The 144179-nt window shown below is 40.2% G+C and overlaps 7 protein-coding genes across 12 annotated transcripts; 3 read left to right on the forward strand and 4 right to left on the reverse strand.

Moving 5' to 3' along the window:
* Window positions 1-13506: 13506 nt before the first annotated feature.
* SCYL2 (SCY1 like pseudokinase 2) lies at window positions 13507-57578 on the reverse strand. Of its 4 annotated transcripts, none has more exons than XM_058673179.1 (18): window positions 57442-57578; window positions 45262-45466; window positions 43059-43216; window positions 39401-39545; window positions 37901-38050; window positions 35153-35374; window positions 34643-34759; window positions 33944-34069; window positions 32884-33060; window positions 30470-30592; window positions 27775-27888; window positions 25203-25335; window positions 23722-23840; window positions 19508-19608; window positions 18241-18298; window positions 18015-18110; window positions 16170-16289; window positions 13507-15091 (listed from the first exon to the last, which is right to left on the reverse strand). In XM_058673179.1, exons 2-18 carry the CDS (start codon window positions 45436-45438, stop codon window positions 14444-14446), a joined length of 2784 nt encoding a protein of 927 aa, XP_058529162.1. In that variant the 5' UTR covers window positions 45439-45466; window positions 57442-57578; the 3' UTR covers window positions 13507-14443. The 4 variants fall into 4 exon arrangements, with proteins under 4 accessions (XP_058529162.1, XP_058529164.1, XP_058529161.1 ...); XM_058673181.1 differs by having other exon boundaries at window positions 18015-18107; window positions 57343-57537; XM_058673178.1 differs by having other exon boundaries at window positions 57343-57537.
* Window positions 57579-57584: 6 nt separating this feature from the next.
* Window positions 57585-77382, forward strand: DEPDC4 (DEP domain containing 4). Of its 2 annotated transcripts, XM_058673182.1 has the most exons (9): window positions 57585-57826; window positions 58501-58888; window positions 59706-59851; window positions 64127-64313; window positions 67179-67405; window positions 68494-68636; window positions 68722-68847; window positions 74846-74924; window positions 76750-77382. In XM_058673182.1, the coding sequence occupies exons 1-9, from the start codon at window positions 57592-57594 to the stop codon at window positions 76923-76925; spliced, it is 1707 nt and encodes a 568-aa protein (XP_058529165.1). In that variant the 5' UTR covers window positions 57585-57591; the 3' UTR covers window positions 76926-77382. The 2 variants fall into 2 exon arrangements, with proteins under 2 accessions (XP_058529165.1, XP_058529166.1); XM_058673183.1 differs by lacking the exon at window positions 57585-57826 and having other exon boundaries at window positions 58846-58888; window positions 59709-59851.
* A 3231-nt stretch (window positions 77383-80613) lies between these two features.
* Window positions 80614-95377, reverse strand: ACTR6 (actin related protein 6). 2 transcript variants are annotated; one of them, XM_036492327.2, is made up of 11 exons: window positions 95246-95377; window positions 93731-93848; window positions 93136-93204; window positions 91618-91741; window positions 90479-90614; window positions 90335-90391; window positions 86158-86256; window positions 85984-86062; window positions 84936-85107; window positions 82463-82601; window positions 80614-81182 (listed from the first exon to the last, which is right to left on the reverse strand). In XM_036492327.2, exons 3-11 carry the CDS (start codon window positions 93142-93144, stop codon window positions 81053-81055), a joined length of 945 nt encoding a protein of 314 aa, XP_036348220.1. In that variant the 5' UTR covers window positions 93145-93204; window positions 93731-93848; window positions 95246-95377; the 3' UTR covers window positions 80614-81052. The 2 variants fall into 2 exon arrangements, with proteins under 2 accessions (XP_036348220.1, XP_004589682.1); XM_004589625.3 differs by having other exon boundaries at window positions 95241-95372.
* Window positions 95378-105213: 9836 nt separating this feature from the next.
* LOC101531980 (olfactory receptor 6C74) lies at window positions 105214-106155 on the forward strand. The gene has a single exon (XM_004589626.3). It carries the CDS (start codon window positions 105217-105219, stop codon window positions 106153-106155), a length of 939 nt encoding a protein of 312 aa, XP_004589683.1. The 5' UTR covers window positions 105214-105216.
* Window positions 106156-119450: 13295 nt separating this feature from the next.
* On the forward strand, window positions 119451-120389 carry LOC101532220 (olfactory receptor 6C74-like). Its single transcript, XM_004589627.2, has one exon. The coding sequence runs from the start codon at window positions 119451-119453 to the stop codon at window positions 120387-120389; it is 939 nt and encodes a 312-aa protein (XP_004589684.2).
* Window positions 120390-123659: 3270 nt separating this feature from the next.
* Window positions 123660-124619, reverse strand: LOC101531360 (olfactory receptor 6C6-like). Its single transcript, XM_004589791.4, has one exon. The coding sequence runs from the start codon at window positions 124617-124619 to the stop codon at window positions 123660-123662; it is 960 nt and encodes a 319-aa protein (XP_004589848.4).
* Window positions 124620-130224: 5605 nt separating this feature from the next.
* Window positions 130225-131163, reverse strand: LOC101532463 (olfactory receptor 6C74-like). The gene has a single exon (XM_004589628.2). It carries the CDS (start codon window positions 131161-131163, stop codon window positions 130225-130227), a length of 939 nt encoding a protein of 312 aa, XP_004589685.2.
* Between the last annotated feature and the right edge of the window lie 13016 nt (window positions 131164-144179).

The following is a 144179-nucleotide window of genomic DNA, read 5'->3' on the forward strand; positions in this document are numbered from 1 at the left end:
TGTGTATATATATATGTGTGTGTATATATATATGAGCATGTATATATATGTGTGTGTGTATATATATAGATGAGCATGTGTATATATATATATATTTACTCAGGTTCACACAGCTAGAAAAACAAGATGGGGTCTATACTAAAGCAGCCTGACATCAGAGCCTGTACTCAAAACTTTTACACTGGAACTGTTGGTAATAGAAATAAGAAAATACAAGGCCAGGCCTCGCATAACTGAGGTTCCTTTCACCCATTTATTCATTTGTTCCTTTTCTTGAGAACCTACTAAGTGGCCTCTCTTGGACACTCGTGAGATAGGTTGAACTGTAGTATTTTTCTTCAAGAAACAAATAAATCAGAAACTGGATGAGTCTGTCGTAGTGCAAGCAGTGGTATGACAGAAGGCTGAGGGAACACGAACAGCCTCAGGAGGCGCTTCAGGGAAGTCCATCGTTCCTGAGTTATTATGTCCAAGACATTTTTTTAGGTGCTCAGGCTGTGGCACAGCGGATGAAGCTGTCTTGCGCAACACTGACACACCATATGGGCATCGGACCACTTCAGTTCCTGGCTGCTCCGTTTCCAGTCCGGTTCTCTGCTAGGGCTCTTAGAAAAGCAGTGGCTGATGCTCTAAGTACCTGGACGCCTGCCACCCACATGGGAGACCTGGACGGAATTCCTGGCTCCTGGCTTCAGCTTGACGCAGCCCTAGTTGTTGCAGCCACCTGCAGAGCAAATCAGCAGATGGACGATGTATCTCTGTCTCTTCCTCTCTTCTCTGGAACTCTCTCTGCCTTTCAAATAAATAAATAAATAAAGCTTTAAACAAAATAAAGGCATTCTGGATCACCCACAGAAAGATGATAGGCTCCCAAAGTACTGTCAACCATAGAGTTAGAGCTCAAGAAACAGGTTGTAGAACTTAAATATGGTTCTCCCATTCCTAACTTACTGTAAAAAAAAAAAATAGGAGTGGGAGAGGGCTGCCATGAGGAGATAACGATGGCATTAACTTTCAGGGTGAGGAAGAGTGAGGCAAGCAGAAGAAAGGCACGGAGGAGCACAGACACGAGTGACAGAGGGTGGCCTCTGGGGGAGCCAGTGTCAGAGGGTTGGATGGGTGTGCCCATGTGGTACAAAGCAAGACTGGAATGAGGTTCCTGACACCCCCCATCAAAATAAACTTAGTTTTTAAAGTAATTCCATTGTGCACCAAGTTTTTGAAGTGAATTCATGTAATTCAGTTACCGTGGAAGAGCTTTGGAATATATACTCCTGATCCCAAAGTAACAAATACAACAAAAAAGAAAGGGAAGTATCCATGATGCAGAATTTCGTGACACCTGTGAATCAGAATTCTGGGGATACATGGAGTGCATGCATATCAGAAGAAAATCCAGCCACGTACTATACATTTGATGATTTCCCATCATCCTACGCTAAAGCCTTCTCAAGGAGGCATTGTGGCATAATCATTTAAGCCACCACTTATAATACCCACATCTCACACTGGAGTACCTGATTCCAGCCCTGGTTCGTCCATTGCTCCAGTTCAGCTGTTTCTGTGCCCTGAGAGGCAGCGTGTAATGGCCCAAATACTTGGGTTTCTATCGCTCAGCTAAGAAACTCAGGCTGGGTTTCTGTTTCTGAACTTTAGCCTTGTTCAGCTCTGACGGTTACAGGAATTCTAGAAGTAAAGCAGAATATGGAAGTTTCTCTCCCTTTGCCCCTAACTGCTCTCAAATAAATAAATCTGTAAAACAAAAATTTTTTAATTAGAAAGAGATATTAGCTTAGGCATTTTTAGGAACTCTCATCCAGACGACAGCAATCCTTCATTTCTAGGACATTGTCAGTGTCTCTTATGGTGTCAGGTCTCCAAAATCCTGTATACCTAAGGTTTCCCATTCCTAGACTGGGTGCAGTAGCCTAACGGCTGAAGTCCTCACCTCGCATACGCCAGGATCCCATATGAGCGCTGGTTCATATTCCAGTGGCCCTGCTTCCCTAGATCCTGCAACTGACTGCAAGTGGCGGGTGGCAACACATGATATCTGGGGTGCCCTCTGAAAGGTATTACAGGTGGGTTCCTCTCCAAGAAAGTTGGGTGCCTTATGAAGCGATGCTCAAGGGTTTGTCGGGCACAGTAGCCATGCCCAAATGAGGCCAGCAGAGGGCGCACAGGGCTTGGAGAATCCAATCCTGGTCCCAGAGTTGAGTGGAGGAAGTGGAATAGAGACCCAGGCAGGTTCCCAGCACAGAAGACCCCAGTGGTAGGCCAGTGAGGGTGGACTCAGACCCCCAGTATTCAAGTCCCAGCCCTACTATCTGCCAGCTTCAGCCACAGTCTCTCTCTTCCCTTGGAAAACAGCGTGAGGAAACCTTACCTGGGGTGGGGGTGGTTGGGGCTGTGCTCTGTTCCTTGTGTGCAGCTTACCTGGAAAAGCAGCTGAGGACGGCCCAAATCCTTGGGACCCTACACCCATGTGGGAGACCTGGAAGAGGCTCTGGGCTCCTGGCTTTGGATCAGTTCAGTTCCAGCCATTGCAGCCACTTGGGGAGCGAATCGGTGGACAGATCTCTGTATCTCCTTCTCTCTGTGTATCTGATTTTCCAATAAGAATAAATAAATCTCAAAAAAAAAAAAAAAGATTTCCCATTTCTCAAATTTTCGTTGAATGGACTACAGGTAGGGAGCCGCACTATGCTTAGCTAGCCAGATGCCGAATTCTCCTCATCTTTGCATTTTGAAAAGGATCGACTACTGGTCCGCATTGAAGTAGCTATGTGTCTTCTATGGGGTGTAGGTGGAGAGAGCATCCAGCAACAGGGGGTGCAGAGGGGTCTGTGTTTCTAACGGCCATCCAGTCTCCGTCCCTCTAGACTCGGACGCCTTTCTGGGATGACTTTCATGAAATATCCACATCCATTTGGCAAATGACCCTCTTTGGGATCAGCCAAGAGAGTTTCTGCTTCTCTCAGAGTTTCTGCTATTGTGATTATTTAACACCCAAACCTGTGACACTAAGTCAGTCTCCAGCCAAGCCTGACAGTCCAGCCCAGGGACAGGAGGAATTTTCACGTGCTCATGGGCTCATTATAAGCGGAGTCCTACCCATCTGGCAAGAGCGGAAAAGCAAACCAACTTATCCCAGAGAAACTATCTAAGGATAAGGATTTCTTATTAAATCAACCAAAGTGTTGGAGAATTTTCACCAGGGTCTGGACTAAAGATAAACCTATTTACATTTTTGTATAAGAGAAATCATAAAGAAGCAAAGTAATGAAGAAAACTAATGGTCTTGGGCTTCCTTCCCCCAAATTCTGTGGCAGCTTCTCCAACCAATCCCATTTCCTGTGCTAGCTCCACAGTTCTTCTACTCAACCCCATAACACGCTGAGATCAACATAAAAATCTCTTTTAACCAGGACCTCTCTCGATCCTGCCCTAAGATTTGTGGGTTGTTGGTAACTATCATTAGTACTCATCAAAGTGAATAAAGCTAGATTTTCTTGTCATTGAAATTTTCTTCAACAGACTAGTTAAGCATGAATCCAAGGGACTTTCAAACACCTCATTTGATTCCCACAACAACCCTATGAAACAAAGAAAAAAAGAAATCAGGACTCAGATTTCTGCCAAGGTAACCTGGCCAGCAGACTTCAGACATCCGACTAGGTCCTAAACCTCATTTTAGAAGCTTGTACCACTGTGGTACTCCACATATATTCTGATCCTAAAATCCTACTGTTGCGGGGTAGGGAAGGACGCTAAAGCCTGCCTGTGCCATGCCTCAGAAAAACTGACGAATCCTTGAGTTTTCAAACATTTAATTGAGGACGTGGGCATTTGGAAAGGCTGTCGAGACACTGCATGGAGTGCTCCGTCCCCTCGCAGAGAGCTTCCCGATTCTACCTTCCTGCCAAGGTGCTCTCTGGGAAATAGCAGATGATGGCCCAAGAGCTTACATTGCTCTTATCTGCAAGGGAGATCTGGGCATTTTAGGGGTGAACCAGCCATTGGAAGATTCTTCTCCCACTCCTTCTACCTTCCAAATAAACAAATACCTAAAAAAGAAAACAACCTGAAATATAGAAAAGTTAGGAGGTGTTAACCCAGAATGGATGCAATCATTGCTGTGAGGTATTTCACACTTGCAGGAAAAACAAGCATTTGCTCAGAACAGGACTTTCTTATGTTTATGAAAGACATCTTTTTTTCCTCACTGCCCCTTTGAGTCTTGTAACTACAGCTAGAACTCTGCTTTACTGTTGAAGCCGCAGGCATGGAGAAGACCAGTGGCATTTGGAGGTATCAAGCAGAGACATAAAAAGAAACCATGCTCTTGTGCCCATTTGTCGGTTGTCACCGGTTGCCCTGGATAAGTTAGGTATTATCTGACCTTGGAGGATACAACTGCCAACAGCCTCAGCATAAGAAACTCAATTATTAATATTTTAGTCTGTTGTCTGCATAGATGATGGAAAAATCTTTTTTTCCCTCTAATTTGTCTTCTAATTTCATTTTTCCATGTACTTTATAGTGTATGTTCCCATTTAGGTTCAGGTTTTGATTGAAGCCTCCCCTTGTGTGAAAATGGGGGAAATATGACTCTTTTTATCCAGTTTTTACTGCGTAGGCACACCTTAGCTTCTTCACTTATTTTTATTTGAAAGGCAGATTTTATAGAAAGAGATAAAGAGAAGTAGAGAGATCTTCCATCCATTGGTTATACTGGCCAGAGTTGAGCTGATCTGAAGCTAGGTGCCAGGAGCTCTTTCCTGGTCTCCCACATGAGCAAGGGGCCAGAGTTCTTGGGCCATCTGCTGCTTTCCCAGGCCATTAGCAGAAAGCCAGGTAGAAAATGGAACATCCAGGATGAAAACCAGCATCTGTACTGAATGCCGGTGCCAACGGCCAAGGAGCAGCCTGCTACGCCATCATGCCAACCCTAGCACTTCAGTTGTGCTTTGCATATCATGTATGATGAAAGACTCCATCATGCTTGCATCCCAAACTAAAATATCCTAGCAAGTATGGTCATTTAGTAACCATAGTTGTACCATGGGAGTACAATCTTTGGAGGACTTTGGGGGAGTTTATTTTACCACCTTTGCTTATCTTGAAGTTGCTGAAGGAACCCTGGGTATCCAGATAATTTTGACAGACAGAACAGTGATAAGGATTACTAGTATTTAATGATGAAAATCAAGACAGAACAAACCCACGTACCTTCCACAGGTATTTCTCATGAGATCCCTTGTTTATGACTCAATAACACAAGGCAGGTATGTTTATTAATATTTTGCCAATCTACTTGTGTTCAAAAATGTGCATCAGCAAAAAGGTTCATGCAATGGATGATTACTTGGAAGACAGCGACATCTGCTGGTAGTCTAACTGAATGCATGCCAGATAGTCTTCCCCCTAGTCATCAGCGACTGTCTTAAAAGAGATTTCTTTATTCCATTGATATATTACTGAGCTCCTCAGTGTGGATTCCTAAACTTTGGAAATATTAAATAACATTATAAATTATTATGGCCTTTCCTTGCTGTCATCTCTGGCACTACTAGAAAACCTTTTAAGCAACTAACATTTCTTCTGCTCTTCTTGGTCATCAAGTTACTTGGTCAGATTTTCCTTAATTTGGAAGCTTTCATAAATATTCAAGAGGCTGTTGAGAATGACCTGATCCGCCCTCCCAGTCTGTGCAGCATAATTCAGGAACACAGGATACCTATGTGATTGTTTGTTAACATTATTCACACACACACACACACACACACACACACACACAAGTCTCCACAAAAGACCAAGCTTGGGTCTAATTTCCTCCATGACACCTTCTCCACTGTCCTAGATCGGGTATCCTTCCTCCCCAGGGCTCAGTCCCAGCTGCAGCACAGTGTTCTGTAGGTAACTGCTTCCCTGGCTGCCTTTGAACCACAGGACAAACCTCTTGAGGGCAAGACTTCTACCCCCTTCCCATCTGTGTCCCAACAATCTCACAGTAACAAGCCTATAGCACCTTTTAAACATATTTCTGAAGAATAAACACATGCAGATTGTGCTAAGTGAGATATTCACTTCTCATCTGAGCAGAGTTTATGTAAGAGATCTATATCAATGGTTAGCAAAGTGGGAGTATGTCTTCAGCACTCACCACTGTGTTGTTACTTATTACTAACAAGGTGTGATCCTCGCTTTACAGCTGGGAAAACTTGCTAATTGGAGAGTAAAGATTTTTTTTTTAAAAAAGATTTATTTAAAGTTAGAGATAAAGAGAGAGAGAGAACTGCAAGTTTGGCTCATTCTTTTAACAGTCTACACCTGGCTTTAAACTCTAGGCAACTTTAGTGCCCGGCATGGTAGCCCAGTGGCTAAAGTCCTTGCTTTGAACTCGCCGGGATCCCATATGGGTGCTGGTTCTAATCCTGGCAGCCCCGCTTCCCATCCAGTTCCCTGCTTGTGGCCTGGGAAAGCAGCCAAGGATGGCCCAAAGTCTTGGACTCTGCACTCACATGGGAGACCTGGAAGAGGCTCCTGGCTCCTGGCTTTGAATCGGCGCAGCTCCAGTCATTGCAGCCACTTGGGGAGTGAATCAGCGGACAGAAGATTTTCCTCTGTCTCTCCTCCTCTCTGTGTATCTGACTTCCCAATAAAAATAAATAAATCTTAAAAAAAAAATAAGAAAAAGTCTATGAGACTATACAAGGTAAAGGCAAACCAGTTTTTAAAGAAGTTATTGAATGTTAGAATGACCCTGTGTCATCCCTGGTGTGGAGGCAGGTTTCACAGCACAGTCCAAAGCTAAGTGTGGTCAAGGAAGCTTCCTCTGTGGCTCCAGCAAGGCAACGTGGGCATGAAGGTCTCAATGATGGGCTCAATTAAGACTTTCCAGAGAAATAAACAACTTGCTCAATTTTTGAATGAAATAGCCTCTTCCATAAATCATTTTCAAACAGGAAATTCTAACTTGGGGCGACAGAGTTAAATGCTGGTCTGACAAGACCTGGGAGTGCCGGGATTACCGAGGGAGAATGCACGGACTCACTGAGGTTGCGGACAGAAATGACGCCCTCACAGGAAGTCTGAGCGATTTGCCAAGGATGCCTGTTGCTGAAAGCCTCTTCCATCTCTGCACCAAAGTGATCTGAAAAGCACACGTTGTCAGACATACGATTTTTTTCGTAGAAACATTTCTTGGATCTGTTCCAACATAGGAACAAATGTGTAAGACTCCCCACTCTGTAAGCATCGCACATGGATGCCATAATGTGAACCTCATTTTAAACATCCAGCTTTTTCATCTGGTTTCAAGATTCATGAGTTTTTTTCTTGTATGCTCCTGGAGATGCCCCCATTTGGCTGTGGCTTCACTGTTGCTGGCGATGGGACATGAACTTGGAAATAGCCTACCCCTGAAGTAGACAGTAGGTTTCCTGCCTCAGTTACCATCATGTGCAAGTCCAACACTGGCTTTACCACCACATAAAGGAACATCCGCAACAGGGTGGGAGCACGGACAAAACCGGACCAGCATCAAACAGGTACAAAGTACCTAATCTGTATTTCCCATTACAAGCACATTCCAAAAGAATTTTTAGAAAGTATTTTTTTTTAAATCCCATATCTGAGTACTTGAAAACATTTAGGAAAAAGTGGAATGAATACAGTATACTTTTGATGCTTAATAAATATCTATAATTATTAACAATAAAAAAAATGGAATGAAAACATATTTTTATGCATTTTTTAAGATTTATTTATTTTTATTAGGAAGTCAGATATACAGAGAGGAGGAGAGACAGAGAGGAAGATCTTCCATCTGCTGATTCACTCCCCAAGTGAGTGCAACAGCCGGTGCTGCGCCAATCTGAAGCCAGGATCCGGAGCCTCCTCCAGGTCTCCCACACAGGTGTAGGGTCCCAAGGCTTTGGGCCGTCCTCGACTGCTTTCCCAGGCCACAAGCAGGGAGTTTGATGGGAAGTGGAGCTGCCAGGATTAGAACCGGCACCCATATGGGATTCCAGCGCATTTAAGGCAAGGACTTTAGCTGCTAGTCCACCACGCCGGGTCCCTTTATGCAAATTTTAAATGTTTATTTATTTGAAGGGCAAGCAGAAAGCTAAAGATCTTTGACCTATTGCTTTACTTCCTTTATAAAAAAATTTTTTTAAAGAGCATCAGATAGACAAGAAGGTCTTTTATCTGTTGGTTCAGCTCCCAAAACCGCTGCAACAGCCCCATCTGAACCAGGCTGAAGCCAGGAGCTGGAAAACCCACCTGAGTCTCTCACATGAGTGGTAGGGGCCCCGGGCACCTGTGCCAGCATCTGCTGCCTGCCCAGGCATATTAGGGGGGTGGGGGGCTGGATGGGAAACAGCTAGGACTTAAACTGATACTCCAAGTTGGGATGCTGGCATCCTAAGAAGTAGATTAACAACAGAAGTAGATTAACAACAGACCCTGGTTAGGGCAGCTAAATGCCTGCCAACAGCCACTGCTGGACTGGGCCACACTGAAATTAGTATCTCGGAACTCAATCTGGTTTATTTTTTTTTTAAAGATTTATTTATTTTTATTACAAAGCCAGATATACAGAGAGGAGAAGAGACAGAGAGGAAGATCTTCCGTTCGATGATTCACTTCCCAAGTGAGCACAACGGCCGGTGCTGTGCCAATCCGGAGCCAGGAGCCAGAGGCAAGGAGCAAGGAGCTCTTCCAGGTCTCCCACGTGGGTACAGGGTCCCAAAGCATTGGGCCGTCCTTGACTGCTTTCCCAGGCCACAAGCAGTGAGCTGGATGGGAAGCGGAGCCGCCGGTATTAGAACTGGCGCCCATATGGGATCCCGGTGTGTTCAAGACGAGGACTTTAGCTGCTAGGCCACACTGCCGGGCTCCTCAGTCTGGGTTTTCTGCTTAAGTGGTAGGGACTCAAGTACTTGAGCCATCAATCTGTTGCCTTCCAGAGCAGGCATTCACAGGAAGATGGAATTAGTAGAGCTGGGGCTCAACTAGGGCACTCTAACAATGGGACCTCCCAAGTGCCATCTTAATACATGAGTCAAACATCTGCCTCGTGTGTAAGTCTTTCACGATACAGTTTCCACGAACTTTTCCCCTCCTCAGCTAGGCATATACAGTTCATACACTTTTATTGGCAGCAAAGCACAATCCAACATCATGCCTGGAGTTTGAATAGGAAAATTTAATATTGCAGAAGTTCACCACTAGAAGCTGAGTAAGTATTGAGCAGAGTGAAAGAGAACTAACTCAAACAAGCATAAAAATGGACAAAAAGAACTATTGCTGCTGAGAAAAAGCTGGGGAAACCAAAGACAAAGCGGAGACTGGGAGAGTGACATTTGTGGGTGGGCCTCGACCAGAGTGGGAGCCAGCTGGGCAAGGGGCAGAGCTGCATCAAGGTCACCTACAGCTAGTGCTGTCCTGCTCGGGCTGCTGAGTTCATGGAGCAGGTAAAAATGGAGACCCAGAACCCAGAACCCAAGTGTCTTTTGTTACTGTTGCTTTGCAGCGCCGCTCTAGGGACCGCTGTTGAATACGCTTAACATTTTGCCAAACAATGAAGAAATGTTCCTAGAGGACAGCCCCAGCGGCACATAGCAAAAACATTATCACCACAGTTCACTTGCTTGGCTGCTCAGTTTCCATATGCACTCACACTATCTAACACAACAGTGACTAGTCACAGGTGGCTTTTGAGTTTTGCAAATCTGAGTAGTCCAAATTAAAAAAGGCCAACTGTGGGACAGGCAGTGGTTAAGGGGACCTTGTGTGATAGCTTGATTGGCTTGCAAGTGTCATGATATCATATGGGCATCAGTTTGTGTCCCAGATGCTCCAATCGAGCTCTCTGCTTGTGGCCTGGGAAAGCAATGGAAGATGGCCCAGAGCCTTGGGACCCTGCATTCACTAGTGGGGATCCAGAAGTTCCTGGTTCCTGGCTCTGGATTGGTTCAACTCTGGCCATAGTGGCCATTTAGGGAGTGAACCAGCAGATGAAGATCTTTTTCCCTCTATGTAAAACTGCCTAATTAAAAAAAAAAAAAAAAGACTGCCCAGATCCCATAGCGGAGTGCCTGGTTTCAGTCCTCGCTGTCCTTTTGCTACAGTTTCCTGTTAGTTTACCTTGGGAAGGCAATGGATGGTGGCTCAGCTAGTTGGGTCCCTGCCAAACCATGTGGGAGACCTGGACTGGGTTCTAGATTCTTCGCTTAGGTCTGGTCTGGTCCTGGCATTTGGGTCATTTAGAGGATCAGTCAATGTATGGAAGATCTCTGTGTCACTCTGCCTTTTAGAGATGAAAACAATTCAAACCAAAAAGAACGACCATATAGATAAGAACTGTAGTGCAGTGACGTCAGAGTGCTAGTTCAATTCCTGACTGTTCTGCTAATGCACCTGGGAAGGCAGGTGAGGATGACTCAGCTACAAGGCCCAGATGGAGTTCTGGGCTCTCGCTTCCGCTCAGGCCAAATCTGCCTGTTGGGACTTCCTGGGGAACGAACCAACGGATGGACGATCTCTATCACTTTGTCTTCAAATAACATAAATCTTTTTAAAAATTTAAAATATAATGGATCTCAAAGACTAAGTACCAAAAATAAAATCAATTCCATACAAAAATGGCATGTTGGGTATATTAAGTTAAAATATATTACATTAATCTTACCTGATTTTAATTACTGGAAAATACTACATTTGTGCTTATGCTAGATGGTTAAGTCCTCCCTGGCTGACTGAAACCATCTGGCTGCTTTGCGTGGGCAAGTTTATTAATATGCAACAAACTTCACTTTGGTGAAATGGTTCTTCAACTGAGCATCTTCCGCAAGTTTATTATCCTTTTTTCTGAAAGATGTATTTGTTTTGAAAGTCAGAGTTACAGTGTGGGGGGGGGGGAGGGAGAGACAGAGAGAGAGAGAATCTTCTATCTGCTGGTTCACTCCCCAAATGGCCACAGCAGGCAGGTCAGCCCAGGCCAAAGTCAGGAGCCAGGAGTTTGTTCTGGGTCTCCCAGGTGGGTGCAGAGGCCCAAGGACTTGGCCTGTCCGCCAAAGAGCCAAAACAGGAATGGTACATTGGGAGACAGCCCTCTATCCATGGGGGATGCTAGTGTTGTACATTACAGTTTAATGCACAATGCTGACCCAAGGTGATTAGCCTTAATTCTGCTAGATATCCAGGGACGGCTAAGCACCAACTCATGTCTCCTCCCTACCCTCCTCAGCGACAATCCAATGGTAGCCCAGAGGCTGACTTAGACAATGTAGGTTTCTTTTCTGTCACTTCCCCTACTTCTCCCTCTTCAACACCTTTTTTTTTCTTAATATAAACATTTATGGTTCCTAGTCAGCATGGAACACATACTGATGGCATAAATCAGTTTCACAAAGAAGAATTTATACAGTAAGAATTCATACAGTAAGGCGTGCAGTAGAGCATGGAGCACTGAGCTGCTAGTTAGGATAAAATCCAGCTTCTATTTCCAACTCCGACTTCTTGGGGTTCTGTAAGTCTGAGGTCCCTGTTTCTCCAACTGGTCAGAGAGAGGTAGGGCAATTACTTCGATTTTAACTATCATGAAATCCTCAAAATGTCCATATCAACTTAAAAAAAAAGTTACTGGAATAGAAAATGGAGTCCACTACACTTATTAAATGCATTTTCTAAAACTTCTGCTTCAAGTATATAGTTTCTGTAGTGGTTTCAATGCAAAGTTGTTTCTTACCGCATGATAGTGTGAAAGCCACTGACGTGGATAACTTCTTAAAATCCTAGGCAGTTTAGATTGTAATAGATTCATCTTTTCTAAAATTATTCCAAGACCAGTGAATCATAAATATACAATCAAAACTTAATATGGACATTTTTAAATCAAAGCTAAAATTTATTTGCTTCAATACCCTGCTTCCTATTAGGCATTCTCACATTTATCTTTGCCTTCAAAATGTAAAAGCAAACATCAGAGGTATGTTACAGTTGTTTCAAAAAAAAAAAAAAAAAACTACTTCCTTCACTTATTTGATCATAAGCATTCCAAAATAAAAATCAAAACTGCACTTATAACATTTCCACCTCCTTATGTACATTCTCTACAGACATCACACACCTTGGCATTAAGAGAAGAGTCAGAAGCAAGTCAAACGATAGGGAGTGCTGGCTGTAATTCTGTCTGCAGGTCCTCTTTAACCTACCAGTTTTCCACTCAAAGCACAAGGGATTTAAACTCTTCCAATGTCTGAAATAATATTAAGGTACTTTAGTATTAGGAAATTTTGTTCACATTAGGCACACTGAAGCCTAAAAATTTCACAATATTTTTTCAGCTGTAATTTCACAACACAAAAAGACAATGGCAACAGTTCCATTGCTTTTCAAGGTAGAAAAGTATAGGAATGGTTGTGTAAAAACATAGCACCACTACCTCCATAAATGAGTTCCTTTTAACATGTGACAATTGTGTAATACACCTTATTTTTTTCAAATAATCTATTTTCATGCTTGTAAGTTCAAGTTATACAAATTGGTATATTAAGTTTTTCTTCTAATTAATTAAGTATTGACATTAAGTTGTTGGACAAAATAAGGAACATTTTCTCAACAGTGAATAGTGCATTGTGGAAAAGAGAAGTTATTCAACATTAAATAACTTTACTCCATATGTAAGTTTCCCCCAAAGTAATATTACTATTATTATGTTTAAAACACAATCTTGTCAAGTTGTGAATGTACTTGATAAAAACATTTGTTCACTTCTTGGTTAAGCTTCTTCAGCAACCCTATCGGTCCCTCTGAGGGTAAGAAACAAGGCATACATGAATCAGCTCACAGATACCAGATGTGAAAGCACCCTCTTAACTGAATGCTAACAAGAACTGTATCACCACGTTATACTTTATGATCGAGGTCTGAATTTTAAATACATTGAGCATATGTATGTTTGATGTGTGTATGTACATATTTTCAGTGAATATTAATATTCAATGAATAAGCGCTTAGGACCAGCACATTGACTGAACTTCATATGGTTTATTTAAATGATTGCTGGTTCCAGATAATCAAAAACCACAAATTATATGGCAGCCTCTGTAAGACACATATAGTTCTTTAAAAGATAGTACTAAAGTTATCACATAACGGTGGAATATAGCTTTTAAAAATACAAATGACATTCGTAGCATAAGGCTCAGTGGTTGAGTAATTAGCAAATTAAAGAAAACCATCAGAGATTTTGAAAAGCAAAGCATGTTTCCTCTTAAGATTTTATTCTTTCCTTTCTAAAAATGACTCATTAAAAGACATTAAAATGTGAACAAAAGTTCCTGAAATTCCTAGAAAAAGTATTAAACTTCCATAACACTGATTTCAGAATATCATAGCAAGCTGAAAATTAATCTATTGGTGGCCAAAACATATAACTGCTCATTTTTAGAGAAATTTATTACATTTCAAACAATAAAGCAGAATTCTCAAAAGTTTACTCATTAAATATAATTTAATTCTTACAAATCTCCTTTTGAAAATGTAATTTTTATATGGTGCAGCCTCAGAAGTTTGAATTCAAAATGAAATATGAAGGCAAAAGTCAGGGAAATTACATCAGATGCTTTGTCAAATCCCTGTACAAATAAGTACACGCTCCTGTGGTACAGTAGGAAAAAAGTGATTCTAAATACATTCAAGTAAATGCAGAAAAATACATTACTATTTGAGGCAGATCATGCTAAAATATAGTTTACAATGATCAGTTTGCATTATGAGATGGTTAATGATGCATTTTAAACCAATGAAATCAGAGCAAGTTTAATTTGCAGCATTTACTCTGTCTTTTGCACTTTACATTAGTTCATCTGATGAAAGCAAATAAAATTGGAAAAAGCCAATGACCTGATCTTTCCCTTTATGCTTATATCTTCCCAGCTGGTCATACTAAATGCAAATAAATAAATACAGCATCAAGATTTTTTACATATTCAAGTGAAGGCCAATGACTTGTAATGGCAGACTGTTTGCCAAGCGGAGCCCAACAGATACACTTGCAGTTACAGTCAACTCAATTTTAAAATAACACCGAGATTTACAAGTCAAAATAAACATGTGATTTGAAAGTTCTGTTACTGAAGATAACTTAGTTGATCTGTTTTTTTTTTTTCCCTCCTTGAGATTGCTAAGAGTTGAATCTTTAAAAACCTGAAGAGGAATTGGTAAGAGGAAAAAAAATCCTCAATGCTTTAAAAAATTCAACTAGTTAGGAGTCCACACAGTTACTATGTCGGCTGGCATGGAAAACCGTGTTTTCTGTCACAGAACCATTCACTTCCCCACGTAGTTCCTTCAAGCCATCTATACAATGTCAATCAGCTCCTCCATGACTAAAACTGAAGTAATCCTTCAAAAACAGGAGCAAGACACCTCACCCAAAAAGATCTTTTAAATCATTGCTGCCTGAACTGCTGTTAGTCATTGTAGTTGGTGGCTGAGCAAAGTTCTGCGGGTTAAAGAAAGGATTGCCCTGCATACCAAAGGCAGGTTGTCCTACCATGTTCATCTGTGTCCCCATTACTGAACTACCCATACCTGGAGAAACTTGAGGAGGAGCAAACTGATTAAGCCACTGATTTGGTTTCTGTTGTGATAGCTGGTTCATACTAACTTTGGGTTTCTGAGGGCCAAAGAGATTGTTAAGTGCAGACATATCTGTGGGTCTCTGTTGGGTCTGTTTCACCCCCGCAGCAAGTGGGACACTCAAGTCAGCAAGGCCTGTAAAGGCGGCGGGTGGGCCCGCAGCCATCCTGGTCGCCCCAGCGGTGCTTGAATGACTGAAGAAGGTCTGGTTTGGATTAACTGGCATGCCGAATCCCGAAGTCTGAAAGCCCATGTTGGCGTTTAGGCCGTTTGTCAAATTTCGCTTTGTATTATCAATTGGTGTAGAAAACAGCATGCCCAGGCCCGTGGAAGGAACAGAGGAGAAGGAACTTGAAGCAGGAAGTTTAGGAGTACCAACAGAAAGGCTGGTCAAAGATGACATGTTATCCATCAATGTGTCTGTCAAGTCCTTAGTCTGAAAAATATGAGAGAATTACTATCGCCAAGAAACCCAAATTACTTTAGCAAACACTTGACAGATTAAAACACAAAGGAAAATTTAAAACTGAGATGATCATACCACCCTAAGGAAGCAAGCTACGCTCTAAAGGGCAAATACAGCTTGCTTCCTGTTTCTGCATGGTCTTTACAGATGAACATTTGCAATTAATGTCATGATAGGAAACATTAACCACAAAATACAGTTAAACAAAATGTTCTCTCTCCAAAACAGAGCTGCCTTCTTCTCTCTAGTATTTGTATTATAAAATGATGCTGCAGTATTTTTAGATTTTGAATTTCATCAAAATTTTGTAGGAATTTGTTTTCTCCATTCTTCCATGAGCATTCTTGAAAACATTCAGGGAAAACAAGTACTAGAGATAAACTGTATGGATTTCAAAACTTTCTGCACTCAAATAAGCTTCTTTTAGCTCCATTTTCCCCACAAACTTTGCCTCTTGGCCTGCAAATACTTTTTTCTTTTCTTTTATCACAGAAGAATTTTACTGATTAGGGAGTAACAAAAATAGTTTAAAGACAGTTTTTAAGATGAAGACATTTCTGAATTCAGTAGGATTATAAACCTTCTCAGACAGGGCCTTGCTGCCACGGCACTAGCACCAGAGTATTTGGAACATAAGACAAAAAAACACTGGCTATGTACATCCTAAATCAAGCTACAATTCTACCTGGAATTGAAAAGACAAAAATAGAAAATTACTTCTACATAAAAAACCCTTAAGAGCATAAATGTAAGATTCCTGATCACTTCTCTGTGAGCAAAGCTGCATTAGTACTATGAGCGTTAACCTTAAAAGAGCCCCCCTTTTGTTCATCAGGCTTGTTCTGGGTCACAAGCACTGCTATGAAACATTATACACATCAGGCAGGTCACAGAGGAATTGTCAGTAAATCCTTTATGCCTGTACTTCTTAGGAATTACAAATTAGCTTCTGAAATACAGTTCTATGTAAACTACTGTTAGACTAAGTTGACTATCTAACTCTTAACAGTTCTATACTTGAACTTATGCAGGAGATATGAACTCTGACCTGCTTGACGGGAGCAACAGGTGTATGCACTTGGGGTCTCAGGGGCTGCTGGCTTTTTAACTTCTGTGCTTGCTCTTGTTCTTTTGCTAATTTCTGTTTTTCTTCAAGTGTAAGTGATACCTTTAAACAAAATAAAGCAAAATAAGCAACTTTATAATTCCACCGTAAAACAAAACATTATAAAACAAAAGTGCCTTTTTCAATAAAACATGTCTTGGTATTTTAACAATACTATTTCAATGTAAAGCAAACTATGCCTGCCATGAACACAACTACACTGAAAATTACAAGATTTAACTAAAGATAAAAGCTAGCAGGATCTGTGCAAAAATATTTCTAGTATAAAAACCATTATTATTTTAAAACCTTAATTCATTAGTTGATTAAGTGACTTTATTCTTAAAAAACTGGGAAATCTAATCTCAAAAATTATCTTAGGAACTCATACAAAGCTTAAAAAAACAAACATATTCTACTGTTAATGTGTGCATTAGATTCATTATTTGTCTTTTAAAAGTTTCACAAACTAAAACTTACAATATATTTTTATAATTCTGTAAACTACCATGTTGAGTAGTCCCTTGGTCTCATATTTCTAAATGAATACAATAATGTTCTCAGCAGAATGTGTATATGTATATATGTGTGTGCATATATGTATATATACACATATGTACATGTGCAGATATAATTATATGTGTGTGTATGTATGTATATAATGTATACATATAATGCTAACCAAGGTACCAAGGTTAAGCCACTGCCTGTGAGGCCAGCACCCCATAGAGGTGCCAGTTTCCATTTCCAGCCCAGCTCCCTGTTGGTGCACCTGGGAAAGCAGCAGAAAATGATCCAACTGCTGGGCCCGTGTACCCACCAGGGAGACCCAGGCTTCGGCCTGTCCCAGCCAGGGCTTTTTCAGCCATCTGGGGAAAGAATCAGAAAATGGTCTATCTCCCTTTCTCTGTCTCCTTCTCCCTTTCTATTTCCCACTCCTTCTATCTGTCTGTAATTCTGTCTCTGAAATAAAGAAATATAAACTCATCAAAAGTCTAATAGGAAAATATCATTTTACAGTTTTACTATTCAAAATCAGAGGGAGAGAAAAATATTAACAAGAAATAAATAAAAGAATCCATTCAGATCTTCCATCTACTAGAAAGATGGAATCAAACGTATTCAAAGTCCTCTTTGAAGCACTATTGAGTCCCCCCATCAGTAAGTTGTCAATGTTATGTACCCCGGATGAAATAAGCCCCAAAGGGCGCATCATCATGTCTCTACTAACCTCCCTCCCCACAAAAATAAAAGACACAAACATAATTAAATTCAAATTGAGAACCATGTTATCAGACATGGTTCAAAAGTATCAGGGTTAAATATCTGATTGCCCATAAAATTTAAATTTGTCAAAAATAAATAAATAAAATTTAAATTTGTCAAGCAAGGAAATGAAATGAGCTGAATGAGCAGGACAGAAATCAATAGAGTGAAGAGCCAGCAAAAATAAGCAGGGAGCTCCCAGGCAGACAGCCTGCACAAGCGCACAGTGGGAGCCGCCCACGCGGGAACAGGGGCAGAGCTGAGACACAGAGCTTGTCACTGCAAGAGTACAAGAGAAAAGACAAGCGAGGCAGACGATGCCTGTGGAAGGATGAGTGGGAAAGGAAGCTAAAATTGTTAAGCATGTCTATTCTCAACATATGTTTCATCTCTAAATATTTCATAATCACAGAATGTTTCTTATTAAGATATTAAATGGCATTTACCAACAAAAAGTGTGTAGATTACAGGAAGCCCTACAATAGAAATAAAAAGTACTAAAAAAAGAATAAAGAAACTAACTTTTTTATGTTTATTCTGTAATGTGTCATCTTTATTTTCTGATTCACCACCAGTCAGAAGGTCTGCTCCAATATTGTTAAACACCTTGTCAATCTGCTGAAATTAAGAAAAAGAAAATTAGTTGTTTGAATAGACTTGAACAGAATTGTGATTCTAACGCCCAAAATGAAGGCTCTCCAAGTGACGTACATTGTCAAAGAATTCCAACAAAATTAAAATATCTTACCTGATTCCCAATATTTGCAACTTTTGATTCCTCAGAAGCATTTCCTAAGTCCAAAGATCTGGAAGGAAATTGATTTATAACAAAAATAAAGGTATAGTTTAAGACACTTGCATTAAAAACTGTTATCCATATGAAAGTTATCAGATCCCAAAATCAACTGAAACTTCCTTAAGGAAAATCATAATCCTCTCCATTTACTTTGTATTATTAATGTCTGCTTGCTCAATAAACAACATTTGAGAGCGACCAGAGATTTATTCAGAGAATCATGGTGCCTGCTGCCAAAAGGTTAACCAGTTTAACCACTGCACCAAGAATGAGGAGCTTAATGTGATTAGATTTAGAATCCATGACACTGAAAATGAATGCTAAAATCATTGTTAAACAAGCCAGATTTTTCTTAAAAACTAGGAAGGATTTAGATAAAGAAAAAGGTAGTCAATTCCCCCTCATCAAAACTTTGTTTCAACCCTTAAAAGACGTTTAAATCTTATTTTCTGGAATTCTATGTGAAGATGGTCAACCTTGTCAGGCATGCTGCTCAGAACAGCCAAAGCGCAGGAAGGACCACTTCACCTGCTTCTTCAGGGTGTGTTTTTATTTCTAGAGAGCCTGCATTCTACATCCGGGTGGAGGTTAAAGAGTTTCTATTGTGAGCTTTGCTCATGAATGCTAGCCATTTACTGGTTTCCAGGCATTTTCTGGTTCCAGATTAAATGTCATTTGGTAACCTAAATTCACGTATTTTCCCTGGACCAAAAATGATAGCAGAGTTCAGATTTTACCAAACTGGCACTAACCAGTGAATAATTTCTGCCTTTTCCTTCTCTAAGACCTGGTGTTTCATAATTAAAATTTCCCTAAAAAGAAAGTGAAGTGACTGCTTGGCACTACATGTGAAGTGAATGCCCTAAAAGTGTTTCTGGAATTAGAGGAAGAGAAAGGGGAAAACTGGAACATCCTGGGTTTACAGATTTGAAAGCATTTTTAAGTGGTGTTCTAGGTGTTCGGCAACCACTATGACAGTGGCTAAGCTGGCAAGGGATTTTTCTCAGAAACGGAAGTTTCCTTTTGTACTCAGGCGCTACACTACACTTGCAGTAACATGTTGTTTAACCAAAATTAACTTATTCAAATGTTTTTACAGATTGAAAATCTTAAAAAAAAAAGTTAAAGTCCAGCAATTATTTATTCTACATTCTAGGTTAATGATGAAATCATTTTAATCTCACTTGGACATGGTGCAATTCATTTGCAACATACTTACTTCTGCTGTTCTTGCATTATATGAAGTTGCTCCAGTTTAGTCTTATGTTCAGATTCCAGTCTACTAAGCATTTCTTTTATAACAGAAATGAAGGAATTGAACTGTAGAATGAGAAATTGATACAATAATAACATTTCAAATTATTGGAAAATGCAATCAAGAAAAATAATTCACCATAATCTCTATTCATACCACTGGATTAAGATCCTTTCAAAGTCAATGTCACAAAAAGAATAATATATTTAAACTCAGCATAAATAGGAAGCTTTCGGAATATATCTGTATGATGGTTACAAAACAATTATGCTTTTTGCCCCACATCCGGGACTTTGGGCGGGTGGGAGACTGGGTGGGGATTCTCCCTCAATATCCCCCTTCACCTCAGATACATAAATAGTATAATAAAAATATGTATTAAAAAAAAGAAAAAAAAAGAAAAAAAGATTATGCTTTTAAGTTCCAGAAAACATGTCTCCAGAAGTTTTATACCCTGGATTATACCCTGTTGTTCTGGGGTCCCAGCAGTTAATTTTTCTAGGACAATCCAAAACTGAACATCTGAATTTATGCCCATCTAGAAACAATACATTTGATAATGCATAGGAAACTTTTATTTAAATTGTCATAAAAAACTGCATGTCTCACTAGAATAATTCTGTTTCCTGAGAAACTGGTAAAGTGTTACATGAATATAATTCAATTTTCAAGTAATTACATTTCACAAAGTATATCAACATTATATCTTAGCATAATTTAAAGTCTGTCTAGACTTTGGGTTAATTGTTAATAACTCTCATGGCACTTCAGGATCATCAGAAATCATTTATTTCAGCAACACCAGATGGTGTAATGAAGACTAGAAAACTGCTTTCTCCTCTCCCCAAATCCTAGCGACATCTTTGTGTTGGGTACTCATACAAATATGCTATTTTATCAATCCTTACTACTCTTCAAAGTAAATCTATTACCTTTATTTTACAAATAAGGAAACAAGGGACAAAAGAACTCACTTGGGGATACTAACTAGGATAAAGGCCAATTGCCACAGAATTCACAACAGCACCGGCCTGCTCTTCTCTGATTACTGCACTGAAGCTTGTTTTATCAGCAGCTTCAACATCAAGACAGTTCCTTAGCTATTTGTCATAACCTCTGCTAACCAGGCTTTTAAATATTTATGTTAGGATACAATACAGTAAGAAAAAATTATTTGTGTAAGGGCACGGTTCAAAAAATTCACACACCAAACACACCCAGGGTGACTAGCAACGAGACAGAGAACCAGAATTTTACCTGCACCCCAAAGGCTTCCTTGTGCTCACTCTTGCAGGTATTTCCCGCCTACCTACCCTATGCATAAACTCGATTCCATTAGGTAGCATGGATTCGTTCAGCCTGTTTTGTATTTCATGTAAGCAGACTCATTCAGGAAGTCCTCTTCTATGCCTGCGTCATGTGCTCAAGACTGACCGTGGCATGTGGTTGTTCAGAAGCGTTAACACAGTGGCTTGAACTGCTTTCACTGGGGGGCGGTGGGGGGGGGGGGGGAATACCCGCTTACCGGGGTTGGCTTGTGGCTGGTGTCTGTGAACCTAAATTTCAGGAAAGTTCCTAGTATTAACTGGGAACAGTAGTTCACTGTGCCTAAATGGCACAAAGAGTGCATTCTATGCTGGCCACCTGCTTTCCTCTGTGTCTGGAATTTGAGTACATGCCAGACAGAGGGTGCTACTTGATTAGCCCTCGACGAAACCTCTGGGGACTGAGTTTCTAATGAGTGTCCCAGGTTGGCAACATCTGACATTACTGTCATAACTTACTACTTGGGATTCCATGGAAGTTTCTGGAAGCTTATGTCTGGCTTCACTCAGACACTGTCCTGTGAACTCCGTCAGATTTTTTTTTTCCTTTCCTTTTCCTTCTCTCTCTCTTTCTCTCTCTGATACATCTGATTTTTTTTTTCTTTGAAAGTTGTATTTGTACATTTGAAAGAATTAGAGAGGGGTGGGGAAAGCTGGGTGAGGGGAAAAAACAGACACACAGATATTTGCCCTGCTGGTTACTCCCCTACTGTCCATGATGGCCAGGTCAAGGCAAGGCTGCAGCCAGGAGCTAGGAACACCAACCTGGACTAACACATGGGAAGCAGGGGCTCAAACACTTGGTCATCTGCTGCCTTTTAATGCACATCGGTGAGAAGCTCGATGGGAAATAGAGCATCTGGGTCTCAGAACCAGCACTTTGACAGGGGATGCTGTCATCAGCTGAAGTTAACCACTGCACCTCGATGCCAGCTCCCAGACTTTCACAACAAATTATAGCCATGACAATGACTATATGCTAAGTCCTGAGAGTCCTCCTACTGAATCCCAATCTATTTGGGAGTGATCTCAGGAAGCCCCACAAATAGAAGATACAGATTATTCAGTGTGATTGCTACATGACAACTGCTAGTTTCTTAATCAAAATTCTAAAAATGCATTTTCCTGAATTACTTTTTAAATTTAATGTAATAGACTCAATTTATTCCAATTCAGAAGTTAATTTTTCTAGGATAATCCAAAACTGACAGAGAAGAGTCTTCATCAAGAACTTTGATCATGAAATAAACAGGAAAGCAGATCACATCCATGCTAAGCCACCATGAAACAGAAGACGGGGGTGAAAGGATGTCTGTTGACAAACACAGGTCCTAAAGAACAAATCATAAGGCTGGGGCGGGGGCAAATCACAAGATTTCCAGTGGCATTACATTGTCACAAAATATGTTTTTAGAAAAATTTTTAAAAAATCAGAAATCAGAAATAGAATAACTAAGAACAGAAAGAACTGAAAGTTCAGGGGTATTGCAGGCCTTTTATCCTATTTCTTTCCAGTTTTTATTGTCACCCTCACCCACAACCCTGCTATCCAAGATAGGAAGAAAACTGTCAAGCCCCAAACCGAAAGCCAAGGACAAATTTCCGGAGACCTACTCTATTACTTCAAAGGAGATGCTGGATCTGATTAATTCTAGATTTCTCTACTTCCAAAGCTCCGCTTTCTTAGCAATCTACCATGCCAACAGCTCTCCTACTAACTTAGGCTCTATAAACAAACACGGCTTTTCATTATTTTGTCACTCACATTTTCTCTCTCTGGCCTTAATGACTGTGGTTACAATGAAAACTGAACTAACAACCAGCCTTTGAGAAATTTTTAATCTTCAGGAATATGTTTACAGCTACTACAACAGGGTATACAAAGAGCAGTCTGTGAGTCACTGAACACTCAAACCACTTACTCAAACATTTAGCACCTCCTGGAAGTTCAATAACCAAAGCACTTAAATCTACCTATTCTCATCTCAAGTATCCTTCTCCCATTATTCTTCTATTGTATTACACATAACTTACAGTCCAATTAGATTATCCCGTGCCTATGGCAGGTAGACTTAGAACAGTGCCCAATTATTTCCTCCTCTTTGTCATCCACTAAAAGACAGGAATTAACCCTATCTTTAAGGGCAGGTGGGACCTGTCAGTTAGTTCTACGATCAATAATAGAATATGGCAAAGATAACACAGAATCATTTCCTTGATTCTATTACAGTGTGCGAGAGGACCATGCAGTGAGGGACAGCGGCATTCAGCTGAAAGGTAAGGAAGCAAAGCTCTCAGTCCAACAACCCAAAAAAGCAACCGAGGCCGGCCCTCAACCCAATAGGCCAAGAGGAACTGAATCCTGCCCTCAACCAAGTGCATGAGCTCAGAAACAATCATTCCCCTATGGACCTTCACAGGAGTTCCCACACCCTAATGCTCACTGAGGGAGCTCTGAGCACAGAACCCAGTGAAACTGTGTGCCCTGGCTCATCTGACTACAGAAATGACATGATAACATACACATTTTGTTTTAAACCACTAGGTTTGGAGTCATTTTTTATGCAGTAAAAATAATGGATACATTGCCCAAACATACTCTGTAAGTTCACCCCAAATTTAAATGTTCTCAGCCCTAAATTTAAAAAGATCACAATCCCATACATCTTTGAATATCCTTCTCATTATTATCTCCACATGAGGTCTTCAAAAATTTGCCCTTACACATCACACACTTTATTCATTCAACTGTGGCATGTATTTCTTTAACACTTTATATGTAATATATTTGTATATTTAAGGTCAAGACAACAGCAAGTAAAATAAATGGAATAAAGTCCCCAATACTCTTACCTGATTAAGATTAAGATTGTTTTCAATACTTAGGGGAATCAGATGAGGCAATACTTTTCCAGCCAGCTGCTCTTTGGTGATTCCCAACTTTTTATGTGTAAAAGTACATTTGTAAATCCCTGATAGGAAAGAATGTGACAAATTGTATAGGCTAAATTAACAGAAGTCATGAAAACCGTATATCTACATGAAATCTTTCAATAAGGTTTCATATGTAAGGTTCAATGCAGTACAAATTTTTCTTATTGAATTCTTACATACAGATGTTCTTATAAACAGATCAGAATGTCAGCCTTACATCTAGACTTACATACCATGACATATTTGATACTGAGTTTATGGTGCATGCAGTGATAAATACAACTAATCAGAACCAGATTCAGTTCTTAGAATAACAGCAATAAGGTCACAGAAACGTCCTTTTATCCTAAGTACACATAAATACACATGACAGGTCTTGTACACAAACCCGAGGATTTGTTCCCAAGTTGTGTATGTGAAAGTGCAGTGAGTATTCATTTCTTCAGGATATCAGACTTGACACAAATTTAACAGCACACAATCCTTTCCTGAGTATCCTATCTAACCTGTGTGCCATATATCTTTTCCAAGGTCTTTGGTAAACTGAGCTCAGGCTTTCCTAGCTGAATATTCTGTGTTCAGAATATAATTCAAAGTCTGAAAACACACCTATACCAATTATTCTGATAATGTCCACAAGGATTATATACCCAAAGAACTTTACTGAGCACCTAGCAAATGGCTATGTTCTGGACACTACGCTCACTGCTTCCTCTGTGTTTCACTGAAGTCTCATATTTGTCTCACTATATCCTCATTTAGTACATGAAGAAACTAAAAAGTTACTCCAGGAACTGAGCAAGTCAAGACTTGAGCCAGGGTTGTTTCTATACCAAACTCCTACTCAAGAAGTCAAACCTTCCTGAGCATAAAAGATTCATATCATACCACCACATCTACGCCTGTGTCCATAGAGCCCACAGTCAGCAGTTGCTAACCATTTCTACAAATATTTACATTGAGTTTTGTACATAGATATGCACAAGAGATGTCAAGAATAAACAAATGAGTAATATACTTTAAAAGTATCTATACTTCACTGAACTTGGAGGAGGACAAAATAATACAGAAAAAATTCTTTGCTTCTCATAAACTGAATATCAAACCAAACCCAAACAGAGATTTACTACCAGATCAGAATCAGCACTACTAACTAGTAGCTCTGTTCGCCTCTTTTACCTTCCATCATTTCAGAGGAAAAATATTGTGATATCTATAAAACTAGGATTGTAAAATATCTTCCTCCTTTGGAAATGTCACGGTTTCAATTTTTAGCCTTGATTTGTTGACTACTGAATTCTATACACACGAAGAGTATAAAGGTCCTATAGTTTGAAAGAGTGATTTGCATGACTGTAAAATGATAAAGTAGCATCAAGTGACAATAAGTTTTTGGCTACCTAAAATCCCCATGAGGACTGCAGGCTCCTTGGATGGAATTTGTTGTAAGAAGGGTAGAATATCATCAAGCACAAACCACTTATCCAAGTATTCCAAAATCTTCCCTAAGCACACTAATGAATTTACACGGACCTATTAAAAGAGGTAAATTGTATTAGTCATTTAAGTCTGTAATCCAGAACATAATATTTAAATGTAAATCTAATTTCCATATAGACAACACACTTATTTACCAACTTTCCCTACTTGTTTAGCTAAGAATTCATGATTGTTTCCCCAGGACATATATAGTTAGCTAAACATAAGAAATGGCTTCAATTTTGTAACATTTATTTAAGATTGTTTTTGAAAGGCAGTATTAGAGAGAGAATCTTCCTTCCCCTGGCTCATTCCCTAGATGGCTTCAATGGCTGCAATGGCTGACGCTAGATCAGGTCACAGTCAGGAATCTAGAATATCTCTAGATCTCCCACTTGGGTGCAGCAGCCAACTACAAGACCACCTGGCTTTGTTTCTGAGGAACATTCGCAGGGAGCTGGAATTGAAGTGGAGCAGAGGAAACTAGAACCAGTGCCCACATAGGATGTCAGCATGGCAGGTGGTAGACACATTAAGCCACAAAGCCGACCTCAGTTTTGTAACTTTTTTTTTTTAAGATCAGTTCTTATTACTTTTATTAGAAAAGCAGATTTACAGACAGGAGTGACAGAAACATTTTCCATCCACTGGTTCACTCCTAATTTGGCTGCAATGGCCAGAGCTGAACTGAAGTGAAGCTAGTAGGCAGGAACTTCTTCCAGGTCTCCCATGTGGGTGCAGGGTCCCAAGGCTTTGGGCCGTCCTCCACTGCCTTCCCAGGTCACAAGCAGGGAGCTGTTTGGGAAGTGAAGAAGTCAAGACACGAACCAACACCCACATGGGATGCCAGCACTCACAGGTGGGAGATTCGCCAATGGAGCCATCACACTAGTTCCAATTTTGTAACATTTTTACGTGAAGAAGTTATAATCTATAAAGTTTTCACTGTATATATATTTAGTAAAAACACCTTTAGGGGAATACTTGAATTGTAAATATGACTATATTTTTCCTGCCAAGTAATACTTCCATCAGAATTCCAGCATTTTGATGTAACTTATGTTAAAATCATTCTTAAATATTTTTACAATTACAGCATATCTATATTTGTCTTTATACAAAGTTTATATGGAAATATAAATATATGTAAATACATATCTTTAGAAACATCTTTTAAATAAACAACACATATCTTTAACACTATTATTACTGAACCCTAACACCTAGAAGTTCTTATCAAAATTATTCACTCGACTGCTTTTGATAAATATGTCACGCATTAGTTTTATGAAATCTCAATTTAAAAAAAACTAAGGAAAGCAGGAATTAATTTGGTTGATTAAGAAGAGCCATCCCAAAGGGGTTGGTGTGTGTTTCAGCTGCTCTGCTTCTGACCCATCTCCCTGCTAATGGCCTGGGGAGCAGATGCTCCAAGTGCCTGAGCCCCAGGAAACCAAGTGGAAGAGCGGACAAAGCTCCTGCTTGCTAGCTCAGGTCTGCGCCAGCACCGGCCAGGGCAGCTATCGGGGGAGTTAACTTTGTTTCTTCCTCTCTGTAATTCAGACTTTGAAAATAAATTAATAAATCTTAAAAAAAAAAGTTCAAGGTTCTTGTTTTCACTTTTATGTTTATCATTTCCATGCATTTTTTTTCTACTTTGGAATTATGCTTTTCACCTCAATTTGCCTACCAATAAACATGAGCTAAAATGGCTTCGGTGGACATGAGGTAAAAATGTGCCATTTAAATAATTTCATTAAATCATTAGTATTTTTATTTACATTCACATTACACCAACGACAGATGGGATTCCAAAAGAACTAGTATTATAAAATGCAAAAGTAATACTATGCCCATGATTGAACATCAATATAAAGAGAACGATAAAGAAAACCCATCTCTTCTAAAGCCATCTTGACAAGAACAGTCAATGTGAACTCCATGTGTGGCATCCCTATGTTACTGTCACACAATACACTCAGTGTTAGAGAAAAGGCTGGAGACATTTACTGTTCCTCATGTCAGAAAACAAAAACTGTTATTCTACATTCCTTGACTAACAACTAACTTCATGTAAATTTTATATTCAAAGAAAGCAGCTATCCTTGGTCTACCTTTTTTTTTTGCAGTGATTTTATTCATATTAATTTATTTTAATGTACTCTACTTCTTCTGAAGGGAAGTAAGCTAGGAGAAAGAAATTTAGAAACAAATGGCCAAAATTAATAGCAATTTATAAAAGGAAATCATTCCTTCTACACCATGTTAAACTCTCATAATTATTTTAAAACAACAAAAGAAATTTCAAGCTAGAATAAAAAGGATTAGGAAAAATACTAATTTTTTTGTATTGAAACAGTCAAATGGTTATATTTAGGTTAACTTCAGTCAAGACAAAATATATGAACTATAAAAGGGTTATTAGATCATACAAAAATGATTTTACCACTGAGAAGTAAAAGAAAACATAAAAATTAATATGCAACTACTTACAGCGAGGGAAGATGTTTGCAGACAGGCGTTTTTAATTCTTGGTATCAAAGCATTCTTCATGGATGGGTAGTCAATGAGATTTGCAAAGGTTGGAATGATGTTGAGACATAACTCCTATTAAGAAAATAAGTCGGATCAGTCCTAGGGAAGCACTGTCTTATCCTTTTCCTTACACATTAAATAAATGTTTTAGATTTGCAGGGCTAATTTGTCATTTAGCTTGAAGTAAACTTTCACATATGTTCTATTATTTGATTCTTTAAGTAACTTGTTGAAAAAATGAACAGCTATCATGTTTCTATTTTCAAAACAGGGAAATGGCTCAGAAGACCTGACTCTAGATTATTCCAGTTTATTACAGTTAGCCCATGGTATTCAAAACTCTCTGGTCTCATTTCTCTCCCTGCTAACACAAGTCCTCATTTATTTTAAAAAACAGCAACACGTAACTTCTGTTATCTTTCACGTGAGAGAAAATGAAGTATGGAAACAAGTAAAAGTCCTCTTGAGGGGTTTCTCAGCTGTTTAATACACACATGATATAATACAAATATTTAAAAAAAAAAAAACTGCAACTGGACAGTGCTGGACAATCACAGTCAGAGCAGGAGGCAGCAAGGAGGTGAATCTTGAGTTCTGGTTACTAAGCTCCGTAACTAAGGGAGGGAGAGCTCTCTCTACCAGGAGACAAGAATTAAAGGAACAGGAAACAGAAAACAAAACCTCCAAGGAAGCTAACGGGCAAATTCTCAGAAGTTCTGCTTCTTGCTTTACACATGACAACTGGTGGTAATGGCAGGGATGAAAACATAGCTTCCTTGTTGAATTCAACAGGTGAGCAATTTCAAAAAACTGCATTAGATTAACTTAACTTTTTTAAAAATTAACTAATTTATTTTATTATTCCATGATACAGTTCCATAGGCTCTAGGATTTCCCTTCACCCTACCCTCAATTCCACCCCCCCCAATTTCTTCCCTCCCTCAATTCCCCCCACTAACTTCCCCCATGTCAACACAATAGTATAGTCCTTCACAATCAGTGATAAGTACATTATTCTGCTATTTAAGTGTACACTGTAGACATGGACAATGGCAGAGTCCAGCATCCTATTGTCAAGATACATTCAACAGTTTTATTGGGAGTCCATCTTTGATTTGGAAGAGAGATGCACACTGCATTCTATCTTCACATCCGTATGTGAAACTCTCTATTACACAGTTACTATACATCCCCTTAAATGGAGAGCCATAAAACAAAATCAACAACAGAGAGAAAAAAGGAAAATTTACAACAACATTAAGTTAAATATCATGCTACTGAATGACAATCAAAGACCTTCCTGAAGCAAATGACGCTATTGTGTGACCTATGAATCAATGAGGAAATTAGTAAGAAAAGCAAAACTTTTTTATTAAACAAAAACAAAAATATCAAACACCCCTGAGATGTAGCAAAAACAATATTGATGGGCCCAGCACAGTAGCCTAGTGGCTCAAGTCCTCGCCTTGCATGCACCGGAATCCCATCTAGCTGCTAGTTCTAATTCCAGCGGCCCCATTTCCCATCCAGCTCCCTGCTTGTGGCCTGGGAAAGCAGTGGAGGACAGCCCATAGCCTTGGGATCCTGCACCCATGTGGGAGACCCAGAAGAGGCTCTAGGCTCCTAGCTTTGGATTAGCACAGCTCCAGCTATTGCGGCCGCTTGGAGAGTAAATCATCAAACAGAAGCTCTTCCTCTGTCTCTCCTCCTCTCCGTATATCTGACTTTTCCAATAAAAAAATAAAATAAAACAAACAGTATTGAAAGGGCTATTGTTTTTGTATTTGCTTGAAGGTTGCCCCGTATCAGAAAGAACATAAAATATTTGTCCTTTTGGGACTGACTTGTCTCGCTGAGCATAATGGACCCTAGTTGGGACCATTTGGTTAAGGACACCTGCTAACCATCATCTACCTTTTCAAATGTTTCTCAGAATTATCTCCATAGCCTCTACTTTTTAAATAATAAATTAATTTTAATTTTGATGCTTCCATAGTTGAGAAGGAGGTACACCCCTGTGGACCACCAATTAGAGTCGAGGAAGGAGGGAAAGTGGATGAGACAACTGTCTAACTGCTGCCCTTCTTCCTGCCTGGGAACACAGGGACAGGAGACAGCCACTCCCGCAGCTACCATCAGTGCTCAGCAATGGGGGGCTGCCACCCAGGGTCATCCCAGGGTCCCCAGTGTGCAGCAGTACCCCGTGAATGTGCTTTACTACTCAATTTCATACAGTTTATGATACTTTCTCTTCAGACTTAAAAAGCAAATTCGTAACTTATACACAGAATATATGAGTTTCTTTCTTTTTTCTGCTCAAGAATCAAAATCCAGCTGGTGCTGTGGAATAGCTGGTCAAACAGCTTCTTCTCTCAGCACTTCCTATCAGTACCAGCCTGGCTTTTCTACCAGCACTGAATTCCCCTGGGGAGGCAGTGAGAGATTCCAAGTATGTGGGCCCCTGCCAGTCATGTATGGAATTCCCTGCTCCTGCCTTCCGCCTAAGCCAGGCGTGACTGCGCAGCCCTCCGGGGTGAGCCAGCAGACAGCAGACCAATCTCTCCCTCTCCCTTGCACTTGTCTTTCCAATACATAAATCTTAAAAAAAAAAAAAAAATCAAAATCACTATGAAAGAAAAGTAAATCAATCTACCTGGATCTGAATCGAAGGAGCCTCTAACGCTCTGTAAACCATTGGCAGGACACTGTTTTTTATCTCGTCGGGAGGGGTTTTAGTTAGCAGCAAATCCATTTTTTGTAGGAAAATTAGCAAAATCTGTTAGGACAAAAAAAAGGAAACAATGTATGAAAGGCCAGTAAAGAGAATCAATGTACGCCAAAGGTAAAACTTCTTCCAAAGAGTAAGCTCTGTGTTTGACACTCACCATGTTGCTAGCCTGAAGGCATGGAAGACAAAAACACACAGATCAGGTCTTTCACATTTCTGGAAGCATATTACTACTTAACATGTGCTTTCAAGTTAGACATGAAAATAAAGACTAATTTCCTAAAGCTCACGTATTTATGGTGATATACCACACACCCTCAAGTACCAAACTAACTAGAAAGCCATTGGGCTTAAAAAAAAAAAAAAGCTTAAAAGCAGTAAAATCAGATGTTCCAATGAGCAGATTCACTCACCCAACTTCTAGACAGTTTGAGAGCAAAAAAGGTACAGCACAAAAAGGACTAATTATCCCTTATCATTCATTTTTCAGCTAGCTGCCTCTGTATAGCCAAATGATGAGGAACACATTCCTCTTCTATTCATGCAATATATTAGTCTGTCAAGGCTCTGCTAAAAATTCCTTCTGAGAAACTTTAACTGGGAACTGAGGATAAAACAATGCCAAAGAATGGAGGCAATCAAGAATTCAGACTAGGGATTCCTGAAGACACTGTTTTGACTGTGGCATCCCTTAGGGAACATGTGCTCCACCAACTTTCCTTCTGGTCAACTCCAGAGTTTGCAGGAAGCCTGCTTCAAAGCTGACAGCTTCCTCATTTGCTCTTTCTCTCGTCCACAGGACTCTCCCCAAAGACTGTGCTCTGCTTCCTTCCTTTAAAGGGAGGGAATGTCAACAGCCATTCTATCAGATCGCTGATGGTTAACTAACATGCTATTGCCACATCTGGGGCCAATATTGTGGCACCCTGGGTTTTACTGCAGGCTACAATGCTGGCATCCCCATATCAGAGTGCCAGTTTGAGCACTAGCTGCTCCACTTCTAATTGAGTCAGGCTCCCTAACATGCATGGAAAAGCAGTAGAATATGCTTCAAGCAGGTGGACTCCTGCCATCCACATGGGAGACCAATACAAAGTTCATGGCCCCTGGCTTCAGCCTGGCTCAGCCATTTGAGGAATGAACCAGCAGAGAGAAGATTTGACTGTCCCTCTCTCTCCATCACTGTGCCTTTTAAATGAATAGGTAAATAAGTAAGTTTTAGGGGCCAGGCACAGTAGCCTAGTGGTTAAATTCTCACCCTGTGTGTGCCGGGATCCCATATGGGCACCAGTTCTAATCCCGGCGGCCCTGCTTCCCATCCAGCTCCCTGCCTGTGGCCTGGGAAAACAGTCAAGGATGACCCAATGCCTTGGGAACCTGCACCCACATAGGAGACCCAGAAGGCGCTCTGGGCTCTTGGCTTCAGATCAACTCAGCTCCAGCCATTGCAGCCACTTGGGCAGTGAATCAGCAGATGGAAGATCATCCTCTCTGTCTCTCTTCCTGTCTGTATAACTGACTTTCCAATCAAAATAAAATAAATCTTTAAAAAAAATCTTGGGGAAGGATCATACCGTGAAGGAAATATAACAATTTTTACGATGTGTCAGAAAATTTCATTTAGTCTCAACACCGCTTTCATTTTAGGAATGAGAATATTAAACCTTTAAGATGATGCTTTATCCAACTTCTACTTCTAGTGAGAAGAAGACAACGCCCAGATTCAAATTCAGGTGAGTGAACAACTTGTTCTTAAACCCAAGACTAGCATGAATCTAGCAAATAATGTTCAAAGAATCTGAATGACAGACTGATCCTTTTTCACTTACAACACACATGTACATTATTTCTGTGGTGTTAGGGACCATGTTCCTTTTCTGATCAGAGCACTTGTGAGCAATAAAACAGCTGACACAATTCGTCTAAAACTTAAAACACAAACATTTTGAATGTTTGTATCAAATTATCACTTTATGTATACTCAAAGTAAGTACAATTAAAATAATTTTTAAAAAGATAACAAAAATACTTAAAAGTACACAGAGAAAATATGTATTTCTCCTAAATCTATAACTTTCAATAAAGTCAATGGCAATAGAAATTAGATGCAAAACTTCACTGCAATTTACTTTCTAAGATGGAAACTTGTTGTAAGCCAGAATCTCCCTGCAAAATTTAGTTATAATTTTAGAAATGATAATTTCAAACATGTACTAATGAAAAGTCTCAGACATCTCACTTTTAAAATGTCACAGAATGACATACTGATTCCTTTTGCTTTCAGATAGTCATCATTATGAGTAACAGTATATAAATGTATAAAAACATGTGAGACATACCTGGATTGGCTCCTGCTGTTTAAACACAGGACCAAGTTCAGGTAATATTAACTTCACATACTCTTCTTTGGTACATTCTTCAGCAATTAGTAGAACATTTGGCAAAACAAAAGGTACCATGTCGGGGTTTACAAATTCTGAGGTCAAACAAGGCAAAATCCTCTGCACGATGACACGCTGAAAAGGAGAAACACGTTTAGAAAGTTGTTTTGTAATATTAGTGAAGTTGAAAACCTCCAATACCTTTAGCTAAGGTGATTATGTAACATGCTTGAACCAGTACAAACTTGAGAGTAAAACGGGATGACGCTATTGCTAATCATGCCAGGCTGAAGAGTACAAATTGGAAATTTATCAGGAAAAGCGTGACATATGGACACCTTACCTTTAGGAAACCTTCCCTAATTAATCTTCACTCAGGTTTCTTCTCCTGATTTTTTAATTACTTATGAACCATACCACACAACTTAGACATTGTCATGCAGTGCTAATTGCTGTGTGATTCCTGTCAATCCTACCTACATCACCGTTTAGGGTCCCGACAGCAGACATTCCACACTTCCTCTTTACTCTTCATAGCATTTCAGTAAAGGGCTAGACAAACTCTGAGTAGCTGAGGGGTTAAACTTCTTTTTGGACTACACAAATAAAGGTCCACCTGGGGCATTATGATGTGGCACTTGTTAGTGCTGAAGGCACATATTCTACACAGATGTACCGGCTGCTCACTTCCCAACAGCCCCTTTTGAATGGCCTGGGAAAAGCAAAGGAAGACACTCCAAGTGTTGGGGTCACAAAGCTCAGGGCTTGACCTGGCTCAGCACTGGCTGTTGCGACCACCTGGTAATGAACCAGCAGATGGAAGACCTCACTTTCTCTCTCCTTTTCCTTCTCTTTTGTTCTTTCTAACTTTCAAATAGACAATTAAATCTAAAACAAAAGCTCACTAAACTTTTGTGCACCTAATGGTGTATTATTGCTTTAAGAGAATACAGTAATTAAAAATAAAATTTAAATTCTAAAATGATGATTACAATAAAAAAACTAATAAACTACAAACCTTGGGAAGTTTTGGTAGAACCTTCGGCAGTCCTTTGAAAAACTGTGATTTCTGAAGATTATCTCTTTGGAATAAAGTATCAAAATATTGTAACGTCACTGCACCAACATCATCAAAGAAAGGAATCTAAAAATAGGGAAATAAGTTATTTTGATAAACAGTTAAGTTAAAAGGATTCCCTCATATCTGAAACTGCCACATAAAATACGAATACGAAAAATATTCAGACATAGATAGTAAAATACTGAAGATTATCTTAACAGAATTTTATAAAAATCAAAATAAGAAAATGATAAGTTCTTTTTCTCTTCAACTTTAAATCCGTGATTTGAAAACTAGCTGGGGAAAAAAATTTTTTGAGGGGTACAATCCTAAAGTCTTGAAAGATTAAGTAAAACATTTTGAGGGCACTAAGAGTACCAGTTACTTATTAAACTTTATGCTATGAAAGGAAAATGGAGGGCACCGTGAGTCCAGAGTGTCTACATACCCAACAGGACTCTATTTCAACTGGCAGCTTTCCATCCCAGCGACTACATACACAAATTACTTAGCTTTCTAATATGAAAAGAATACTTGATATGGTCAAGAACACAGATGCTCTAACAACTATCATATGTATGACCGCACCTTGCTTCAGAGGAACTTGAACTACTTCCCTACTTTGCTGTTCCTTCTAAGAGACACATGAGCACTCACCTTTGTCATCTGATCCGCATCTGGCCGCACAGTCGGAGTTACATTTAGCAGTAGTTTCACATGTTCACGGACCTCCTCTGGTATACTCGTAAGTGAACTAGATCCTAAGCGACTCAACTATTTGAGAGAGTGATAATGTCGCATATGAATAGAAAATATGCAAAAAGAAATGCGCTTATATTCAGTCTGAATAAAAAATCTTTAAAAAATGTACTTAGTATATTGATAAGCTGAACAAATTACTAATTTGACTGTCATGACACAATTAAAACATTTATCTTTCATTTTCAAATTGTTTCTAGTCCTAAAATATCCAAAACTTTAAACCATACTCCACTATTCATGTAAATGCCTTGTTAAGTGTGTAGTAACAAATTTTAGTGACTATGTAAACTTAAAATGAGACACACATTTTATCTCATTTCAGCAGTTTTCTAAACACATTTGAAACAAAAATCAAAACAACATTTACTACATTTTTAATGCAAGAAAATATTTACAGGCAAATACCTGGTCCAATTGCCTACTGAAACTCTTGTAAATGTCTTGCTTGTTGACTTCAAATATAGGTTTTCCTTTATTAAATACAGCGTAGATGACAGTTCCTAAAGAGTACATGTCACTGGCTGTTTCACAGCTCACAGAGAGGATGTATTCAGGAGCCAAATATTCAGGATTTGGAAGACACAGCGATGGCAAATTTGGGTCCCATTCTTTACACGGAAATTTTGGCTGTAACAATATCAAAAAGAGACGATATGTATTAAATATTCTAAATTAAAGCAAATCACTGAATTTATATTCAGAGGTGGTTAGAGTGACTGAAGGTGCTGTTTGGGATGCCGGAGTCCCACAGTAGACTGTTGGCTTTGAATCCTTGTCCTACTCCTGATCGCACACCCTGGCTGGCAGGCGGTGGCTCCTGCAGCTGGGGTCTTGCCATTCACAAGCGAGACCTGCACAGAGTTCCCAGTACCTGGTTTTGGTCTAGCCCTGCCCTAGCTGTTGAGGGCAGTGAACCAGTGGATGGAGATCTAGCCTCTCTCTTATGCTCTCTCTCCTTCTCTGACTCTCCCTTCTTACCCTGCTCCCTCATCTCTCTGCCTGCAAATAAATAAAACACAATCAAAAATCTGTAAAATTTATATCAACCATGCTAGTCAAAATGCTATAAACACCTTTAATCCTAAAATTCCCCAAAATACTACAATCTGCAAATCGCATACAACAAATTAAGAGAAAAATAACTCATAATTTTGAGATTGGAATTTCTTCCAAAAAAATAGCAGTCTAAGGTCTTGTTCATGTTTTGTGATACATAAGGCTCAAGTTTTGTGCGCTAGGATAAAGAAAATTGATTGAAACCTTGCTATTTCATAACTAGCTTTGTGATTTAGTGAACAGATTAAAAAGATCACAATAAGAGCTAAACAGATGTGCGGAAGCTGCACCCAGCACCGTACCTCACTCATATTTACACTCAACCAGTATTAATTCTTTCTTATTTCCTGAAAAATGGCTGCTTAAATTGGCAATATATCCTAGATTAAATCATGACCAGTAACAACTATATTGTAGAATCCTGAAACATACTGTGCCACATTTCAAAGGGTCTTCCATGTCATAAGGAACCCATCGACACAAAACATGACTGATTTTAGGCAGTGAGTCTCTCGGCATGAACAGGCAGCAACTAATCACTAAAAAACACGTGCTCTGGCTACACAAAGACTGGGCTCAACTCCTGGCTTCGTCACTCACTGCCCATCAAACCTTAGGCAAGGAATTGCAATCTGTGAGCTAACTTGCTTAACCATAGTATCCCTTTACCTACTGAGCTGCTGTATAGATGAAGCAATGCATGAAGCGGTTACAACACTTCAGTACGCAGCATTGTTCTCACTGTTGTTGCTGTTATTATGCCTCATACAAAAAACTCCATGGTCCAATAAATTAAGGAAACATTGCTAGAGATTCACCATACTTGTTAGCGTTTTTGACATTTAGGGAGCAGGGATGGGCACAAAGAAAATCCTATGTAAGCCAGCAATCCTCAAAATTTATTCAACTCCAGCATTCTCTGCTCAAGTAACATTACCATGGAGGCCATGGTGTGAAGAATACTCTCAGGTACAATGGATACTACAGGTTTTTCTATAGAGCAGAACACTTACACACACCACTCTAACACCATATAGCCTATTTTGAATAAATTTTTTCTAAAGATTTATTTATTTATTTGAAAGGTGCAGTTATAAGAAGGCAGGGAAGTGAGAGAGATTAATTTTTAAAAATATTTATCTATTTTTACTGAAAAGTCAGATTAGCAGAGAGGAGAGACGGAAAGATCCTCCGTCCGCTGGTTCACTCCCCAATTAAGGAAGCCAGAAGTCAAGAGCTTCTTCTGGATCTCCCACCTTTGGGTATAGGGTCCCAAGGCTTTGAGTCATCCTCTACTTTTTTCCTAGGCCATAAGCAGGGAGCTTGTGGGGAAGTGGAGCAGCAGGAATACGAACCAGTGCCTGTATGGGATCCTGGGTATAGAAGGCAAGGATTTAGCCACTAGACTATTTATTGCATGGGGGCCCAAGAGATTTAATATTATATCCATTGGTTCACTATCCAAATGGCTTCAAATGCCAAGGCTGACTCAAACTGAAGCCAGGAACCAGGAGCTTCCTCAGAATCTCCCACATAGGTGTGGAAGCCCAAGGACTTGAACCTTCTTCTGCTGCTTTCCCAAAAGCATGAATGGTTAGCTGGTAGGAAGTGGAGTATTTGGGACCAAAACTGATGTCCACATGGGATGCCAACATTGCAAGCAGTGGCTTTACTTGCTATGCTACAGTGCTGGCCCCTTAAAAAAAAAAAAAAAAATTTTTTTTAATTAATTTTACTTGAAAGGCAGAGTAAGATAGGGAGAGATATTCCAGCCTCTGCCTGAATCCTCAAACGGCCTCGGTGGCCAGAGCTGGGACAGGACCAAGCCAAGACAGAAGTCTCCAAATGGTTGTCTGGGACCCAAGTTCTTGGCCTATCTTTGGCTGCCTTCCCAGGAGAATTTTCAACCAGCAATAATGGAAGTAAAGTGGCTGGAACTTGAACCTGTGCCTATAACAGGATGCTGGCATTGCAGGGTGGTCCCACACAGCCTATTTCTATACACATATCAGGTTTATAATTCCCTGATCCATTCTAGACATAACGACAAATTTCCATGGTTTCAAAAAAATATTAGAAGACTAAAACATCCATTACCTCTTGTTCGGAAGGATTGGTTGATGATACACAAAAATCAAAACCCATTATTTTCCAGGCTCCATTTTTATTTAAAATTATATTTTCAGGAGTAATATTACCATGAACCATCTTCACACTGCTATGTAAAAATGACAACCCTTCAGAAACCTGTAAACATGAAAAAAAGGTATATTTACATTAAATAAAAACTTTTCAATTACAATAAAATGCCTCACAAAAATCATATTATTACTGATTTTTCCAAGAATTTTGCATATCAACTAAAAATCACATTTCATCATAAGTTCAAAAGTATGTATCTTCTCAGTTGCCATAATTCAAGCATTAGTGGGGAAAACTGTTTTAAATTAGAGTAAGACTATTATAACGTTTTGCTCTACACATACATAAGCAAAAGAAAACAATAAGAGCACTTTTTGCTGTCCAAATTTATTTAGAGTTTGAAAAGCAAGGGAATCTCTTTTTGTGTTACAGATTAGTGGGATATTTGTATTTTTATATATTTACATCCTACGGTAATACTCAATCTTTTTGAACAGCATTGCGCTCAGTTTTCAGATGTTCAAATGACCAAGGTTCACTTACTCTCACATCAGAGTAATATTCGGTCTTTTTGTATGATGTGCTTGAGACTATCAAAGAATCTATAAACTTACGCTGAAGGTTGGATTTCTCTTTCTAGGAAATGGTAAACTTCAGTCAATTAATAATGCCTAACTTCCAGAATGCTGCTCTCCTTAGTTTTTCTCCAACTCCTCTAGTCATTGCTTGTCCTTCTTTCTGGCTCGTCCTCTTACTTCTTACACTCAATGTTTGGAGATCAGCAATTTTCCATTTCTTCTGATTTTCTCAGTTATTATGTACTTCCTGCTCTGAAGTCCAGCCTGGATCATCAGCCTTCCTGAGTTCACTTCCCTTCTATGTTTTGTTAAGTATCTAAATGTTAAAGGAATTCCAAACTGAGCTTCCTCCAGAATTCACTTTTCTCCTCCATCATTGCTTTCCCCAATCAGTTAACTGGTACTTCATTTGGTCTGGCCGCTTAAAACAAAAAATCTTTGAATTGTCCTATACTCTCCTTTTTTCTTTTTTTAATACAAGAAATCCTTGACACACCCATTGTTAAAACTCACTTAGAATTTCATCTCGTCTTACTCCCTGATGAGCATCCTGTCTGGCCCAGAATAAAGCAGCAACCACCTACCTCACCTCTTTATTTCTGCTCAAAATTTTCATGACAGCAATTGGAGTCATTTGTTTAAAACAACATAGTCTTCCTCAGGCCACCGTCCTTAATGATGCCAAAGGTCTTCCTTCTTTTCTCAGTAAAACCTATTTTTTTTTTTTTTTATTTTTTAGGGCCTAACAGGACACAGCAACTCATTAGCTCTCTAGTCTTACTCCCTACTACTCATCCTCTTGCTAATTTGAATCAGACAAAAACAACTTTAGAGGGGGAAAAAAACACTTCTATACATGTTAAAGAAAAGTGCATACCTGAAGCAACCCATATTTGGTTTCTACATCATAAAGTTTATAATCCTTCATATCCGGAGATACAGTGGAAGGAAGGTTTTCCAAGTTACCAAGGACATTGGCTAGACTGGCAAAAACCGGTTCTGTACAAAATGCCAAACAATCTCTGTTTTTAAAAAAGAGAAATCATTAACTATTTATTATCTATTTTTTACACATTGTACAAATCAAATATACTTAAAATACTAACTGTCTCATTAAACTGCCAACAAGAAGGAAGACTTTCCTATTTGTTAATTTCAGCATAAGTAACAATACGCTTAAGCCAACAGGTCAGGAGGCTTTGTTTAGGAATTCTATTAGATGAATCACTCAGGCTTTCAAACTGTTGTAAATGGTGATACATTTTTCTTAAGGTTTAAAAAGTCAACACATTAAAAAGTGTGCTTTTTCAAGTGACTGAAATCATTTATGGGAAACCAACAGGAAATAATTTAAAATATTGTTATATTTCAATCATGACACTGATTTCTCAGGCTGTAATTTTCCGAAAGTGTTCAAAGGAACTTGCAGATTCCCCACAGAGCTGACTAGATTAGGGAGGAGCGACAGGGCACAATTGCACATGCCCCATTCCCATTTCAAGCAAAGCAGCTTTGATCTATTTTACAAATCATTTTGAAAGGTGTCCACAAGTCTTTAGATTCTTAAAATTGTTACTCTGTTGTACAGCATTAAAAGATCTACAAACGCAGAAAATGTTATATATTGACATTCAATAGCCTTACAGAATAATGATCAAGATGTTCAGGCTTGGAAGACAGAGAGATGCCTAACTAACTCTCAGCATCTCTACTCCCTGTCTTGGCGACTCTGGATTCTACTGTGGGGCCTCACTGTGGCCATCTGTAGAATAACCAACCCACCTAGAAACGTTACAGTAATGAGTGTGTGAGATAATCATGCAAAATACACAGAATATAAGGACAACAAATGTTAATGTTTACCTCTTTAATGATCAAGTGCTTGGGGCCCAAGAACTAACAATGAAGAACTACAAGCTGAAACAATAACAACATCAAGCCAGTGGGCCTGGATACTAATGTTTATTGGCAGTTTATAACCTCTGCTTCCCATCTGTCCATGATATTTCAGAAACATTTCTTCTGCCTTAAACTCATGAAAACACAGACAGAAGCCCGAAACAAACAGGGTAGATACAGGACTGCCCTGGCTGAAGCAGAGAAAGGATGCCGCTGTCCTGCCTGCTTGCTCACCTTCTGCGATGCTACCTTCAACTCCCAGCGATCAGTTCCTTAAATATTCAAATAATTATGCTCAAAGTCTAAGGTCTTCTAATCTTTACAAATACCAATTTCTGTTATGATTATAAACGGTCACATATGAGAAGGGCCGTATTTTCTCAAGGACGACCTCCCACAACCTTAGCTACTTACCACTTGTTTACTCCTGAACTTTCACTTTCATGTTTGCTTATTTTCATTTACTTGAAAGGCACAGTCACAGAGACAGACATGAGAGAGATTCCATCCACTTGGTCCTGAATGTTACAACAACCAAGGCTAGTTCACCTCCTAAACGCCTACAATAGTTGGGACCAGGGGAGGTTGTAGAGTCTAGAACATACTCTGGTCTCCCAGTGAGCAGCAAGGACCCAGGCACTTCAGCCACCACCTGCCATTTCTCCCAGGGTGCACATTTGTAGCAGCCGGAACTCAAAGCAGAGATGGAACTCAAAGCCGGCACAGCCTTGTGTGGTTTGGACAGACCAAGTGGCTCCTTAACCCCTGCACCAAAGGATCATTCCCTCATATTTAAATTAGTATAAAAGAAGCTAATAATCTGGTGCTTCTCTCTTAAGACAGTTACAATGTAATCATGCACTGAAGTTACAGACACAATGTAAAATACATGTGAGGTGACTTCATGGTCTTGAATAAAACACTCCGGAGGAAACAGCAGTCAGGAAAGTGCAGGTAACTGTGGCCAATCAGTCGACTTTGGGATTTAGGAAGCACAACGGGGGCAGGCATGTGTCACAGCAGTGTCACTGCTTGGCACGCCCAAGCCCTTGGCCAAGCACTGGCTCTGCTTCTAACTCCAGCCTCCTGCTAACACGCACACTCAAAGGCAGCAGATGAGGACTCACTCATCCAGGTCTGTGTGGGATTCACTTCCTGCTTCCTGATGTTGACCCTGCTCACACTCCTGGCTACTGTGAGCATTTGGAAAGTGAACCAGTGGCTGGGGAAATTTTTTCTCTTTCAAATAAAATAAAGTAAGATAAAATCATTTTAGAAGGGTGTCCAATACTGAGTGTCATAAGAGATAGCAACTTTAAGTTTTCAGTGTGTATTCACAAAAAGGAGAAACGAAAAATATCTTACAGTAGTAGAAGTCATAAACATATTTCTGGATAGGTAAGGTATGGTATCAAAAAAAAAAAAAAGAAAGAAAGAAAGAAACCTCAGGAAGGGTGATGAATTCCAGGTGACACTCAAAGCCCGCCCCCCACCAGTTTAAGGAACATCTCTGCTGTTCTCTTCCACAACCGAGAGATGCAAGGAAGTGAAACAAGATAAAGTATTCAGTATAGTGTTTGACATGATGTAGACATCCTGAAAGAATCCCCTGACTTTAAGAGGGTGGTGGCAAAGGGGCTAAGAAAGACATACCAGAGAGTAAAGAGCAGGTTACTGAAGATCACAAGTTAATGATTTGGTAATCATAAAGTTTATAAAATATGTGAAGTTCATAAAATGTGTATTATGAAAAAATGGATTTCAAAATTTCTGTACCAAAATAAACTTATTTTTAAAAGCAGTTATTAAAGAACTTTCTGAAGTACCCTCCTTGATAAAATCACATCTGTTCTAGTTAAAAAAGAGATGGATCACAAGGAATCCTGTCAGCTCTGAGTGTTTCACCTGCCTTTCCTAGGCTATCCACAAAATCCTAAAGGCCACGGAAAACAAATGGCAAACCACTTGATTAAGAACTTTTGAACTGGGTCCAACGTGGTAGCCTAGCAACTAAAATCCTTGCCTTGTATATGCCAGGATCCCATATGGGTGCCGGTTTGTATCCCAGCAGCCCCACTTCCCATCCAGCTCCCTGCTTGTGGCCTGGGAAAATAGTTGAGAACGGCCCAAAGCCTTGGGACCCTGCACCCACGTGGGAGACCCAGAAGAAGCTCCTGGTTCCTGGCTTCAGATCAGTACAGCTCTGGCCATTGCAGCCACTTGGGGAGTGAATCAATGTACGGAAGATCCTCTTCTCTGTCTTTCCTCCTCCCCATATACCTGCCTTTCTAATAAAAATAAATAAATCTTAAAAAAAAAAAAAGGACTTTTGAATTGACAGCCACAAATAGAATCAGCTAAAGAGAAAGAAAAAAATCTGGGGTTATATTGCACAGAGGGCTTAAAAACCCGGGGTGTCTAAAGGAGTTGGAGACAAATAAACAGACCCATAGCAAATGTGAAGAAAATAATAACATTTCAAAAAGAGACACAAAGACAATGCAAATCAATTTTAGGAAAATGATCCATACATACTTAACATACGGCTGGTAAGAATGTTTCACTGGCAATATATCTCAGAGTTATTTTAAAACTATTTTTTAGGAATATCATATCTGAATTTCGCAAGCGTTTACCTTGATTCCTCCAAAGGGTGCTGAACAGTAAGCAGCCGAGGATGCCGTAGCCGAGTTAGCTGCTGGACTCCTCGCTTCAGAGAATCGATGATCTGATCCTTTTCAAATTTTTGGTATTTGTCAATCAGCTTTTTATCAAAGACAAAAACAGCCACTTCCTATTAAAGGAATAAAATTACGGTTGAGTTTCACTTTGCTCTACAAACAGAAATCATGCCACAGACCCATGCCACAGAAATTTCAGCTCCATTGTGACATTTCCCTGAAATAAAAAACTCAGTATCCTAGTGATCCGTAACTCTGTACAGCTTTTTGAGAAGGAAGCAGTCAAGTCAGGAAGCACTTACTTATAAAAACTAACATGCAAACAATCTTTGACATATGAATAAGCCCCACTCTCCATACGATCTCCTCTATCCACTTTAAGCCTAAGCATACCACTTTGCAGAATGGCTAAATCAGTCACAAGGCTGTAACAAACACAATGGTAAGAATTCTACCTGCGATTAGACATTTTAAAGTTTAACAGGGAGGGGAGAATGGAATATTCTTAATTCGCATAACCTAAATAAACCTTCCATTCAGAATACATAGGATTAAAAGACAATGTAACAATGCTTTCAGGGATGCAGATAAACTTGGTGGAAGTATTCATTGGTATAAGCCTCTGGGAAAACTGTTTAGCACGTTAACACAGCCACTAAAATTTACCAACTCCATATCTATATGATCTGACACATACAACAACAGTTCATGCTCTCTTAAGAAATGTTCATAACAGCACTCTATGAATAAATGAAAAAAAAAAAAAAAACACTTGTTACACTCAACCATGAAGCCGTTAAGGAGCCAAACAACAGCACACCATGTAATTTCATTTCAATACAGCTTAGAAACAGGTCAAATTATTCTGCAGTGTTAAAGGACAGGATTGTGCTTACTGCTGAAGAGATGGGGGAGGTAAGAGTAAGGAATAGCAACAGACTTCTGTTACTAGTGATGTGTTATTTCTTGATCAGAATGTTAGTTACATGGGTGTATTCCCTGTAAGTTGCCACTCATGACACTGGAGCCTGCAGAGGACACCTGGTGCCATAACAGAGGATGGAGGACAAAACAAACTGATCAACTACCCCAGCCAAGAGTTGGCAGTGAATACATGGGCAAATGGAGACTGTAAGGTGGACTGTGTCAGTCAATGGAATCTGGAGAGATCTCATCGTGATTGGAGTGGCAAGATTGGCAGCAATACAGAACTGCTGAACTATCAAAACCACTTGAGCAGGACCCTTGGAGCATGGCCCACCTCGGGGACACCGGGATGGTTAGGAGGCTAGGTGTTGCTTCTCCCTTTATCTCTCCCCGCTCCCCAGATACAGGAAGGAAAAACAAGAATGTCAAAACAAAGGTCTCACCCACTTTCCTCTAGCCCTCAACCCTTTACACTCTAATCAAACGTGTAAAAATTACCAAAAATAAAATTTATATAATCAAAAAAATTTAAAAAGAGAAATCCATGGTAATCAAGATTTAAAATACATATGTATATATAAAACACTAATGATCCCCCCATATTTTTCAGAACAAGAGCATAAAAACAACAACTATTCAAACCATTCTTCACTAAAAGGAAAGTTGGTTTCTAAATAACTATGAAATAAGTATATCCTAAGACACATTAAAGATTGTATTCCACAACTGATATCCCAAGAGTAAAAAACACCAGCTTTATCACAAAATAGTACAACGGTCTATTTTCCTAAAGACTATAGAAAAAAAAAAGCCAAGAATGCAATAAATAAGAAATTTAATGTTGAAAAACACAACTGGGTATATTGTCAATAATTTACTGATGAAAATGAAAGGAAACTTAAGGGTCATGACAAATTTTAATAATAAAATATACACTTTGCTAATTATTTCTAATATAGTCAAATTTGCTCATCTGACATGTTTACTTTGCTAAGTAAACAAAATGAGATTGCAATGTGTTACGCAATGTTGGACAGTATATCTCTGACCAGGATATTCAGGACATTTTCACAGCATTTCTCTTTGATTTCTTAAGAGGAAATGAGAACTCAAGAACCGTGTAAGAATCCAAAAAACACATCTAGCATTTCTTAACATAAAAGTGCATACATGCACCACATAGTACTTGAGATGTGGCTTTTTTTTTCCTACTGGAGTCTGATTAACTCACCTGCTTTGTTGATTTCTTTGTGCCATTAAAAATCTTCCAAGCCAGCCCATTACCACCACTGGCAATGTGTCGACCAACATCAAATTCCCTAGTGACAGGATTTCCCATTACAGCACTGGTGACATCAGCTGTGACTTTTGTAACAGTACTCTTCAGTTTATTAAGCATGGACTCCATGGCTGCAACAGCAGGTGCTTCCAGTTACCTGGAAACACAGGAAGACGGAGGATAGCCAGTCATCTTTATTTGTACAAACATTTATGTTTAATTTAGCATAGAAAGCTTACTATCCCCAAACAATGGCCAAAACACCACCATATAAATTACAAGTTGTTTTTATCTTCAAAGAAGCCAATACACTTGAGTACAAATTTAATTCTCTCAGGCAAGGAAGGCATATTCACACTTGCCACTAATATGAAGGAAGAGAATGAGTGCTGCTCAGCTGCATAACATCAATCCTTTAACATGTTTTTAGGGTTTTAGAACTTCTAAGTAAAATTTCACACTAGAAATAACACAAAACTGAAAATAAGGTAATGTTATAAAAGAAGCAATACTTTCACATTTTTAAAATGAAAATTTAACTATGAAATCACCTAAGACTATTTACTAAGAAAAATATTGATGGATAAGGCACAATACACAAGCAGGTGATACATTATCTTACACAGGACCAGCACTGTGGTGTTAACAGATCAAGCTACCACTTGCAACACTGCCATCCCATATGGGCTCTTGTTTGAGTTCCAGCTGCTCCACTTCTGATACAGCTCCCTATTAGTGCCCCTGGGAGGGCAACGGGACAGATGGTCCAAGTGCCTGGGTCCCTGCACCCATGCGGGAGACCCAGATGGAGCTCATGGCTCTTGGCTTCAGCTGGGCTCAGCCAGGCTGTGCAGCCATGTGGGGAGAGACACAGCAGATCAAACATCTCTCTCTACTTCTCCCTCTCCTTCTCTGCAATTCTGCCTTCGAAATAAACGAATCTTTAAAATTTAGTAGAAGAGAGAAAAAATACCTTCAAAAACCAAAGCAAAAGAAATGTCAGATAAACAGAATCTGAATTTGTTACCAACAGATAATCACTTCAAGCAATACCAAAGAAAGTTCCTTTAAAAAAAAAAAAGACACGTATTATTTGAAAGGCAGAGTTACAGAGAGGAAAAGACAGAGATTTCACCCACTAGTTCACTCCCCAGATGGCCGCAGCAGCCCGGGCTGGGCCAGGTAGAGCCAGGAGCGTGGAACTGCACCCACACCTCCCATGGGAGTGACAGAAGCCACAGCACTCAGCCATCCTCTGGACTAGAAAGAAACCAGCACCCACATGCCACAACACTGCCTGCCAAGAAAGTTCTTCAAACAGAAACAAAAAGATGGAAAGTGCCATGTACAAAAGAAATGAAGTACATAAAAGGATTTCTCTGAAAAATATCTAAAAGACAGCATTATGGCACAGAGCATTGTTAAACTGCTGCCTGCAATGCTGGTATCGCACATCAGAGGGGCGGATCACTGCTGCTCGGCTTCAGTCCAGCTCCCTGCTGCTGTGCCAGGGAAGGCAGCGGAAGAGGGCCCAAGTGGACAGAGTCCAAGCTCCGGGCTTCTGCTGGACTCACACATGGCCGATGTGAGCACCCGGCGATGAAGCACTGCACGGAACACCTGCCTCACCCCCTGCATCACTCCGCTGTTCATAAGCCAACAGACCTTTCCTTTTTTCTTCTAAAAACAGATCATTTGAAGAAAAAAGAATAGAAACACCTCATGTTTACAATATGGAAGCAAGAAACATGACAAAACAAAGGACAGTAGAAAACAAAAAGGCTTTTCTTAAAGATTCCTACATTATATGTGATACAGTGTAACAATATTTGAAGGAAAATTACACATTGTAAATCCTAGAACAATTAAAATAATACACAATTATAACTAAAAGGCAATAGTAGAGATAAAACAGAATCCTAAAATGAACTGATAAATACAAAAAGAAACAGGGACAGAGAACAAATGGGACAAACGGAAAACCAACAGTTAAAAGGCTGACCTGGGGTCCAGTGTAATGGCTCAACTGGCTAAGCCTGCACCTGCAAGACAGTATCTTATACGGGCACCGGTTTGTGTCCTGGCTGCTCCTTTTCAGATTTAGCTCCTTGCCTGTAGCCTGGAAAAGCAAGGGAAGGTGACCCAAAGCTTTGGAACCCTGCACCCTTGGGAGACCTGGAAGAGGCTCCTGGCTCCTCAGCTTGTCAGCTCTGGCCATGGCGGCTATATAGGAAGTGAACCAGCAGACACAAGATCTTACTCTCCTGGTCTCTCCTTCTCTCTGTCAATCTGCCTTACAATAAAAATATTTTTTCTTTCATTAAAAAAGATGGTTGACACAGCCACCATATTAATAATTATGTGATATATAAGCAGAGATGTCAAACTGAATAAAACAGCAAGCCATAACTTTATACTGCCTATAAAAAACAAATTAAAAACCCCTCATTTAACAACATGAAGACACAAGCATAAGTATATGAAAACATGCCAAGTAGGAGTGGCCATACTGATAACAGAAGAGATTTCAACACAAAAGACATTTCATAGTGGCAACACTGGCAATTCATCCAGAAGATACAATTATAATGTGTATATATGCAATAAGACAGCTGCAAAATAAACCCAACAGAAACTGACAGAAGAAATAAACAACTTCTCCAAAAGAAAGGTAGACCAAGTAAAAAGAAAATCAGTTAGAATATAATCACAGCAACAATACTATCAACTAACCTGCTGTAAAACACTTAATATCAGAGAATTGTTCTTCACTCATACAAGTCAAACTCATTAAAATAGAATATACTTTGGGCTACAAAACAAACCTGAAAATATTTAATGCTACTGAAAAACAAAAGAAGCCAAGAACTCTTTAAAAAAAATCAATAAAGCTAGTAAAATTCCAGCCATACTTCTCAGGAAAATTGAAAAGGAAGAAAACACAAGTAACCAACATCAAAAATAGAAGACGGCGTTGGTGGTATAGTGGTAAGCACAGCTGCCTTCCAAAAATAGGACAAAATCCTATGGATTTTAATCCTACGTAAGTCCTACATACTCTATAAATAAGGTATTTTCTGTATCAAATGATTATGGAAATGATACCACAACCATACAACTTATTCCAGAAAACAGAATAGCTTCCATTTCTCACTAAGTGACCAATGTTACCTTGACATCAACAAGATAACAAAGCAATACTATAACAAAAAAAATCATACCGACATTCCCTATGAACATGTAACAAATTTAACACAATATTAGCATGTTAAATACAACCCCACAAACAAGAGTGATTCACTTAAAAATGCACTTTAACATTAGCAAACAAAATCCATACAATTGAACTGAATAAAATTTTTAAAAACACATATGGATCAAAGAATACATAACATTCAGCATTCATTCACAACAAAAACTGTCCACACTAAGAACAGAAACTGTGGGCCTGATAAATGGCTTCTTCAAGTATCTACATCTAATCCCATATTAAAAGATTTTGACCACATTCTACTTAAGTTTGGAAAGCAATATCCATTTTTACCACTTCAGTATTCCAGTGTACATCAGGTCAAAGCAATAAAGCAGGAAAAGAAGTTATTCAGGTTAAGAAGTAAAATGCTTTTCTCCTGATTAACATGATTACAATATATAGCATCCAAAGAAATCTCCAAAGAAGTTACTAGAACTATCACATGAGTTTAACAAGATGGCAGAATAAAAGAACAACTCATTTTTTAACACATGGTATTTCAAGACACTACATACAAATAAACAATGAAATTGTAATGATGTGTTTCTGAGGTGTCTAATCCCACACAGAATGCCTAGGCTCCAGTCTTCCAATTTCAATTCTAGCGTCTTGCCAATGCACTCAGGGAGGCAGTGACTGATGGCTGAGTGTTTGAGTCTCTGCCACCCACTAGGGAGATCCAAATGCAGTTCTAGAATCCTGGCTTCAACCTGGCCCGCGTTGGTTGCTGAAGGTATTTGGGAAGTCAACCAGAGGATGGAAAATCTTCCTGCCTCTCTTTGAAATAATTAAAACTGAAATTTAAAAACATATTTTTAAAGGTCATAGATATTCTGATGTGAAATACCTATGGATAAATTTAACAAGATATTCAAGACCAAAACAAAAGAAAAATTGCTAAGAGACTGAAAAAAAAAAAACCCTAACTAGATGGAAAGATAAATTGTGATCATATTTAGAAAATTCAGTGTTTTTAAGGCATCAGTCCCCCCCCCCCCCATCAACCCACAGGTTCAATGTAATTCTGTTAGAACCCCAGCAGGCATCTGCAGAAAGTGATAAATAGATTCTTAAAATACTACACTGAAAAAGCATCCGTAGTCTTCATTAGTTTGTCTAAGGGATTCATGGCACAAAATAAGTTGAAAAACCCTTTCAAATCATACTCTCCAACTTCATGTGTACTCTTTCCTAATGGTAATTTGCTTCAGATCAAGTCTGTGCTCTGAAGATTCTCCTTAATCATTTCTTTCTTCACAGCCTTTCCCCAGGTGACTAAAAAATGCATTTCTCTTAGTCATCTCAGTCCTATTACAGGGCATTTACCCCGAGTCAAAAAATCTTTGCAAAGAAAAGGGCATGAAGCTACATGATGTATTAATTCTGAGAGAACAGCCCTGAAGAATAAAGAAAAAAAGTAAGAAAGAATAAACAAGGCTGTGTTTCATTTCTGTCTGGAAGATTAACAGACCCCAAACTATCAGAGAATTACAATTAAGAATATGGCTGGGACCTTGTGTGATAACTTGGGGGCTAACTCCTCACGTTGCACATGCCAGGATACCAAACAGGCATTGGTTTGTGTCCTGGCTGTTCCACTTTCCATCCAGCTCCCTGACTATAACCGGGGAGAGCAGCAGAGGACAGCCCAAAGCCTTGGGACCCTGCATCCATGTGGGAGACCTGGGAAAGTTTCTGGCTCTGGATTGGCTCAGCACTGGCCACTGCGGCCACACTGGTGGGGGGGGGGGGGTAAACCAGGGGATGGAAGATCTTTCTGTCTCTCCTCCTGTCTGTGAATCTGATCTTTCTTTCCAATAAAATTTATATTTATGTAAAAGAATATGGCTGTCCAAGAGAGATGTATCAGAACACATTTATTTCAATCGATAAACAAACTTCAAGGTTTTGATGAAGAATGACAATAACAGCAAGCTAGAAACTTGGAACAATATTTAAACTCTTAAAAACAACAAAACTCCAGCTGTCGTTGACTTGAGAACACCAAAGGAATACAATGTCTTTCAAAAATTATTTGTTGGAAACAAAAGCAAAAAATACTGTAAGATCACTGGACCAAGGTACCCCTTATTTGTATCCAGATTTCCATTAACTGCATTTATTTAAATATAACCTATTTTCTTCTATTAAAGGTTTGAACTGTTTGTAAACAGAAACACTTACTTTCCTATTTTAATTTAATGTGACATTTCTGCAAGCAGTTAGAAAATGTTGCTATAGGAATTACGAAAACAGCTTTGTGTTATGCCAAGTTGTTCTTCATGAACATCTGTTGTTGATTTTGATGGAGAGGTAAAGTGATTTTAAACTTGAGTATCCACCCTTCCAATTCTGCTTGAACAGCTACTTACTACATGCTGTACACTTTATTATGCCTGGGACTACAGATGGACATGAAAACACTTCTTATGTGTGGGCACTCAGGCCAGCAGCTGCAGACTCCAAAGGCAGAACTGCACCAATTAACTCCAGGAATAAATGTGCACCATGCTAGAGGAACATGAGGATGTGCTCAAAAACAATGTTTTCCAGGTAGGAATAAAAGGGGAAGACTATTCCCAAAAAAAGGGAATTATCAAATGCCAAGCTATTGATGGGAGAAAGATTATAGGATGATCTGAAAACAAGAGTTCAGAATGAAAACAAAGGATGTTTTCAGAGCTGATATTCAAAGCTGGGTTGCCTATCCATGATCTAAAAAGTCAACACTGGTCCACACCATGTACCTGGTACCACACGGATTTAAGAAACTGAGGAGGAAGAAAAAACAGGCTGTGAAGATTCTTAGCAGAAAGGAATAATAGAAAGTTAAAGAGTCACAGTGATTGCCCAATATACATGTACAGAGAGTTACAGCAGCAAAAAGGACAGAAGAATGTTTCCTAACAGTAATGCACATGATGCTTCCAATGGCGGGTAGGAGTGAATGAGCAAGAGAATGGGTAAGCTGTGGGAGTGAAAACACAGCACTTCAGATAAGAGCTGGACGAAAAGAAAGTCTGGCAAAGGAGACCAGAAAAGCCAGATCACCAAGAGTACTCCTTAGTAGGCAAGCAAGCTGTGAGGAGCCACAGAAAGGTCTCAGACATGAGTAGGAAAACGATCCATCTCTCTACCAAGCACATACTAAGGACAGAGGCAGGAAATATGGCAAGACTGAAGAAAATGTTAATATGTAGTCACGGATGATATTTGTAATTAGAATACATACAAAGCAAGAAAATAAGGAAAGTGCACTTGGAAATATGGACAGGGAAGACGGGGACGAGATGGTGGATGGAGGGGTGTTATAAAAGTGCTATGGATTGTTTTATAATTATTATATACTAAACGTCAAAGATGCTATGAACGTTCGCGTTACAGTGCACATTTCATTTTTTTTGAAGATTTATTTATTTTTATTACAAAGTCAGATATACAAAGAGGAGGAGAGTTACAGAGAAATATCTTCTATCTGATGATTTACTCCCCAAATGAGTGCAATGGCCGGTGCTGCACTGATCCAGAGCCAGGAACCAGGAACCTCCTCCAGGTCTCCCACACGGTTGCAGGATCCCAAAGCATTGGGCCGTCCTCGACTGCTTTCCCAGGCCACAAGCAGGGAGCTGAATGGGAAGTGGAGCTGCCGGGATTAGAACCAGCACCCATATGGTATCCTGGTTCAAGGAGAGGACTTTAGCCACTAGGCCACACTGCCGGGCCTACAGTGCATATTTCAAACAAATTTTAAAAGGTGGGGAGGTTGATGGAGTATGGAAATAGCAGCAAGAAAGAAGAAAAAAAATAAACAAGCAGATAACTAAGAGAACCTAGAATCAATTAAAGGAAATGGACAAAAGAAATGTCATGCCATCAGAATCTAAGCAGAGGGTAAAACCATTCATGAAGGCAGGATATACAGTAAACAGCTGATAGTATGTGAGAGAAACATCTCAATTTTTAGACATGCAGAATTGTTGATTTTTGAATGATGTTCATATGGAGACACCTAGGAAGTTTTTACATATGCAGACCAAAACCTGCATTATCTAAAATAAAGTCTAAATGGAAGATAAAAATATGGTCTCCATGAGCCCAAATAAAGACTGTGGTCTTGAAAATGGTCTTCCAGAGGCCAGTGCAGTGGCTTAACAGCCAGCACCAGCATCACATATTGGTACCGGTTCAGGTTGTGACTGCTCATGGCCTGGGAAAGCGGTGGAGGATGGCTCAAGTCCTTGGGCCCCTGCACCCACATGGGAGACCCAGAAAAAGCCGCTGCCTTTGGATTGACTCAGCTCTGGCTAGCGCAGCCATTTGAGGAGTGAACCAGGAGATGGAAGAGCTCTCTCTGCGTGTCTCTTCTTCTGTCTGTAAATCTACCTTTCCAATCAAAGTAAATGTTTAATAATAATTTTTAAAAAACAGGTCTTTCCAAGAGATCCATGAACAATACAAGAATATCTTGAAAACAACAGACATCTAAGAGCAGAATGATCTCATCAAGCTCTTAAGCCATCTCACTGAACTTCAACGACATTTTGATTTATTAGCAACGGCTAGTTGAGACAAATAAAATTTATAATCCAAGTATCTTTTCTTATAATCACAGATTTTTTAAAAAAAATTTCACTTGATTTACAAGTACAGAAATAAGCCTATTTTTCCAAAGACAAAAAGTATAAATCATAGAAATGTTTGGTCATTTTTCTTTATATATTACTTAGAAATCACTGGAAACTCAGCCCTCTGCCCATCCCAAATATCAGGAAAAATAAGATTTGGGGAAGCCTCAGTAGAATCTTATGACTCAAGTCATGACCTGGCTTTCAGCACAGCAAGTATGCAAATTTCCTGTAACACAGATTTTATACTCACCTGGCAGAAAGTGGGCTGAGTGTTACAGCACCTGATGCCAGGTAGATGAAAAAGAACTGGCAGTTCTTTCAGTTCTGCCTTGGTCATGAACTCTAGAGGCAGCAAGAAAATAATGCGTGAAAATTAGCCTAACTTCCTCAATTTTCAAATAACACAACCTCAAAGAGTCCCTTACTTCCAGAGGTATAAATATTAAAAAGCAAAATTAGCTTGCTTTTATTGTAACTAATGCAATGCAAATAGAAAGGTTACTGTAATGACACCTGACAATGAAATTATACTTAACAACTCTGTTTCATGGCACCTAGCAGAGAACATGCTGACATTAAGCACCAAATCATACATGCTGACTACAAAGAACTGTAGTATAAGTAAATACAAATGAACTCCAATATCCCTTTTTATCCCTCAGAGAGAGAAAAATTTTGTACCCACATTCCAGATGAACACCTGTTTATAGAAAGACAATCTGGAGATTCAGTCCTGAAAAATATATTTCTTCTTTCGGCAGCACTCAGAGAAAGGATTTTTAAAAAAAAATGGTTGGGATCACTCTTCAGCCTAAACACAAGTCATGTTTAAACTTTGAAGAACCAAGATTGTACTAGTTGAGTATTCTCATTTTTGTTGTGAAAGTATCTAATTATTACCATCAGTTAATCAGAACAGATTAGTAACAGAAAATATGTCTGATTTTAAAAGCACTCATAAAAAACTGTAGAGACTTTCAGCAATGCACAGTGAGTACGCAGCCATTCATTATTACTGAGCATCCACTACTTGAAAACAGCCATGGGAAGTGCAACGGGAAAAACAAGAAAAGTTTGGTCTGCAGCACTAACTACAAACCTAAGATTACTGTGCAATGAAGATGTAAAAGGCAACACAGGCTTACACATCAAATTAGTAACATGAGCAATAACATCCGAGCAGTGACCACATTCAAGTAAATTCTTTTGCAAGAACTTCCAGCCCAGGTCAGTTAGGGTAGTTCTTAGCGCTAATCAGATTTTACTACACTTGATTTTAGCCAAAAGGCCACGCTTTGAAGATAATTTTTAGGAAGTAGCAGTAGCAGTAGGGCTGCAACTTCTCAATGGCTAGTCCCTCCAGCTAGAGAGAAAAGGCAAAGCTGATGGGAGCTTACACTAAAGGACCCCTGAGGTCACTACGTAGCTGAACAGCTCTCTTCTACATAAATGTATTTTATTTGCTTCAACAACACGCAGACACACAGACAGAAATCACTATCTTCATTTACTAGATCATTCCCCAAAGGCAACAGCCAGAAGGGCCAGACTGAAGCTGGAACCTGTGAATTCCACCTGGATCTCCCATCCGGGCGGCAGGAAGTTGATCACTGGAGCCATGACCAGCCACCGCTCAGGGCACACAGCAGCATGAAGCTGGCGGAGAGCCAGGGCGTGAACCCAGACGAGCTGACATGGGACGTGAGTGCCACCGCAGCATCATAACTGCTAGGCCAAAGGCCAGCGCCTACTTTTTTTTTTCTGAATAAAGTATTACATCTTTCATACAAATTGTGAAAACAAACTCATAAAGCAACAAAGTACTAACACAAGGGTTTTAAATTCTCGGGAACATCTAAATAACCTGGATACTTTGTTAAACTGTACAGATTGCTATGTACCACCTCAAACATTTGGAACCAGAATTTATAAAGGTTAGAGTACTTGCACCTTGAGCAAGCACCTACAGGTGATTCTTGATGCACAACAAAGCGTGAGAATTAAGTGTGAGAATCACAGAGTTAAGTACATAGTGTTCAGCGGCAAGGAAACCCAATTTCAAAGGTCAGTACTGATGCTTACAACGGCTGTTACCAACAGCAAAGCTCCCTAACATGATTTCCTAATATATAAAAATGGAAAGATACCACTCATACCCTAAGTGAGTGTTGTGAGGATGATGATGCATGAAAAACGCTGAGTGCCATTCCTGGCACATTCAGCAAGCGTCCCATGAATTCATTCAATAGGAGAGGAGGAACACCTTATGAAGTTATTAAGGAGCAAGAAACATGGCAACTCTGCCATGGCGTCATGAGAATCATGACTGTCCCTATCAGTAATGTCTTCTTTGAAATGTCTGAACGCTGAGTTGACATTAATTGGCTAAAAAGGAAAGCAAGAGTACTTCTAGGCGCTTGGAGATCTCAGGAGATTCCGTACCCTGAAGAAGCGGTGCTCCTGAACTGAGAACCAAAAGGAGGACAGGTAGGGGTGAGAGGAGAAAAGGAGTGTAAGGTAGCCCTTGGGACAGGAGCCTGACCCTGCAGGAAGGCCCCTTCAAGAGTGCAGCTTTTCTTAAAAAGCTACTGACAGGATGTCCTAAAGCACATTGTGTTAAGTCCAGAGGCCACAGAAGAGGCAGGACTAGTGCTATTGAGGAAGAGGAGTAGGCAGACCTAAGAGGCACAATCCACAGGAGTTCATGAGACACTGAGTAGGATGAACAGAAAGAGGAACTGCCAAACCTCAACGCCTACAGAAAGAAATGGATGGTGATGCTACTGCAAGTGAAAAAACACAAAGGACCAGTTTTTTTGGTTTTTATTTTTTCCCTGAGTGGTGAGAGGACAAAGGATTTCAAGTACATTAGAATGAGTAGTAATTCACAATTATAGGGTTAATTTGTCCAAAAATATCCTATTGTATGAAAATACAATGTGCTCATATTTACTTGCCTGTGTATGGATCCAAGAGACAAAGCAATAGGTTTCTTTATTTGTTTGAAAAAAGGTCTCAATAGGATAAAAGCCCTAATCTCCTTATCTTCCATTAGGTTTCTTTCCTTCAGAAAACCCCCCAAAAGCAAACGCTACAGTACGAGACTTTGATGTTGATTCAAGAATTAGTTTTTACATAAGTCATGAACTTTTTGAAGAATATTTACACAAAAGAATGACAGGAAGCCAATCCAAAAAAAAAAAAGAGAGAGAGAAAATCAAATAATGTCTGCAAGGCCTTGTCTTTAAAGTCATCACCAGAAAGGCCCCTGGTTTTACAACCGCACACCAGCCTGGAACATTTTCATTGAACTACTGATCTCCAGAATGCAGACATGCCACTTAGAAAACCTCTTAATGTATGGAATCCAATATTTTTTAAAGCATCACCGAGCAAAATTATGTCTGAATTAGATCTACAAAATCCTAACTGGCAACTTTCACTACTGGCCTCGCGCTGACAGAGACTGACAGAGATGGGGTCTCCTCAAACAATGTTCCTAGGTGTTGGATCCCAAGAAGTTTCCCGGAGCTCTATAGCTCCAAAGCTTCCTCCACCCTTTCTGTCTCCCTCATTTCCAGACAACAAGAGGGCAGGAGCCACCAAGGTGCTTTAGGGTCTTAACAAAACACCTGCCCCACCCACCTCGCACACACAATAACCTTCCCTTCTAGAACTGTGAACACTGTCAGAGCTAGAGGCTGGGCTTGGAGACCCAAGTGACCAGGGTTAGATCTCAGACTGGGGGGAGGCGTCTCCCCCAGTCCCAAGGTAGCGTCTGTTTCCCAAAAGGCTGACCAAGATCGCTCAGGAAACCCGAGCTCCGGAGCCCTCGTGGGGGCCTCTCCCTCCTACAGACGAGGCCGGTCTCGGGTCTCCCTTCGCCTGCAGCCCTCTTCCAGGGGACCTCGGTCCTGTAGGATCCACTCTCCAGGGCTGGCCGTCGCCCCCCACCCAACCCTGCCAGGCTTCGCGCGGCCCGGCCGGCCCTCCGCCGCCACGTCGTCGCCAGGCAACAGGGGGCGGCCCCGGGGACCCCCACAAGGCCCACCCCAGGCGCGGGTCCTTCCCTGGCACCCTCCTCGCCAGCCTGGAGAGCCAGGGAGAGCGCGGCCCCTGGAGCCAGGCTGCCCCAAGCCAGTGGTCACTCACCTTTCTCCTCTCCTCCTGGGAGGGGCGGTGCTGGGGATCGCTCACCCCCACCCCCGCCCCCAGAAAAGCCACCTGCCTGTCCCTGCTCGACCTCCGCGCCTGGCCGCGGTCACCGGTTTACTCCATAGCATCGGTCACCCCCGCGGCCGCCGAGGCTGGAGCAGGAGGAGGAAGGGGGGAGGGGAGGAGAGGGACTGGGGAGCAAGAGTAAGGGAGGGGGAAGAAGGCACACAGACCTGCAGACCTGGCATGACGTCACTTCCGGTGGCCTCGGAAGGGGCGGTGCCGGGCTCTCTCCCCGCCCCCTCAGTCAGGTGGAGGCGGGACAAGGAGCTCGGGGAGGAACCTGCGCGGAAGCTGATGGCGCTTCTTTTGACTCCTCGGTTCCGTCACCTGGGCAGCCAGAACGAGCTGGCGGGCCCAGGCCGGAGTGGTCGGCGTTCCGGGGTCCCTGCAGGTGGCTTCTGCCGGAAAAGGAGGACAGGTAGCCCTGCCTGTATGCTAGGCTAGGATTCTGGGAGGGACGCGGCGGTCGGTCTGGACTCTGCCCCTCCGGGTGGCAGAACCACGTCCGCTTCCCGCGCCTCCTGCTCTGCCGGGTCCCTGGCTGCGGGCGCGGACTCCTGTTAGAGTGCCCTGGTAAAGTCCGGGAAAGCGCAGCTTCTATTACAAAAGGATTTTTAAAATATTTTTTTGTCACTTTGTCATAAATACCAAACAATCATGTAAAATCGCATATACAGGTATTGCCCAGGGAGGAGACATTAAATTCTTGGCTTCCAAGCCCCAAAATATATAGAAACAGCATTCTAGGTATTCCACTTTTCCCTTATAATTGGTACATATTAAAACCTTACTGGGATGGGGAAGGAAAGCGACTACTATCTTTAGTGGGTGTTTTTTTTTTTTTTTTTGAGTGAAATGTTCTAGAATTCTCAGTGAAGGCACTGAGAATACAGAATTTAATGGTGAGATTTATGGTATGCGAATTATATCAATAAAAAATCTTTACTGTAACTAATTTTTAAAAACGAAAATATTCAGGGGTTGGCACGATGGCTCAATTGGCTAATCCTCCACCTTCAGGTACTAGCATCGCATACGATGCTAATATTTATTAGCAGTATAATTAGGAATATTCATTTATATTTTTTCCAGGTTGTTCTGGTCCTTTTCAAGCTACTCAGCTATGGGATGGTATTATTCACTCTCTTCAGACCCAGGTGGAAATAAAAAGGAGGAGGCATCGTTTACGAACATACAAAGACTGCTTCACCGGTTCTGATGCTGTTGATGTAGTATTAAGTCACCTTATGCAGAACGTGTGCCTAAGTAGCAGTGACATCTCTCGTCTTAAAGGAGTTCATCTTTGCCAACTTCTAATGACTCATAAAGTGTTTGAACCGGTAGGATTGAAGCTGTTCAAAAACGAAAGGGAACTGCAATTTGACGATTCCAACAGCAGTCTCTACAGGTTTCTAGGCAATAAATCATCTTATGCTGCGCATGGGCTGATGGATGACATGAAAGCAAAGAATCTTTCCAGGTTTGTATTAACCGAGGTGCTACAAAATGTTGAGTTTAGACTGTGCAAAGACTATATTCGTTGACCCAGATGTGAATATTGTTCTGTCAGGTTTTTTCAGAAAGCAATTTTTTAAAAAATAATCAACTTTTATATTTACTCTAAGTCTGTTATGGAGGACATCATCATATAAATTTTTCAGAATTTATATGTCCTCTGAAAAATTGATATGCTTTCTAATTTTGAAAAATGACTTAGCTAATGTAATTAAAGCCAGAAATTCAGGTCAATGTTGTGGCATAGCTGCTTAATCTTTGACCTGCTGGTTCCAAGTCCCAGCTGCTCTACTTCCAATCCAGCTCCCAGCTAGTATGTCTGAGAAAACAGCAGGAAATGGCATAAGACCCTAAATCTCCTGCACCTACGTGGCAGACAGGGCAGGAATCCCTGACTCCTGGTCTGGGCCCGGCCCAGCTCTGGCTGTTGAACCAGCAGATGGAAGACCTCTTTCTCAATTTCTCTTCTTCTCTTTGTAACTTTGCATTTTAAATAAATGAATTACATCTTAAAAAAAAAAATCAGGAGTCTGTGGAAATGCAAGAAAACTTTTCTATTCGATCACAGTAATGTGAACTTTAGAATTTGTATTTATTTAGAATCCTCGTTTGTCTTCTTTATGTTTTATTCTGTTTGATTTCTTATTATCTTTTATTGTAAGGTGTCAAAAATCCTTTTTGGAAATAAGCAATGTATAAATAAATTTTAATAAACAAATTAAATTGCATACTTGAAATTTTAGACTTGTTCTTAATGAAAACGTTTACATATTATTTTTTAGCAGACCAGAAGATGAAATGATTTCAAATCCTCTAGCACGTGAGCTCTGTGAGGAAAGAATTGAGGAACTTATTCATACAGTGAGTGGGGATCTATACTTACCTCGTATCCTAATTAATGAGCCTGTTCTCCAGCTTTCCAAAGAAGGTAATTTCAGTTTGCATTATTGTTTTGAGAACTTTGTAATGAAGAACTGACTTTTTTTTTTAAGTAGATGTTTTTAAAGCAAATACTGGGTTCACAGCAATGAAGTGGGAAGCACCAAGTTCTCAGTAGATCCCCACCCACTTGTTCAAACCCTCTCCAGTTATCAAAATCCTACACCAGAGTGGTATCCACAGGGATCCTTCAGAACATTTATGGGAACTGATATGTCTGTGTGCTTTTGGGCAAATATATATTAATATGTTAATATATTCATATATATATAAAACCATGCATATGAAGGGTCTTCCAGAATTCTGTTCATGAAAAATATGTATGAAAACGCTAGGGATGGACTTCATATTTTCTGCACTAAAGTCAGCTTATCTTTTTTTTTTTTTTTTAAAAAAATTTTTATTGGAAAGGCAGATAGACAGAGAGGAGAGACAGAGAGAAAGATCTTCCGTCCGATGGTTCACTCCCCAAGTGGCCGCAACGGCTGGAGCTGAGCCAGTCCAAAGCCAGGAGACCGGAGCTTTTCCGTGTCTCCCATGCGGGTGCAGGGTCCCAAGGCTTTGGGCCATCCTCAACTGCTTTCCCAGGCCCCAAGCAGGGAGCTGGATGGGAAGCAGGGCCGCTGGGATTAGAACCAGCGCCCATATGAGATTCCGGCACTTGCAAGGCAAGGACTTTTAACCACTACGCTATCGCGCCAGGCCCAAGTCAGCTTATCTTTTAAGTCTGTGTTTTTCTACAATCTTGAAGTACTTTCTGGTATTATTACCAAACCTGCTTTGACACATCATCACTAGCCAGAGCCAGTAGTCAGCCTTAGGACACCATCTGGGTGTTGTGCATTTGGAACAATGTGTATTGTTTGGAACAATGCATGATGAAACATTGAAATGTATCCATTACTCAGTCTTAGAGAAGAGTTTCACTGCCTTGAAAATCCTTGGAGCTTCCCTCATTCCTTCCTTACCCTGGCAACCACAGACACTGGTACTGTTTCCAGGAACTGACTATAGATGTAATGAAAGTGATGTGTGTGTTACTGACTCTCAGCTTCTCTAGAAGAGCTTCCCTCTACGGAGCAGTTACATCAGACAAGGCGGGTGTAGCAGCGTGGATCTAATACTAGTGTATCATTTATCCTGACCATGACCCAACTAATTGGAGGTGCTACAGTCTGTATTGGCTTAGGGTCATCCTCTGTTGCTTTCCCAGACCTTAATCAGGGAGCTGCATGGGAAATGAAGCAGCCTGGACATGAACCAGCACCCATATGGGATCCTGGCACTTAAAAGAGGAGGATTAACCAGTTGAGTCATTGGGCTGAGCCTGGGATATAGAGAACTTAATTATGAAGCGAAACCTGTTCCTTTAAACATTTTTATTTTTACCTTTACTGTGCACGCATATATTATAAAGCATTCAAATGACTCTACAAGTTGTTATTTTTTAATATCTGCTCCCCACTGATCTCTCCCTCATTTCCCCAGACAGCCATTACAACGCATGTCTCTAAGTGGGATGTTTGCATTGCTACTTTATGATTTTGCAACTTCTGGCACATCTACTTTCCACAGAGGGGTTTGGGCCTCTTTCCTTCCTTATTTCTATCTTACGAAAATTTCATCCTTCAAATAGAAATAGATTACCCTAATGAGGGGGATAAGCTACGTTTACATGATTTTGGCCAAAGCGTCTATTCAAAGGTAACATGCGCATGCAGGCTGTATGCTGACGTACTCCAGTATGAAGTTATTAGGGCAATTACGAGAATTGATGTTTTGAAGTACTATGTGACCATATCATAAATGCCACATGAACTAAGGAAGGCATGTGCTGACTATTATGTGGATATCTGGCCATGATTATTAATCTGGTTAAAAGGAAGGTAATGATGAGGCCTGAACCTATGGCTCAGTTAGCTGACCATTCACCCCGAAGCCCCAGGATCCCGTATGGGTGCCAGTTCTTGTCCTGGCTGCTCCACCTCGCTGATTATGGCCTGGAAAAGCAGTAGAGGACGACTCAAAGCCTTGGGACCCTGAGCCCACATGGGAGACCTGGAAGAAGCTCCTGGCTCCTGGCTTTGGATCTGCTCAGCTCCAGCCATTGTGGCCACTTGGGGAGTGAACCAGTGGATCTTTGTCTCTCTTCCTAAATTTGCATTTCCAATAAAAACAAATAAATCCTTTTTTTAAAAGAAGTAATGTAAATATTTTTTTAAAATGTTGTTCAGAGCTGAGCTAAATAGTGAACTGCAATTCCCTTGCCCTTACAATGTTTTGTTTTCCTAGAGAAAGTATATTTCTACTTGTTGCTTGGCTTAGCTTTTTTACGTTTGAACACATTTGCAATTTCAAACTCTCTGCCATTTATCTAAATCACCTCTTGGGATATTCAGATGCATCAGGTGGCTTATCAACATCACCTTCTGTGGAAATCCTTTCTCTGAGATCTCTGGTTGCTTTCTGTGCTTGCTGCAATCTTGTCACACCGCAACCTCTCTTCCCATCAATGTGGGAATTACCTTTTGCCTGTCTTTTATCAGATCTCCTATTTCCTCTCTTCAGTATTTTCTTTTTTTTTTTTTTTAATTTTTTTTTAAAGATTTATTCACTTTATTAAGCCAGATATACACAGAGGAGGAGAGACAGAGAGGAAGATCTTCCGTCCGATGATTCATTCCCCAAGTGAGCCGCAACGGGCCGATGCGCGCTGATCCGAAGCTGGGAACCCAGAACCTCTTCCGGGTCTCCCACGCGGGTACAGGGTCCCAATGCATTGGGCTGTCCTCGACTGCTTTCCCAGGCCACAAGCAGGGAGCTGGATGGGAAGTGGGGCCGCCGGAATTAGAACCGGCGCCCATATGGGATCCCGGGGCTTTCAAGGCGAGGACTTTAGCCGCTAGGCCACGCTGCTGGGCCCTCTCTTCAGTATTTTCATGTTTCTTGTTTATACTTCATTTCTATGGTACGCATTTTCTGACAGTTTCCTAAGAAAGGACACATGGGAGATAATTTTTCCTAATAATTTTCCAAAGAATTTAAGCTATTTCTCCTATTCTCATTTAACTTCTTATGGTGATGTTAACAAAGCTAAAGTCATTCTCTTTTTAAATAAGATTGATTGATCGATTGATTTAAAAGGTGGAGTTACAGAGGGGGCAGTGACACACACACACACACACATATGTATATATATACACATGTATATACGTATGTATGTATGTATATACCGCTTGTTAGGTTACTCCCTAAATGACTGCTGGGGCTGGGCCAGGCAGAAGAAAATGTATGATTTTTTTTGAATAGTAAGTTGAAACCCAGAATTTTACATGAAATTGCCCCCCTTTTTATACAAGTTGGTTCTTCAGAGTAATTTATAGCTGGGTTAAGAATTTGGTTCCATTGTTAGAATACCAGTTGCATCATTATATCTCATATCAAAGTGTCTGTTTCAAATCCTGGCTCCTCCACTTCCAGGTAATGCATATTCTAATGATGGGGAAGCATGCACTGAGTTCGGGGTTCCTAGCTTCAGCATGGCCCAGCCAGGGCTGCTGCAGGCATCTGGAGAATGAATTAGTACATGAAAGATGTCTCTGCCTCTCTCCCTTTCAAATAATGAGTAAAAATTAGACAAACAAAAACCATCGAAGTTATCTTAAAACCAAGCAAATTCTGACAGTGGGCCAAACTTAGGGTACTGAATTAAGACCGCTGCAAGATTTACTAAACTTTTGCTTCTGTTAATTGTTTTAATTAAAAGAGAAAACATGGACCTTAATCTGATGGTTAGAGTGACACAGAACTTAACTAACGACAGAAATGCTCAGAGGCGCAAGTTAAGAATTTACCTAATGCTGTATTTGATTTTAAAAATAATATTAGTTCTCTGTGTTGCTTTGAATGGAAAGAGTTGTCTTAATACTTTCATAGTCTGTCAGCTGTGTAAAATAACTTGTGTGATTAGTAGCTTTTTGTATTTGGAACTAACTTAAGATTGACTTTAAAATCTAGCTGACAGCATTTTTAAATCAAGATAACCAGAAAATCAAATCAGCATTACTCTTAACTCTGATGTATATTTAATGGTGAATCTTGGAGAGAAAAATTGCAACATAGCAAATGTAAATGATCCTATCATTCAATTAATCCATTCTAGTGCTATTAAAGTAGATTTGATTTTGTATTTAGAAGTGAAAGAATTTTCTAGCATTGCTGAATATGTATGTGTATGATCAGTGTTTAACTTCGTCTTTCTAAGCTGTGGAAGATATCTGGAGACAACAGACACTCTTATGTATTCTGCAGCTGATTCATCTTCCGTTCTTGGAAAATGTTTTAAAACCTCCAGCTAAGACACACAGTCTCGGGTTAAGTAAAGAGGAAGACCTTGTTATCTCGAACACTTGCCTGGACAGAGAGCTGATTCCAAGCCTGTGTCTAACAGAGTAAGTGACCCTCTAGCTGTTAAACAATTTACAATTGAAGAACGTTTTCATATATTTGCTCTTGATGTTTTACTTTAAGACATGAGAATATGTACATATTGTAAGCTGATACCATCTCTTTTACAACTGAATCACTGTGAATTTTAATTTGATCTCGCAGACTCATTGGTTGTGATCTACAAGATCATTGGAAATTGGTTTCATTCATGTGGATTCATTTACGTGGCAGTTGTCTTTCCTGCAGCAGGCGGATTTGCATCATTTCCATTTTATGACCCTAAAATAATATAATAATCACAATTTGTACGGATTTATCTATTCATGCTATAAATGAATCTATAGTCTGGTGGGGAGAGATACATGAGAGAAAAAAAAAAAACTTTACTCCAAGGAAATAAGCCCTGTCATAAAATAAGCTTCATTTCTGGATGAGAGATTCAGGGAATAATTTTTTTTAAGATTTATTTATTTTTATTGGAAAGGCAGATTTACAGAGAGAGCGTAGCACCCAGATTTTGAGCTCCCCAGAAATCTTCAGGAATCTGAAGTTCATGCAAACGCGTAGGGCGGTCTGTGAAGACCAGCCTAGGCTCCTAGCCGCCTCTCTCCACGGGACCGGGGCAGAGCAGCAGCCCCGAGGCTGGACAGCACAGGGTTTTTATACACTTTAGGCCAATTCCACACAATTTCACAGTCGTGATTGGTCAGTTTAACTGTTAACTTTTAAAAAGAACAAATTGGCAAGCTTCCATTGGTAGGTTTGAAGCAAGCAACTTTCAAATAGTACAAACTGGTGGACTGTGGGGTAGTGAGCAAGTCTTATCTAAAAAGCACACCAGGGGCTCCTTCCTAAGGAATGCTCTGCCTGCCTGACCTGCCAAGAGTCACATAGGCTGTCAGTGCTGGAGTTCACACAGACAGCCCCCCCAGCCAAGCAAGCCAAGGCAGAAACCACAAAAGCAGAAAACACTGAGGTTCCTCAGGAGAAAGAGATGCAGAGAGAAATATCTTCCATCTGCTGATTCACTCCCCAAGGTACTGTAACGGATGGGCTGAGCTGTTCCAAAACCAGGAGCCAGGAGCTTCTTCCAAGTCTCCCATGCAGGTACAGGGTCCCGAGGCTTTGGGCCACCTTCTACTGTTTTCCCAGGCCACAATCAGGAAGCTAGATGGGAAGTGGAGCAGCTGGAATACAGACTAGCACCTGTATGGGTTGCTGGCACATGCAAGGTGAGGACTTTAGCCACTAGGCTACTGTAACGGGCCCTCAGAAAATTCTTATCGATAAGTTCCATAGAAAGGGTTTCCTTCTCTTTGATTTCAAATGCCAAGATATTTGTCACTCTTAAATAAAGCAGCTTCTTGTAAGATGTTGAGTTCTGTTAGGTGCCAGCAGAGAGAACTAGTGTACGCTTTCTCCCCCTGTGGGCCCAAAATAGGAAAGAACAGCAGACTCCCAGGCTGAGGACCCGGAGACTCCAGATCCCGAAAGACTTGAGTGATCATAGTCTTGTGGGCCCACATGGCTTGTCACATGTGGTTCTGTTTACACAAGGCAAGTTCCCCTTTTCCACAGTAGGCCAAGAACTCCCCACAAAGGGCCAAGTCTTCCCTGCACTTGCTTCAAGACCCTCAGAAAAGGAACAGAGGTTTTTTTTCAGATGCTGCTGCAGAAAACGAATAGCAACCAGCCTGCCATTAGGAGTTGCAAGAGAAAAACAACCTGCCTTTTTTTTTTTTTTTAAAGACACAAAATACGCTTTATATTTCTTTCTTCTGTAAAACCAGGTTTCATGTCCAAGATTTTCCTGTCATTTCATACAAGGATTTTTTTCCCTAATACACCATCATTCGCATATAAAGTAAAACATAATTTTGGCTTTTTCTCCCTTTTCCCGACTTCCCTTGCTTTCCCGCCCCCTTGCTTTGTATTAGTGGCTAATTTAGACTGAAAGGAGAATTTCCTCTCTCTGCCCTGCTTGACCCCAACCCTCCCTACAGCTGTTCTCCATAGCAACTGGCAGAGGTCCCCTGAATAACTGCCACGCACCCACAGGATTCCTTCCACAGACATGGTAAAGCTTCTTATCTACAACCAATGACTAATTATTTGGCAATTAGTTCTAATGAAATATTTCAATAATTAAAATAGAACTTAAAAAATTGTATTTTTGACGTTTACCTAGTTGATTAGGGTAGGAAGGATCCAGGATCAGGGGAAAATGGGTGAGACCTTTGTGTCCACATTAACAACCTGCCTTTTGTCTCTTCCTTACAGTACTAGGATCTAGAAGATAAGAATCACACCTTAGGTCAAATGTAAGGTTCATGCATCGGGGGAAAATGGAAGGAGGGAAGAGATGGAGGAAGGAAGAAGAGGAGATGTGAGGAGCGGAGGAAGGAGGGAGGGAGGGAGAGATGTCAGAAAAAGAAGCAGTGTCCTTGGGGTAAGCAGAGCCTCTGGACTGTGAAAGTATTTAATATCTTATTTTCAAAAAATAATAAAACCACATCATCTCATTATGACTGGGAGAGGGAGAGAGGGGAGTTAATGGTTATTAAGGGAATGGAATGATTTAGATAGACTCCTATAAAGACCAACAGTTATAAATAAATAACAAGGTCACCCAAAGTATTTTAAATCCGTGCAAGTGGAGTACGTAAGAGTGTAGTGGTGTTGGGCAAGGGAGTCACCCCGTTACTCATTCTTTCCATCTTCCAGCAAAACACACTGACTTTGTTCTCTTCAAAAAGTAGTTTTTTCTTTAGATTTGGTTAAAGATAACCTTCAATTTTATTACACAGTGCTTTTTTTAAAATAAAAATATTAACTATGATTTAATTTGTTTTGCATTTCCCATCCAGGATTGATAACTGGCTTAATGCAGCGGTTGAATGCTTGGAGTATTTCCCTGACCAGTTAATAGTTAAAGTTAGTCAGCAGCTGATGCAAAACGAAAATGAAGAGGCAAGATTGGATATTCAGAAGAAATTACTCTTTGATGTCATAGTAAAATATTACAGTCAAGAGAGATGTTGCCTATTAACTGACGACTATTTTGATATTCATTTAGGAATTATTGAACTTTTAGGTAAGAAAGAACTAGTGAACTTTCTCTGTCTCTCCTTGTCTCTGTTAATCTGACTTTCCTATAAAAAGAATGTTTCTTAAGAAGTTTATTTTGGTACATAAGATTTTTAAAATCCATATATGTTTTTTCATAATATGCATGTTCATAAAAATTTTCAACACTTTTTATATAGTATAAGGCCGAAATCTAAGGTACAATATATCACAGAATCTTCTGAGAAACATATATTGGTATAGCACAAGGATTAGAGGCATGAGATCTCTGGAATCACCAGCTTATTTTTTATATATATATATATATATATATATATATAATTTTTAAGATTTATTTCTTGTTATTAGAAAGGCAGATTTACAGGGAAGAGGAGAGACAGAGAACAAGATCTGTCCATTCATTGATTTACTCCCCAAGTGGCTACATTGCCATGGACAAGCCAATCTGAAGCCAGGAGTCTCTACCAGGTCTCCCACACCAGTTAAGGGTCCCAAGGCCACAAGGAAGGAGCCAGAGGAAAAGTGGGGCCACTGGGACATGAACCGGCGCCCATATGGGATCCCAGCATGTGCAAGGCAAAGATTTAGCCACTAAGCTAAACTTTTATTAATTTGGTGACCTTTCAGCACAACAAAAATTGAATAATATGATGTCATCTTTTTAGCACATAAGTAGCCAGATGATCTCATCTTAAAAGCATGATACCATGGCCAGCATTGTGGCATAGTGGGTAAAGCTGTTGCCTGCCATACCAATTTCATTTATGGACGCTAGTTTCAGTTCTGGCTGTCATGCCACTTGAAGAGTAAACCCATGGATGGAAGATCTCTCTGTCTCCCTTTCTCTCTGTAACTCTTTCAGATAAAATAAATCTTTAAACCAAAAATAAAACCATCATACTATTTGGTATTGTGGCTGTAATCACACCTCATATTATATAGAATTCAATAATTCCCTTTGTATTTGAAATATTTTCAAGTAAGAATTGCAATAAAAAAAACTTGCAAACCAAATACAACGTCCTAGTATTTTAACCAACTACTAGATACCCTACCCTCCATCGTCTCTTCACCTTCTTTGTTATTGCCATGCAGAAAACGAAAAGAGAGCAGAAGCACTTGAAGCATTTCAGCTCTACCTGAGACTGCTGCCACCCACTGTTAGGGAGGAGTTACGTCGGTTACTTACCTTTATGGCTGTTGCATCAGAGCCCACTGGCTACAGGTTGCAAAAACAGGTGAAAACACTTATAGCTTTACAATTTTTTTAAACTTTTTTGTGTTGTAAATAATTCAAGCTTATGTTAATCTTCCTTTTTTCAGTGTGATAACAAAACAGTGGTCATGAAAACTCTTGCCAAAGCAGTTCTGCAAACCAGATCATTATTAAAAGTCCGGGCAGAACAACTGACCTGCTTTCTACTGGACTTTCATGCTGAGCTCTTCAAGGTACCACTGGCATTTTGCCTGGACACATTTATTACAGAGCTATTTATGTCAAGCAAAAAGGCAAATCATCCACTTAATAATTTACTGAGTAACTGTAATGATCAAAGTTTAAAGGAATGTCGTTTCTCCACATCCACTAAAGAGAAGGAAGCTGACTTCAAAACCTTTCCGTATTTGCAAGCATATGCATTAAAGTATTCAGCTTGTTTCTTATGCTGCACTGCATGCCAGCTACTGTCGTGGCTGATTGGAATCTATCTGTGAATGAAACACAAAGACAGAAGGCCTAGAGGAGCTTCTGTCCGGGGAAGACAGGCAATAAGGACAATCAATTATCAAGTCCTGTAGTTTGATAGGAAGTGATGAATGCCTTAAGGGTTGGGGGAAGGTCAGAGAGACTCAATGGGTGCTGGAGTCTGGTAGGCAGGAGCTGCAGGTGGTAGAGAGAATGGTCCAGGTTGAAGTCACTGCGGGGCTGGGACAACGGGTTAGGTGGGAAGCGGCAGTTCTCCGGACCAAGGCTCTGCAGGTGAGTCGTGACTGGAGGATGACGAACAGAAAGGGAGCAGGGAACAGAAGGGCAGAGGTGTGTGACGTTCTCACCGCCATGGGGTATGCAAATCCCAGGGAGACCTTTCTGGGCCATTGGAGGGTTGCTTCTCCTTGAATTAAAACTGAGGGATGGTTGGCAGGTTCTGAGCATTGCTGTGGAAGAGACTGAATGACATTTATAAAGATAGCTCGGGCTTTGTGTTGGGAATAAATGATCATGTGGCAAGTGTAGAATGCAGAAAGAACAACCTTCCAGAGATATGGAGGCAGGAGAAGTGGGGGGCAGCACTGGATTTAGGAAAACTGCAGCTAGACTCTTCATATATTTGGAAGCACTTTAGAGAAACCATCTTAATGTCTGCTGTGTTTAGAATCAGAACTTTTGGTGCCGTTCTTTCTCTAAAGCCTTTATAAAAGAATTATTCCACGTTTTTATCTTGTGTCATAGAGAAACATTGCTTTAAATTTGATTGTAGTTCTGTCAGCTGTAGCTGAAGTTATCTCCTCAGTTATTCAATGTTTTAAAATACTGATTTGTTTGAAAGGCAAAATGTTAGACTTCTTCTACCCACTGTTCCATTGCCCAAAATCCTATGCCAGCCAGGTCTGGACCAAGCTTGTCAGAAGTCAGAAACTCTATCCTGGTCTCCCCACAGGGGTGGCAGGGGCTCGACTAACAAGCAATCCTCTGCTACCTTCCTAAGGCACATTAGCAGGGAGCTGGACTGACGTAGCCAGTGCTCAAATCAGTCATCCAGTATGACATGCTAGCATTGCAAGCTGTGGCTTAACTCACTGTGCCACCATGCCAGCTCCTCCTCAGTTCAACACTGTGTAGAGTACAGGCGATTCCCCCATTTATAATTTTTAAGTGGAGCATATTTTCAAAGATCACTAGTAACTTCATAATTACATACTCTCCAACCTAGTTTTTCATGAAAATAATAAACGGAGGCTATGGCTCAGATTACTTAACTGGTCAATTCAGCTGCTTTTTAACAAAATCTTATAGGCGTCCCTCCCTCCTTTGAGAGGCACCCCACCTCCTGGCTTTCTCTCAGGAGGTGCTTTCCCCTTACACCTCCCTTCTCTGCTCACCTGGTCCCTTTGCAAATAAACTTTTCTGTCTGCAGCAGGCTTTTTATTTCTACAATAAGCTGACGTAAGAACCCACAGGGCTTTTCTGGTAACATATTTGCCCTGGTGTCCAACGTCCAACATGGGGCATGAAAAGAGACTTAGACTGGAGCCACTTGGCCTGACTCAACTGGGAGAAGACTTCACAAGGTCCATACGCCTTCCGTCAGGTGGGACTGCACCTGTGGAAGTGACCCTTGGCACCCTGCGGCTCTGCAGGAACACTGAGCCCCCAGGCCACAGCCTAGCTACAGTTAACCTCCAGAGGGACTGTATTATTAGGACAGTGGTGTTAGGAATGGTGGCTGTTTAGGCCTTCAGAGCCCTGATCCCTAACCACCTCCTTGGCTCTGTTTACTTCCCCATTGTGATTCTTATCTGCCTTCATTTGGGAGGGGGGCAATTCCCTAATCACCTAGGGGAATGATTAAGAAATTTGCCTTCTCTGTTTTGAGCAAGCCTGTTACAGAGCACACTCCCACAATTTGATCCCATAGTTGCCTGGCTCCTTTTGAGCTAGGTTAAGATCACACCCAAATTTTTCGGCTTTTATTTTGATCAGGCCGAGAGGACAATCCAAGCAGTAGCAATCATCTTCCTTAGCTCCAGAGGCCACTTTGATTTTTCAGGGAAAAAGATCACAGCGAAGAAAGGGTTACCAAGGGTTCCAGAGCCTCCACAGGGGATGAGACAAGGGGCAGGGGCAGCTGGGGTGAGGCAGGGGTAATCGTGGTAGCCCCCATGCTCATGGATCCTGGATCCTGTCCCGGTAGACAGCGGGGCCACTCCTGTAATGACCTCACACGGGGTCAGACCAACTCGGACATACACTTCGGGCATAGGCTAGACAAGGGAGAAGGGGGCAAGTCTCTCTCTAGCCTGTTCATTGTATACTTTGTTGTTTAAATGGGATCTCAGAATTTGCAAATGGCCTCCCAGACTCCTCTTGGTTGTATCCTTAAAAATTGGGACTTATTTGGCTCCTGAACCGTGACCACAAAGGACTTATTCTTTTTCTGCGTGAAGGCCTGGCCCAAATACTCCCTTGCTAATGGTAAAACTTGGCCTTCCACAGGGAATCTCAAGTACCATACTGTCTCAGAATTGGACCATTATTGTAGAAGTTGGGGAAGGTGGGTAGAAATTCCCTATGTCCAGATATTTCTCCATCTTCCAGGATCACCTTTTCTTTCTTGGAAAACTAAAGGAATTAAAAAATGATTTGTATTACCAGAAAAGCCCAATGGGTTCTTTCCTCAGCTTACTATTGAAACAAAAGACCGGGAATCTGTTGCAGACAGAAGTTTATTTGTTAAGGGACCAGGTGAGCAGGGAAGGGAGAGAGAAGGGGAAAGCACCTCCGAAAAGCCGGGAAGTGGGGTGTCTCTCAAAGGAGGGAGGGAGAGCCATCAAAGGTGTGAGGAAGGGTCTTGCGATTTTAAGCATTCCCTGGCCCCTCCTTGTTGGGTGGCAACCTACAGGTAAGAGACTGGTGGATGGTCTCTTAACCAGTTATGGGCAGTGCTTGTGCTGGCCACCTGAAGGTGTGGCCAAGACCTCAGCAGGCCTGGATGGTCTCAATTTGGGCAGTTATACTGGCAATTCTGATCAATATATACAAATTTTTGAACGACTCCAATCTGTGTATGACCTAGCTTGGAAGTATGTAATGTTACTGTTACACAACACACTGACCTCCTTAGAGAGAAGGTGCTGGAAAAGGTTCGTGAGGCTGGAAACAATTATTATGCAGCCCAGGGAAAAACTTGAGAGACAAGGCGAATATCCCCATTGGCGCAGAGGCAACCCCCATAAAGAATCCCAAGAGGAGGGTCTGAGACCATCCAGGCCTGTGAAGTCTTGGCCACACCATCAGGTGGCCAGCACAAGCATTGCCCACCCATTTCCTAACTGGTTGAGAGACCACCAGTGGGGAACATCTTACCTGTAGGTTCTCCCCCAACAAGGAGGGATCAGGGAATGCTTAAAATCGCCAGACCCTTCCGCAAACCTTTGGGGTCTCTCCCTCCCTCCTTTGAGAGGCACCCCACCTCCTGGCTTTCTCTCGGGAGGTGCTTTCCCCTTCCGCCTCCCTTCCCTGCTGACCTGGTTCCTTTGCAAATAAATGTTTGTCTGCAACAGAAAAAAAATATTCTTATAAAAGTTTACCTACAAAGATGTGTCCCAGATTCCCACCAGGAATTTGTGAAGAACATTTACTCTCCCTTTTTCTTCCTTACCCCTTCAACCTCTTTCCATGTTTTCTTTGACACTCTGTCCTCCTCTGGGTAAATGGTTTGCATTTTTCTACATGTGGCAGAGAAATTAGAAGAATTTTCTTTTTATTTTTCTGTTTTCATATATATATTACAGCTGGTAGTATTGTAAAGAAACATACTGGTTCAGATTTTGCATTGGGCCACAAAGGGAGAGGAGAAGAGAGGGCCCTGCTGACTGCTGCAGAGGTGAGGCGATGAGGTGCTTCAGAGAGGCCGAGCAGGGGCGTTGCTGAAAGGGGCTCTCAGCCTTACCAACCTTTTCCCAGTCCAGGACTTCACCTCTGCTGCCGACTATCTGTCAGAGATGTTTTTCTCCCCAGTTTTTCCTGGGCTCGCTCCTTCCCAGCTGTTCACATCTCTGCTGGCCTTATAGCACAGAAGGTTGGGTTTTTAACGGAGATGCTGGAATCCCATATGATTGATGTTTGAGTCTCAGCTGTTCCACTTCTGAGCCAGCTCCCTGCTAACACACCTGGGGAGACAGCCAAAGATGAACCAAGACCTTGGGCCCCTACACTCTTGTGAGGGACCCAGAGGAAGTTGCAGGCTTCTGGCTTTGGTCTAGCCCAGCCTTGACTGTTGTGGGCATTGGAGGGTGAGGCAGCAGGTGGAAGTGCTCCTCTTCTCTTTCTGCTTTTCAAATAAAAAAAAATGAATCTTCAAATCAGTACCTGAAAATATGTATTTGTTGATGTTTTGAAAAACTGATTTTCTCTCCTCTAAGAATATAGCTTCCTTGAATACAGAAACTTCAGCTGCGTGTGTATTCCTTGTCTAGAACATTACCTGACACATTAACTTTTTATTGAATGACAGAATGAGTTAGTGGGGACAACTTCATGGCTGAAAACTGGCAGGACAGATGGTTGCCTGGGAGCCCGGATGAAGGAGCCACCTGGGTGTGATCTTCAGCCCTGGACAGACCTGGAGTGCCCTCTGTATAATTTGAGATGGGGAACTGTTTCTGCAGATATTTGAGTGAACTTCCAGAAGTTCTTGGAAAATATGTAGTGTGAAGAATCTAATCATGTATCTTGAGTTTTTTGCACTGAAATTAAACTGTTTTAATTCTGTTTTTTCTTTTTCCAGGAACTCTGCCCTTGTATTTTGTAATCTGTAATTGCCTTTAGCATAGTCGCAATTGAAATAGGAGCACTTAGACATTATTTAAGTGAATCATGCTTTAGTCTATGAGGGAGCTCCAAAACGTTCATGGAAAAATAAAAACATAATGCATATTTTCCACAAAATTTTTGGAAGTTGTCCTTATATCTTAGAACTGCCAATTACATATGAACCATAATATACTATTATTTATGAATACTAGCATGGAACTTCAAATATTTTTATAACCATAGGAGAACACTTCACTAATTGTTAAAGTAGTCTCAAAACTAATATATACAATAGTGTTAAGGTTTGTAGAGAATGGAATTCAAGGTGAGTTTAGGGAGCATGCATTTGGCCTAGCAGTGGAGACACTGGTATTACACATCTGAGTGCACAGGTTTAATTCCTGGCTCAGCTCCTGACTCCAGTTTCCTGCCAGTGCGCCTAGGGGGCAGTGGTGATGGCCCAGGGAACTGAGTTCACGCTTCTCCTATGAGAGACTTAGTCAACACTGCTGGCTCCCAGCATCAGCCACTCCCCAACACTGGCTGTTTGGGAGCATTTCGGTAGTGAAATGATGAATGGGACGTCCCTTATAACCTCTAGAAAAATTTGGGAAAAAAACAATAACAAGATATGGTGGTGCAAAATTTTTTTAAATTCATATATAGTTTCCTCATGCATTTTCCAGTGGGCTTTTGGGAATATGCTGCTATGCAAAAGTAGAGTTTTAAGAATACATACAAATTTATGATTCACAGGACTTTAAAAGCCACCACAGCCCCACTTCCTAATTTACACTTTTCTTCTAGCTTATAGGTCAAAAATAGGGAGGTTTTTTTCTTCCTCATGTTGAATTCCTAGGTAGAAAAAGAAAAAAGAATCACATCACATATTTGAAACTACTTCTCTTTATGCAGACCCCAGTTACCTTACTGGATCTCATCAGTAGGAAACTTAAGAAGCTTCGGCATGGAGAGGATCCTGATGCCATATCAGGTACAAATTCGGAGTTGCTCCTCCCGACCCCTGACTGCTATGGTTGAGAGAGGTGAAAAGATACCAGAAGTGAATGTGTAATACGTATAGGACATCATTAACTATGGTAGCATTTAGGTTATTTTTTAATATTCCCAGGGCAAATTCTTCTCTTGTTCTTAGAAGCCCATTGTGGCTTCCCTTGGGACAATGAAGCTACACACCATGTTTCTCATTGCTGCTGTCAGTCCTCACCGCCCCTTCCAACCAATCCCCTATTGCTTCCTGCTTTATTCTCTGTTATCTTCTTGTTTCCCATTCTCTTGGCTCTGCCACCTTCTATTGTAGAAGGATCACATTTTATAAAGAAGGGACTGGAATCCCCAGTTGTTAGGCTCCAGGGTCCTTATCTGGTGGCAGCAGATCTGATTTCATAATTTAGAATTTCTTTTAAGACTATAAAGTATCTTTAATGCAAATCCTCTGGAGTTGTCACATTGGAGACTAAGTAGCATCAACGCTGTAACTCTGAATGCTAAGGCCAAAATGCCTGGTAAATCAGCTTTTGCTGCCTCAGTTTCCTCATCCACAAAGCAAGAATGATATCATTTACTTCATAGTGCAGTTATTAAGTAGTTGATATATCAATATATTAAATGCTATGCTGATAGGTAACATTGATTATAATAAACATACTTGAGTTATTTAGTTTTAACTGACACTAATACTGAGCCCTATTGAATGCCAGACCCTATGCCGAACACTAACATAGATTTATTATTTGTTCTTCACAATAATCTACTGTGCAAGTCAATTATGATCCCACTTAAACCATTATTATCAGCTAAGTGAAGCTTAGAGAGGTTGTATGTCGTGGCCAGCTAGGAAAGAAAGGTTAACAGGGCAGGTGCTGAGCCTGGCAGGTAAGATGCTGGATGCATAGATTTGATCCCCAGTTCCAGCTGCTCCCTGCAGCGTCCTGCTGATGCAGACCCTAGAGGAGAGTTGTGAGTTGAACGCTCTTGCTAGTGATGGAGACCCCAGGCCCTGAGACAGGACAGCCCTGGATATGGATCCTTGCTTGACCTCTTGCTAGCCACATGTCCCAAGCTTTGGTTTCTTCATCAATAAGGAATCTCTGATAATAATACTTGCACATCTATAGCTTAGAATACAGAAGATTTAAAGAGAAAAGCTACCAGAAACTTTGGACACAGCAAGCACTCACTGTAAGCTGTTGTAAGGTGTTGATTCTGAATAAATATGGGCATTTAAACTTTTGGAGGCAGTTTAATGCCAAGGCATCACGACAGGTATATTTAATTGAAGCCTGTTATAGTGAATATAGAGTAAAACAAAACAAAACGTCTGACATTTATGGGCTTCAGAAATTCAGATATTGACTCTAAGAATTGCTTTCGTGTATATGGATGCTGAGGTGTCAGCGAAGGTATCCTCACCCACAGATGGGCCGGGGAAGCACTGTCAACTGCAGGCCAGGGTGGTTCAGAGAGCAGCAGGCAGCCCTGGGGCAGCATCCCCCAATTCTTTGTTTCTGTTTTGATCATGCCTCTAATTTATTAGCCATGCTAACTAAATTCTTTGTATATTCCTCTTGAACTGGGGGTGGGTAGTTTCTTGCTTCTGCTCCTTGTTGGAATTACTTTGGAGACGATGTATGATGTATGTGAGGTTATTACTTTGGAGCAAAGAAAATACAAGTAACATTATTTACATGTTGGAAAAATTATAGTTCAACTTAACACAAGTGTGTATAAGTAGCTGTTAGTATTGTAGTTATTTTTTTAGCTTGCTTTTCTAATTCTTATATGCTTTTTTTCTTTAGATTTTACATTTTGCCAACCCATGACACACAAGGAGTTTGAAAATCAAAAGGGAAGGACAATTCAATATCTTCATCAATTGGCCCTTGAGATTAACAGTAACCCTAACATCTCTTTGAAGCAAAAAAAGAAACTAATTAAGGAATTTCAGAAACACCACCCAGAAGCTTTGAATTGATACTTTTTGGGACAAGAAACTACCATTTGGGAATATGTGCGAATCTGGTAGTTTTTCAAACATCCATACTTAAGACAACAAAGAAAAGATGGCTTCCAGGCATTTTAAGTATAATCATGTCTAAAATATGTTAAGGAGGTTTTAAAAAGGAATCAACTCAGTCTTCATGTGCACTTGATTCACTTAATCATTTTGCTACTGAAATCACTTATTAGTGCCTAATATTAATTTCCTTTAAAGTTTTCCCCATAGGAAAGGCATATGAGCTCTCTGAAGAAAGTACATACTTCCTTAATATAATTTTCAAATTATTCCCTTAAACAGCTGTAATTTATTTTATTACTTCTTTATTATTATTTTTTTTTTATGATACAGTTCCATAGGCTCCTGGGATTTCTCTTACCCCCTCCCCAAGTCCCCACTGAGTTCCCCTATATTATTACTACAGTATAGTTCTTTATACACAGTCATGTCTGTCACTGCGGGCATGGATAATGGCAGAGAGTTCAGCATCCTATGGTCAAGATACAGTGAACAGTTTCATTGGGAGTCCATCTTTGGAAGTAGAGATGCATACTGCATTGTATCCTCACATCTGGATATGACAGTCTCCATTACACAGTTACATTATACATCCCCTTAAATGAAAAGCCACAGTACAAAATCAACCACAGGAAGAAAAAAAGAAATTAAAAACTCAATGAAGTTAAATAACATGCTACTGAATGACTACTGTCACTGAAGAAATGAAAATCAAGAATTTTCTTGAAGAAAATGCTGCTGCTGTATGATCTATGAGTCAGTGAAGAATTAATGAATTAAATTTCCAAGAGTATTTATTACCTTTCAACTTCAAGCCACATACTTCGGAGAGTTATTGTATGCAAAGCATTCTTCCCCTATGTAAACAAAATCAAGCACAATACCTTAAGAGCTTAACATCCTTTAAGAAATTTTAGTAATTTGTCATGAGAATTAAGACATTTTATGATGTATGAGATTTGTGTGATATATATGATGTGTGCTGTTAACATTTCAGCTATTCAGTCTCAGATATGACAAAGTCCTTCGAACATCTCATTTTAGGCCAGAACCCCCACCCTCGGGACCTGAGCCTGCTCTGCCCCGGTTCAAGTTCCACCTCCTCTGCCACTCCCCAGGTGGTGTCTGAGCACCCAGGCATGTTTTCAGCAAGAATCCTGTGAGGTCAGTGTAGTTGGAATCATCCTAACTTGCCCTTCAGGTTTTCTCTTGATAATTTTCTATCCTCTGTCCCCTGTGCTGCTATTGCAGAATACCCAAAATCCATAGAATACCAAACAGCAACCACTAAGATTTGTTTCTTGCAGTTCAAAAGAGTAGGCACGCCGAGGTCAAGGGGCCCACATTTGGCAAAGGTGTTTTTGTTTCATCCTCTGATGGCAGAGGATAGATGAGCAAGAGCACAAGAGGTGGGGCAAGGGGCCAAGTTTGTTATTCTATCAGAAACTCATTCGTTCTACTAAGTGACTCACTCCCATGATAACTTCAGAGACATAATTCACCTCCAGAGGTGAAGACTGTTTCTTTTTCTAAAACAATACATATTTATTTATTTATTGAAAACAGAGCAGAAGAGATTTTCCATCTGCTGGTTCACTCCCCAAATGGCCCCAGCAGCCAGGGCTGAGCTAGGTCAAAGCCAGAAGCCAGGAGGTTAGGTGCAGGGGCCTAAGTACTTTAGCCCTCCACCCCTACTTTCCCAGGCACTTCAGCAGGGTGCCAGCTTGAAGCAGAACAGCTGGACTTGAACCAGCACCCATATGAGATGCTACCACTGCAGGCAGTGACTTCACTCACTGCACCACAGTGCTGATAGTAAGGATTCAGTTTCTAGCACATGAAATTTGGGGAGTATATTCAAACCATCACAGAACCCTCATCTCACATCCTGCTTCCTGGCTGATAATTCCCACTTGCTCAGGCTGTGCCTGGAGTTGAGCACACTGCCGTCTACTAGGGGCAGACGGAAGACAGATCTTCCATCCACTGATTTGCTAGCCAAAAGGTCACAACAGCCGAGGCTGGGCCAGGCTGTAGCAAGGAGCCAGTGACTCCAGCTGGAGCTCCTGCATGTGTAGAAGGAATTCAAGCAAGTGTGCTGTCATCTGCTGCTTCCCAGGTAATCAGCCGGAAACTGGACTGGAAGCAGAGCAGCCCTGACATGGAATGTGGGCACCAACACTGCCTACAGAGGAATTTTGAGAACATTCTCAGAACCAGAGCTGTGAGGCAGGAAGAGACTGATCAATAAGAATATACATGCACATTTTCAGTAATTTTAATATATATTCAGCTTTTATAAGGAATGAAATTACTAGTTACATAGTCTTTGTTCTAAAATATTAGTCCTCAATTTAAAATAATTTCTGGAAACTGACAATCATGATTGTTCTTATTTTGAAAGTACAGCACAATGGCAGTGGGGAAAGACTGAGAGAGATAGAGTTATCCTGTCTGCTGGTTCACTCTCCGAATGTCCCCAATATCCAGGGTTGGGCCAGGCTTCCTGAGTCAGGAGCCTGGAACGCAATGCAGGGCTCCCATGTAGGTGACAGGTACCCAAGCATTTGAGCATACATGACAAGCACAGAAAGACCTGGACTGGAGGGTAGTGTGTTCAGGATAAGCCTCTGCCAGCAGGGCCAGCATCCCATATGGGTGCCAGTTTAAGTCCTCGCTGCTCCACTTCAGCTCCAGCTACCTGCCTAGGATCTGGGACAGCAGCAGACAATGGCCCAAAGCCTCGGGACCCTGTATATGCAGACCGCTAGGTGACTCATGAGCACAAAACAAAGTTAAATACAAACACTGTTTTGAGGGCAAGGCTCTAGAAGATTCCTGCAGTTTCCCTGGTTTTTATCCTCCCTAAGGCTGTTGGTTTAGCTTTTCTCCAGATTTTATAAGCTGTCTGTCATCTGCCCTGCTGATGTCTTTTATGTTACAGAAGACAGCTGGATGAGTTTCCACTGCACTTAATCACTGTCGGGTATGTGTTTCCTTACATCACAAAGCTGTTCTTTAACACCTTAAAGATCTGTTTACTGTGGATCACATAAAAGTTTTAAAAGCAAACACAATTATATTGAGTTTTAAACAACTGATTTACTTCAAATGTATGTTTATTGTAAAAAGTAGTAGGCTCGGCAACGTGGCCTAGTGGCTAAGGTCCTTGCCTTGATCCCATATGGCTGCTGGTTCTAATCCCGGCAGCTCCACTTCCTCTCTATCTCTCCTCCTCTCAGTATATCTGACTTTGTAATAAAAATAAAATAAATCTTTAAAAAAAAAAAAAAAAAAAAAGTAGTAGAGTGCTTTATGGGAGAAATGATACATTTCTGCCAACACAGTAGTGGCCACAAACTTCCCATCTGATCCAACTCCCTGCTAATGTGGGAGAAGCAGGGGAGATGACTTACGTGTCTGCGCCCAGGCACCCACACAGAAGACCCCAGCGGAGCGTCAGGCGGGTGGGCCTGGCTTGGCCCAGCCACCGCAGGCAGGAATCTCCCTCCCTCCCTCGTTCTGTCTCCCTTTCCCTGTCTCTTTCAAACAAATAAATACATCATAAAAAGAGAAGAAAAGATTACTAAATTGGCTTTGGTTGCTACCCTTTCATTCTAAGTAAGAAATAAACATCATACATGTTAGTCTTTCCAACTTTATTATGTATAAATAAAAATGGCTTATTTCTAAGTAAAACACTAGGTCTAAAACAGAAATCATATCAGCCTATTAACACTTTAGCCAATTTCCAAAGCAATGCAAAACTACCTTCTAAGATAATGGAACAGTGTATTTGTGCTTCTGGTGGTGAAGAGTAAAACTGAACACAGACCCGCTCTTCCGTCTCCTAAGGAAACCCGACATGCCCTCACAAGGTCCCACGTGACGTCACGGGCTAGGTGACTCAGAGCTTCCTCTCATGTCTGCTTAAGAAGCCTGTGAGAATTCACCACAGATCAAAGGAGTTAGTTAAGACCGTATCTTTGGATGAAAGGTAACAGGTGCTTAACCTTCTTTAGAAGCAACATTGACACTAAACCTTTCAGTCACAACTAGTTGCGATTTTCTTTCAGAAATGTTTCTTAAATATCAAATTTCTCTTCACAGATACTATGTCCATTTTCTTCATAATCTTCTCGTGTTACCACCATATCTTCAAAATCATCGTTCTCTGATATCAATTTTCCACCTTCCCAGGCATAGGTAATAGGACTGAAAACAAACACAGAATAAGTGAAACCAGATGATTTTACAAGAAACAATTTATATAAATGAACAAGATGCCTGAAACATTAAAAATGAAAATGTGGCAACCCAATTCAGGGAAATTGTTTAAGCTCTAAACAATTTAACAGAAAATGACTTAAGGTAGACAAGTTCCACAGGAGCACAGAAAATTCAAACAGAAAGAAAATCTTGGTCACTGTCACATCATCACAAAAACTTTTTCCTCTAGGTCCTAAATTTTTGGCCCTTGTACATTTAGTCAAAGAATAAGAACACAAGCAAATTATCTAAATATCTCTAAAAGGAAGAGAGTATCATAACTGGGCCCAACTTCTGTTTACACCAAAGCACCATCATCTTAATTCTAACCCAGCCCAGAAAACAGCCTATTGTCGTGCCCACTGTGGAAATTTGGAACATGAGTACAGACTGGAACTGAGTTTGGACCTAGGATTTATCCTAGACTTACTTTCCACCCTGTGCTTTTGTGGCTCCACTTTGTTGTCTCTAATAAGTGAAACACTTGCAAAATATAGTGAGATGGAAAGAATAGAAAAAAAAAGAGAGCAGATAAGGCATGTGGTTTGGCTTCGCTCTTTGCAACTGACGCTATGCTGTGTTCGAAATCAATTCTATTTCTACTTTTCTTCCCCCCAATTCACAGATTTTCAAAATTAAAAAAGGTGCAGAAAAAAGTCAATCCACAAATATCCCTTATTGTGTGCACTGCGTTTTCCCATTTTTTATAAAAAGTCACTTACTTATATGAGGGGATTTTTAAAAATTCATGAAAAAAGAACCAGAAGCTACATGCATTTTTCTATGAACTTTATGAAGATTTGTCACAATTCAATATATCTTGAAAATACGTAACTAGTTGTACAATAAAGACTGAATAAAGTCTATTCCTGTGGTCCTCTGGCTATAATGTGTGCTTGCAGGACAGATAAACAGATGCCTCCCTTATTTTTTCGTCAATAAGTCTCAGGAACAAAGGACTGATTTACTATACAGAATTGATGTTCGGTTAACTGAGTTCTCATTAGGAAGCAAATGGCAGAGTTGGTACTTCATCCTTCATCCTTGATGCTAGTTAACTCACTGAAACATAAGATCTATAATTCCAAAGAGAGGAAGAAATGAGGATCCAACAGGTGAAGTCCAGCTGGCACTGTGCAGAACCAGGCTGTAGGCCAGGCCCGTCAGGTACATCACTTAGTGAGAAGTCGACTTTATGTTCTGATCCTGTATCATCGAATACTTACTTTTCAGGTAGCACAACAGAAACATCATAATCTGTTGGAGTGAGACATCGAACTTCTGAGTAAACCCGATCCCTAAATCCAGGGAAAAGGGGATTTCCTCCCGTCAAAACAATATTCTTAAAAAAGTGTGGCTGCATTTCTTTAAAACAAACAAAAAGAGAGAGGGGGATGAAAAACCATTAGAAAAGCGTTTACGTATCTTTCTGGAAAGATTTAGATGAGGGAGTGGGTAAAAGCAACTAGTAATTACAGCTACTGGTTGCCACGCCATGTCACCTTTGAGGCCCATCTTAGATCTGTAATGAATTTAGTTTATTCAGAGATCTTCCACAGTGAAACATGACCCTGGCCACCTGCAGAAGCCAAGGCTGAGGTGCAGCGCTTTGACCACTGGCTCCTACTATGAACACACAAGCTGGCGCACAGGAGGTTCCTGAGAGCCACATTTAGGGAATCACACTGTCACGCCACCTCCAGTGAGCCTGCATGAGAACTCACCAGGCCGAGGCGGAAGCTTCAAGGAAGCATGCCTCCTGGATTCGGCTGCATCCTAGTGGTCTTGGCATTCCTGGCTGTACTCTCTTTGCTTTTATCTTTACGGCTAGAACAATACTATTTATGCAGAGCAAAGGCTCAATATTCCTTTACAGTTCTATGGAGCCTTCTGACAGGAGACTGGATTGCAAGCAGTATGGGATAAAAACTATCAGGTCATTAGCTTTAATAAACCTACCTGGGACTATTTTTGAGAATTCCTAAAAAGAAGATTATAGTAGAAATCTATAGCTTAAAAAGCCATACAGGAAGAAAAACCAAGAAAAATAGACAGGTTAATATTAAAACCAATGTAAGGCACAAAGCACAATGAGAGCTAACCGCTTGATGGTTAAAACTGCAACTGGTGCCAAACTGTGTCCACAAGAAATAGCAACTGCAGTCTGTCACCAGGCTATTAGAGAACAATCTTTTCTCAACAGCCCTGCTTACCTCCCTGGAATAATTGTTTGTAGAAATGTAACCACATGAATAAACAAAGAAAATGTCCCTTTGCAATAATCTATTGTTAACAAGTTGATGCCTTGTTTTTGCAAAATGCACTCAGATACCACTGCCTTGAGTTGTTGTGTCTGTTTGTCACTCGCCGAATCCTTGCCCACTGTTCCCGGGGTCCTGTTCCCATCGGACTGATTGCTCCCAGCCAAGCTGGTTCATCGCATCACACTAAGCCAGACATTGATTGTGCCAACACCTACCTGTGGCAGTGAAAAGCACAATCTAGAACATTTTTAAAAAGGATGTAAGTATGGTCAGCTAGCAGGATGTTAGCCAGCCTTAAACCTACACAGCACTATTGGGAAGCACACCAGGAACTGGTGAGTGCTGGCATCCCACTGAACGCTACTGCTTATGAATGCAAAGACGATTGTCCCTTGAGCTGAGGCTCATGCTATGACATGAAAGCAGGCTAGTACGAAATGTTGTAGACAACATTAACTGCAACTTTATATCAAATGTGAAATTATGATAAAAATACTCATGAAATAATTATGTTACAATGCTAGCATTATTTGCTTTTGTTAAATGAGAGGAAAGCATATTGCATGTGCTAAATTTTCTCCATTATCTATGTAACCTATAAACTGAGAAGATAACAATAAAACATTATTTACTGGAACTGACACAGTAGCCTAGTGGCTGAAGTCCTCAACTTGCACACACTGTGATCCCCATATGAGTGCTAGTTCTAATCCTGGCAGCTCCACTTCCCATCCAGCTCAATTCTTGTGGCCTGGGAAAGTACTGGAAAATGGGCCAAGGCTGGCTTTGGGACCCTGTACCACATGGGAGACCTGGAAGAAGCTCCTGGCTCCTGGCTTCGGATTGGCCAACTTCAGCCACTTGGGGAGTGAAGCAGCGGATGGAAAATCTTTCTGTATATCTGCCTTTCCAGTAAAAATAGATAAATCTTAACAAAAAAAAAAAGAAAAGGAAAGAAAGAAAACAAACAAAAGCCACTTAACAAAAACAAAAAACATTATTTAGTTGTCATGTGTCAGAACTCACTATGAAGCACCACACTAACGTCTCAAAAATAGCCCTGCAGGTCCTCCAGTGTTAGAGGGCAGAATCAGGCAGTCCTACCTCAACAGCTGATCATTTAATTGCTAAGTTACGAATTTCTGTTCTGTACAGACTGGTGTTCAACTGAAAAAAGTTTTCTAAAACGTGACGATTTGATCTCTCAGGCAGCGATATATTTTCTCAAGTTTAAACAGACCATAATAACTGTTCCTGTATCAAGTTTATAATTTAGGACAAATCAAGCAAGAATTGTTTAAGAGCACTGTGGGATGTGGAAATCTCTACAAATGAGACCCGCCATTAGCCTAAACTAATTAAACAGAGTTCACATAACTTAGGAGTTTTCAGAAACACCCCTACTGGTTAATACGTTACTGTGCTAGTTCTGTACCTTCAGGTAAGTTCTGAATCGAATACACAATTGCTTCGGGAATTCCCATTTCTTGAATGCCTATATCAGAAGGATTAAAAAGAATTTCTGGAACAGCGAATCTCTCGTTGGCCAAACGAAGAATCTGTTCTCCTGATTTATACTTTCCACTCAATACCATCTCTTCCCTAGGCTAAAAAAAAAGACAAAATTTAAGGCACATTAACAAGACACGTAATTTAATTAGTAATATATAATAACCTATTAATCGTGTTCTCGGAAGTTTCAGGATTCTCAAAAAACAGTAGAATGTGGCCTTGTCTACTACTGCTAACTTGAAACAAATAATTATGGACTTGTATTGGCTATTTCCCAAAACTAATCTGGCAGCTCCTTTCCACACATTTTAAAATAGAAAGAAGGAAACTGCCTATAATGATATACTGATCTCAGTTTGTAAAGGACATACTCTAAGAACACCTGTCATATGTTTTAACCCTACTACTGTATCCCTTTGCCCCCACCTTTAAATGTTTACTCGACATCCCGATTCTATTCCAGTTGGAACTCTTTTTCCCTGTACAAAAAAGCTACAACTTTACATTTTGCTACTACGTGTTTATTCAAAAATCAGTTTCTAAGTGAACTAACCAAATATACAGTCTTTATCCTTGAAATTACCTTATGATGCTTATGGAGTTCTGATTGTTCACCCATTTGCCTTATGGATTTTGCCCTTTTCAACTACAACCTGACCCTGTCAGACCAAATCTAAGTAAATTCCAACCTTGGATCAGCCTTGTCAACAATTTTTGTAAGAAAATCGTCAAGTAACGAGACTATCTCCAGAGTTGTCCCACGTCTTACAATTAGGTTGGAAGACCTTTTCTCCATACATTTTATGAGGAATTCACTATCATAGTTGTACCTTGTGCCTGAGCAATGGATGCCAGGGAAGACAGTCAGTAACAGCTCCCTAAAGGACCTGCCAGTCCTCAGGGGAGGGGAGGTGCTCTGCAAGCTGGCTGAGCGGTTCACTAGCAGAAATACCGAGGATTTCAGAATTTACCTTACAAAAGCCCTTTTTAATTGTACTGAAATCAGGCAACACATAGTCTATCATTACTGTATTTTCTTCTCCTTTCAGCCTGGAAAACAAAATAGAGATTTACAAAATGCTGCAGTGATGTGTGACACCATGCAAGAACCAACATTCCAAGCCTTAGGTTGTCATTATACATACTTTGCAATGTCCATGTCTTTGTAAAAGTCCTGAGAGACATAGCACACGTCTTCTTTCACCTGATTAATCACATGTGTCTCATCCATAACATGAAGCTGCCTGATGAAAAGTTAAAAACGTAAAGCTGAAAACATGTAAACATAACATACGTTCGTCATTTAAAACATTTTCTCTGGAATTAAATGTTCAAGCAACTGACTTTTTAGTATCTTCAGCTCCTGAGTGCATAAAATACTTTTAACCTGATGAAATGTTCTATCTCTAAGCTCTACATTATTTCTCTGAGAACAGGTTGTTGGTCCAGTTTTTGGACAGGGAAACTGAAAGCATGTTAAGCGGGAACATTTAACAAACCACCCAACTTCTCCCCCACCCCAATCATCCTTAATGGAATCGTGCTACAAGGCCTTCTTTGTACTTTTCTTTCCTGATGTAAAAGCATTGTGAACCAACATACAGTACCAAGACATATTCATTGGATGAATATCTGATGAGTGATTCCAAGAAAGTAAAGGCTTAATTTCAAAAGCCAAAAAAAAAAAAAAAGTAAGCTTATCTCCTTTAAATGTATTTCTCCTTAAGATTTATTTATGTCCAAGGCAAAGCTATAGAGCGAGAGATCATTCTCAAAATGGCCACAGTGGCCAAGGCTGGGCCAAGCAGAAGCCAGGAGCCTGGTACTCCGTCAGGGTCCACCCAGGGGGTGTGGGGCCCAAGCACTTGTGTCATCTTCCACTGCTTCCCAGGCACAGTAGCAGGGAGCTGGATCAGAAGTGAAGTAGCTAGGACTCGAACCACACTATGAGAAGCCAGCACTGCAGGTGGCAGATTAACGCACTGCAGCACCAGTCCCTTAGACACCTGACTGTACAGACATTTCACTATATAATACATGTTTACATTTTATATTTTCAACTATATACAGAATTGTAAAAGGTTTAATTCTCATAATGTGTGTCTTGTGTATAGCTCAGTCAGTCCCTGTACTCAACAAATAAAAAAAAAAAACACTTCTACTTGCTTGTAGGCTTTTCAACCTTTTTAACAATAAACATGTGTCATGGTTCATCTTCTCTCCAATGTACCACTGGACTCATCACAAGAAACTGCTCAGTAACTTGTAACAATTCTAAGGTATTAAACAGGATTGCAAAATTCACAATTTCAGGGAGTAAAATATGAAAAAAGTACAACTCAGAATTAATGAAGTACATATATTTTTATCTGTATCTCTTACTATCTCATTACTTATTCAAGCCTCTGGAGACAGAGTATCAAGTAATTTTAGTTTCTTAGCTTATTGTTAAATCGTTCATCAGAACAGTTATTTCGAGTTTGGTTCCGATCAGCAGTCAACAAGGTTGTCCATGAGGCAAATGCGCAACATCCTCATTTGAAAATCATTTTATTACTTTGGGTTGAAATTATACCATTTTTAAAAAATTTATTTTTAAGACTATGGGGGGGAAGCAACAAGAGCTCCCACCTGCTACTTCACTCCCTGAATGCCTGCAACGGTAAAAGGTAGGGCAGGGTTGAAGCCAGGAGCCAGGATCACAACCTACATCTCACTAGCACCAGAGACCCAACTAATGGAGCCATCAGTGCTAGTTCAAGGGCCTGAATTAACAGGAAACAAAACAAATACACAAAATAAACAAAAGCCAAATAAATGATTTTATGTTTAGAGTAGGTGTTGTGGCACGGTGGGTTAAGCCGCTGCTTTGGATGCCCACAACCCTGGCTGCTCAGCTTCTCATCAAGTTCCCGTGCCTGGGAAGGCAAAGGATGACGCCCAAGCGCTTGGTCCCTGCCCCTCATGTGGGGGATGTGGCTGGAGTTCCTGGTGGATAAAAGATCTCTGTTTCTCTCCTCCTCTCTATTATGCTGCCTTTCAAATAATTTTTTTTTCCCAAAAAAGCTTGATTCAAGACTAACTATTCAGTCTCTCTCTCCTTCAAATCCACTGAAGCATGTTGTTTGTGTGCAGTATTTCAGCTCTAAAAGCAGAATCCCAGGCATTTCTGATTGTGCGTTTTCAGTTTACTTCCTCACCATCCATTTCGGAGGCTGAGTCTGAAAGCAAACGGACGGGATGACAGCAAGCCATTCCAGGTTTCTGGATCTCTGAGCTGCCCAGCCGATCCCGTTTGGTCTGCCTGTTCAGTGACTCATTTCAGCTCTGTGATCCTCAACGTGTTCAAACGGGCCAGGATCACCCTTCTCAGCCTCCTTGCTAAGAGCAGATGAGCACTGCCCAGCAAGAACCCGGCATTCGACTCTCTTCCGGGAACTGCTGATGCCCCGTGAACACCAGCCAGGACACTGGGGATGACAGAGCAAACAGAAACAGATGGTACACAGAGGTCCCTTGGTGGGGATGGCGCAGTTCTGTGTCCCGCTTGTGGTGGTGGTTGGGCCCTGCATCCTTGTGGGAGACCTGAAAGGAGTGCCATTATGGCCATCTGGAGAATAAACCAGCATGTGGAATAGCTCCCTCTGCAACTCCACCTTTCAAATAAATCCATATTAAAAAAAAGAAACAAACTACTTATACGTGGCATAAAAGCGCATTGAACTGTGTGTATACTCACAAAGATGACAGCATGTAAAAATGGTGAAAACTGAATACAATATGTAGTTAACAGTAGTATATCAATGTCAATTTCATCATTTTGACATTGTAATACAGGTAAATATAATGTTGCTAAGGGCACAAAAGATGACTAAGGGCTTTCTTATCTAAAATGTTCTAAAATTGACTGTTTTAATACACATATGTACCAAAAGCCAATGCAATACAGCATATGAATTATATCTCAATAACACTGTTTTTAGCAGTGCTATGACTGACAGAAGAGGAAGGAGGGGCAGGCATACAGCACACTTGTTAAGACACTGCACAAGGTGCCCGAATCTCGGCTTCCAATTCCAGCTTCATGCTACCGCACACTCAGGGGCAGGCTGGCCATGGCTCAAGTCCTGGGTCCCTGCCACACCTGTGGGAGACCTGACTTGAATTCTGGGTTCCTGGCTTCACCCTGGCCCTGGCTCCATGTGTTACTGACTGTTTGGGGTGTAAACTAGTGGATCAAAAAATCTCTCCGTCTCGTAGTAAAAAATTATAACAAAGAAAGGAGGAAGGAAGGAGAGAAAGAAATGTAGATCCACTTACTTTCTCATAAACAGTACAGGAGAGTTTTCAAAGGAATACTGACACTATCATATCATTCCAAGCTAATACATTTTGAAACTGAGATGTAAGAATTCTGTTTTTAAAACACAATAAAAATTAAAATAGTACAATTAACATTAAGGATGCAAGGGAGTTGGAAAATGGCTGAGTGCATTAAATTCCTCATCTTTTAATGGTAGCCTACTAACACTGACTAATTCAGAAACATCACTGTCTTACTAAGGCTTATGGAGGCTGAACATCTTCAAGCAGAAACAAGCCCGGTCCTCTCTGTGGAGCGCGTGGGACGTGGAGACGGGGATAAGGGATCTCAGATCTCGTGGCTCAGACCCTTGTGCTCTATATACATCTTTTCATTTTACCAAGTCCATGTCTACCAAAAACAAGCTTAAATTATTACAAACGGGCCCGGCGGCGTGGCCTAGCAGCTAAAGTCCTCGCCTTGAAAGCCCCGGGATCCCATATGGGCGCCGGTTCTAGTCCCGGCAGCTCCGCTTCCCATCCAGCTCCCTGCTTGTGGCCTGGGAAAGCAGTTGAGGATGGCCCAATGCATTGGGACACTGCACCCGCGTGGGAGACCCGGAAGAGGTTCCAGGTTCCCGGCTTCGGATTGGCGCGCATCGGCCCGTTGCGGCTCACTTGGGGAGTGAATCATCGGACGGAAGATCTTCCTCTCTGTCTCTCCTCTGTATATATCTGGCTGTAATAAAATGAATAAATCTTTAAAAAAAAAAAAAAAATTATTACAAACAATGCATCCCCTAGATGGTGGAAATGCCTCTGGGCAGACGCAGCGGTTACATACACCAGAAAGCTTTATAATATGAATATCAATAGGATTTATATCCGTGATTCTTTTTTTTTAAAAAAACAACAATATAGAACTCTGTCCATAGACATAAGTTAAGCGATAATTCCAAGTAACTTCAGGAAGTTCGTCCCCAGAAGCGAATCCTTCAAACAACCAAAGCTAAGTCATACCTGTAAGATATGATCTCCTTCAGATGATTGGTTAAGAGTTTCCCCCCGACGTTTATCCTAAAAGGAAAGAATTTGTATTTGGTTATCACACATTTCAACGTGAGGGACGGTAGGAAGAAATACTTGAAAATTACATGTGCTTACCGAATGATTGCTTCTTTCTTCTTTTTACTTCTGCAGTAAGGGACTATGTGTGTGAAGGAGTAGCCGCTGTCCACAATGATACAGCACAGCTCCGAAGGATTGTCCCGGAAATACCTGTGTGCGCTGAGGGCCCCAGCTGGGGAACACACAGAAGCACGTTAACCTAGACCGCTGGAAGCAGCAAGCTCAAATGTTAAGCTCGCCCTCCTGTTGGCAGACAAAGCTGTTAATGCTATTTTTTTTTTTTTTAGATTTGTTTTTATTTTCATTACAAAGTCAGATATACTGAGAGGGGGAGAGAGATAGAGAGGAAGTGGAGCTGCCGGGATTAGAACCAGCGGCCACATGGGATCAAGGCAAGGACCTTAGCCACTAGGCCACACTGTCGAGCCCCTGTTAATGCTATTTTGAACAACATTAACAGTGAGTACATCAATGACAACAAAAAGCAGCTCAGAAAAATATTTCAGAGATTAGAAACATGGCCAGTAACTTCATACCATATGACAATAATTAAAGAAGTTCATGGAAAAGAGAATTAGTAACTACATTTACTTTTATGCAAAAAAGAAACGAAAGAAATCCATGTAGTTTTCCCAGAGAATGTATATTCCACAAAATTAAAAATATACCTCCCTTGCCTGGTTAGTATAACCCAAGAGAGTAATAATATCCAAGTGTCCATTAAGGTTTTTTTTGTTTGTTTGTTTGTTTGTTTTTATTGGAAAGTCAGATATACAGAGAGGAAGATCTTCCATTCACTGATTCACTGTTATAGCGGTTGCAACTGCCAAAGCTGAGCTGATCTGAAGCCAGGAACCCGGAACTTCTTCCAGGTCTCCCACGCAAGTACAGGGTCCCAAGGCTCTGGTCTATCCTTGACTGCTTTCCCAGGCCGCAAGCAGGGAGCTGGATGGGAAGCAGGGCCACCGGGATTAGAACCGGCGCTCATATGGAATCCCGACAAGCGCAAGGCAATGACCTTAGCTGCTAGGCTACCTTGCTGGGACCCACTAAGTTTTAAAATTCTATTTTATTGCCTTCAGACCTAAAGAATAGCACTTAGCGTTAGGACTTTAACAGTTTCTCTAGCTTTTTCATGTTCAGATAATTCACTTTCAATGAAAACTTCAACTCACCATTTACTCGCAGTACTGCTTGAAACTGGTATTCTTCAAACAGAATTTCATTCATTGATTCTTGAATTGAAGTGAAGTTAAAATACGGTTCTGTGATGATAATATTAGTATCCAAAAAATCAACCTAGGAGAGAAAATAAAAATGCTTTCTAATTTGTAGTAATTATCAACACTTATTTTACAGAAATAAAATTATTTTATGCCTCACAATAACCCCAGTGAGACACCTCATTACCATGTTCATTTCAAAGACAAGCAAATTGTGACAGAAAAGTTGAGTGTATCACCAAGGTTCATGCAGCTACATATCGATCCTAGCTTAAAGTTCATACCTGTAACTAGTATCAGGCAATCTCACCTCCATGAATGTTAGCATTAACTGAATGGTATTGCCATACTGTTTAAAGATATTTATACAAAAGTGATGAATACAACTACAAAGATTGAGCTTATTATCATTTTGTTTTTAAAAGAAAGCAAGATATTCAAAGTTGACATAATTCCCATATATTCTTGAAGAATTTATTTATCTTTGCTTTAGTTATTTGAAAGGCAGAAATACAGAGATAGAGAGAAATCGTTCATCTACTGGTTCAGCCCCAAGTGGCAGCAGTGGCCAGGGGTAAGTCAAACCAAAGCCAGGAGCCTGGGCCTTCATCTGGTCTCCCAAATGGATGCAAGGGCCCAAGCACCTGGGCTACATTCTCAGGTACATTATCAGGGAGCTGAATCAGAACTGGAGCAGCTGGGTCCAGCACAGTGGCCTAGCAGGCAAAGTCCTTGCCTTGAACGCACCAGGATCCCATATGGGCACCGGTTCTAATCCCAGCAGCCACGCTTCCCGGCCAGCTCCCTGCTTGGGGCCTGGGAAAGCAGTCGAGGACGGCCCAAAGCCTTGGGACCCTGCACCTGTGTGGGAGACCCGGAAGAACTCCTGTCTCCTGGCTTCGGATCAACTCAGCTCCAGCCATTGCAGCAGCTTGGGGAGTGAATCATCGGATGGAAGATCTTCCTCTCTGTCTCTCTTCCTCTCTGCATATCTGACTTTGCAGTAAAAATAAATACATTGTTAAAAAAAAGAAGAAGTAGAGCAGCTGTGTTCAAATGAGATGCTGGTATAGTCCCACAATGCTGGGCCCTCATCAAGAATCAAAACATGAACACTCCTAGGCTACTACAATCACACCATTGCTCCTAATAACACAAAGCAGTCTGATATTATTCAGATATGTAGGCAAAAATATTTTCTTGCTAAAATTAAAATGACATGGATAGTGAATGTGTCTTACAGAAATCTTAAACAGAATGTTAACATTCGGTTTCATGTAACCTGCATCAATGTCAAGAGAAATTCTACGCATTTGTATGTTGTAAAAATTTAGAAAATCAAAGCTGGGGAAAACTATATTTAAGTGACTCAACTACGGACTGAAGATTCATAAGTTTATAAATGTTAACATCTTCACTTTTCTACTAACACACAGAAGTAGAAGTTGAATACATACTCTAATTTGTTACCTGATACATTTCTTTTCCAAAAAGGTAGTCCCAAACTTGTCTTTGAACATCCCAATTCACCAAGTAACCCTAAAACAATGTTTGATCGAGTTAGCTATTTAAGAATATTTGAGCAATGTTCAAAAGTCAGATGAACACAAGCACTGCTTCCTATCCGCTTATGGCTGGCTTTCCCCAAATCACACTGCATGAATTCCAAACCAATTACGTGGCAATTTTTCCTTTTTTTTTTAAGTAAAAAAGAAAAAAAAAATCACAAAATAAGAATAGCTAAAATACCAAGAATTCCAAAGACACACCAATACATAGAGATGCTTCTCTATACCTTTTTGAATTTGTCATGCACACCACTTAGATTCAACATAAAATTCATACGCACAAACAATGACTAAATCCAAGCTATTTACTTTTATCAAAACAAGTGAATTTCAATTCTTGGTTTAAGTTGCATCTCAGTTAAAATTTAAATCGGTTGCATCTCGGTTAAAATTTCCTTGGAGCTCTAGAAGTATTCTCATGCATACACACAGTCTTACTTAAAATTTATCTTTAAACTTGGGTCCTCGACACTAGAAAGGGCGCATGGCGAGGTTACCTTCTGAAAAGGCAGGATGTAGAAGAGTCCCGAAGGGTCCTTTATCTCATCGATCTGGTTAGCGGTAAAAGTTTTAAGACGTGCTGTTTTTGATCTGAACTGACAGTTAGGAATAACCCTAAAAACAAACAGCATCATTTTTCTTTAAACATTTAGTTCCTAAAAATCCTCTTACAGAACTACCACTCTCAATAGCAAAATGATTATCTTAAGGAACGCTTTCTCGTTCCATTTTTTAAAAATTTTGTTTCTTTCTTTACTTCGATGGCAGAGAGAGACAGAGCGCGCGCGCAAAATCTTCATCCATTGATTCAATTCCTCAAATGCCCACCACAGTCAAGGCTGGACCGAGCTGCAGCCAGGAGCCAGGCATCCAGCTGGGTCTCCCTAGGACTGGAGCCGCCCTCTGCTGCCTCCCAGGGGCATTAACAGGAAGCCAGCACTCAGATATGAGATGTGGGCATCCCGAGTAGTGACTCAACCTGCCAGGCCCCAACACTGGTCCCCGAAGAATTTCTAAAACATCGTGTGTGTGTGTGTGTGTGTGTGTGTGTGTGTGTGTGTGTGACATGTCCTATACTGGACCCTTCACCTCTCTCAACCATCAAGAAATCCTTGTGGATGGCTATTTGTTGGGCCCTTGCAGAGATGAAAGCCACGCCTCTGTAAAGCTCTCAGTCTAAGGTTCATACAGAAAATTCGTAATACCACTGAAACAGTTCAAAATGTTGGCCATAAAATTAAGCTCCCAGGGAGCCCAAGCTGTTCAATCAACAAGATGTTACAGAGTAGGAAAGTTAAGACCTACTTTCAAATTGGGTGCATGTCTACCAGGAATTCACATCACATGAGGAAGACAGATCAACCCCACAACTGCAAAGAACTACTTTGCACCTGCTTGTTCACACAGGACACTATCAGCATTTTGCCTCCGTGTTAACAAACAGTTCTTTGAGGACAGAGCCTTAAGAAGCAGCACGGTTGTCAACCTCGCCGGGATAAAGCATGCGCACATTGCATCTGGCCCCTTGTTGTTCCCACCTGGCTCGCTTCTCCCTTCCCGGCTACCGCCCACGGCGCCCACGGCTAACGCACAGCACCCTCCCCAAGCCCAGCATCAAGCACCTCACCAGCATTCCAACACCCGCGCCCCAGGAAGACGAGCCCCTGACAGTCCTCTTCACACACAAACCAAGAGGCAAGAAGGGAACACCAAGGCAAAACTCTGTGAACGGGCTAAGAGCAAAAGCGGAGTTGATGAGCACGCCCTGTGACGAATGCGACAGTCAGGGACGCAGGCCTCCCCCAACCTGTGCGACCCCAAGACGGAGGTGTTGGGGTGCTTCATCTGTGCAGCTCCCAGGCTGAGGAGTGCACCCCGACAAGCCCATTGCCCTCGCTTATTTCCCGTTGCCAAAAGTAGGCGTGCAGCCCACTTCCGCGGAGGGCCCGTTCCGAGCACCCCACGGCGCGGGCACGGAAGACCGGCGAGGCGCACGCCAACACTTACGAGACCTGTTCGTGGCTGTAGCCGATTTTGGCGTTGTAGGCCCCGTTATCAAGCACCAGGGTGGTCATCTTGGCTCCAGCTCCACCACAACCTCCGGCCACCTTTCCCTTCCCACGTCCTCCACTCCTCCGGCTTCTTCCGGCACTCTATGGTTGGTAGGCGTGGCCACAGGGCACGCTTCCGGTCTCCCTAGCAACTGAGGACGCCGGAAGTCAGCCTGCTAGGCTAGCCCGCCCACACTGGTTCCCAACCCGACTTGGTTTTGTTTAGCAGCAGGATTATTTTTTCTTTGTACTTTGCTTGTCAGACGGACTCACGCCTGTCTCTTTGTGCGCGTGTGCGATCGCGTCCTCGGTATGGTAGTGTTTAGGTAATGATGTTACGTGGCGAATCATGTGCAAACCACAGACTGAGGGGAGTTGGAGGCGCTGACTTTCCGACCCTGTTCCCAGCCTCTCACCTAATGGATCCCCCACCCCAAGTGGCACGTGTAATTTTCCTCAAGCATTTTGCTTGTTTTTAAAACTCACAGTCTCCCTCTCCTCTTCCGCTTCTGCTGCCGAAGTCTTCAGGACGAGTGTCTTCCTCGTGTGAACCCAGAACAAACGAAGCTTCTGGACACCTGGCAGGCTCTCCTGCATTCACCCTCTAGGGATCAGGTGCCCCTCCACAAGCTCCTGCAATGCCCCAGGCCTGTGCTTCCCCAAGGCTCAGCTAGTGATCCCAGCTCTCCACCCAGTGTGGGCCTTGACTGCAGGAGACGAGATAAATCCGTGCTTACTGGTTTCACGCGCTTTTCACACTCATATAAATTGAATGTTCACAGCCCTGTCAAAGAGCTACCGTTATTGAATTCCGAAATACAGTGTAAGTGGGCAGTCTCTGAACTCAACTGCTGTGTCAAAGCCTGGCTTTGCTACACGACGACTCAGCTGACTTAGCAACCCCATGCCTTAGTTACCTCACCCGGAGTAATATTAGTCATCATAGCAATTAGGTAATCTATTAATTATTGTGCACCACAGTGGTAATATTAATCATGAACCCTTGCAAAATTGTTTAATGAAGAATAAATGATAAAAATGCTGATAGTAATTGTTCTTTTTAATGTTTGTCTTTGTCCCCAAATGCCCACAACAGACAGGGTGGAGCCAAGAGCCCCAGACTCCATCCTGGACAACCACGTGGTCACAGGGGCCCAACCACTTCCACCATCAGCAGGAAACTGCTCCTAAGCAGAGCAGCCAGGACTCACACAGGCGTTCCTCAATGGGATGCCACTGTCCCGTGTGGCAGCTCGACTCCAGTCCAGCATGCCAGTCTTGGCAGTGGTCATAATTATTCCCATCGATCTCTTTCACCATTATCACCCTCTGTTAACTTGCCTGGATGGAAAACTCCTTAAAGTCAGACATGATTCTGTTTATGTCTGTTTGCCTTCCATCAAGCCATTCGGTCTTCTCCAGCCTCGTTTAAACTATTCATGTGCCTGCAAAGCAGAACCAGAGAGAGAGGGATGGGAGAAGCTTTTCTTCCTTGGATCGCTTTCCACAGGCCAGGAGCCTGGAACTTCCTATCATCTCTAAACTTCATTCTGGTCTCTGAAACTGCTTCTATATAAGTACTATAGTATTGATTTCAATTGGTGGTGTGCCCTAAGAGATCTCAAGATAGGTCTAGAGAGCGCCAGGGTAGATCCTTCACTCAAGTAAATTTCACTTTCTATCCTTGACTCCAAAATCAGTGGCTTTCCTCCATCCCACAAAGCCCGTCTGCATCTCACGCCTGCATCCCACACCTGCATCTCACACCTGCATCCCACACCTGCATCCCACACCTGCATCCCACACCTGCATCTCACACCTGCATCCCACACCTGCATCCCACACCTGCATCTGACGCCTACATCTCACACTGCCCTGCCTGCATCCCACACCTGCATCCCACACCTGCATCCCACACCTGCATCTCACACTGCCCTGCCTGCATCTCACGCCTGCATCTCAGGCTGCCTTGTCTCTCACCTGACTTCACACCACAGTGTTTCCAGTTTCTCTCCTGCCACATTTCTCCACTTGTTTCTACTGACAGCATCATTATCAGAACATACTATTCTAAATCGCAAATTTGATTTTCCCAAGGCCCACACTGGGATGCGGTGATGCAGCTGATGTGCCTGGGAAAGTAGCAAAAGACCACCAATGGGAGAACAGAATTGCCTGTGAAATCAAGTTCATATATTTCCAGTTATAAATTCATCCCCCTCAGGCCACCTTTCAGAGGTGTGATGATAAAGATTTAGCCAGAAGATAACCTGGGCCAGGGTAAGGGAGTAGCATAGATGTGACCAGGACTGTGCCTGGAACACACACACTGCGGTCCTGGGTCATGGCCTCATGCGCCACTTTGTTGCCGTGGCTAAAATGGGATGCAGCATTCCTACTCTCTTGGCTTTTGGGGATCGTGATATGGGATCAGCTAGACACTGTGCCCAGCACAGTCCCTGAGACCCACAAGGGCTCAAGTCACACGCATTCCCATCCTTCTCTTCACACAGGGAGCCAGGGGTCTGCACGGGCTTGCAATCAGCATGGGCCTTTCTGGAAATGAGAAACCAAGGGAATGGGTTCAGATGAGGAAAAGCCACCTGCACAAATCAGGCTGGGAGCGGGTGCTGCCATGCCTCAGCTCTCAGCTGCAGTGTTGGGCTATTATTAGTCCAATGGAAACTGCCAAGCCACAAACTGTTACTCCACAACTTGGTGGTCCTTTGGAAATTCTTTTCTCTCCACTGCTACCACCAATCACCCCAACTGTGCAGTCGAGGTGTCCACAACTTCTCCAGTAGAGAATGCACTACAAAGAAGAAAAAATGTTTCCGAGATTCGCTTCATGACAATCTAGCAGTGACATCTGTGAGGAGTTAGGGCAAATGAGAAAGGTGAGTATAAAACATGCAGGCCCAGTCATCAGACTGGGAAGCCTGAAGGATAGAAGTTGGTGGAAGAGTTCTCGCACTGACTTGAAAACATGAAGAAAAGTATAAATCATTACCCTAGAAAAATGTGCGCATGCACTTGTGCAAATATGCCTGCAGAGTTTTAATACATAGTGTTAAAAAAGCATTAGACCCCTTTGGAGCTGAATTAGAAAACTAAACATCAGTTGATCCAATGGCTTCCAGAAGTGGTCAGGGGAACTCCATTCAAATAAAAACCAAAGGTGAAGCCCTGTTGGGTCACACAGTGGTTGAGAAACCTGATGCCATGGGATCCCCAGAGCGTGCTTAGCAGTCAGTACTGTAAACGGTTTTGGGATTGCCACTTGCAAGTAAGCTAGTGTGATGCTGCCATCTAGTGGCGGTAGTCCAGGAATGCGGCTTGATACTCTACCATGCACAAACAGCGTACAATCTGATGCAAAATATCAACAATGTCAAGGTTAGCAAACTCTGGTCTAATGTAACAAAATATATTAAGTCAAGTGGATGGTGAACAGGATACAGCACTACTCCAGCTTCTGACAAACCAAGATTACAACTGGGCTCAGCTCTGACCTAGGGCCACCCACTAAACATCCTTGAACTTCAGTTTCCTCATCTCAGAAATGGAGGTGAACATGGAATTTGCCTCCCAGAGTAAGCATGTTATGCATATGAAAAAAGAGCAACCATTGTTATCTTTATTATCATTTCTAGTATTGTTGAGGATAGTTTCACTAATGAGGGGATTGGTTTTCAATAACCCAAAGAAGACAGGTTGGTGTGTTAACCCACCACCTGCAGCGTTAAAATCCCTGTGGACACTGGATGCTCTACTTCTGATCCAGCTCCCTGCTAATGTACCTGGGAATGCAGCAGAAGGTAACGCACTCACAGAGGGGATGCTGATGGAGTTCCTGACGCCTGACTTCAGCCTGGCCCGGCATCACCAATTGCAGCAACTTTTGAAAGGAACCTTTAAATGGAAGATCTCTCTTTCTGTGTCTCTCCTGCCCTGTCTGTAATTTTGCCTTCCAAATAAATAAATCTCAAAAAAAGATCTCGGAAACGTGTCTACCCCTGGATAACTACAGGCATTGAGGGGATAAGTAAGCTGCAAGCGTCATGACAAGCTCTAAACCGAGCACGGTGATGTCATCAGGAGCCTGGCTCCTGCTCCTCATGCAGGCCATGTAGTAGCTGTAAGGTGTGTGAACTTCTGTCCCGTTCCTTACTTTGAAGAAGTCAGTCAGCTCATGGCTATGTCTGGTATGGAGGGATTCGGTGAGACTCCCCTGCGGTTGTATAGCTGCCCCCTTTCACCAATGAAAACACCGAATTCATCCTCAGGGGTACATTTTGATTTGCCAAATCTAAGTTACCTTATCTTCGCTTGGGATCCCCTAAAGGCAGAGCCTGAGTGGAGAATTTGTGCTCAGGTTGAGTTTACTAGATGTTGCTATGGATAAAGGGGGAAAAGAGACGCAAAAGAGAAAAAGCCAATGTAAGGTGCATTATCAAAGTCATGACTGTGGCTCAGTACACTCCAATGGTCTAACAAGTACAATTCCAACAAGACCTTTATTCCTTCCTTGTTTTTAAGGATGAGGGACACTTACTTTTTTCTCTTTAAGACTTATTTATTTTTATTTGAAAGATTTTGCAGAGACAAGGGGAGTCGGAGAGAGATCCTCCATCCACTGGCCACTCCCCCAGGTGGCCACAATGGCTGGAATTGAGCTCATCCAAAGCCAGGAGCCAGGGGCCACCGCCGGTCCGCCATTTAGGTGCAATTGCCCGAAAACCTGAACCATCCATCCTCCACCGCCTTTTCAGGCCATAAACAGAGGGCTGAAACAGAAGTGAAGTAATCACTCACAAGGAATGCAGGGCAGAGCATCAGCCTGATGAACCACCACTCCAGCCCCACAAAAAGACCGTTTAAAAGGGGCCTAGGTACCTCCATGTTTGTCTGCTAGGAAGAGCTGGAATGTCTACCCATCAGGGCCTCACCTTCCCCAGATGAGTTTCTCCTAGAGCTGGTAACTTTCCCGCCAAGGCCCAGGCCAAAGTCAAGGTGTGTGACACATGCTTGACACATGACTCCAAGCGGGGGAGTGAATGGAAACCATCAAAAACATTGCCCATAACTACAATCAAAAGTGAGCTGACAGGTTCAAGTTAGAGCCCCAATATCACTGTACATGCTACTGTGGACACATAATTTCGAAAGTTCGTTCTGGAATCAGTGGTTTGGCAGGGAAGGAAGGGAGTCATCAGTGAGGTCTCAGAGTTTAACATCCCAATGATGGCCTTCCACTGTAGACACTTTCCATTCAACCCCTGCTCTCCATCGGGGCTCAGATCCTCGGCAGTTTCCAACCAATGCTGACTTCCATGTAGAGAAGCCAGGAGCCCAGCTAAGGTACAAGGTCTCCACTCAGAAACCTGGAGAGCCAGAGTCCACAAATGAGTTAGATATGCAATGGATCCATGTACTGAACACAAACGAATGCTCCTCAGTTCACAGAGAAACATATTATTCTGTCATTTTCTTGACTCATGAGGGTCTCACAGCCTTTTTTAAAATTTTTTTACATTCTGGATAGAGCAGTACAAATTAAATTAGCTTCCTCGAGTCTAATATGCAGGTGCAGGGTTCCAAGGATTTGAGCCGTCCTCTGCTATTTTTCCCAGGCCACAATCAGGAAGCTGGATGGTAAGTGGAATATGACATGGACTGGTGCCCAGACAGGATGCTGGCACTTGAAGGTGGGTGGCTAAACTTATTTTAAGAATATTTTAAGAATATTACAGGCTATTAATTTCAGGTGGTATAAATAAGTTCACTGATTTATAATCAGGCAGCTGTCACAGCTTTGGTCTTCTACTCCCCAAACTTTCTGCTAGCCCCAACTACACTGTGTAGCCTGACTTCTTAGCATTTAGATGTAGCGACATTATTGAGGTCTTGTTGATGGAATGTGGATGGAAATTAAAGAAATCTCCTTAACAATGGAAACCTCCCATTTTGTCTGTTCTTTCACCTACTGACCATGGCAAATCTCTGAAACAAAAACATCTACCCCACACCCAAACAAATAAAATATTTGACATCTGTGCTGCATATTTTGCTTTAAGCAAATGACTTTATATTTAGTTAAAACTTGCCTTTAGGGATTGGTGCAGTGGCTTTGTAGGTTAAACCTCTGTTTGTGCTGCTGGCATTCCACAGGGCTGCAGGTTTGAGTCCCAGTTGCTCCACTTCCAATCCAGTTCCCTCCATATGACCGGGGAACACAGCAGAAGATGGTTCAAGTTCTTGGGTGTCTGTTTCCATTTAGAAGATCCTGAAGAAGCTCCTGACTTTGGACTGGCCCAGCTCTGGAAGTTATCGCCATTTGGACTATTACCAAGAGGATGGAAAATCTTCTTTTCTCTTTCTCTGTCTCTCACTTTCTCAACAATTCTGACTTCCAGGTAAAATGTAGTATATGTGCTGCCGAAGCGAGCACATCCAGGTAAAATAAATAAATCTTTTTGTATAAAATATTTTTAAGAACCTGGCACTTCTAAGAGGGGCTATTGGAATGAAGGAGAGAGAGACTAGTATTAATCTACTAATAATCCAAAAGGATTGGGAGCAAAGATTTCAGATTACTGGTTAATATTGTTTCATTATCCAAGTAATGTTCACATGGATACATTCAGTTTGTGGAAAGTGAACGTGCTAATTATGATAATTGAGTAATTCTGACAATCGTATTCCCGGTATGCGCTTTAACTTTATTAAAATGTTTTTAAAATATTTGGTGTTTAATACCTCAAATTCATCTGCTGCAGCAGCTAGTATTACTTCAAACATTTATTACTGGCACTGCAGAAAGGTAAATAAATGCACCTAAAACCGGATTTTTTCCATGGAATGCATTTTAATGATTTTCTACAAATTGGATGTGGATACTTAGAGAGTAAATGTGAACATATCTGTTTCTCACTCATCCTGAGAATCTGAAATTCAGATCTTTATGCTTTTAATCTTTAAATGACAATGTCCACCCACTCACTGTTGCACTAACCAGTGATGGTTAACTTGAGTTTTAATAATAACCACCTCTCTGAAAAGTCTCTGTCACTCAACAATATGGCTCTTGGAGACCCAATTTGCGCCCGCACAGTCTGAGCGCCTCAGCAGACCCACCGGAGTCCAAACTTTGAGTCCTGTCCGTGAGGACTTTCAAACTACACCAGGGTGACTTTCATTTTTCTTCTATTTTTCATAGACCGATTTCCTACTCAACACCCCCTTAGGATGCTCAACATATTCCTGCCTCAAAAAGTGCTTTTGTGTTTTGCTTTAACATCAAATGTGTGGATCACAGCTTATGCAGAAAACAATTTAAACACATTTTTTTTTCATCCTGGAACAATGGTCTCAAGGGAAACATTTGTTCCTTTGAAAGTGTTGAAGTCATCTAATCCTCTTGAGACAAGTGGCGCAGTGTACAAAAGGGACTATAATTCTTACAAGTCTACAAAGCCGGCCGCTGTACTCACACAGGCAAAATCCTGGCAGAATAAGTGTAACTGAAATCTCCTTTTTCTTTCCTTTCTAGCTAAAAATAAGTATTTTTATGTTCAGCCAAGGAAAATATGATTGAAATTTAATATGCATTGGAGAGTACTGCTTTCTAAAATAAAATAAAATAAACTACAAGAAGAAATAGAACTTACTGCTTTAAATATATTTTTCCTTAAACATCCCAAGTGTATTTTGCTGGTGCTAATGTATTTTTAGATGAGAAATCAAGAAAGAACTATAGACTTAAGCAACATGAAAAGAGATAACGGATATGCAAAATTCAGAAATTGCCTCTCCAGGAGTTCCGTCAAAATAAAATTGGAAAAATAATTAGCATAAAAACTTAAGGTTTGGAAAAAAAATCTTTATTTTAACCGTATTAATCTTGTTGCGTCAATCCAGAACAACAAAAATGATTTTCTTAGATAACTATGGAAATAGAATGGCAAGCAGTTAGATTTTTATTTCAAAGCAGCATTCAATATATTTCACTGTAAGACATCTTTGAAACTTAAATTTGCAGAAACTGTTTTCAGCAGATTCTCTTCACAGTATACAAAAAAGCCTTTGCTAAGTCAATTCTTATTTTCTTCCTGATAATTATCATTGTTTCTGCCTAAAATATACACGGCGGTTCGTGAGGACATGCCTTGTGTCTGACATGTAAAATATGATGCGAAGTGTGAATTTTCCTGAATATGAGAAATCTTACTTCATATTTGCTAAACACTGAGTTACACAGAATTCTGTAAACATTTCATATCAAGCTGTTTTCATATCCCGTAAAAATCTCACACGTAAGTTCTCTCAAGAGTCACGGATGCTCCTGATCTGCAGTCCATCATTGGAGATGCAGTCATTTTGCTGTGATTTAACCAGACTTTACTTCTGTAAGTAATCTCACTAATGCTGTACAATAATTTATTGTTTCCTTTCTTTAGAAATTCAAATTTAGAATTGACAAGATCTGCATAACTGTATAAATCCACTCCCAACTTTCTGCTCTGCCACCCTAAATAACATTTTTGTTGACATTTTCCTTCAGTAATTAACTGAATGAAATTCAATATTTCAGTATGAATTATATTTAACTGGCTGGAATAGAGACATTTAGAGAATGGTCAATTGAAAAGAATTCTAAAAGAAGGGTAAAAAAGTAGAAAACAAAAAGAAATGAGGTAAGGAACAAAAAAATCATGCATGAACCTTGGAAATATACAAAATACAGTAAAGTTCAAATACAGTTAAACATGCGACCCAATCATTTTAGGGAAAGTACTATTATTCTTAAGAATGGGTGATAGAATTTGCAGGGCATAAACATGAGATCCTAAGCATGACCAGGAGGAAGACAGGAAAACAAAACAAAAAAAAATTAAAGTTAACAAAATTTTGAATGATAAGTCTTGAGTCAGAAAGAAAGTAGAGGGGTGATGTGAATCAAGTTACAGAAGAAATAGAAAGGCTGGTGTGGCTGGGGAAAAACACAGAGCAGAAGTACACATGCAAACTTGTGGGACTCTCCAACTCACTTCACTTTTTCAATTGCTTATTTTGTAACACACACCTTTGCACCTGCAAACCTGCAGCAAATCCTACGGGGTAAGTAGTAGAATTCTTGCATGTGAAGATAGACTTTATATCTGCAGCAGACTACGTCAGAGAAAAGCACTCCAACAGGGGAAGTGAGGTAATACAGCTAGGATTTATGACTCAACACCAGTATTGGCAATACATTTAGAAAAAGCTAATTTTTCTCATAATAAAACTGAAAATCAAACCAGTCTAGGCGCAGAAAATGAGAGAAGGAAAGTAAATGCAAGGCTTTAGGAAAACCAGGAGAGCAGAATCGAAAGCTTCCATGAGGATGCAATTCTTCACCTGTCTGCAGCGCATGTTCGATGAGGGCCTTCAATTCCCACTCTCTAACCGGAGACATTCCAGTCAGCTTTTTGTCGATTTTTTCAGACAGAAATTCCTCAGTTCAAACCCTAGGGAAAAGCACAGTCTACCAAAAAACAGTAATAAACACAAAGAATGAGCTTGTAAAGTAAATATGTTGGAAAAACTTTTAAATATCATGGACGGATAAAATGCATACAGGATAGTTTTTGTGCTTCTTACTTTTATACTTTTTCTTTAAAATCAGTAGTGTTATGTTTTTTGCAGTGGTTGGACTTACAGACCTTGAGAATAGAAAAAAATTCAAAGACTTGAATCCAGTTGGTGAAATTCTGAGCTAACGTTATGTCCAGACTAGTGCTAATGAGTAACAGAATACTCAAGGAAGTTGGGTGTGGGCAGCAACATGTTTACGGAAAGCCTCAAGGAAAGTGGATGTGTTATACGGGCCCTTGTCCTTCATTTCTAATATCTTCTTCCTCCTCCTCTTTTTTCCAGTGTAGAAGTCGGCTATGAAAAACCACACAGCAGTGACAACCTTTATTCTTCTTGGAATAACCAATGACCCACAGTTACAGGTGGTCATATTTCTTCTCCTCTTATTCACCTACATGTTGAGTGTCACCGGGAACCTAACCATCATCACTCTCAGCCTATTGGATTCACATCTTAAGACACCCATGTATTTCTTCCTCCGAAATTTCTCATTTTTAGAAATCTCATTCACAACTGTCTGTATCCCCAAATTTCTTGTTAGTATGGCAACAGGTGATAGGTCTATCTCTTACAATGATTGTGCCACACAGCTATTTTTCACTATTCTCTTGGGAGCAACTGAATTCTTTCTCCTGGCTGCCATGTCCTACGACCGCTATGTGGCCATCTGCAAGCCACTGCACTACACGACCATCATGAACCACAGGATCTGCAATGTGCTGGTCTTTGCTTCATGGCTAGCTGGTTTCCTAATCATTTTTCCACCACTCGTGATGGGTCTCCAGCTTGACTTCTGTGCTGCCAACACCATAGATCATTTCTTCTGTGATGTTTCTCCCATACTGCAGCTCTCCTGCACAAACACAGACACCATAGAGATGATGATGCTTCTGTCCGCCGTCTTGACACTCCTGGTCACGCTGGTGTTGGTGATTCTCTCCTATACACACATTCTCAGAACCATTGTGAAGATACCTTCTCCTCAACAGAGAAAGAAGGCCTTTTCTACGTGTTCTTCCCACATGGTGGTCGTGTCCATATCTTATGGAAGCTGCATCTTCATGTACGTGAAACCCTCTGCAAAGGAAAGAGTGTCATTAAATAAAGGGATAGCCCTGTTGACCACCTCCGTTGCCCCCATGCTCAATCCTTTCATCTATACACTGAGAAACAAACAAGTGAAAGATGCCGTTAAGCACATGACCAAAAAGGTTAAGGTTTTCTCACTGAAGTGAGACCATCACTGAAGTAAGGTGGTGAGTAAACTAACCCAAGAGCAGGGTGCAACACTGAGCTCTTTCATGTCTGCATCCAGAACAATGCTTTTTGACCTGCGCTTTTCACTGTGGCTGCCAAATCAACACAGCCTAACCCTAAAGCTCTATCTCATGATGAGAGCACAGGAAAAAGACAGTGCTTTTTTTAAATTAAAAAACCACCCTTATGCTTTGTACATTTACCAGTTTCCCCTCCCCTACCCCATACTCTTTTTTTTTTTTAAGATTTATTATTATTGGAAAGCCGGATATACAGAGAGGAGGAGAGGCAGAGAGGAAGCTCTTCCATCCGATGTTTCACTCCCCAAGTGAGCCGCAACGGGCCGATGCGCGCCAATCCGAAGCCGGGAACCAGGAACCTCTTCCGGGTCTCCCACGCGGGTGCAGGGTCCCAAAGCTTTTGGGCCGTCCTCAACTGTTTTCCCAGGCCACAAGCAGGGAGCTGGATGAGAAGTGGAGCTGCCAGGATTAGAACCGGCGCCCATATGGGATCCCGGGGCGTTCAAGGCGAGGACTTTAGCCGCTAGGCCATGCCGCCGGGCCCCCCATACTCTCTTAGATGGAGAAAAAAGAATTCGGGCTTTTAGTTTGTTATGTATTTGTACTGAGTATAATATATTATCTATATTTCATCATCTAAGGATTTCATTCTTGGGGAATATAGAATTTGATTTTCTTCCTCACTGTTTAGTAGAACATAAGAATAAATCAGTTAAAAGGTGTTTCTTTAATTATAGAGTTTGATAATATTAAAGCTTTAACCAGATTCAAAGACACCGTGTATTTTTAGTAGCATAGTAACACAACTCCAATGAAGTTGTTTTCTGCCAATGCGTTATTGGAAAGACATTACAGTTGACATTTACTGATTAGTGCTAAAATGCCAAGTTTCGTGAGGTGTGTTCATTACTTCTTCAAAACTCCATGAGACAGGAGTTGTTTTGGAAGAAAAACACAGGATTTATGGAACTTAAAAAGCAAAATAAAAATAAGATCCATATGTAATTTCACTTTTGTCAAAAAATGGTCTTTAATGTCCATTAATCTCTTATAACTCCTTAGCAGTAGGAAGTGGAAATCCTGCTAGTGTTGTTCAGGGTATAGAAAAACAGCTGTATATTCAAAACATACCTCAGACTTACAGAATTTCCATACAGAACACGGAGGCCACATGGATTAGCTGAAGCAGTCAATTTTTCAAGTTAAAATGCTGTAGAAGGACAGATGTGTGCAAAGCAGAACACCTTGACCTTTACTGTGATCCAAGGAAAGAACCTTCCATAGGCTAATGTGAATCTGTTAAATAAATATTTGTCTATGACTTCTTTCCACAGGAGGTAATATGAGCTTGTGGAAGATTTCTGATTGGAAGGACTATGGTTTGACTTTTTAAATTATTCTGTGATTTGATCACAATATATTTCAAGGTAAATATAAGTTTGCTAGGCTTCTGGGCAAGCAGTTGAATAGCAATTTCACAACCATTATTGACAAGCTTTGAGTCTATGCACTTAGAGAAGTATTAGTTGGGCATTGAGAAGATACAAGTAAACATGTCAAATGGAAATCATAGATATACATGTTTTTAGAAATTGGAAAACACCAAGAATATGCCATTTATTTATTTTAATATTTGTTATTTGGGAAAAAGAACCAGAGAATAGCAAAAGCTTTCCCATCTGCAGGTGCATTGCCTGAAGACCCACCACAATCAGGATGGGACCAGGCTGCAGCCAGGAGCTTGGAATTCATTCCAATTCTAAAATGTTACCAAGGGCCTGATACATAAACCACCTCAGCTACCTCCCAGGGTGCATGTCATCAGAAAGCTAGAATGGAGAGGAGTGCTGGCTGCCAAACTCAGGAACCCTGATACAGTTTGTAGATGCCCCTAAGTGATACCTTACAAAGTGTCAAACATCTGCCCGAAATATTACAGATGATAACAAAAGAGGACATATACAAAAAAGCCTTCAACTTTCCATATTTGACAGGGGGGAACAGGATGAAACGTTCTACTTTATAGATAATGTCTACATTTAAGAAAAGTTGGCTCAGATTATTTTACATTTGGCAAAGGTTGTGATGCTAAAATATATTATGAACATTGGTGCATATGTCTTCAGTTGCTGTCTGTGATGCTTACTTTTATGATGTCAACTTGAGTGCATTAAGAAATAGCTAGAAACTGGGAAAAGACCTTTTTTTTTTTGGTTTGTCTGTGAGGGCGTTTCCCGATGAGATTAGCACATGAGTTTTAGTCTACTCTTGGGAAGATCTAGCCTTGACATAGGTGGGCATCATCAATGAGACGGGGGTCTGGAACACTAAATGGGACGGTGATTCAGGGCTCTCATGGAGAGAAAGCTGGGAGCCCTGTCTCTGAGGTCTATTGCTGGCCTGTGGACTGCAGAACCACCCTCCCCAGCTCCTCACTGGCACTAAGGCTTCTCGCCTTCAGCAGCAACTCACATCCTCCACTCTGTGGTACTCAGGTCCTTGGGTGTGTGCTGAGCCTTATCGCCGATACTGCCACAAGATTTCAAGAGCGAAATTCCCTAATAAATCCCCCCGTTTGTTAATATTTGTATCTCTAGAGAGTTCTGCGTGCCAAATGAGGTTGTGTGGTTTTTATTTTCTATTTCTACATTTTCCTTATTTTTGAAACTGTTCTAGACTCAAGCTTACTTAGCCCTTTGTCTGAAACAGAGGTAAATTTAGGCATAATTTAATATAGATCAAAAACTGCATTTTCTCCCCTTTTCTTTAATAGCCAAAAATAATTATTGATAGCTTCATGACATTCATACACACACACACACACACATCTATATATATATATATACATATATATATATATATATATATATATATATATATATATATAAGTTAAACTAATGAGTATGCATAAGATTTTCCCCAATCCTCTTTCTAGGCTGTTTTTAAGTCAATAATGGTTAGTAGAAATAATTTTCAACTTAATTTGAAATAAATTGTTGGTGAATAAATGCCTGCTGTGTAAATACTAGAAGTGAGATTTAATTATTTGGACCTATGATTCTCAAATTGTGTAAAACATTAAACATATTTAAACCTCTATTGTACATGAAAAAATATCATTTCTTTTCCAATAATATGTACTCAGTAAGTATTAACGCAATCTAAGGCTTCCCATTGATGGGTTAATGAATAAAGAAGTGGTTTCTTTGCATAATGGAATATTATTTAATGCTATTTGCTGTAAAATGAATGGAATTGAAGGATATAATGTTTACTGAAATGAGCCGAGCACAGAAAGAAGAATTCTACCTGTTGTTTTTCAGTATATGGAAGGTTGATCTGAATGTGAAGTAGTGATTATATAGGAGGCTAAAGTAGAAGAGAAGGGATGAAATAATGTTGTATACAGTTGTGTAATAACCAAAGCCAGATAGAACCTGTTTTGATTTTCCACAGCAGAGTGGGGAAACCAGATTTCATAATAACTTGTGTTGAGAAGAAGTCTCCAAACATAGCAAAATCATAAGGAGATGAAAATGTTTATCACCATTACTTGACTAAGATGTGTATTAATATACACAAAAAATAATTACACATTAATCACATAAAACTCTTATGCAACTACAGACCATTGTATACAATTATGTTAAAAGGACAAACTAAAACAATTATTAATTCTCTTAAATAGTCTTCCTTCATTTGATCTCTAACTCATCCATAATACTGTTACAATGCTTTCCGAAATAGGAGTTGGTCATGTCACTAATCTGATTTTATGCATCTGCAAAATAACATTCAAACATCTCAAGTTTTGGAGAACCTTGGGTCTCCGGTTTTGCTTCGTGTTTATTTCAACTGAGAGTTCTAGTATTCAGTCACACTAAACAACCATGCCTATTGCAGCCATCATGTGCTCTCAAATATATGTGATGCAGGCCTCTGAGCATCTTGTATTACAGACGTTCCCCCAAGACCAGTCCTGGCGCCCTCCAACTGCCTTGCATTCACCCAACCCTAGAAAACAAATTGAAAACCTCTCCTGAGTTTCTTGGCATGCAGAGATTAAGGAAGCAGACGGAAAGTGTCACCCAAACACTAGGAAACCACTGGGTGATTTTTCCCAATTGGTTTAACTCTCACGAGCCCCAGAAAGCTAGTGGGTGACCGCACACACCTTCCCATATCCCTGAGAAGCTAGTGGTGACCGCACACGCCTTTCCATATCCCTGAGAAGCTAGTGGTGACCGCACACGCCTTCCCATATCCCTGAGAAGCTAGTGGTGACCGCACACACCTTCCCATATCCCTGAGAAGCAGTTGTGCTTTCTCTGCAGCACAGGCTTCCAAGGCCTAGAGAAGCAGACGCAGTTTCATTCACTCCATCTCAGACTTAGGAAGCAGCTGTGCAGATCTCTAGGAAGAAATCATACAGACACTTGGTTTCCCATGTAGCTCTCAAACACTGACAGGTGCTCCTCCAGAGTGCACTGTTCTGTTCCTGACCTTGATTAGCCCTCAGATACAGGCAAATGCTAGACTTCATCCACCTGGGCCCACAGCATGGCCCTATACTCACATGACCCTTCAAAAACTAACAGGAGCCCCACACTCACACACGCTGTATGTGTATCACACACTGAACTTGCAGTGGACTTGCACCATCTAAGGGAACTGCATCCCCATTGATGTGAACACCACGATCCCTGAGCCTAGGCCATTGAAACAACTGTGGGCATCACCAATGTTAATTATATCTAAAAAAGATATGTGACAACTGTGATCCATCTACTTTATAATACTACTCAGCCACTAAAAAGAATTCAAGTCTACCATTTGCAACCAAATGGTCCCAACTAGAGACCATTATGCTCAGTGAAATTAATCAATCCTCAAAGGACAAATATATATTCTTTCTGATATAAGGCAACCTTCATGAAAAATATAAGATCAATAGCCCTTCCAATACTGTTTGTGCTGCAACTCATGGGTTTTGGTAGTTTGGCTTTTATTTTCACTTCTTCAAAATAGTTTCTTTTCTCTTAATAAATTCTTCACTATCTCACGGATCATACAGTTGCATCATTTTCTTCAAGAATGTTTTTTTTTAATTTTCTTTTTCATTTCTTCAGCAACATATTGGTTATTCATTAACATATTATTTAACTTCATGGCAGTATATATTTTTAAACTTTCTTCCTAATGTTGATTTGTTTTATAGTTTTTCCTTTAAGGGAATGTGTAGTAACTGTGTAATAGGGACTATCATATCCAGATGTGAAAATACAATGTAGTATGGTTCTCTACTTCCAAATCAAAGATGGACTCCCAATGAAACTGTTTAATATATCTTGACAATGAGATGCTGGACTGTCTGCCATTGTTTGTACCCGTAATGTCAGAATATACTTAAATAGCAGAATGATAGACTTAGGGTTGCTTATAAAGGACTACCCTACTGTAATAAAATAGGGGAAATCAGTGTTTGGGAGAAGTTTGAGGAAGGGGTAGGTAAATTCCATAGCCTATGGAATTATATCATAAAATAAAAAATTATTTCATATGTTTATTTGCCATTTGGGTTTGTTCCTTTGTGAAGTGTCTGCCCTTTTTCCGTGCCCATTTCTTGAGTGGCTTGTTTGTTTTGGTGTTTTGGCTGTTTTGTAGTTCTTTGTATATTCTGGAGTTTAGCCCTCTATCACCTACGTAGTGCCCAAAGATCTTCTCCCATTCTGTGGGCTGCTTTTTTACTTTATTGATTGTTTCCTTTGCTGTACAGAAGCTTCTTAGTTTGATGAGGTCCCATTTGTTTATTCTGGTCTTGATTTCTACTGCTTTTGCAGTCCTTTTTAGGAAGTAGGGACCTACCCCTAGATCTTGCAGAGTATTTCCAACATTTTCTTCCAAAAGTTTAAAGGTTTCTGGATGTAGGTTTAGATCTTTTATCCATTTAGATTTGATCTTGGTGTATGGTGAGAGATGTGGGTCTTTTTGTTTCTATAGGCTATCAACCAGTTGTCCCAACAGCATTTATTGAACAGACCTTCCCATTTGCCAGGAAATGCTCAAGTTCCCTGGCAATAAGGGAAATCCAAATTAAAACATCAATGAGGTACCACCTAACACCAGTAAGACTGGCCCACATGAATAAAAGCACCAACAACACATGTTGGCGAGGTTGCGGGGAAAAGGGAACCCTACTCCACTGCTGGTGGGAAGGCAGGTTGGTACAGCCTCTATGGAAATCGGTATGGAGAACATTCAAACAACTCAAAATCAACATACCGTATGATCCAGCAATAGCAATCCTAGGAATATATCCAAATCAGCTGTTTTATGAGAAACCAACATGTATCCCAATGTTCATAGCAGCACAATCAGTAATTGCAAAAACATGGAAGCAACCAATATGCCCATCAGCAGAGGATTGGATAAGAAAGCTATGGTTCATCTACTCCATGGAATACTACTCAGCTATTAAAAAAAAACAAAATGCAGTTTTTTGTGGCCAAATGGGCCAAACTGGAAACCATAATGCTAAGGGAAATGAGCCAATCCCAAAAGGTTAAATACCACATGTTTGCCTTAATTTAAGATGATATGATGTTATGTATAATATGTTATGTATGTTATAAGTTGTGTATAAACTAAAATTGAAATGTCAATGAGGTGGTCACAGAAGGTGGTTAAGAACTCGCATTTACTTTTAACATATTTGTTACTCATTACTGTGTCAATTAATTCCATAATGATGTAAATTTTTGCTGATGGTATGTTGGAGCTTTTAATTGATCAGGATGATATTCTGCTGGCTCTGTCTTCTGACCAGAGAGGGTATACCTAAGAAGCCATTGAACTTGATTGGACAATAAGATGCTGGACTCTATGTTTGGTATATGGTTGCAATGGGGGAATCTCAACTGAACTTGAACTGTGGTTATGCAACAAGGTGGAGGAATCCACCATGGTGGGAGAGTTTGGGGAGGGGTGGGGAGAATCCAAGTACCTATGAAACTGTGTCACATAATACAGTGTAATTAATGAATTAAAAATAATAAATAAATAAATGAAAAATGAATAAATAATTAAAATTATGAAAAAAATAAATGATATCTGTAAACCCTACACTAGACTGCCCACTTGGAACCAAAGTAACACATACCCAACCAAAATCATGTTACACATTGAAGCTCAAATTCTTTGATCATGAAATTACTTTATTAGGTTGATACAAAAAGCTGATTTAGCAGATACACAAAACCAATGTATGGACACAAGAAGAAAGCAAACAAATCAAGGTTATGTAGGCTTCCAAAGGAACAAAATAGCTCTTTAACAACAGTTGCGTGCGTGAGTGCACGTGCGCGTGCGCGCACACACACACACACACACACACTACAATGAATGAGTTGGCAGGCAAAGAATTTGGAAAAAATAATTTTAAGATAACTTAATGAGATACAAGTACATACATGCATACAGTTTAATGAATTTGGGAAGAAAACTCATCATATAAATGAAAAATTCAACAAAGAGACAGAGACCATAAGAAAGTTCATCAGGAATCTTCAAGTGAAAAAATTAAATATCTGAACTCAACAATGCAGTTGAGAGGTTTTGACCTTGTGGTGCAGTCCAGCCACAAGGTCCAGCCATTGTGGCTGCTTGGGGAGTGAATCAGTGCACAGAAGATCTTCCTCTCTGTCTCTCCTCCTGTCTGTGTTTCTGAATTTCCAATTTAAAAAATACAACAAATCTTAAAAAAAAAAAAAAAAGAAAGAAAGAGGGAGGGAAAGAACAGATGAGAGAAAGAAAGACAGAAAGAAAGAAAGAAAGAAAGAAAGAAAGAAAGAAAGAAAGAAAGAAAGAAAGAAAGAAAGAAAGAAAGAAAGAAAAGAAAAGAAAAGGAAAGGAAAGACAAGACAAGACAAGACAAGACAAGACAAGACAAGAAAAGAAAAAAGACAGACTTGCTTCACGGTGCTTGGGCTTGGCCTCTGCATTTCTGACCCAGCTCCTATCATTGGGCAAGCTGGGAGAAGGCAGATGTCAGCTACTTTGATCTTTGCCATTCACGTGGGAGACCTGGGTGGAATTTCTGACTCCTGGCTTTGGTCTGGTTCAGGAAATAAATCAGAGGATGTAAGATTTCTCTCTCTCTCTCTCTCTCTCTCTTTTTCCGCATTCAACCAGTCCCATCAAAAACAAGGTACTGAATTGGAGCCCTGAGATTTACTAACCATCTGGAAGGTGCTGTGGCCTGCACAGCATAAACCAGGAGACCACGGCTTGATACAAGAAATACAGAGATGCAAAGTACAGATATATAAAAGCAGGAATGGGGGCAGTGTCTTTCTTTCTAGAAAAGGGAGCGGAACTTTTATTTTCTTAATCAGGGCATCACATTTCTCTGCTGACAGGGCAGTAAGTGGAAGGTCACAGCCGCATTCCCACTGTGCCACCAGCCCCTGAGGCCACCTGGAGCTCATTGTGTGCTGCAGGAAGAACAGGATTCCTCACTGAGCACACAGCTCGCTGAGCTCATGATCTTAGACCCACACCTGTAACTGAGGGCTTCGACCTTTCTCCCACTGCTGCTTTACATGCAGAACACCCTACAAGGGTTTGTTCCCCAGCTCCTCCAAACTATCTCGCTCTTTCTCAGACAGTTGGTGTCTACCGTGAGCAGTCTCTGGCAGAAGGTAATGTTAGAGGCATCACTAGCCTCCAATCTGGATCATTAGGTACACATTTAGGAGCCTCTCCCCCAATGTGTATTTCTTTTCCTGGGCCCTCATGCACCAGCCTCATTTGTATTTACTGTATGAATCTGAGCATTGGCCTGCCACGTGGTTTCTTTCACCTGAGGAATAATAAGAGACATAACAGAAAAAATGCGGAAAATAGAAAGCATTTCTGCCTCTGGGGCAAAAACCGACATTTTACTTATTTTTCTTTTGCTTTTACTGATCAGAGTATTTTTTTAAAAGATTTATTTGTTTTTCTAGGAAAGGCAGATTTACAGAGAAAAAGGAGAGACAAAGAGAAAGGTCTTCTACCCACTGGTTCACTCCCCAGATGACTGCAACAGCCAGAGCTGGGCCGATCCAAAACCAGAAGCCAGAAGCTTCTTCTGGATCTCCCTTGCAGGTACAGGTCCCAAGGCTTTGGGCCATCCTCTACTGCTTTCCCAGAACACAAACAGATTGCTGGGTGGAAAGTGGAGCAGCTGGGACATGAATGGTGCCGATATGGGATTCTGGCATGGTCAAGGTAAGGATTCAAGGTGAGGATTTAACCACTGGGTCATCACAGCGGGCCCTACTGATCAGGGTATTACTGATCCATGAGTTCCACAACAATACTCTTCAAAGACTTGGTATTACCACACTTGGAACTTATCATTCCTCCTACAGATACATTGTATCTATAGCATGCATCAGATTCCACCTGCGTATTGCTATATGTATGACTTGGGAGAGAGAGAACTGGCATGAGCATGAAGCCACAGCTGTATGCTTTGTTAAGTTCTCTAACTCTGACCCACAAGACTCGGAAGACTCGCCTTCCTCTTCTGTTTCCCTGAAATCGTAGAGTGCTAACCAAGGAGACCATATGTAGGACTAAATGAGAAAAACAAAACGTATCTTCTTCTTACCTTTTCTTTGGGACAATATCTGTATTTGGTAGAGTATGAGAAAGACAAGTACCTCCAAGCAAAATAGATATTTAATTCTATCTATTTAAGTGTCATAAACTCTTGTGGCCGTATGCTGGTGAACACACCATGGTGTTGAGGCTATGGATATATTCCTCATGATTCTGGAAGCTTGTATTTATATCTACACTACAGCCTTAGCAGGACTAAACAGGAAGGAAAATGCAGCACTCTTGTGCAAAGGGATAATTCTTAAAAGTTACACAAATTACCTCCTCTTCCATCATTTATCCTGAAAAGTCCCAAGGCAGTAACAAGTACAAGGAAGACTAGACAAAGGAAAATTCTATTCCATGGAAAAAATGCAGAGTTTCCGAATTCTAAACAGTATCTCAAAATGAAGCAATGAAATTAAACATTATAGGGAATGTGAAAAGCTTAGGTGTGCATGCCAATCTAATAATGGTTCATTTACCTTAAAAGTGGTTTTTGTCTAAGAATTGCTATGCTCTTCATTTTCTGCTCTCATCTTTCATCCCAACATAGAATGCCTCTTTTTCCTACTTCCAAAACCTCATCTATACATCTGTGATTTCAAAACACGGTAGTGTCGAAGGGCACAAGTTAGGACAGTTCACACTACCAGTTTAACATAGCTGTTCTTCTAATACAAACTTTGCTTTCCCAAACGCTCAGTGCTTGGGGAAAAACAGTTGTACAGCATATAAATTGGTGATCCTTTGGGAAGAGATGATTTTAGATATCATAGCCTTCTGAGAGTTCTTCAGATAATTATCTTCAGGATACAAAAAGCAACCAAACCCTACTAGATCAAGAGCTGGCACATTTTATCTGACACTGTATGTAATACGTGGGCAAGGATACAATCTAGTGTTAGGCACACTAGAGCAAATAGGGAAGGTAATACACTAGTCTAATTGCAATGCAGTAGAGGTGAAACCTCGTCCCAGATTGTAAATTAGAGAGATAAGTAGTCGTGCATTGCGAGTTGTCATGGGATTGACTCAGAGAGGAAGGGCGTAGCAGTGTGCTCAGTTTGTTACAGGATAAAATAACACATCACTGCTGAAACCAAGGTCATTTTGTCTGAATTAATCTGTGTCTTTATCTTTTTCAGATATTTCTATGTTTCAGATAAATATTTACATTTTAAAGCTTTTTGTTTTAGACTAGGAAACGAAAATAATTGCTATTTTAAAGGCAACACTTCCTATTAGATATATTGTAACTCAAATTTGTTAAACTTTTAATAGTAAATCATTCATCTTTTTTCCTATTTTTTTTAATTTAGGGAAATTAGAGGAAAGAAGATTAATGTAAGCAATGTTAATTTTTAATTGGAAAGCCTTTTTATTTTAAAGGTATCTAACATTCAGAATGCTTAACACATCTAAGCATTCCTAGACCACTTCCAATGATGTCATAATCTGAAATTTATGTATTTTAGCTAGTATGTGTTTGAGGATAATTGCTGTGTGTGTCAAAGTTGAACAAAAGAATGATATGACTTTATGAAATTCTGATCTATGTGTTTTAGATATATTGATTCCTATAGTTGTTGCCACTGAGTAACTTGCATAGTGAAAAAAATCTAAAACAGATTACTGATAAATTATATAAAGTTGAAAGGAATGAACAAGGGAAGAATAAAGGCAGAGTTTTTCACTTATGTATGTCCATAGTATTAGCACAGGATGCTACTCCATGACTTCAGGGAGAAATGGAAAAAGTGATGTACATTTGGTGCAAAGAAATTTGGAAATATTCACCTTGATGAGGTGTCTAAACATCTGTGAAAAATGTGTTTGGATTTCAATTTTTTGGCTTGAAAATAAGCTCACCGTATATTTCCATTGTTTATGAGCCTTTGAAGTCCCAAGGTGCATGGTTTTGGCAGCAGAACGCTGGCATTTATTCCTGATGCACACTTGAGGTGTGAGTACTGTGTTTTTCCTCACGCTGCTCTTTTTGCTGAGGGGTATCTCGTCTCTTTTATCTGCCTTTCAGATCCATCTTAGAATCATTCTCTGTAAACATCTTTCAGTATTGATGGGAAACACATTTCATTGATTCTTAGGTGTTTATTCTTTGTGCCTATGTCTACCTGGCAATAATACATATCTTAGAGTTGGAAAATAATAATCTCAACATCTCATCTCAAGGGAAAAAAATACATCATTTCTTATTGTGCTTGTTCCCAGAAAATCACTTCAGTATTTGGTGTTCTTGGTGGTGAAGGTATTTGAGAGAGAATTTACTATTGGAATTGCCATTTTTAAAATCTTAACCCTAGTCTCCAACTTACTCTCTGAGCAACTTTCCTACTACATCCCCCTGACTCACTTACTACATGTCAGTATTAGGAAAGAGCTGTCCATGGTCAGTATCTGTCTAAGGGAGTGTTGGACATGTGAATGACTCACTTCCTACAGGAACACATGCGTCCGAAATCTTTGTCAGCATCACTTTCTGCATCCTTGTGTCTTTGAAATTTACTAAATATTCTTCATCTTTTATTTTAGGCCATTCTTGAAGTCAAAATTATGCCTCTTTCCATCCTTACCTATGAACAAAGAACAAAAATGTGAAGATGAAGAACAGAAGCAGAGGGAGAGAAATTTCACTAGCAGCCATCTCTTTGTTATGTCTTACCAATTCTACATTTTTAATTCTTTTGGTTTTTTTCTCATTATCTTATCTCTAAAAATCCATCTTCTGTCTTTCGGTTTCCAAACAGTGATATCTTCTCTGCATCTCTTGCTTCATATCATTTTCTGAATCTGTATTTCTCGTTTCTTCCATATTCCTACATCTTACTCATCATTTAGCTACTCCATTGTTAGAACTTCAGCCTCCGTGGAAACTGCAAATGCTTCCCACCCACGCCTACATTACCATCCCGATGCTCCTGCCTTGATATTGGGATGCAGAGTGGAAAAGATGAGAAGTAACAAGAGCAATCAAGGTGATCATCTTTTTTACTAAAATCAAGTGAAATTAATCCCTATGCCACATTCTTATTTATTTTAAAGTGGGTCTAATCAGCCATCAATCAGATTTGTTAAGTCAAACAGCAAATGTATGCTATCACTATTCATTATAACTGGTTAAGGCATGTCTTTGCCTTCATGTGTATGGAAAGTTCAGTTTGATGTGCTTCAAATGACAGATGCCATTCTGGATGTTGTATGTAAACTTTCTTTTAATTGTGTACAATACAAGTATTAAAAGGAGCAGGGTGTGATATGTCATCCTAATGTGCATTATCAAGAGAGAGGAATCCTTGTTTTATTTAAAGCTTTCCAAATTTGCTTCTAATTCATATAAAACAACTCCAAAAACTGAAACAATATATACTGTTTTCTGATACAATTCAAATTCAATTTTATAGTCAATCTTCAGAGACACTATAAAAATGCAAACTGTGTTTCCTTCTGTTCTTATCACCTTAAAACATAAATGTTGATCATATTGCTGTTCCTAAATTGTCACTTTGTTAACCGTAACAAGAGTTATCACCATTATTTTTCACAGATTTTTCCCTCTATTCAGACCTGATGAATGTCAGAGGGCCATAATGGGAAACCACACACGACTGACAGTGTTCATTCTAGCAGGTCTGACTGATGACCCACTATTCAAGGTCGTGCTGTTTATCTTTCTACTTCTCACCTACTTGCTAAGTATCATGGGCAATCTAACCATCATCACACTCACGCTCTTGGACACTCATCTTAAAACTCCCATGTACTTTTTCCTCCGGAATTTTTCTTTCTTAGAAATTTCCTACACCACTACATGCATCCCGAAATTGCTAGTGGTGATGGCCACTGGGGACAAGACTATTTACTACCATAGTTGTGTCACCCAGGTATTCTTTGCCTTCTTACTTGGAGCATCTGAGTTTTACTTGCTGGCAGCCATGTCCTACGACCGCTATGTGGCCATCTGTAAGCCCCTGCATTACACAACCATCATGAGCAACAAAGTCTGTGTGGGACTTGTGCTCAGCTGTTGGCTTGCAGGCTTCTTTGTCATCTTCCCGCCCGTGATGTTGGGCCAAAATCTTGACTTTTGTGCCTCTAATGTCATTGATCATTTCTACTGTGACACTACACCCCTCATGCAGCTCTCCTGCACAGACACACAGACCCTGGAGAAGATGGGATTCGCCTCTGCTTTGGTGACACTCTTAGTCACGTTGGCGATGGTGATAATGTCATATGCTTTTATTGCCCGCACGATTCTAAAAATGTCTTCAACCAGTCAGAGGAAAAAGGCGTTTTCCACATGTTCTTCTCACATGATTGTGATATCCTTGTCTTACGGCAGTTGCATCTTCATGTATGTCAAGCCATCAGTGAAACAAACAGTGTCCATTTCAAAGGGGATTTCTGTGCTCAATACCTCAGTGGCCCCACTGCTGAACCCTTTCATCTACACGTTGAGGAATCAACAGGTGAAAGCAGCCTTCCTTAATGTGATGCACAGGGTTGTCAGTTTGTCAAAGAAGTGAATGTTTGATGGAGTTATATAAAGGAAATAAGTAAAGGGTCTTAAGTAATACAAGAGCAGCCTTCAAGAGTAGTTTCTGTTTATCCTTTTATATTGCTTTGGTATTAATCTTTGTTTTTCCCAGTGTTTTTTCAGTGTGATGCACAACAAAAGAAAATCTTTGGTCTGAAAAGCACAGTTCTTTTTTTAAAGTTTTATTTATTTTTATTGGAAAGCCAGATATACAGAGAGGAGGTGAGACAGAAAGGAAGATCTTCCATCTGTTGATTTACTCCTCAAGCGGATGCAACGTTCGGAGCTTCACCAATCCAAAGCCAGGAGCCTAGCCTGGAGCTTGTTTTGGTCTCCCACGCAGGTGCAGAGTCCCAAGGCTTTGGGCCGTCCTCAACTGCTTTCCTAGATCACAAACAGGGAGTTGGATGGGAAGTGGTGTGGCCAGGAGTAGAATCAGCCCCCATATGGGATCCTGGCATGTGCAACATGAGAACTTTAGCCACTAAGCTACCACACCAAGCCCAAGCACATTTTTTTACTTGAGATTAGTTTATTTTCTTAATTATTTTTCTCTTTCAATTATCCTTGTTAAGCTTTAAATGTATTATCATAATTTTTTCAGCCTTAAAGATATATTTTGTCTCATCTTATTTTCTTTCCATGTGAGAATTTGAAATAAATCAAGCTGAGATTGTAACATTTGCTTTTGTCTTTTAAGATTTTCAGTTATTCTGCATTGTATTTTCAAGTTATATTTAGTGCATCATACAATGTAAAGGTTAAAATATTTCACTTTACTTTTGCTCAATTATAATCAACGTAAAACTAATACATATATTTTTGCCACAATGCCAGTTTATTATTGTATTTTGTGCTTAAGGAAATTAAATAAAAATTACCATCAATATTGGTGTTCCTCTTTGAAAGTGTATATTAAAAATAAATCAATGTAATTACTATTTTTAAAGATAGTCTATAGAAACTTGTCATTTAATTTCTTTTAAAAGAAGTTATATTTATAGTTTAATGAACATTAATCAAAATGTAGCATTTCATTGTTTTATCAAAAATGAGTAACACAGCACAACACTTCATTGATGGTTTTGTACCCTGCCTCTAATTCAACAACAACAAAAATAAAGCCCTCGTAGGTTTATCTGAGACAATATACAAGTTAACTGGCAGTGACTTGTCAGAGATTTGGATGTGACTGTCAGAAAGTTGGCAATTTACTTTAGATAAATAGAGGTGTGGACATATAAAAATGTATGTATTCACACTTCCTAACTGCATAGAAAGTAGAGTTGTTGAATAAACATTTCCTTTAAGAAGATTTTCTATCTCTAGCTCAGACTGTATTAGGAAACTCTGAAAATAATTTTTGCATGATGACCAGAATTTATAAAATCAATCACAATAGAAACTATTTTCCGAGATACATCTTACTTCATGATATTCTTATAAACCTATGTTAATAGAACACTTGCTTTTCCATTTAATTTTTTTAAAGCGATAGATATTGCTTAGAAGAATATTTGCTTAAAACATGGTGTCTAAAGACAGAATAAAATATAGCCTGAGAAGAAAAACATTTGTATACACGTATAACAGACTTAAGATTCATATGTTTCTGTAGAGTATATAGAATGAATTGGATTTTTGAAAATATGTAGTTTCAGGGTCCTCCTGATCCCGTAACTCTGCAGACAGCAGAGGGACCACATATCAGACCCACCCAGGATCTTCTTGATCCCTCGTAACCAGTGGTGGCGTGGGCAACCCCAGATCGTGTGCCAGGGTGCCAATGACCCTGGGCAAAGCCCTCGGGCCATGTATTTGTGCTCTCTTGGGACTTGGGGGTATGGGCTTACAAGGGACCCGGGTATGGCACAAGTAAGGGAGAGCAGGGACCTGAGGATTCACGTCTGAGTGACGAATGACTACTGAGAGACCTCCATAGACAAGGCCACTGTATATGCAGATAAGTCAGGGTGTTAAAATGGAATGGTTTGGAAGGGGAAACGGGACAACCTTTAAAGGTCAGACCAAAACACCAGTAGATGTGGGAAAGCTGAGCTGGGGTAGTTAGCAGTGCCCATCACTGAATACCACTCACTGGCACACTTTAAAGCTAGGGTTGAGGTGTCTACCTGAAAGGGCTAGATCACAGCACCCACCAGCAGGAGCTGGAACAGAGGGCAGGCTGGACACATAGAACAATTGAGCCTATATTATTCCCAAATGTCTTTATTATGTGCCCACCTCTATCTTGGAACTTACCCTAAGATGTGTAATGATCTCCTTAACAATGGCTTGATAATGAATTAGAAACAGCTGGCAATTATGGAGGTGCAAAGAGTTTATTTACTGTGCAGCCTCGAACTGCTGCAATGCATGGAACAACTCAGTCATTTTGGCTTCCCACCACATAAAGTAAAAAGTTCCTGGTTCCTGGCTTCAGATCGGTGCAGCACCGGCCATTGTGGTCACTTGGGGAGTGAATGAATGGACAGAACATCTTCCTCTCTGTTTCTCCTCCTCTCTGTATATCTGACTTTGTAATGAAAATAAGTAAATCTTTATATAAAAAAAGATGATTGCTGTATAAATCAAGAAGGCAGCTTTTTGGAGTTGTCCATTATGAACACTACATCATAGTAGTCTACATCTTCCTTCTTGCCGATTCCACATACCCTTTGAGAGCTCCAAACTCATCTGGAGCTGTTCTCCAGCATTCAGTGGGGCCTGGATCACCTGGTCTGGGTCCTTGAGCCCACCTGCATGGTGGGTGTTGGATCCATGAGCCTGCAGGTGGAAGGGAGGGTCCAACTGAGTCCTGGTTACCTGGCCTGGGTACTTGGGCCCACCTGCATGATGGATGCTGAGTCCGTGAGCCCCAGGATGAGGGGATCTAGCAGGGCCTAGGTCACCTGCCCTGGTCCTTAGGCCTAACTGCAGTGGGTGCCGAGTCCATGAGCCCTGGGGGCAGGGAGTATGGTGGGGCCTGGGTCACCTGGCTTGTGTCCTTCAGCCAGCCTGAGAAAACTCATCTTACTCAGAGGAAAATATAGACAAGTAGGTGACAGGCCCGGATACACCTGAAGGATATGGCAGTCCATTGGAGCCTGCAGAAGACATCTGTTCCATAGCATAGAAAGGAGAACAGAGTAAACTGGACAACTAGTCAGCCATATGAATACCGTGGAAAAATGGCATACACACAAGATAATGTGATTCAAGATTTTATTTAATTTCCACACCATGTTCCAACAGCATCTTATTTATATTCAGATTTTGTCGCATTATTTTGAACATTACAGAATTTTTGAAGAATATCCCTAAAAGCTCCTTTCACCTGCTGGTTCCTTAGGGTGTAAATGAAGGGGTTCAGTAAAGGGGCAATGGAAGTATTAAGCACAGCTACACCTTTAGTTAAAGTTACCCTTTCCTTTGCTGATGTCTTCAGGTACATAAAGATACAGCTCCCATAAGTAATAGAGATGACCACCATGTGTGAGGAACAGGTGGAAAAAGCCTTTGTCCTTTGTTGAGCAGAAGGGAATTTGAGGATGGTTTTGATGATGAATGTGTAGGAGAGGACCACTAACAACAGTGTGATGACAAGTGTCACAACAGCTAAGACAAAAGCCATCAGTTCTATGACACGTGTATCTGTGCATGAGAGTTGCAGGATGGGAGCGGTGTCACATAGGAAGTGATCAATGGTTTTGGAAGCACAGAAATCTAGCTGGAGTCCCAGGACTAAAGGAGGGAAGATGATAAGGAATCCAGTGACCCAGGAGCCGAGGACAAGTTGGTAGCACACTTTACTGTTCATGATGAGTGGGTAATGCAGTGGTTTACAGATGGCAACATAGCGATCATAGGACATGGCAGCCAGGAGGTAAAACTCTGTACTTCCTATTAAAAAGAAGAAGAACAATTGAGTTATACAACTATTATAGGAAATTGTTTTGTCTCCAGTTAGAATGCTTATCAGGAACCGTGGAATGCAGACTGTTGTAAAGGAAATTTCTAGGAAGGAGAAATTGCGCAGGAAGAAATACATGGGAGTCTTGAGGCGGGGATGCAGCAGGGTGAGGAGGATGATGACTAAGTTCCCCGTCAGGCTCAAGATGTAATTGAAACACAGGAACAGGAAAACCACAATCTGGAGCACAGGGTCATCTGTCAGCCCCAGTAGGATGAACTCTATTTCCTTTGACTGATTGTTCATTTTTCTTGTGTCTTGTCACATCTGTAGAACATAAAAATTAATGTCGTTATAAAAGAGGTATTTCTTCATTTTAAACAATAGAAAATCTCCATCCAGAAACTTACCTATTTGCAGAAATCAGCTTACATTTCAGTTAATTATTCAGGTTATAAAACAGAGAGACTTGGATTGCTCAACGTTAAGTCCTTCTTATTGCTTTCCAAGGGGATCATCAGTAATAAGTGTAAGTCTAAAATTTAGTGTTCATTTATTATCTGATTTTCAAAACTTAATTCTAGTAAGATATTTATGTATCTAATATTTTTGAATTTATACACTTATCCATTATCTTGATAATTTGTCACTTCAGTAACATATTGAGATGATTTTGTGCACAGCTACTTTGCTAATGGACAATTTAGGAATAAAAACAATAGTAAAGGAAATTTTTCAGTAGCAATTCTGCAAGAAAAGATGCACAGGGGTCTGAAATTGAATGTTTACCAGAGTATGCATGATGATGCAGATCATCTATGATCTTTGGTAGATGAGAAATAGGTGGATAAATAATACAACTTTCAGTTCTGGGTCGTGAGTCAAGTCAACTAGGATGAACACTGACACTCCCATGTGTTTTCTCATTGCTGTCCTCTGACTGTTACCAGCCCTGAATGGGGGGAAACAAAATAAGCCCTTTGGAAAGAGGACACTGATAACTAACATTTAAGCTAACTTAAGAGTGATAATCCAGAGGCAATAATGTAATGTGCATTCTTCTTTTAAACTTAAGACAAGTAGTTTATAATTCTTGAGTGTGATGACAGAGAAAGCTGCATATCATATAGTATAATTTTAGTAATTCTATATGAAATGTTTTATGAGAGCAATAAAATTTGGAAAAATGTACTTCCCCCCCTTTGTAACTTGCAAGAGTTGAAACAGTATATTATTTTTTTTATTTTATTACATTGTATTATGTGACACAGTTTCATAGGTACTGGAATGCCCCCCACTCCTCCCAACACCCTCCCCCCATGTTGGATTACTCCACTTTGTTACATAACCACAGTTCAAGCTCAGTTGAGATTCCCTCAGTGCAAGCATATACCAAACATAGAGTCCAGCATCTTACTGTCTGGCCTAGTTCAACAGCTTCTTAGGGAAACCCTTCCAATATACCATCAGCAAAAATTTACATCATTATGGAAATAGTTGGCATAGTAATGAGTAACCAATATGTTAAAAGTAAATGCGAGTTCTTAACCACCTTCTGTGACCACCTCATTGACATTTCAATTTTAGTTTATACACAACTTATAACATAACATACATAGCATTACATGTTTTACATAACATCATATCATCTTAAATTAAGGCAAACATGTGGTATCTAACCTTTGGGGATTGGCTCATTTCCCTTAGCATTATGGTTTCCAGTTTGGCCCATTTGGCCACAAAAAACTGCATTTTGTTTTTTTTAATAGCTGAGTAGTATTCCATGGAGTAGATGAACCATAGCTTTCTTATCCAATCCTCTGCTGATCGGCCTTTTGGCTGCTTCCATGTTTTTGCAATTACTGATTGTGCTGCTATGAACATTGGGATACATGTTGGTTTCTCATAAAACAGCTGATTTGGATATATTCCTAGGATTGCTATTGCTGGATCATACGGTATGTTGATTTTGAGTTGTTTGAATGTTCTCCATACCGATTTCCATAGAGGCTGTACCAACCTGCCTTCCCACCAGCAGTGGAGTAGGGTTCCCTTTTCTCCACAGCCTCGCCAACATGTGTTGTTGGTGCTTTTTTTCATGTGGGCCAATCTTACTGGCGTTAGGTGGTACCTCATTGATGTTTTAATTTGGGTTTCCCTTATTGCCAGGGAATTTGAGCATTTTTTCATATGCTTATTTGCCATTTGGGTTTGAAACACTATATTATTTACCTAATAAATTTAAAAGGTGTGAAGTATAATCAAAAATACAGAAATACAAAACCCACATTTGGCATTTATCACACACATCCGAAGAAACAGTCCTAGACTAGATCAATAACTAGTACTTCATCACCTTTGCAGTTTTATGCATTCTACATGTCTGTTTCTTAAGTTGCGTTTTTATGGGTAAATATGTTGCTTTTCAGATATATTTTTATAAGGCGTAGGGAACAATTTTATCTGCCTTATCTTCTAAGAATTCTCAACCCCTCACACTCCTGACAATCATCCTGGACATCACGTTCCTCTCTGTATCATTTCATGTTGAACACCTTGGTAATGTTGCTATGCAGAAAAGAGAGTTAGATTTTTGCTTTCTGTTAATGGTTTTGAAAACAGGCAATTTCTAGTAATGTGAAAACCAAAATGAAGGGTTGTAGGAATGGATCATTTAAAATTAAGTCTAGAAAATATTATAGGGAAAAATAATGGAGCAAACGCTATTGCTTATCAAGTTAGGGATCTTCTCATCCCATACTAGGAAACCTGGGATTGGGTCCTGCCTCTGTTGCCCACCCAACTTTCTGCCAATGTGTCTTGGAATCATCATAATGGCAGCCTAAGTACTTGCATTTTGATAGGGGATCCTCCTGAAAGTCCCGGCTCCTGGCTCAGCTGGGCCCTGCCTGAGCTGCTGTGGACATTTGGAGAGTGCATGAGCAGATGAAAACTTTGTCTTTCTCTCTGTTCCTCACCCCTCTGTTTCTATAGCCAAACATTTTTATTCTTTGGAAGTATAACAATACAGAAACAAATATCTGAGGAACACAAAGCTAAGTCAAACAGTTGACAACTTCTGGCATTATCCATGACAACTTACAGGAAGATAATTTGGCTTTATAGATCTTTAAGTTGATCTTATGGAACTATGAAGAGATGAGATAGAAATTAAGGGCGATGCACTAATATAAGCAGTAGAAAAGACAATGGCTTGAGCACAATTCAGCTTGAAACAATAACTCAAATTTTTCTGTTTAATTTGCCCCCCAAAAATCATAGACACATGCAAGTGTTTCACTGTCTGCATCACTGTTATTGTGAATTAACACAAATAGTAATAAAATATTTTCACTTACACAAATCATCCAAAATGGTGACATTGACACCAGCACATTTTCTAATTTGTGGACTAGAACTTTATCCTATCAAGCAACTGCTTTGTCCTGAATCATCAGTCACACATAGCACGCCTCCCTCCAACATGCATTGTAAAAAGAACAAAACAATAACAGTACCAGATTATGAAAATTGGGAACAATGGCCAACAAATGCAGTTGTATTAGGTTTTGCCAAATATTGTCACTATCACTTAAGTACCAAAAAATTTAAGTTTCAGCTCATTGTTGAACTATATTTATGACCCTTCGCCAGTATCTAGTAGTCAAAATGTGAAAAGCAGCAAAAAGACTAACCCTTCTGAAGTGTGGTAATTATATTCAATTCAACGTTCTTCACTCAGCAGCAACTTCTTACGCTGTTGAACATGGAGCACTGACACTGCCTCCACCTCCTAAAACTTCCTTCCACCCTAAATCATACGCCTAATTTCAGTGTTGTCTCACTGTTAATATTTTAACTGATTTATCACTATTCTAGGAAATGGTATCAAATTATCCACTTTTCTACAATTTATACTGATCTTATTATGTTAAGTGTTGTTGACACAGTGTGGTATGAAAATCAACTGTCTTGAAGTCATGGAGGATTTAGCTCTTCTATGACTTTGTAGAAAAATAGTCTAATAAGCGAAAAGACTTCTCATGGGAGCAGAAATCAAGAAACACCATTTCCGAAGAGATTTCTAAATTGTATGTTACACACAGCTACTGTTGCTTCTTTGAAATATGTCTCTACAGAATTCAGCATGTCCTACCATAATATTAGATTGTGTTCCACATATCCTTTTTCGAAAATTCCACAAACATAATTAAGAATTTGGAAACAAAAAGAAGAAAGCTCACTAAATATTGGTATGAAAAGTGGAGACATCCCTTTTGTATCAATTCTGAAGAAACTAAACACTAAGCAAAATAATTTAGGCAAAGAAAAACAAGCATTTGTTACTCTGTCTTCTGGGTAATGGCCATTCTAATTGGGTTGAGATGGTATCTCATTGTAGTTCCAATTTGCATTTCTCTGATGGCAAGTGATGTTGGCCTTTTTTTTTTCAAAGGTTTGTTAGCCATTTGTATGCATATATTTTTAAGATTTATTTATTTCCACCGGAAAAGCAGAATTAAAGAGAGGAAAGGAGAAACAGAGAAAAAGACCTTCTGTTCACTGGTCCACTCTGCAAGTGGCTGCAAAGGCTGGAGCCAGGAGCCAGGAGTTTTTTCCAGGTCTTGCACACAGGTGCAGGGTCCCAAGGCTTTGGGGCATCCTCTGCTGTTCTTCCAGACAACAAGCAAGGTAGCTTGATGGGAAATGGAGCAGCCAGGACACAAACCGGCACCCAAGACACCCCAAGACACCCTTGTGCAAGGCAAGGATTTAGTTGTTGAACCATCTCTCCAGGTTCAGCCATTTGTATTTTTAGCACTATTTTTTGAAGTTCTTTGCCATTTCTTAACTTGCTATAATGATCCAGTCATCCTGCTACTGTGTAAATAGCCCAAAGACTTGACACATTCTTTAAAGCGGTACCTATACCACATGGTTATAGCAGTACTGCTCACGAACATAGAATCAACCAAGGTATTCAATATCAACTGAATGAAGAGGAAAAACATGACACACATACACAAGCACACATAATGAGCTACTATTTAGCTATAGAAAGAATGACATTCTATCACTTACATCAAAATGAATGCAACTGGTATTGTGGCATTGTGGTGTACAGGTAAATGTAACTTCTCTCAAATAGAATCTAAAAGATAGTTTCTTATAATATATGGTTGTATATAATAATTATATAATATATTTTAAAAATTATTTTATTACTTTATGATACATTTCCATAGGCTCTGGGATTTTCCTTCTCCCTTCCTAAGTCCCTCCACCCACTGATTTTCCCTCTATTTTTACAATTGTATAGTCCTTCATAAACATATATAGATAAATATACACTAAGATGTATATCAGCATCAATAATTAATCCTTGCTGTTATACTTATTTAATTTATTTGAATATACAGTCATAAATTGGTAGTATTGCATAATCATAAATACCAATTTTATGCTGTTGTAATGGATCAAAGAAAGGAGTATACTGTTAATGATAGTTGCATGGTATGACACATTAAACACAGTTTATGAAACAATTTAACATTCTTCAACACTAAAAGTCTTAAAAGACGAGAAGGGCATATGAGAAACTAACCTAAGTTTGTTTAAAACACAAGGAAGTAAGATGAGAAAAAACTCTAGTGAAAAATAAGCCTACAGAACATTTTTAATGTTTTTAAAAGTAGCAAATTTAAAAACAGGGAATGTAATAAAGCATAAGAATTTGACATTTTAAAAATGTTTTGCAGACCAACTATTTAATGAAAAATAAAACTTGAAAATATAGAAGGTTAGTATCAAAGCAACAAAAGGGCATAAAAAGGAGACATTGTCTTTGAAGCCACTATTGATGTTATTTAAGACTTTTAACTCATTTCCTTTATATAACTCCATCAAACATTCACTTTTTTGACAAACTGACAACCCTGTGCATCACATTAATGAAGGCTGCTTTCACCTGTTCATTCCTCAATGTGTAGATGAAAGGGTTCAGCAGTGGGGCCACTGAGGTATTGAGCACAGAAATCCCCTTTGAAATGGACACTGTTTGTTTCACTGATGGCTTGACATACATGAAGATGCAACTGCCGTAAGACAAGGATATCACAATCATGTGAGAAGAACATGTGGAAAACGCCTTTTTCCTCTGACTGGTTGAAGACATTTTTAGAATCGTGCGGGCAATAAAAGCATATGACATTATCACCATCGCCAACGTGACTAAGAGTGTCACCAAAGCAGAGGCGAATCCCATCTTCTCCAGGGTCTGTGTGTCTGTGCAGGAGAGCTGCATGAGGGGTGTAGTGTCACAGTAGAAGTGATCAATGACATTAGAAGCACAATAGTCAAGTTTTAGGCCCAACATCACGGGCGGGAAGATGACAAAGAAACCTGCAAGCCAACAGCCGAGCACAAGCCCCACACAGACTTTGTTGCTCATGATGGTTGTGTAATGCAGGGGCTTACAGATGGCCACATAGCGGTCGTAGGACATGGCTGCCAGCAAGTAAAACTCAGATGCTCCAAGTAAGAAGGCAAAGAATACCTGGGTGAAACAGCTATTGTAGGAAATAGTCTTGTCCCCAGTGGCCATCACCACTAGCGATTTCGGGATGCATGTAGTGGTGTAGGAAATTTCTAAGAAAGAAAAATTCCGGAGGAAAAAGTACATGGGAGTTTTAAGATGAGTATCCAAGAGCGTGAGTGTGATGATGGTCAGATTGCCCATGATACTTAGCAAGTAGGTGAGAAGTAGAAAGATAAACAGCACGACCTTGAATAGTGGGTCATCAGTCAGACCTGCTAGAATGAACACTGTCAGTCGTGTGTGGTTTCCCATTATGGCCCTCTGACATTCATCAGGTCTGAATAGATGAGAAATAACAAAAACAATGTCAATAGGAAAATAATAGCAATGCGTACTATTAAAATTTAACATTAAGAGGTGTTTCAGATGGAATATTCTGATGTTCATTCATGTTTTAAAGATGACTATTTCATAAAGAAAAATGTTTTGTATGTTTACAGTGTCTGGATAAGGTCCCAAAGCCTTAACTTACAACTATACTGGACAAAAATCCATATAATTGCAATGATTTTTCACTGTTTTATGTAAAAAAGGAGGAATTTTTAAAAATCTTAAATATGTTTCTCTTAATAAATCACATTAGGAAGACACGCAGTTTTGAACCACTGCAATTTAAAAGTTTAATTGGATAGAGTTAAAGCTTTGCATCAAAACCTAATTTAAAGTGTACGTTCTGTATTTTGTGCACACACGGCCTAGCCATCATTCATGTGGTGCTAGTATACTTTTATCACTGTATTAACTAAATCAATAAGGAGTCTGATAGTGTTTTTTCTTAACCAATCTCATGATTAATGTGCTCTAATTTTTTAAATATTTATTTTTTGTTAGAAAGTCAGATATACAGAGAGGAGGAGAGACAGAGAGGAAGATCTTCCATCCACTGATTCACTCCCCAAGCGACCGCAACAGCCAGAGTTATGCCAATCTGAAGCCAGGAGCCCAAAGCTTCTTCAGGGTCTTCCATGCTGGTAGAAGATCCCAAGGCTTTGGGCCTTCCTTCACTGCTTTCCCAGGCCACAAGCAGGAACCTGGATGGGAAGCAGAGCAGCCAGGATTAGAACCAGCGCTCATATGGGATCCCAGTGCATGCAAGGTGAGGACTTTAGCTGCTGGCCTATTGTGCCAGACCAAATCCAACTTTAATGAGTAGTAATATTATACAGGAATTCATTTTGTTTGCTATCCTTAATAAGAACATTTCCACTGCTGTTTTCTCCTCCCTCATTTCAGCCTGGACCTCACAGTCACATCCGTAGGAACAGTACTGCAATGTACCTTTTTGTGTGTGTGTGCAAGCCCCCCACAGTTTCCTCTGAGGTTACAGTTCTCTGAATGGATTAGACAAAGTGAAGAAAGAAATATGGAAGCATGAGAATTATGGACTTTTGAAATAGTAACAAAGTCAGAGATGCAGAAAGATCAGTGTGAAAACAGAAAACTAGGAATGTTTATGAGCTAGAGGAAACAACGTGACTAAAGAGAGGAAGTCTCAATAATGTGAGTTCAGCATGACCTGATACGGAAGAGGACATTATCCAAAGGCATAATGAATCCCCAAAAAGTGCTGCAAAAATCAGAAATAAATGTTTTTTTATTAAAAGGATACTCAGATAACCAGGTAGCATTCCATGTAAGATATTAATCATGCCTAACTTCTCTATAAGGTTGTGCAGGTTTTCTGAGCTAGCAAATTGGATATTGGGGTTGAACATGAATAGTAATTCGGAAGGGAACTGCTTTCACGACATCTTCACCATCAAGTACATAAAACAGTTAAGTTTTTGTGTTTACACGGCTCTGTAAAAGACAGTATTTTGTATCTCCAGGACATCAGGATGATTATGAGGAAGGCACACACATACACAAAAGTAAACATTTAAAGAAAATCAAAGTTGTTTCCAGTAATAGTGAAAATTTTGGTATAGACTGCATGATATGATAGTTGCTAAGATGAGATATAGCAATAAGTTCCACAGAAAAGGAACTGCCTGAACAGAAACGAAATATAGAAACCTGTGATGCTCCTCAGCAGCAATGGACAGAGTTCTGTGATTAAAACCAGGCAGAAAGAGACTTGACAAGTTTGTAGATAAATCTTGCTAAAATTATATCTACAGGGCCCGGTGCAGTAGCCTAGTGGCTAAATTCCCCACCTTGCATGCACTGGGATCCCATATGGGTGCTAGTTCTAATCTCAGTGGCCCCATTTCCCATCCAGCTCCCTGCTTGTGCCTGGGAAGGAGGATGGCCCAAAGCCTTGGGACCCTGCACCCATGTGGGAGACCCAAAAGAGGCTCCTGGCTCCTGGCTTTGGATCAGCTCAGCTCCCACCGTTGTAGCTACCTGGAGAGTGAATCATTGGACGGAAGACCTTCCTCTCTTTTTTCTCTTCCTCTCTCTATATCTGACTTTCAAATAAAAATAAATAAAAAATTTAAAAATGTACCTACAAAATCTGCTCTCTTTATAACAATACAAAATCTTAAAAAGAAAAGCTGAAATAAATTGCACATTTATTTTGAAACCTACGTATAATTGTTCATATTACATAGGTTGACGAATACCCACCACATTCACCGGTTTCAAAATCTCTGCACCAAAATGATTATCTTTCTGTTCCATTTCTTTAAAAAGTACTTCAGTGTCCTATAAGTTAATAATATAGACACACATAGTGCCGTTTCCTTTTTCATGTGTATTCCTTGGACTTTCTGATTATTGTGAGAGAGTCTTCTATAGAATTTTCTTCATCACACAAAATACCCATTAACAAACTTTGTAGGAATCCGTGTGCCTGAAACACCTAAATAAGACTTTCATCCCGTCATATCATCCCTTAGTCAGAGTTTGACAATCACACACAACAATGACCCTTTAGCATATACTACAATAAATGACTAGAATTCACATGATCAAACCATGAGAAGTTGGCCCCCAAGTATTCAGCTATGTTAGATATCCTGAAAATCAGATCAACTTAGAGTCTAATAACTTTGCAATTCATAATCATCACTACATTGTTCATCTTCTTTCTCTACTTTTCCTAAATCAGAGTGTAAAGGTTTGGGGAGAAAAAGATTAAGTTTAACTGGTAAAATTTAACAAAGAAAGTATCTAACAGGAAGTGCTCTTTTTAACTTTAGAAATATTGCTTATGTTTATTTTTTGAGTTCAAAAGAAGCTTGACTTTAGAACATTAAAATGCAAGCATTTACCATACATGTGGAAATATCTTTTAAAATATAGACACACATAAAATAGATATTCAGACGCTACCATCTGTGCCTCAGGGATTCCCTCTTCTGTGTTGGCGGATTGCACACGCTTCCTCTCTGAGTCAGTCCCATGCTGCCCACAATCCATGCAATGGCCAACCAGGGAGTGTTTGAATTGCTGCTTCATTGCAGGCAGACTTGTGCAATAAGTTTCCCACTTCACTGTTACTTATTTCTGGATTGATTCCATGTCGAGGCATCATGCACAGTGCCACATAAAATGCATCCACGCTCGATCTAGTGGCGTTTGTATGTTTCCTTTTTTTTTTTCCTTTTTTGTACCATCGAGGAAATTATTTGAAGAACTCTCAGAAGTCTGTAAAATCCCAAGCCACTGCTTCCCAGGGGATCACCAGCTTGTATCTATACAACTGTTCTCCCCAGGCACTAAGCATTTTGCGAAGCACACTTTGTGTTTTAAGACAATCTACTACAAACTAAGACACCAGAGAGTTCAGGATGAACCACTTTTTTCTGTGGTTGCCCTCTCACATGCATTCTTGTTTTCAAATCACAGATGTGTGGAGGAGGATTTGAAAGTAATAAAAATGATTTTGTGTGGGAGTAAGTGGTTGGTGGGACTTAGGCAAAATGGTGCTTATAGCTAAGTGGATGATTAGCTTGTTATTAGTGTTGTTGGTTTGTTAAGCATTCCATGTTTCATAGGAGTTTCTGCTTCTTATCTGAAGTCTGTGACACTCTCTTGAGAATAAAAGTTTATTTCTTTTCAAAATATTTATTTATTTATTTTTGCAAGATCGAGTGGGGGAGAGACACAAACACACACACATAGATTTTTCATCCATTGGTTCATTCAAACAGTGGCCATATCAGCCAGGGTTGGGCCAGACCAAACCAAACCGGGGAGCCAGGAGCTTCATCTGGATCTCCTACATTGTTACAGGAGCTTAAGCACTTGCGCCATCTTCTACTGCTTTTATAGGCAAATTAGCAGGGAGATGGATTGGAAGTGGAGCAGCTGGGACTTGAACCAGTGTCTATATGGAATACTAAAGTGGAGGCAGTGGTTTAACCCACAAGTTCACAATGCTGACCTCTTACGTTTTCTCTAAGTAAGCACTCTTCTCTTCTTCCATAGACTAGATGATTTATTCACTTGCCCTTTCTTCAACTGTTCTTGTGATGGGACTATATGTCAATGGAGACCACTTGTGCAACTCTAATAATCACCCTTATATGAAATCAAATTTCTTTTCCTGTTTATTCATTTCTACTGCAATAATGCTGAGATGAAGGAATGGCATTTGGAATCATGAATGAATAAACACACATGACATGGCTGATCAACAGGACAAAACATATCCATGGCCCTGTCATCACTGCATTGCTATGAGCATGCAGGTACAAAAGGTTATGGAAGTGTTTAAAAACCCCAGCCTGAATGCTTAAATGAGATGGAAACAAATGTCTACTTTATTTTGTGATATTTGTCTTTCTCTCTTCTCTGCCAAAATTACATTATTGCCAAAAACCAAGAAGGGTGTGAATTTTCATCCTACTAGAGTGTCCTTGTTTAGCCCTCTGTTTCATGCAAATTTAAATAACAAGCAGAAAAGTCTGCCAGAGACAGAGGATTTCCTGACTTCCAAGCATCCAGCTGCAGATTGAAGTTCATTTTAGTTGCCCCTCTGTGAAGTCCTATAAATAGCCATGTGGAGAAGGTACCGGATGAATGCTGTCCATAAAATGCACTGGTAGCGTAAGTTGGGGGATTCCAGGGTTAATAAATTCCCAGTCTTTGTAACGGATTGATTTTAAAAGTACTTACATTTTCCCTGTTTGGCAACATCTTTCTTAGCATTCTGATAAGAAAGCAAGCACACAAATGAACAAAGAAGTCTTCCTTTGTCCATTAGAAACATGCTTGTTCAATCTGCCTAATCCTCTCTATTTTTCTACTGGTCTGTTTTCTTAGGTGAGAAGTGACTGTGTGACAAGCCGATACTCAGAACTCATCCAAGAAGTTAAAAACAAGGTTGGTGTGTGGAAATAATTGTTCATAATTTTAGACTGAGACACCCATGTCTGTAACTATAATCATGCACATTACATATTAACATTGCCTCCCATATTACCTTACAGATGACTGGTAGATCTTCGGGCACCAAGTCAGTATCTATTTTTGGAAAAGATACTGCAGTTCTTTTGTTGTTGTTGTTGTTAGATGTTTCATGGATTTTAGTTTTAGTATTTTTTAAAAATTTTTTATTTTTCAGGATATAATTCCTTAGGCTCAGGGCTTTCTCCTTCAACCTTCCCTCACCCTCTTCCCCTTAGTGTTTTCCCCACATTGTAACAATAGTTCAGTCCGTTAACAACAGTCGTGAGCCCATCATTCTTTGCAATTTAAATGTATCCTGACATTGTTGGCATAGACTGCTAGAAAGTCCAGCGTTCCAGTGACAAGATATATTTAACAATTTCATTGGGAGTCCATCTTTTATTCAGAAGTAGAGATGCATACTGCAAGCTATCCCCACTTCATGGTATACTTCCTCCATTAAACAGATGCTATAGATAAATAAATGTATACATGTTTACCTTTGTTTCTGTTGAGCTTGTATTTTGCATGAAGGCTGCCTTATATCAGAGAGAATATATGATATTTGTCCATTGGGATTGACTTATTCCACTGAGTATAATAGTCTCTACTTAGGACCATTTGGTTGCAAATGAAAATATTTCAAACTTTTTAATAGCTGAGTAGTATTCCACAGAGTAGATGTGCCATGATTTCTTTATCCACTCCTCTTTTGACAAACATCTGGGTTGTTCTCAAATCTTTGCTATTATAGGTTGTGCTGCTGTAAATATAGGAGTACAGATCCCTTTTTCATATGTAGATTTCATTTCCCTTGGGTATATTTCTAGAAGTGGCATAGCTGGGTCATATGGCATATCAATTTTCAGTGCTCTTAGGACCCTCCATGCTGACTTCCACAGTGGTTGTATTATCCCTACACTCCCCCCAACAGTGAAGCAGGGTACCTTTCTCCCCACATCTACAACAGCAGATGTTGTTAATAGAGTCCTGAATGTAGGCCAATCTCACTGACCTTAGGTGGAACACCAATGTGGTTTTCATTAATATTTCTCTGATAGCTAGGGAGCCTGAGCATTTTTTCCATATGTCTATCAGCCATTTTAATCTATTCTTTTGAAAAATGTCTGTTCATTTCCTTCACCCATTTCTTCACAGTGTTGTTTGTTTTGATGTCATTAAATTTTCTTGATTCCTTCCTTTTTCTTCCAGTTATCCTCCATGGGACATTTGTCCCATTTCATGACAGGATAGGGGTGGTTAAGCTGTCTGGTTGTGTTTTGTCAGAGGAGTAGGTAGGTGGCTGAGGGTATGTGCAGGTGCTAGAGTAGCCTCTCATTGCTTCTGCTGTCTTGGTAAGTTAGCTACTGGAGAATGATGGGTGCAACAGTCAGTTGCATTTAACGCTAATGTGGTACAATGAGATATCTGCAATAGAAACTTTCTTCTGAGGAACAGTTTCTGAAGATGAGCATCGTTAGAACTCCTCCACGTTGCACCACATGCCAGGTTTTTTCATATTTCTGCTCACACCAAATCTGGGTGCTCAATTCTTGTATTTATAGTTTCACTTTTTAATCCCCCAGTCATAACCTAATTGTACTCATAACCTAATTGTATTGAAAGGGTTAAATGAAAGACAAAGATATTTTTCTAAAAGTTAATCAAATTTGGGACAGGTGCCATGCCTCAACAGGCTAATCCTCTAAGCCTGAGTCACTGGTGTGCTATATGGGCACCAGTTAATGTCTCTGCTGCTCCACTTTCCATCCAGCTTTCTGCTTATGGCCTAGGAAAGCAGTAGAGGATGGCTCAAAGCCTTGGGACCCTGCGCCTACATGGCTGATATGGAAGAGACTCCTGGCTGCTGGATTTGTATCGACTCATTTCTGGTCGTTGCAGCCATTTGGAGAGTGAATCAGTGGCTGGCAAACTGTCTACCTCTCTCTCTTTCTGTAAATCTTCCTTTTAAATAAAAGTCAATAAAACTTTTTAAAAAGTTAACCAAACTTGAATCCATTAATCCTGTTTCTTAATCTGTGTCCTATTGCTCTTAACAGGATACCTGAAGCTGAGTAAAATTAAGGAAATAAGTTTATTTTGACGCTGGAAAGTCAAGCTTGAGTAACTACATCTCGTGAAGTTTGCATGCTACTTCAATTCTTAACAGAAAGTGCAAGGACAAGCAGGCGGCTGTACAACAGAGAAGTGAACTGACCCATTACTCAGAAAACATTTGTCTTTGGGTCCAGCACAGTAGCCTAGTAGCTCAAGTCCTCACCTTGCATGTGCCCAGCTCCCATATGGGTATTGGTTCTAACCCCAGCAGCCCTGCTTCCCATCCAGCTCCCTGCTTGTGGCCTGGGAAACCAGTGCTGGATGGCCCAGAGCCTTGAGACCCTGCATCCGCGTGGGAGACCTGGAAGAGACTCCGGGCTCCTGGCTTCGGACAGGCTCAGCTCCGACCATAGCTGCCGCTTGGGGAGTGAATCATTGGATGGAAGATCTTCCTCTCTGTCTCTCCTCCTCTCTGTATTTCTGACTTTCCAACTAAAAAATAAAAAATAAATCTTAAAAAAGACCCATTTATCTCTCTTATAGACTTTGCCCCATGACTCAAAAATCTGCTACCTCTCAAAAGATACAGAAAAGAGATTTGTTAAAATGCAACATAGCTTTGTGATGCAAATTTTAGCCAAATGTATTATAGGATGAAATGCTCCTGTGTAATAAGGATACATACAAGAAGCCAAATGCTTGCATCATGTTGAACATTAAGACTTTAAATGCATAACAAGAGAAAATCATTCATTCTCACCACTTTTATTCAACATAGCATTGATATACTAGTTACAGGAATTGGCCAATAGAAAGAAACAAACTCTAACTGCTTGCACATGACATTGCGTACAGAAAACCCCAGATTCCACTGAAGAAGTACTAGTAACAATAAACAAATTCAGGAAAATTGTAGGATACAAAGCAAATGTGCAAAAATTAGCAACATTGCTATAAACAACTAGTCAATAATCTGAAAAAATGGGGGGAATAATTCCACTTAAATGGTTAGACAAACATAAACAGATACACAAAAATAAAGCACCAGGGAGTAAATATAATGAAATAATTTTAAAAACTGCACAGAAAAACTAAAATCAATGGTGAAAACATTACAGAAAACACAAAGAAATGGAAAATATCCCATTGTTAAGATGTGCATTGTTAAGATGTGCATACTAGTGGAAGTAACTTACAGATTAAAAGCAACCACTATGTTTTTTTCCACAGAACTAGCAAAAGCACTGATGAAATTTGTGTGGATCTAATGACCCAAGCAATCTTGAGCAAAAGGACAAAGCAGAAACATTATATTGCCTGACTGAACTATTTTACAAGGCTACAGTAATTAAACAGCATGGTATGGCGTGAAAGCAGATCCACAGACGAAGAGAACAGATACTGGATGGAAACCCTCATATCTACAGCTAAGCAATTTTTGAAAAAAAGTACCAGAAAGTTAATTATAAAAAGAAGTCTTTTAAATAAACTTATAGGGAAAATTGGGTGCAGACAGCTAGCAGAATGAAGATAAGCCTCCATGTCTCATCATATCCAAGGGTGAGCTCTAGGGCAGGTATTATAACACATCAGATTAAGCCTCTGCTTCAGACATCACTATTTCATTTTTGGAGTGCCAATTTGTACCCTGGCTGCTCCACTTCCCATCCTGTTCCCTGCTTAATGGCCTGGGAAAGCAGTAGAGGATGGTCCAAAGCCATGGGACACTGCACCCATGTGGGAGACCCAGAGAAAGCCCCAACCTCCTGAGCTTTGGATCAGCTCATGTTCAGTCATTGCGGCCTTTGGGGAGTGAACCCGCAAATGAAATATTTTTGTCTCTTTATCTCTGTATTAATCTGGTGTGCCTTTCCAATAAAAATTTTAAAAATAATTACTATATATATAAATATATATATAGACTCAAGCATATATATATACTCAAATATATATTTTATATGGATATATATATATATATATATCCTTTGTGTGTTTCTTAAATTGGGCTGCTTAATTTGTTGTTGAAGAATCTCTTGTACTCCTTAAATAGTCCAGATATGAGTCTTTTATTGGACACATAGTTTGCAGTTATCTCCTCCCATTCTGCCCATTGCCTCTTCACATTGTTAATAGTTCCTTTTAAACTGCAGAAGCTTCTTAGCGTGACAGAATCTCAGTTACCTATTTTTAATTTCGTTGCCTATGCCTTGGGGGTCTTACCCAAGGTGTCTTTGCCTAAGCTGTTGTGTTGTATTCTCTCCCCTATGTTGTCCTGTAGTAAGTTGATGGCTTCAGTTCCTGGGTTTGGATATTCCATCTTTTGGGGGGATTGCTTTTTATCTAGTAAATAAGGTAAAAGTCTTGTTTCAAACTTCTGCATGTAGAAATCCAGGTTTTCCAAAGTGGAAGAAAATAGAAAAAAAACTGATAGAAAAAAATAACAAAAGATGAATACGGAATATTCACAGATATGTTAATACATGGGAACTAGTAATACAATTCAGTTATAACTACTGAACCATTTATCTGATGTTTCCAAAGCATGGTACACGGTAAGCAATCATAGGGCGTGACATTCTTGACTGAATCCTCTGGAAGCAGAGTTAACAGAAGAAAGTGTGTGCTTACACTTGTGTGTTGCTATGTCTTCAGACGGCTCTTCTGGAATACAGCGTGGCAGCCCCTAAGGAGATGATGTTCTTGACTCTCGGCTGCCCTGAGGATTCTTTATCATTGTTAAATGTCTCCCTATAAGACACAGAACGCTGTCTGTGGGTTCAGCACACAGTTAATTTTCATATTGCACTGTATCTTTTCAAAAGTATCTAGTATTGAGCATGAGTCAGTTGTAGCCAGGAGGGAAATCTAGTAGTTTCCCTGTATTATATAAAAAATTTTTTCAAAGAAAACTTACAAGACAACATAAAATTTAATCAAACATTTTAAAAGACTGAAGTGCTTCGCGGGAAGAAATTAGCAGCAGTACGCTCCTATTACCTCATGATGAGTTAAGTATTGAAGGGCAGATGACTTGTCCAGGTGTTTATGTAGAACTGCATCCATAGAATACATGAGATCTGTTTTCTTTATATAAATTAGGTGAATGCATTCATTTTTCATAACACAGCTGATAATAGGAGCTGTTAAATTGCTAAAAGGTCCGTTATTTTGGCTTATAGATGTTTTTGAGTGAAAGATTACAAATAATATACATGAATGATTTAAATTGAAAAATGTTTTTATCTTACATACTTATCAGATTTTGTGATGCCTAACAAAGCTTAACCCATTCACCTTCATTGGCTTGTATTCTAATGATGTCAAATGTGACTTGTGTTTGTCTTCATTTACAGGGTATGGAAACGGACTGATGTGATTGTTGAATCGGGGGTGTCTACGGCTTGATGTGTTGGAATTCTACTTGGTGTGCTGAATAATCATGCATTTGTAGCAATGTTGCCAGGGGATGACTGGTCTAAATGACAACAGATTTATAAAATATGGCTTCACAGCAATCTAGATGTGCTATGTTAGATCAATCCAGGCTGAGAGACACTGTATTTCCCATTAGTTCAATGGTTCTATCAGAGATGACTGAATTGTAACAATCGTTTTCAAACAGACCATACTTCACTGTTTTCTTTTGTTCTTGCTGCTACTTCTGCCTGGAACATTTGTGTCATCCCACCCTATCCATGTGGGAAACAACTGAGCATCAATTATATACTTAGAAATAATTTTATTGACATCCTCAGTGCATGACTTTACATAGCATTTATTTTTAAATGATGTTAATTTTGAGTGGTCCTCTGTAATGATTTGTTTTGATGCCAAAAACATAATTTTTAAACAAAGGATGCTCCACAACTTGCCTTCTAAATCATGATTTTTGAAAATAGCTTCTCTTAATCTGATTTCCTCCTCTAAATGGAAGCCTCAATACATTTCAACTTTTTATAGTCAACCATTTTGTTCTGAATAATACAGGCAAACAACTGAAAATAATTGTTGTTGAATACTTGGTTCTCGATACATCCATGTATTATTGTCACTTTGTATTCATTTCTTACTTGCCTGGCATTTAAGGAGTGCTATTTTATTGTGACTATAAATATTATCCAAAATTTGTCTCCAAAGTGAAACCTACCACGCACTGTGAGTTTGAAATTTATCAGGTACTCTCCTTTTTTTCTGTCTAGTTTGTGGTACCTTAAAATATTTTGATGTTTTCAATCTACACTTTAGGAAATGATTCTGTATTAAGTATTATTCTGTATTAGTTGTTTTCATTATTGTTCCTTTATTGATAGGTTTACTTATACAATTTAAATTTTTATTTTTTCCTTGAGCTCATTCTTTGACTCCTAAAAACACCCTTGTATTATTTATATTTAGGTTTCCAAACACCTTAATATTTCTTTTCATTTTATTTTTCCTTCCTCAGAATACTTCCTAATTCATTTGTGCATTTATCATCTTCTAACAATCTTTGTTTCTTTAAGCATCATTATGCCCTGTTTGTATTCAAAATCGGAACTGCAAGAGAAACCATTATTTCTTACCATCTAATCAGCATTACTGAACTTCTCCTAATTAAATGGTATTGGAGAAAATAGTGTCTCTTCAGAGATGAGGGGATAGAAACCTTCACAAGAAAAGCAAAAAGTTGTTCCCTCTTTCTAATATTGACATATCTGACAGCCAATTTCATTGGTCAGAAAAATCACTCAAGAATCAGAATGAGGAATTTTGATTCATTGAGTTAAAAGAAATAGTGAGGAAATTCTGATTAGACTTAGACTTATTTCTCTGGATATATATTTTAAATACTTTTACACTATTATCTATGAAACACCACCACTCATTTTCAATTTTTTTCAAATATTTGTTTACTGTTATTTGAAAGATAAAAAAGAGAAGGCGAGGGAGATCTCTCAAATTCTGATTTGTTTCACAAATGTCCACTACAGCTAGGGTTGGACCAACCCAAAACCAAGAGCTGGCACACAATCAGGATCTAGCACGTCGGTGGAAGGAATACAAGCACTTGGATAATTCTTGCTGCTTTCACAGGCACAATAGCAGACAGCTGAAGAAGTGAAAGAATCTATTCCCCTCCCCTGTTAAGGGATAAAGAGAGAAGCACTTCATAATGATAAAAAGTTTAATCTTTCAGGAAGATGTAAGCACACATACACCAAACAAAAGCGCTCAAAAATATGTTTAGCAATGCTGGCATTTGGTGGAGGGTGTAAGATGCTGCAGTCCATATCCAAATGCCAAAATTCAAAATCCCCCTCTGCTTATGATGCAGCACCTTGGAGAGCAGCAAGTGATGGCTGAGGACATGGGCACCTGACACCAACAGCAGGCTTAGATGGAATTACTGAATCCTACCTTCTGCCTAGCGAAGTGATGGTTGTCACAAGATTTTGGAAAACAAGCCAACAGATGAAAAATGTATGGCTATCTCTGTCTCTCTGCATTTGGTAGATAAAAATAAACAGATAACTAAATTCTTTAAAAGTGGGAACTGTGTGCAGTTACAGCAATCATGACCATCATAAAATTAGATTTTGTACTAAAAATTATTAAGCATGAAGAAAATCACTTCATAACAAGGAATCTGGTCTTGACTAACTATTCTTTTTAAGAAATATTATTTGTTTTTCTTAGAAAGGCAGATTTACAGAGAGAAGGAGAGACAGAAAGATCTTTCATCTGTTGGTTCATTCCCTAAGTGACTGCAGTGGCTGGAGCTGAACTAATCTGAAGCTAGAAACCAGATGCTTCTTCCGAATCTCCCATGTAGGTGTCAGGTACCAAGGGTTTTGGGGCCGTCCTTGACTGCTTTCCCAGGCCACAAGCAG

This window comes from Ochotona princeps, chromosome 15 (genome assembly GCF_030435755.1).
Source record: "Ochotona princeps isolate mOchPri1 chromosome 15, mOchPri1.hap1, whole genome shotgun sequence".
Classification (NCBI taxonomy): domain Eukaryota; kingdom Metazoa; phylum Chordata; class Mammalia; order Lagomorpha; family Ochotonidae; genus Ochotona; species Ochotona princeps.

Excerpts from the sequence above, each read along its gene's own strand:
- DEPDC4 (XM_058673182.1), top strand. The coding sequence starts at position 57,592 with ATGACGTCACTTCCGGTGGCCTCGGAAGGGGCGGTGCCGGGCTCTCTC. Across the intron at positions 57,827-58,500 it reads CTGCCGGAAAAGGAGGACAG|GTTGTTCTGGTCCTTTTCAA; the intron begins GTAGCCCTGCCT and ends TATTTTTTCCAG. Across the intron at positions 58,889-59,705 it reads AAAGCAAAGAATCTTTCCAG|CAGACCAGAAGATGAAATGA; the intron begins GTTTGTATTAAC and ends ATTATTTTTTAG.
- LOC101531360 (XM_004589791.4), bottom strand. The coding sequence starts at position 124,619 with ATGAACAATCAGTCAAAGGAAATAGAGTTCATCCTACTGGGGCTGACA.
- LOC101532463 (XM_004589628.2), bottom strand. The coding sequence starts at position 131,163 with ATGGGAAACCACACACGACTGACAGTGTTCATTCTAGCAGGTCTGACT.
- ACTR6 (XM_004589625.3), bottom strand. The coding sequence starts at position 95,308 with ATGACCACCCTGGTGCTTGATAACGGGGCCTACAACGCCAAAATCGGC. Across the intron at positions 93,205-93,730 it reads ACATCCTGCCTTTTCAGAAG|GGTTACTTGGTGAATTGGGA; the intron begins GTAACCTCGCCA and ends ACATTGTTTTAG. Across the intron at positions 90,615-91,617 it reads AGCAGTACTGCGAGTAAATG|CTGGGGCCCTCAGCGCACAC; the intron begins GTGAGTTGAAGT and ends TGTGTTCCCCAG.
- LOC101532220 (XM_004589627.2), top strand. The coding sequence starts at position 119,451 with ATGGGAAACCACACACGACTGACAGTGTTCATTCTAGCAGGTCTGACT.
- LOC101531980 (XM_004589626.3), top strand. The coding sequence starts at position 105,217 with ATGAAAAACCACACAGCAGTGACAACCTTTATTCTTCTTGGAATAACC.
- SCYL2 (XM_058673179.1), bottom strand. The coding sequence starts at position 45,438 with ATGGAGTCCATGCTTAATAAACTGAAGAGTACTGTTACAAAAGTCACA. Across the intron at positions 43,217-45,261 it reads CAAAGAAATCAACAAAGCAG|GAAGTGGCTGTTTTTGTCTT; the intron begins GTGAGTTAATCA and ends TTCCTTTAATAG. Across the intron at positions 38,051-39,400 it reads CCAAATATGGGTTGCTTCAG|GTTTCTGAAGGGTTGTCATT; the intron begins GTATGCACTTTT and ends TCATGTTTACAG.